Source organism: Mus musculus, chromosome 1 (assembly GCF_000001635.26).
Source record: "Mus musculus strain C57BL/6J chromosome 1, GRCm38.p6 C57BL/6J".
NCBI lineage: Eukaryota > Metazoa > Chordata > Mammalia > Rodentia > Muridae > Mus > Mus musculus.
In genome coordinates this window covers 136,250,613-136,394,791 of record NC_000067.6, presented here as the reverse complement: position 1 = coordinate 136,394,791, position 144,179 = coordinate 136,250,613, and the positions used below count along the sequence as shown (strand labels likewise).

Here is a 144,179-nt window from a genome sequence, read left to right as displayed (position 1 = left end):
TGACATAATGCATGCGAGCAAAGACCATCAGCATCTGCTAAAAGCATCAGCGGAAAAGCTGAGTGAGAACTTGGCAGCTTCCCGTTTAGCTCAGCAGGGCTTGACTCCGCCCATCCATCACGCACAGTGCACAGAAAGAGCCAGGCGGGTAGGCTCTAGGCTCCGGATGTAGGCAAAACTGGGAACTTTTGTTTTGGTTTATTTTGTTGTTGTTGTTTTTTTTCCACATGTTTTAACATGACTGAGAGTTTAGAGTAGCAATATCTCAAGACAGATCATGAATCGATTTTGTGTAAATGTTTCATTTATTTGTTATTATAGGTAATTGTGTGTGTGTGTGTGTGTGTGTGTACATGCCACAGCAAATGTGGATGTCATAATCAGTTTTCTTTCTCCACCTTGTTTTGAGGTAGAATCTCTCTCGCTATTTCTGCCATGTTTAATACCTCAGTCTCGTTAGCCTATAAGCTTCTGGGGGTTCTCCTATGTCCACCTCCCGTCTCAGTGCACACATTCCATCCATTTAGCAAAGCAACAGTGGTAGCTTCCCCACTGGGGTCTACGACCTCTCCAGCCATGGACTTCTGACCATATTTTATGGTACCTAATATGGATTCCCTCCTGTGGAGAAGGCCTGGACTCTGATCAGAAAGTGGTCGTTTGAGCCCACATGTGTAAATATAAAGAATGCTTTGCAAATTTGATGTAGTAGTAGTGATAGTAGTAGTGTTCATATACATATATGTATTATACATGCATATATATGTGTGCACATATGTACTGCAACATTGCATAGAGATCAGAGGTCAACACTGTAGAGCCTGTTCTCTATACATATATATGTAATATATATATATATATGTGTGTGTGTGTGTGCGCGTGTGTAATATATATATATATATTACACACGCGCAGAGGAACATTGCTGGCTGGCTTGTCCCTGGCTCATCTTTAGCTAGCTTTTTTTATACAGCTCTTGCAGTGGATCTGGGTTCAGATCCCAGCATCTATATGATGGCTTACAACCATCTGTAACTCCAGTTCCAAGGGATCCAATGCTCTTTCTAGTGTCTGGGGGCATCACTTTAGCACATGATACACAGACATACATGCAGGCAAACACTAATACACATAAAATAAAAGTAAACAAACCACTAAAATTTTTTTAAATAAAGAATTCAATCAAGATGAAGCAGGTTGACAAACAAGCCTAAACAAACAGACATCACTGTGTTCTGCTTTTTATACGCTTCTTTCCTAGACATAAACTCTCCTTCCACACAGAGCCTAGGCTCTCATCCTGCAGTTCTTCAAGAGCACAACAGCGTTTTTTCTTACCACTTAGTGGAATTAAATAATTCAGAGTAACATAATCTCCATTACAACACAGACTGAATCAAACTCCCTCCAGGACCCTTTAGAAATACCTTCAAAAATAAAACAACAGCAAGAAAGAAATAGCTCCAAAAGAACACACTGAGGAGCAACCTTGTTTGCTTGCTTGCTTGGCTTGAGACAGCTTCTCCCTCTGTAGGTCAGATTGACCAGAGTTTCACTATGTAGCCCAGGCTAGCCTTGCAGACACAGTATTTTCCTGCCCCACTTTCCAACTTTCAGGACTTTAAAAAATGTTCCCCTTTCCCAACAGTATCAAAATATCAAAGTAATAAAAATGATCTGTAGTTGGTGTTTTCTGTTTGGAAGAGCTCTTCCCCCCACCCCCACAACGGCACAGCAGCTCTTGTGTCCCACAATCCCCACAGCTCAACATTGTGTAAGAAGTGGAGTTCTTTGGCACCTGTTCCCTCAGGGGTGGTGGCACCAGAATGTCCTAGAAACAAGGACTTTCTCTCTCTTTGAAGACTGGCAGAAAAAAAAAAAAAAAAGAATTCAATTTCCCTGTAGGAGTGAATTTTAGTGAAAACCAATTCCATGAGAAATGATCAAATGTGTTTCCTTTCGGCCTTTGCCCTGAAGCCCCTCAGTGCTCAGTGGAAACGGCAGTGGCCAGTGACATCACCTGTCTGACGGTGTCCTTCTCAGGCTCTGAGGCCCGAGATGTCCTTCCCTGCCTTTGAACACAGCCTGCAGCCACACTTTACTTGGTTCCCCTTTTCCCACATTTGGTTATATTTCTTTCTTTTTCATTTAAAAAAATATGCACGTCTTGCTGTGCATCCCAGGCTGTCCTCAAATGCTCATCCTGCTGCCACGGCCTCCCAAGCGCTGGAGTGACCTCGCAGCTCAACGCCGGGTTGATTGCCAGGTTGTGCTGTTTCTTAAGTCTGAGTGGATTTATATTTCCTTTCGTTCATCGTCACATAAGGTTAGTGATTACTTTCAATTCAGCTCATTCTCCTCCTTTTCTTCCCCTGTCCATCTTGGAGGCCACGGTGCTTTGTTTGTATAGAAATGTAATTCTAGTCATTGTACATGTATGATATCGTGAGTTTTTTGTAGCGTGGTAAGGCTACTCGGTGTTATTACAATGCAAGTGTTCATATCTCATTTCTATTTTATCATGCTATGTAAATAGTCTTACAATAAAACAGTTTGGGCCAGCGAGCTGGCTCAGCAGGCAAAGGTGCTTGCTGCCAAGTCTGATGACCTGCGTTTGAACCACAGAACCTACATGGAAGGAGAAACCTGACTCCTGCAACTTGTCCTCTGACCTCCACATGTGTGCTGTGACATATGCACACACACGTACACACATACACTATATGTGTGTGTGTGTGTGTGTATAAACATATAAAAAATAAAAAATTTAAGTTTCTTTATGGTACATATTTTAATTCTTTTAACAGAATAGCTCTCAACTAGAGACAATTTTACTCCTAAGAGATCAAGTGCCATTTGGAAATATCTACAGCATTAATTAATTAATTAATTAATTAATTCGTTCATTCACTTATCTTGAGTCAGAGGTTCACTATGCGGCCCAGGATGGGTTGCTCTTGCACTCAACAGTCCTCCTGCCTCGGCTATCTAAGAGCTGGGTTTATAGGCATGAGTTATTATGCTTGGCTTGTAGTCATTTGGGGTTTTTACAACTAAAGAGGAACTATTACTAGTTTTTCTTTTCAGACCATAATAAGCATTTGAATTTTCTTTGAACCACCTTCAATTTTTTTTTTTCTTTTTGGGTTTTCCGAGACAGGGTTTCTCTTTGTATATCTGGCTGTTCTGGAACTCACTCTGTAGACCAGGCTGGCCTCAAACTCAGAAATCTGCCTGCCTCTGCCTCTTGAGTGCTGGGATTAAAGGCGTGCGCCACCATGCTCGGTGAACCACCTTTAAATTTACATTATGCGATTTAGATGTGAAGCTATGGGCCTGACCATTCCTAAACCTGAAGGGCAGAGCACTTGACATTCCTCCAGGCTGTATACTTACTAAGGGATAATCCGAAGGGGCAGTCCTGCAGGAAGGCCCAAGCCATGGAACTCAGTGCACAGTGGAATGCACACGTTCTGAGTGCTGCACACATATAACCATCAGAGAGGCCAGGACTGAGAGCAAAGCACAGAAGCTGAGGGCCTGGGCTGGGAAGGAAGATCTGTCTGAATTGGAGCCACAGGATGAAAGTCACTGTGAATGGGAGGAGAGTTCCCAAAGCTCTGAGACCACTCAAACCATCACCATGGCACACCAAAGAAAATGTGCCGAGCAAGGCATCCTAGGCCCCGTTGGTTACACTTTGGCCTCAGGACACATATTTAAGATGACTTTGGTGATTTCTAAAATATCTTTTCAATGTTTGTTTACTTTTAACTCCCATTTGTCAATAATGCAGAGAGGTGACAACTCTTAAAGTCACATGCTTGTGAGCAGATGCAAAAAACCAGCAGCAGACCCAGTAACAGGGATCGTTGTGGGTGGGGTTTGAGGTCTAAAGAAAAACTGGACTGGGCAGAGTCAGGAAGGGAACAACCTAGAAAAATCCCTGAGATGTACAAAGAGAAATTGGGGGTTCAGAATGGGTTAATGCTTGGGTTGGAAAAGTGCTCAGGGGTCTTGGTGCCCGATGGTGAGCTCTGTGCTATACAGCGCCTTACTCATGGAAGAATTTAATGCATGGTTTTTCTGATTTTTGATTAGCATTTTGCTTCTAACTACTGCTCTTAAATTCAAATTATAGCTTTTTGGAGGATACAAAAAGAAAAAAAGAAAAAGAAGAAGAAATATGCTGACGATCGCATGAGATCAAATAACCATTCCTTTCTAAACCCGTAGATCCCGTCCGTCATGGGTTGGCTTTCTGTGCCAGGGCTGACATTTTCCATGCTTGGTATCTGCATATAAACAATCACCTCGGAGAATTTGAGCAAACCCCTTTGGTTGGTGTGAGCTCTGTAAGGAATATGCAAAATGTTCCATGAAATTCTGTTTCCCAGTGCGTTTTATATTCACATGGCTCATAAAGTCTTATTTTGTGCATTACCCATTTAGAACAAAAAAGGATCTGTATGGATATGGAAAATAATTAAAATGTAGATATTAAAACAATATTAAATATCATCATATAATACATTATTTATATATTAAATAATGTTAAAGTACAAATATTAATTTTAACTTTGTGCAAGGGGAAGATGGCAGTTCAATGTCTCATATTCCATCCATTCCCACCCCTACCCCAAATCCATCTGCAGTGCCATTCAGGCTGAGAATGGCAGACTTGAACCTGTGATTCATAACTGTGGGCAGAACAGAAGCCAAATTTCTGTAGGAGAGCTCCAGTGTAAAGACAGAAGTGGTAGCTGCTGGTGCTTTGACTCCCTGTGGTGCAATGATGGCTAACCTGCCCAGGGTCTATCTGAAGCCTGTATGAGTATGCGTATGCTCCCTGACCCCCAGCTCTTGGCAAAGAAGCAAACTGAGGCCTGAGGACTCCCCTCTCTTTTTCCCTCTTCCTTCTTCAGATCTACCTACCGCCATAAAGACCAGGCTCCACTGTCCTTGCCACCTGTAGACCACTGCTGACATACGCTACTCCTAATGTGTCCAAATCAGAGGGAGAGTGATGGGTCAGACAGCACAAGCTCCTTAGGCAAGCATTGCTGGAAGAGACAGGCAACACATTTATAGCAAGAGATACCCAGAAGAACACTAAAGAGCCCAGAGCAGAGCGCATGAGGCTCCGGAGAGAAACATTAGTAAGAGCACTAAAGATCCCTGAGCACAGCTTAAGAGATTCTAGAGAGAATCAGTCGACACACTACATCACTCTGCTGATTCGAAGCTAGATACTAAGTACAACCCACATTTGGAAGACAAGAGTTAGATTCTACCTCTGAAGGAGATGTTTGTAAATAACGCTTAAGATATATGTAAATATATTTTAAGATCATCATCTAAAATAATACTAATAGAAATGCAAGAAAGCCCTAGTAACATTACAATTATGTTGATAAACTTCAATGTTGCTTTTCAGAGTTGGACAAATAAATTTAAAAGAAAAAAAGGACTGGGCATACAGCTCAGTGACGTAATGTGTGCTTAGCATAAACAAGGCCCTGAGCTCTGGGCTCAATTGACAACACAAAAAGCAACAACCAAAAAAACAAACATAGAAGAAACAAAACAATATATTATACTTACTACATATACACAAAATCCTACAACTCCCCAAAGACATACAATTCATTTTTTAAAAACTTTTTATTGATTCTTTGTGAATTTCACATCATGCACTCCAATTCCACTCTTCTCCCCATCCCTTCATATCTGTCCTCCACCCTTGCAACCTCCCCTCCCCCCAAGAAAATAAAAAATAAAACCAACAATAAAATATCTCATTCTGGAAACTGCACTGGGTCACAGTGTGTCACACAGTCTATCCCTTTGTCCACACATCTCTACTTGCAAATGAGTCATTGGTCTGGTTTGAGGCCCCTGGCTTCTGCTACACCATCAATACTAGATCCTTATAGGGTTGCCCTGTGCCATGGAGATCCTGCAGCTTTGGATCTGTAGGACTGGTCCCTTCACGGCTCCTACACTTCACAGATGGGGTAGATGCTGGGCTGGGCCAACTCAAAACCCTGAATCTGGGCCTGGGTAGCAGCTGAGTTGGTCGGCTCATCGGTTCTTCTGCAACCACACCATCAGGACTGCCCAGGCTAGTTCACCCAAAGCCAATGCGAGCAAGAGGAGGGCCAGCTTTCCCACTCTCACACCCTTGGCAACTCACCCTCCCCCATGCTCCAGGACCAGATCTATTGTGAAAAGTCAATGCCCCAAATTGATTGCACATATGTATACCAACAATGACCAAACAAGGGCTGGGGAGATGGCTCAGCAGTTAAGAGCACTGGCTGCTCTCCCAGAGTTCCTGAGTTCAATTCCCAGCACCTGCATGACAGCTCACGACTCTCTGTAACTCTCGTTTTAGAGGATCTGACACCCTCACACATAAATACATACAGGCAAAACACCAATGGACATTAAGTAAATAAATCAACAAGCCAACAAAATTTCTGTTCACAATCACTCCAAAAATGAAGTGAGATCGTGAGATAGTGCTTAACAAAACTCACACATCACCTTCACACTGATGCTGATGGAAGAGACCTAAGTAAGTAGGGAGACATACAGCGCTCATTGGCTGGGAGACCAAAGTAAGAATGTCATTTTTCCTAAACAATCTGCAGATTTAGCCGGGCGGTGGTGGCGTACACCTTTAATTCCAGCACTTAGGAGGCAGAGGCAGGCGGATTTCTGAGTTCGAGGTCAGCCTGGTCTACAAAGTGAGTTCCAGGACAGCCAGGGCTACACAGAGAAACCCTGTCTCGGAAAAACAAAACAAAACAAAAGAAAACAAAACAAAACAAAAAAACAAAAAAATAAAAAAAACCAAAACAAACAAACAAACAAAAAAACAATCTGCAGATTTAGTTCAATTCCTATCAGAATGGTAAAATATTTTTGAGGCATGGTTTAATATTATATTGAAAGGAATACATTCTAGAACAATTAAAATAATGTCTGGAAAGAAAAACAACACAGGAGGAATCACAGTGCCTGGCAGAGGGCCTCATACTGTACTTTGTGACAAGGGTATGGTGTTCATGGGAGGAGAGACAGAATGAAGAACCGACACACGGAGCCACGCAAATGTACACGGGGTAATGGGAAGGCAGTGCTGTGGAGGAAGCTAACCATGCGGTGGTGGGTGGAGCAGGAGCAAGAGGAGAAAGGGAAAAAAGAAAACAAAAATGGACATAAATCTTACACTTTATGTAAAAATTGTATCAATGGGTTGGAGGTTTAACTGAAAAATATAAACTTTTTGAAAAATTAGTGAGACATAGGATTAGATAGAGTTCTTACATTTAATATTTAATATTGGATCTCAAAAAATCTGTGGAAAAGGATAAAAACTAATCAACTGCACCCCATAAAAATAAAAAATTTATTCTGCCAAAGACCACATGAAGAACAGAGAAAAGTCAAAGTCAGACTGGGAACAAAGACTTCCAAATTCCTAACCTGGCAAAGAGTTAACATGTAGAATATAGAAAAATTCCCTTTACATCCAACAGTAAAAATCCAGGTAGAAAAATAAGCAAAGACACATGTGATCTGTTAAACAGACCATGGGCAGCAAATAAGCAGGTGAAAAGTCAGGGAGGGAGCTCATTCCAGTACGCCTAGCACTCCAGGGGCGGCGGCGTGAGGAGTCCCGTGAGACTGAGGCCAGCCTGTGCTGTGCCTGTGTAATAAGTTTCAGCCTGGATTACAGAATTAGACCCTGTGTAAAACAAATATAATTCAGTACACTGGCAAAGGGAGAGCGAGGGAGAGGGAGAGGGAGAGGGAGAGGGAGAGGGAGAGGGAGAGGGAGAGGGAGAGGGGAGAGGGAGAGGGAGAGGGAGAGGGAGAGGGAGAGGGAGAGGGAGAGGGGAGAGAGAGGGAGAGGGAGAGGAGAGAGAGAGGGAGAGGGAGGGAGGGAGGAAGGAAGGAAGGAAGGAAGGAAGGAAGGAAGGAAGGAAGGAAGGATCTATTGCTGGTTTGAAGGCAAAACAGTATAGCCACCCAGGAATGGATTTTCTTCCTTTCTTTTTCCCTTTCTTTCCCCTTTTGCTTATAAAACTAAACTTGCAATTACCATACACTAGTCAACTGTACTTTTGAACCTTTATTCTAGGGACTTGAAAAACGTACATGTTCACTCAAAAATCTGTAAGTGAATATTTATACCAGCTTTATTCCTAATGAACAAAACATCCCAAAGCCTGGGTACAGCTAAGACAGCCGTCAACAGCTGAATGATGGAATAATTCATGCCATCACTGTGGCATACCCAGCTATAAAAACGAAGAACAAATGTTAACCACCACCTGCATGAATTACCAGGGAGTTTTGCAGAGGGAAAAAACCAGCCCCCAAAGCTACATGTAATTCCATGTATGTGACACTTAAATGATACAACTTTAGAAGCAGAGAACAGATCATTGGGTGCTAGGCGCTAGGGTGGGGTATCTAGAAGGAGAGTCATCAGGGAAGAGCATCTTGAGGGAATCTTGGGGATCTTGTGGTGGGGGAAACTCTTGCGTCATCTTGATCATGGTGAGCACATGGTCCCACAGATGCAGCATCTGTGCAGCCAGATGGATGGGCACAAATGGATGCAAGGAAACTGGTACAGGTACAAAGTCAATATTCTCATGCCGGCATGCATTGTAGCTGTACAATGTTACTATTGGGACAAATGGGTAAAGCATAAGTGATCTCTCCAATCTGTATCCTTTTGAGAGGGGATCTCATCTAGCTTAGGTGAATCACAAACTCCCTATGTGGCTGAGGGTGGCCTTGAACTTCTGATCCTAGTACCCTCACCTCCTAAATACCAGAATTACAGGCATGTACTGCCACTGGACTCAGTTTATGAAGTGCTGAGGATGGAAGCCAAGGCTTTGTACATAGTAGGTGCATAGTAGGCAAGCACTCTATCAACTGAGCTCCTCTGTCATCCTTTCTGTACTGCTTCTTGTGTGCCTCTGTGTGTGTGTGTGTATGTGTATATGTGTGTCTGTCTCCACACAAAGCCTGGAACTCTGTGTGTGCATGTGTTTGTGGTATGTTGTGTGTACGTGTATGTGTGAGAGAGAAAGAGAATGTGTGTGTTTGTGTGTGTGTGTGTGTGTGTGTGTGTCTGTCTGTCTGTCTGTCTGTCTGTCTGTCTGCCTGTCTCCAGGCAAAACCTGGAACTCTGTGTGTGCATGTGTGTGTGTGTGGTATGTTATGTGTCTGTGTGTGAAAATGTGTGTGTATGTCTGTATGTGCATGTATGTGTATAGTATGTTGTGTGTCCGTATGTGTACTCTTGAGCGTGTATGTGTTAAGATAGAGTTCAGGTATGTGTATGCCACTGAGTATATATGGAGATCAGCTGACAAGTTTGGGTGTTGGTCCATTTGAGACAGGCTCTCTTGCTCACAGCTGTGTTGCCCAGCTGCTTCTGGGTTCCTTTGTTTCTTCTCTCTATCCTGCCATTGAACCACAGAGACAACAGATGCGTAAGACTGTGTTCAGCTCTGCATGGATTCCGGAGATTTGAACTCAGGTCTTCATGTTTGCACAGAGAGACCTTTATCTGCTGAGCCATCTCCCAGGCCCCTGCCATCTGTGGTTTTGTTTTTGTTTGTTTGTTTGTTTGTTTGTTTGTTTGTTTTGTAACTACAGAGAAAACCATCATTAATGCAATTAAAATTTTTACGAAAAAACAAGAGTCTTGATTTTTTCTCAAAATTTCAAGGACAACAATAACAACAAACACCATCTCTTATCTCTTAGGAAAGATGAGCATCAGCCTCCCAACCCCCAAATTTTTGTTGTCTGGCATGCCTGGCTTTCATTTGAAAAAATAAATAGGCAGAACCTCCGTTATACTGTGGGAATCACAAAACAATAGCACCTGCCAAGACATAGGTTGGGGGGGGCGTGGCTAGAGAAATGCTCAAATGGTTAGAGCACTTGTTGCTCTTTTTTGTTTGTTTGTTTGTTTTGGAATTCCTTGGGCAGAGGGTTGAAACAGGATCTCACTGCGTAATCTTGGCTGGCCTGGAACTCACTTTGCAGATCAGCCTAGTCTTGAACTCACAGAGATCTGCCAGCCTTTGCTTCCCAAGTGCTGGGGTGAAAGATGTGCACCACAATACCCAGCTACACGTATTGTTCTTATAGAGCACTGGGGTTTAGTTCTCAGAACCCACACAGTGACTCACCACCATCCAGAACTCTAGTTCCAGGGACTCTGACCTGTTCTGATTTCAACCAGCAGAGGTGCATACAGGCAAAACACTGATACAAAAAATAAAATGAATAAATCTAAAAAAAACCTCTCCCAAAACATTAGACTACAAGACACGAACTCAAAGCATGTCTTTCAACTAAGGTAGAAAACATAGACGCTAATTTTTCTTTTTAAAGTCACATTTGACAACATAAAGATGTAAAACTTTTGAACAGCAAACTGCAAACAAAAGATTCAAAAAAAGTTAGCAAAAAAATAGAGAAAGAAAGACAGACAGACAGACAGACAGAAAGAAAGAAATAGAGCAGGAAATATTCTCAGTGATTACAACAGGAGAGCATAGTGTCTGCACATGAAAACCCCAAGTTAAAAGAAACCAAGAGGAGAGAGAGAGAGAGAGAGAGAGAGAGAGAGAGAGAGAGAGAGAGAGAGAGAGAGAAGCAAGCAGAAGCTCTCAATACTTACAAGAAAGGACAAGCATCTACATACATAAAGAACAGCAATAAAGGGAAAGGAGCCCGCACCAAAATGGTCAAACAATGAATCAGGCAAACACTTACAGTCCCTGACAGCATAGGTATATTCTCTACACTACGCGTAGATCTCTAACAGAAAAGGAGTCCACGCATATCCTAAACTGGTCAGAGACCATACCATCTCCAGAAGAGTCATAAATGCCATGGACCACAGGTAAATATGGTCACACTTGCTGGTATTAGGAAAATAAACCTTAAAACAATAAACTATACTATTTTGTCCATTAGACTGTAAAAAGAACAACAGTGACCATGTTGTTTGGAAGTAGGAAGAAAAAGATAGCCATTAAGTATCTTTTTTGAGTTCTTTGGATAGGGATCCATTACTGTCTACTTAAAGCCACACACATGGCTTCAATGAACATGGTAATCTTTCTGGAAATCTGTTGCCTAGAAAGAAAAGTCCTGGGATCTCTGTGTAATGCCATTTGGTCCACTTTAGGGCTCAAAGAGACTCTGTCTCAGAAAACAAGGTGGCTGGCTTCTGAGGAACAGCATGTAAGGTTGGCCTCTGACCTTCACACACACACACACACACACACACACACACACACACGTAAATCCACAGACACAATGCACCCACATAAACAAACCTACGCTAACTTGTGCACACATGCACACACATTAATATTTTGTAAAATATAATCCAGTTTTTATAAATTATCAGTCATTTTTAATCTACATATCTGTTCATGGTTATAAATCTGGAGGAAAACAGAACTATTTCAGGCTGTATATACAAATTCTCTGCCCAAGAAGGGGGCGGGGTAAGTGAGGGGAACAGAAGAATAGAGAAGGAAAAGTAAATGATAGAGAAAGATAGATTGACGCTAGAGATGATAGTGGATGGACAGACTATAGGTAAACAGGCAAAACCAAATGAGCATGCCTAGGATATGTGACATTAACTCTCGGGAAATTCTGTGTGTGCGTGTATGCATGTGTGTCTATGTATGAGAGAAACAAAGACATGGAGAAAACATAAAGAGTTATTAGAACCAGGCATGCTGGCTCATGTCTGAAATTCCAACATTTGGGACGTTGAGATAGAAGACTTATAATGAGTTCAAAGCCAGCCTGGGCTAACAATAAGACCCTCTCTTATTGTTACAAAGAAGAAGTTAAAGACATTATAGATCCACTTTTACTATTTTCAGAGGTACTTATGATGCTCTGACAGGTGAAAAACTAAGTTAGGCTGTACATATTTGAACAGGAACACCTGTAAGAACGCTGGAAGTGGTATGTGGCACTCCAGCACTCCAGCATTCCAGCATGCAGCAGGCTGAGGCAGGAGCATTGCAAGTTTCATGCTGGGCAACAAGAGAGACCCTGTCAAGAAAAGAAAGAAGGGGAAAGGTAGGGAGAGAGGAGAAGGGAGAGTGTTAGAAAGTATTAGAAAAAGAAGAAATATTGCCACACAGTATGGAATCTTCAGAAGCCTATATGAAGTATGATTATATATGCCTGTGATGACCAACAAACACATCTCCAACGCATCTGAATGTGTATTTGAGTATTTAACAAGACATGGGAGCTAAAATGGAAAGACACTGAGGCAGCATGGAGAGGCAGCATGGAGAGGCAGCATGGGGAGGCAGCATGGAGAGGCAGCATGGAGAGGCAGCATGGAGAGGCAGCATGGGGAGGCAGCATGGAGAGACAGCATGGGGAGGCAGCATGGAGAGACAGCATGGAGAGGCAGCATGGGGAGGCAGCATGGAGAGGCAGTCTTGGCCTTGTCTTTCCATATACTTGTGCTGTGTTATTTCAGTTATTAATGGAAGCCTGGATTATTACCATGCCATCTTTAAAAGTCGAATGTGGAGCCTCTGAGAGAAAGTCAGCCCATCCCTTTCTGCACTGTGGTACAGGTGTGCATCCTAGCTGCACAGAGAGCACGTGCCACACACTGATTCTGAGGATAGCACCTAGGTGTGATGGGCTTAAAAGAATGGACATTAGAAAAGAATGTAGCAGCATCCAAATTTGGGCGAAGAGATGTACATTGAAACTTCTTGGGAAAATATTATATAGCAAGTGATAGAAAAGAAAACATGTCAGTGATCCCTAAGGCAGAGTTCAGAGAAAGGCTGACTCGACTCAATACGATTGGAAAGATGCTGTTCACAACAGGCAAAACCACAGCCTTTCAGGCCTAAGACCAAGACTCAACTCAGTTCAGGAAGCCAGAGAACCAGGCAGCAAGCCAAAGCTGTATTCAAGACACGCTGCAAAGGCCTATGGGAAAGCACCAGGGCCCCAGATCCACGGCAGAGATCTGCCCGCTCCCTAGCCTGTCTTCCTTCCCTTCCACAGATGCCTGTAGCCTCATCACAGGATGTAGAATGGGAGGTGTTTTCCCCCTCAAAACCTGAGCTTAAGCCTCAAAGCTGTGGACAATAGGTAACAAATGCCCCCTATGCCCAAAAGGAAGACCTAGAAACAGCCGTGGTGGCACTGAGAGTGATCGGTGCTATCACCATTTCCAGCTTCCGGAAGAAGAGATTCCACAATAAGATTCTTGGTAGCCAGAGAATTGTTGTGAGCAGGAAGCCTTATGTTTTCTATCACACCGAATCAAAGGCTGCCTCTTTTGGAAGGGGACCAAGTGACCTGATTTAGACGTTGGCTCTGACTACAAGAAGGGAGGGCTGCTATCTTATTTTCCAGCTGGAAGCTGGATGCCCCACTACCACAATGGACCACATAAGCACTTGGGGCAGAAAATGTTTCCAGGAAACTGGATCCCAGGAGATGAAAGTAGAGGCTTAGAGCCTCCCTCCCTCAGCGCAGGGATCTTAGCTAGCCATGGAGGAAGAGGGTTCAGTGGGAACTGCTAGCCTTTCCATCCAACAACACAGTGTCCTGTATGAACTCCATAGACACAGTGGTGAGCCACTACAAGAGTCTGCCTTGAAATCCTGCACCCCAAGAGCCATTTGCATAGGTGAGGAGAGTCCCTCAGCCATGGGTGACACATCTGAGGACTGAGTCGAAGAGGCCAGGGACAGTATTATGTGGAACACGGAAGGGGTTAGCAAGTCTTCTATGCGGTGTGAAGCAGAAGCATTCGAATGCCTGCCAAGCACTGGCTACCAAAGAAAACTACAGCCACGACCTTTGCCTCCGTCCCTCACCACCTTGTCCCCAACCCTAAGGAGGCAATGAATGACAAGTGGCATGGGTTGGGGGTGGGGTGGAGCAGACCTCTTACCCAGTGCTGGTTCCAAACTCATAGGTCTCACTTTTGAGAGCAGTTTACATTGGAAGAAGGATCCTCCGATTTAACTTGGATCTAGGCGAACACCCTAAAATTGTTCTGAGAACTACAGATCTTGCTCAATAAGAGTAATTTAAGAAGCAGAGAGTAGTAATCTTATTTAGAGCATGCTTGATAGGCAGTGGTCAATAGAATTGCTTCCTAACCCTTCAGGTGTCGGCCCCTCCAATGGTGGAGTTATACCTACACTATCTTTTGCCTTGACCAGCACGAACTGTCCTTGACCACCTGGACCTGAGACACTCTTCAACTTTATTTAATACTTTCCCCTCCATTCCAACCAAACAGTACACGTGAGTCCCAGTGTTGGTGACATTTCCTCCTATTGGAAAGAAAGCACTGCTGGCTGCCTTCCTGGGCCCTGCTCTGTCTAAACCCCACATCCTTCACAAAGCTTGGCTAGCTGGCTGGGATTCATAAAACAAAATAATAATAAAAAATACTGCTTTCTTCGCATATCATATTGCTGACTGACTGGCAATGTGACAATTTGTTCTACCCCACAACTACCTTTCAGCCACAATCCAATTGTCACTTGAAGAATGTCTCCACCGCACGTCGCCTTTGTCTGTTGTGTTGGTCCTCACCTTCACGCCTTGGCCTGTAACTCAGCATGGGCTCCCTAAGGACAACACGGTTAGCTTTTCACCGCTCTCCTCATCCTGTTGCCAGTGGTGGATTCTGGGTAAGTGTTTGCTGTGGGTGTTTATGTTGCTGATGATTCTGGCTTTGCTCTTTTCTCCGTATCAATACCTCACTTCCTGTGGCCCCTCTCAGTGCTGATTGCCCATAAGTTGTCTTCTGGATGACCTGGGAATGAGCCCCGAGCTGGCCGCTGGACCACGTTCTATGGACCAGGTTTCTAAAAGGGGTCTGTGCCACTTTCTCTATTTTTTTAAAAAACGGGAGCAACGGTATGTTTTCCTCTGCACAATCACTAATTATATTAGCAGAGCCAAACAAGATGACGTTAATTATATTTCTCTGTAAATCTGATTATGTATAATTAGCGCTCTGCAGGATCATTTCTGGGGAGATACGGAAATAACTCATCTAAGAGGCTTCTCAAAGGACTGTCACTTTTATCCTCTTTTCAGTTTAGAAATGAAGATTTCAGTCCTGTAGGAATAGAATAGCCGGGCCACGTATCGATTGTAATTCATTTCAAGGATTTGGGTAACGTGAGAAAAATCTTACCTCATCGCTCACTCTCCAAAGGTTAAAGAAATGATGACAACCTATTTTCTGTTTCCCGACTCTCAGCTAGTCCCAAGGAGAAGCCCACTGGGCCCTCCATCAGCCTCAGGTAGTTGAAGTAACAAGACCGACATCTGTTTTCAAGGAAAGCCAAGTGTCCTATTTCATCTGGAGATGAATATGTGAGGAGGGAAGATGAGATCATCTGGTGGGTTTTATTCACCATGCTAATTCCCTAAATAACCCAGCAAAGCCAACCCAGCAGTTAAATTACCTAACTCACCTGTCCGCATCTGACTGGGTTCGCTGATTCTGCAGATTCATCAACCAGGCCCCCACTTTCCCTCGGTTGCTTAAAAATAGGGCAAGGTAGCCCAAGTGTAACTGTTCTCCCACAAGGGGGACAATGCAGTTGGATATTGTACTGGCTATGCTTCTTCTTGCTTGCTTTTAGTGTAATATTGCATTCATTGTGGACAGAGACACCAAGGGTTTAGAGGACACTATTGTTCTTTACATGCTTTGACTCTAACAGATCAGGAGCCCAGTGGGATAAGAGGTCCTGGATTTTCTTACACAGTGTCACCCCTGTTCTCTTCTATGATGCTAACCTGTTAGGTTTATGACTAAATAGTATTTACTGTTTGTGTCTTTGCAGATTCTTTTGCTTCATAGATTATTCTTTAATGAGAAGAAAAGTTTACCCTAGAGAGTATTCCGATTTGGGATTTTTTGAGACTATGGCCAAAATACTCAATGAAAAGAAAAATGAGGGTGTTGCATCTCTTTTGAGCTTTCCTGCCTTGAGTTGGGTCTCTCCTGAAGACCTTGGCAGGCTGCATGGGATATCAGAGTTCACGAGATGTAGTCAGGAGAGGTAGCAAGCTCTAATCAAGCACGTGATTCTGAGCAGTCAACAATATCGGCCAAGCTGGGCTCCAGTAACCACCCACATGAGTGAGGATTACTGGTGGGGTCTGTTAAAGAGGGCGATAGAAATCTAAATGGGAGGGTGTGTCTTAGTTAGGGTTTTACTGCTGTGAAGAGACACCATGACCAAAGCAACTCTTACAAAGGAAAACATTCCATTGTGGCTGGTTTACAGTTTCAGAGGTTCAGTCCCTTATCATCACGGTGGAAAGCATGACAACGTGAAGGCAGATGAGGTATTGGAAGACCTGAGAGTGCTACATCTTGATCCAAAGGCAGGGAGGAGGAAACTTGGGTCTGCACTGGGAGGAGCTTCAACATAGGACCTCAAAGTCCACCCCCATAGTGATGCACTTCCTCCAACAAAGCCACACCTCCTAATAGTAGGACTTCCCATGACCAGACCTATTCAAACCACCACAGAAGGCAATCTTCAGATGAATTAAATATATTTCTAACTATTTTTATCTATACTTTCTTACCTACTTTTATAAACTCCTAAAAAAATAAAATAAAATAAAGTAAAAAAAGAAACTCTTGCTCTTTTTTTTTTAAACTATCACACTTCACATTTTCTGACACCTATGGTGTGCTTTTCATACAGGCATTGCATCCCCCCAAAGTTATCCCAGATTTAAAGAACCCACACTAATGACAGAGGGACTGGGTCTGGAATAGAGTGGTTCTTGTTATTTCGTCCTAATTTTATTCCACCCTTCGGTCTATTGGATCTGCTTTAGCAGCTAACTGCAGGACCTGTGGCAGTGGAAACACGACGCACAGGAACTTGAAGTCAGGGGCTCCTTTAGTTCCCTCTCCATTTCTGTCACAGAATACTTGAGAAAGCACGGAGGGAAGAGTCCGTGGTTTTTGTGAGGTTGCCTAGTTCACTGCTGTGGCCCGGTGGCAGGCAGAACGCAATGGTAGACTGGTGGGCGGAGCCAATGGGCAGATAGCCCTAAGAACACATCTCCAGTAACCCACTACCCTAAGTCAGGCCCCGAGCCGCAGCTCCTACCACACCTCAAACAGTACAGTCTATTTATCCCCCAATCTGTGGATTAATCCATTGATTAGGTCATTGCCTTTCAATGATTGGTTAACAAGTAGGAAACCATACATTTAACACATGAGGCTTTGGGGGATACTTCCTACCCCAAACAGGACAAGACTTCCACATAGAAAAGAGACTGTTACAAAAGCAGTTCTGGACCTGTGCTATGGGATGAACTGAGCAGGGAGTCCTGTCAGTTCCCGGATGACAGGGCCAGGGTAAAGCTGAAGTGTCTCACCTAAAACCTGCTGCTATACAATCAGTACTGCCCCACACGACTGTGCTGAGTGGGCACTGTCTCAGACAGCTAGCTGTCCTGAGTGGGTAAGGCCCCAGGGCAGCGATGCTGAGCAGAGGTGGGGGTGTGATGGGGGTGAGATGGGGAGGGGCAGGGGGGGCTTCTTTTTGTTTGAAGACAGTGATGACTCAAGTTTCTGATATAGTGAACACTGGTGAAGAAGTGGACCCTGTGGATATCATTGTGACAAGGAGCTGTCAGCCTGCAGAGCTGATGGCTTCCCTTTTGTGAGGATGGAGAATAAAATCTTTAATTAATTGAGGTTTGTTTTTTGTTTGTTTGTTTGTTTTTGTAACTGATTCTCCTGTTTTTGTACACAGTGTTACATGGGAGTTTTGTTTTGTTTTTTTCAAACTGTCTCATCAATTTGTCCTTTTGCTCATTAGAGTCTAATGGTTGGTGAAGTGCGGTTACCCGAAAGCACAACCACAGCACAGTATCTTTCTAGATGCTTGGCTTCCACATTCCATGTGACTGCGTTTTTAAAGCTTAGCTGTTGATTTATATTTACTGGAGTCTGTGGAGCAGAGTTCATGGTTTTTAGGCCTCAGGAACAGACTTGTGGCAATCTCAGAAAAATGAACCCCCTGAACTTGTTTGGAGTTCGTTCAGATCCACAAGAATCTTAGGGTCCAGCTTTGGAATTGGGTCACTACAGTGATTGGCTGGCAGGGCTGGGGTTGGGATCTTTGGCCATATGCATCCAAAAGCAAAGGCTCGTGGTCCCCGGCCTTTGAGGTGGCTCAGCAAGGACACTTGTTATGCAATGACGCATAAGCCTGACAACCCAAGTTCACTCCCTGAACCCACGTAAAGGAGAAAGACGAGAACCAACTCCACAAAGTTCGCCTTTGACCTCCACACAGGTGTAGCCTGTACACCCCTCCCTCTCCTGTGTCACCTACACACACAATGATAATTAATTCAATTTAAAATAAAACTAAAAAGTAGAAGAGAAGTTGGTCTATTGTGAATGGGAGAAAAACATGAAGCCCTCCTCCTCCCCCTTCTCTTCTTCTTTCTTTTCTGACAAGGTCTCATCTAGTCCAGGCTGGCTTCAAACTTACTGTGTTGCCAAGGATGGCCTTGAACTCTGACCCTACAGGACTATGTCACTATATGTAGCTTTATGGAACCTAGGGCTTTGTGCATGCTAGCATGCTCAGCAGGCACCCTACCAACTTAACAACTGAGATACATCCCCAACACACACACACACACACACACACACACACACACACCCTGGGATCTCACGAAGTAGTCCAGGCTGGCTCAGAACGCGTGTAGTCCAGGATGGCTTAAACTTAAAATCTCCCTGCCTTAGCCTCAGGGGTGAAAATATCACAGACAAATGTTGCGCTCACCTCGTCCAGCAAGAAAAACCGCAACACGGTCGGATACTTCTCAACAGCCTTCTTTATTTAAGGAACACCTCGATGCTACGGGAACCCCGGGAACCCAGGGAGGACTGCTTATATACACCCCAGCACTGGGGAGAGCTACGTGTCCTCCTGGGTCAGTCTGCCGGCACTTTAATTTGTATGCACCTGCTCGGGAGGGGTTGGCGCCAGATTCGGGCTAGCGCCTGCGCAGTGGCGTTGTTTATGGCGACGGTGTACCGGAGGCCGGTGCCATATTTTAGGCGCCCGGCTGCCTACAGACAAAAGCTGGGATTACAAATGTGTGCTACATTTTCTGACTCAGGTGTCTATTTTAAGTTCCTGTTTCCAGCCCTTTATGCTGCTTTATTATTGGATGTTTCTTATAATAAGTCTAATTGCAATACTTAAAATAAACCATCTATAATACATTTATTCAAGATAGATTGAAGAGGTTTTTATTATTTAAACATTAAAACAGAGGCCTGGAGAAATGGCTCAGTGCAGAAAGGCATCTGCCACCAAGCCTGATAGCGTCAGTTTCATCTCAGGGCTCCACAGGATGGGAAGAGAGAACTAGCTCCTACAGCTTATCCTCTGACTTCCATTACTGTGCTTGGGCATCTACACCCATCCTCCTGCCCATATTGAAAAAAAAATGTAATAGTTAAAAGAGATCCGCCTGGCAGTGGTGGCACACATCTTTAATCCCAGCACTCGGAAGGTAGAGGTAGGTGGATCTCTGAGATCGAGATCAGCCTGGTCTACACAGTGAGTTCCAAGACATCCAGGTTACACAGAGAAACCCTATTTAAAACAAAACAAAACAAACAATCAAAAATTTCAAACGAAAATAGACCTTCTTAAGAAAACTTAACACCACTGTGTCTGAGTAGTTAGCAACCAGTTTCATCCAAGAATCATTTTAAAACCTTTCTGAAGAATTGTTACTCTAGAACTTTGAGCTCATTCAAGATTCTGGTAGGGGGCTGGAGAAGTGGCTCATAGGATAAGAGCACTGGTTGGTCTTCCAGAGGACCTGGGCTTGATTCCCAGCGCCCACACAGTGGCTTAGAACAGTTTGTAACTTCAGTTCCAGGAGATCTGACACCTCTTCTGGCCTCTGTGGGCATTGCTTGCATTGGGCATACAGACATGCAGTCAGGCAGAATGCCCCAACACACAAAGGATTAAAGAATAACACATAAGGGTTAAAGAACTGAAAAAGAAAGAGAGATTTCGGTAGCCATGCTGTTTGGTAGGTAGTGTTGGCTATGGAAAAGAATGGATATAATTTCCTGCATCTTAATTAATCATACAAAATACTTCCCACAGAGTGTTTATACTTGTGTTTCTCAAAAATGGTCTCCTCCGAATATTCAATAGGAATAGTTATTGCAAATTGCCTTTAAAAGACTTTGGAATTTAGGGTTAACACTTGTCGTTGGTATTTAACTTCTAGTATTGAGTTAAAGAACTCATTCTTAAGACACATTTCCTCATCTCTTTTACTTTGCGGAAATGAGAACCTTCTCTTAGCATGGTAATTACTGACTTATTAAATTGCCTTGCCAGGGCTGGGGTATATACAACTCAGGGACAGAGCACTTGTCTAGCATGCATAGAGCCCAGGGTTCTAGTCCCAGAATAACAAACAAAACCCAAAACCAGATTTCCATGCCAAAACTATTAGGAGACATATTTCCTATTGTTTCTGATAAATGCTCTGAATTTGATTACAGAAATACTCTCACATCACTTACTTAATTTTTTACGTTGAAGGGTTTTGGTTTTCCTCCCCACCCTTTGTAGAAGAACTCCACATCAAATGAGTCTGACAGGACATTTGGTAGAATCTTCAGGCCACTTACGCAGCTTTTACCAGTTGCTGCCTGTCAGTGCTGCCTGCCCACACGGCTGATGCAGCCCTCCGAAGCGGCTGGTTCAGGATGCTGCCCACGTTGTGAACTGTTCTTTGCTCAAATAAACTCTGCTCAACTTAATTTCACTAAAGTTTTTTGTCTAACGCCCAAGACTGTGCTTTCTTTGAACTGTCACCCTCTTTGCTTCTTGAGAGGCGATAAGGACATTGTAGAGAGTACAGGCTCTGTTGCCGGGTGGCCCGACATTGAATACTGACTCCAAACCTTACCAGCTGTGGAAATCTTAGCAGGATTATTTAAACTTTTGTGTCTGTTCCATTACCTTCACTGTGGAAATAATAATCGTACCCAGCTCAGTACAGGGTCAGATTAATGCATGCAAAACACTTAAAAGAGTACTGGCTGGTATTCAGCGGCTGTTTGCAGTTATCAATCTATTAAATGCCTGGCTCATTTCTGAACTCTTGGTTTGGCCTTAGTTCTCTCTGCAGGCTTCTCTTGCTCCCAGTTCCTCAGCCTTTAGTCTCAGCAGTTCTCCTAATGACTTCTTACTTTTCACTCTCCCTGGGCAACGAGCGACAATTTACCTGCTGAAGGTTCCTTATGTTCAGCCACCGTCCTGAGCTTTTAACATAAGCTTGAGATTCACAGTTTTAGCTGATTAGTAAATGTCCACATCTAGAAGTATCACAGGTACAAGCTCAAAACATAAAAACCGTTAATTTCCCTCTTGCCTCCATCTTCCCAAATCTTCCCATGTGTAGAAAGCGAGTGGGAAACTATAGTAATAACAGGTTGTTCTCCATCTACTGCTAACTGAAGAGGGTGTTGTAATGTTAACCAAGGTGGGCAGTGTTGTTCACATTTATAGGTAAAAATAGTTATCCTTTGCGAACTGTCTTTAAGGTTTTAGAACCAAATAGGAAGTTTTGAGGAAAGGATGTGTGTGTGTGTGTGTGTGTGTGTGTGTGTGCATGATGTATATGTATGCATGCATTAGTCCAGAGAGTAGGGACTCTTCTATCTTCCCAATCATGACAGCTAAAGCTCATTATGCCTTCAGTATACAACAAAATCCAGAGAAGGACTTGGACAGAGTAGAGGAGGGCAAGCCTGTGCAACTTAATGAACAGAGAAAAGAACCCCTTTTCTTCCCCTTCCTCCTCCTCCTCCTTCTTCTTCCTTCTTCTTCTTCCTTCTCCTCCTCCTCCTCCTCTTCCTCCTTTGCTTCTGCTTCTTTCTTCAAGAAGTGGAGAGTCTAGAAAATGGAGGAGGAAGGGTCAAGCTATAAGGAAGTGTTGTGTGACACTATTCCTGTGGAGCTGTGAACAAGAATCTACTCACTCTAAACAGGAAACTGATGGCAGACCAACGTAAGGATACTACCAAAGTCCAACTTGGAGACAAATTAGTTTTATTGGAGTTACTTACAGGACCCAGTGACAGCTACATCACCAGAGTCCACCCCATCATGGACTCATGAAAACTGGAAACTTAAGAGTGTCTTGCACAACCTGAAGGCAGCTCAACAGGTTGGACTGAATGTTCTTCTAGGCAGCTCAACTGTTCTCTCTTCCTGGTCTCTCTTTCTTCCAGATGGCTTGGTCTGAGCCTCTCCCAGGCAAATTAACTTGTCTCTGCAGTTCTTACAGCTTATAAATGCTCTGGAAAGGAGGAGCTTAGTGAGTCTGCTTGGTTTCAGGGACTTCCTGAAGCTATTTTGTGTTAAGTCTTGAGTTTAAGGAACTTCCTTGCAGGATGGAAGGTTCCACCACCCCTTAGAAGATCCTTTTGTTTCACCTTCTTACAAACATCCCATCTCAAAATATTTCATCTCCCTGTAAACATTCTATGTCTTAAAGATTTTCATTGCAAAATGGAAGGTTTTAATCCAGGAAGAAAATGTTACATAACAGGAGGAGAGGTTAAAAGGGAACAAATGTGTGAAAAAAGAGAACAAATTGGCCTTAGGAAACATGAGAATATACCTGGTAGACCCAAACAGTGCCATCTCAAGTCCTGGCTGCCTATTAGAGGATAAGCAAACCTATGGGGGGGGCACACCCACTTTTCTACTTTCTAACCCTATGCGGCCTAGATTTATCACTGGAGGCTTTATATGGAGACCCTGGTAAACATTCTTCAAACTCTGATTTTAATTCAGCTTTAATTTAAAACAGTCAGTCATCCAGACACACTCTGGATAGGTGAGGGGACCATCACCCTTCATCCTGAGTCACCAGCATCAGTGTCTGTTTGCCAACGTGCCACCAAGGTGGAGCTGCAAGGTTGCCTCACAGAGGAGCTTTCCTGCAGTCTTTGGAGAAACAGTACCTACACTGGCAGGTTTCTGCAAAGTTACTTTCCCCAAACTCCTCTCTCCTACAAACTTATAGGAGCTTCAAGCTGTGCAAGAGTGGAGTTTGATATCCCCTCTCCTCAGCAGTCTTTGAAAACATTTCCTCCATGATTACAGTAATGGTGAGGTAAAAATGGCTCTTGTAGAGAAACAATAATGTAAACCCCTTAAAAGATTCCTTTCTGAGAGGAGTGTTTGATACACACACCTCTCTGGAACCAAGCCAAACCAAACCAAACCAAACCAAACCAAGGACAAATCTGCCTCCTACATGAGATTACAAGTATGGGTTAAAGCACCAGCTATCTCTCTTAAGGGTGCTTTTCTTGCCCCATCCGCATTTAATGGTCCACAAAGTCCTAGCATTCTTCCCTAGAAATGTGCTCCCTCTTCCTCCACAACAGTAAGAGTCAGTGGTCCTCAGTTATCACTCTCACAAAGCTATTCTTCAGCTTACACTGGGAGTTCCCAGAACAGGAGCACATAGAGGACATTAGATGATTATAGTTGGTCCCAAGTATGGATTATTCCATTTCATAGTCATATTAACGTGTGTCGTTAAATCCACGCTTCAAAACCATAACTTCACGGCTATTACCACCCACAATGAAGCTAAGGCCAGCAGCAGGGTGGTAAGCTGCTTATTCTGACAAGGGGAAAGGAAGGGTTCACTGTTTCTTATGCAGACGCATTTGCTGCCACTCCTGAGAGACAGTCATGACAGCTTATGGCAAGCACAAAATGCCATTGTTCAAATTCTCTATAACATTGAGAGGCAGTGATGCCTGAGAACTGCTGTAACCTAATAATGAAAGTCGTTAATCCTCACATTTGGGTACAACTGGGAACCATAAGAATGTTTGTTTGTTTGTTTTTTAAATCACCATTTAGGCACTTGGTAGTAAAACTGTAATTCTTCATAGTCAAGAAAAGATATTCAGTGCTGAGGGAAGCTGACTCATCGGCAGGTCCAGCACAGAAAGCTAATAACTCCAGGGGTGGAGGTAGGTGCCTGGGAAAGTGTGAGCCTGGAGCTTCATACATAACCCTGTGTGTGTGTGTGTGTGTGTGTGTGTGTGTGTGTGTGTGTGTGTGTCTAGAAGCAGGTCTCCTAAGGGGATTGACCAAAGGCAGAAAGAGATTATGCACACAGGTAACCATGCTTAAAAAAACAAACAAACTAAAAGAAGCCAAGGGTCATACATACCTGTCACCTCAGCCCTTGGAAAGTGGAGGAAGGAAGGAAAAAGGCTGTGAGTTCATGGTCACCCTCACTATCGACCACAGTAAAGCCCAAAGCTAGATGGAGTGTAGTGAGACAAGGAAGAAAGAGTGTGTGTGTGTGTGTGTGTGTGTGTGTGTGTGTAAAAATTAGTGACAGAGTGGAAATAAAACAAACAAACAAAAACAAAGCCAGTAAGTGGCGCGTGAGAACATGGCTCACTAGTGAAGTGCTTGCTGTAAACCCAGGAGGAACTGAGCTTGGATCTCATAACCCAGGAAAGAGTGTGGCTTGACATTATGCCTGCTACACAGGCACAGGGGAGTATGGCTGACATAGGCAGATCATTAAATTTCATTTTCAGACAGTTTAGTGACAGACCCTGTCTCAATTAAAAAAAAATGCAGATTGAAGATAGACAGCCAAAATTGACCTCCAGTCACCACACAGCATTCTGTACTCACACCCGCACATACAGGTGCATAAAACCACACAATACCGACACATACATACACAACACACACACAACAATGACACACACGTACTTGCATACAATAAAAATAAAAATTGAAAATCAATGAAGCAAACACAAACCAAGAATCAAGTATGGAAAGGAGAAATAGACCAGCGATAAAGAACACACACTGCTCTAGCAGATGACTCGTTCATCACTACTGCCTGTCACGCCAGTACCAGGGCACTCAGACACCCTTTACCTCTGTGAGCACCTGCATTTGTGTGTACATACCTCCCACAGACACACAACTAAAACCCTAATAAATCTTTAAAAAATGACAAGGGAATACTAAGAACAGGTATATTCATCTCATTAAAATAGAGAATAAAAAGGAATTTTTTCCTAGAAAAATACAACCAATATAAATGGAACCAAGAGAAATAAAAGGCCTGATTAGACTTTCAGCTGTTAATAAATTGATTTAAATGTTAAAATTCTTCTTACAAAACCACCAGGCCAGGATGGTTTCACCAGAAACTTCTGCCAAACCTTCAGCAAGAAGATAATCCTATTTCATACAATTTGTTCCAGAGAGAAGAAGACAGAATGCCTTCCAACATAATTTGTGAAACTAGTATTATATTCATGCCACAATCAGACAAAGAAGCGTATAAAGGAAGTTCACAGCTAACCTCATGTATAAACACACTGGAAAACACGTTTATGCATTAACATTCCACACCCAAGCTGATACCTCATAGTTAAAAGAAAAGAAAAGGAACGTTTTTTAGAGTAGAAAGAAACTCCTTTAATCTGGAAATGTCGTCCTCCCAAGCCCTACACAGGCAAGATACTAATTATGAATTGTTACTCTTACTTTCTATAAAGAGCAACCCATAGAAACTCGTTGTCTCACCTTCCAGTCGTTCACTGGACAGAAAATTCAAGCCACACCAGAAGACGAAGGAAAAAAGGAAAGACAGGAATGTGGAAGGCAGGAAAGGAAGGAAGAAAGACAAGCCTAGATTTGGACTAGAGAGATGGATCAGTGGTTAAGAACACTGGATGCTTTTCCAGAGGACCTGGGTTCAATTCCTAGTACCCACAGGGTGGCTCACAACCATCTATAACTCTAGTCCCGAGGAATCTGAAGGCCTCTTCTGGTCTCTCTCAGGACTTTACACCAGCGGTACAAAGACATACATGTAGGCAAAACACCCATATACATAAAATAAAATAAATATATATTTTTAAAAAAGAAAAGTCTGGCCGGGTGGTGGTGGCACACGCCTTTAATCCCAGCACTTGGGAGGCGGAGGCGGAGGCAGGTGGATTTCTGAGTTCCAGGCCAGCCTGGTCTACAAAGTGAGTTCCAGGATAGCCAGGGCTATACAGAGAAACCCTGTCTTGAAAAAAAAGAAAAGAAAAGGCTCACAGATGACCATTTTCTCACAGAGAATCTATAAGTTCATAGATTATTTGCAAACTGAGTTGTAGTTCTGTATAAATCAGGAGTATCAAAATCATTAAAATTTTTAGGAGCAGATCTTACAGGAGAGGTCAAAGAACTTTTAGGGGAAAATATGGAAACACACACACTAAATATGTGTAATTAAAAATTAGAAAAAAAAACTCCATATGGATGGTGACATACATGTATATATAATTCCAGCCCTTAGAAGGAGGAGGGAGGAAGACCAACCTGGGTAACAAGAAACCTTGTCAAAAACAAACAAACAAACAAACAAACAAAGCACTGGTTATGAAAGACTTAAGTTTGATTCCCAGCACTCACATGTATGCATGTGGTGCACAGTCATACATCAATACAGGCAAAACACTTGAACCCACAAAATAAAATAAATCGTGTGTATATTTTTTTTCAAAAAGAAGTAATGGGAAAAATAAAAGACTAGAGAAATATAGAGATATAGTTTGCTAATTAGAAAAGTCATTATTGTTAAATTGTAATTGTTTTCCAAATTAATCTCTGATTTTGGAATTTGGCTAGTGAATTCTAAAATTTGCATGAAAATTCAAAGGCAAAGGGGGCATATGGCCTTTCCCTGAGGCCCCAGAATTTGGGTAGCGGAGGCATTAGACCCATGAGCTTGAGGCTAGACTGGACTACATACACAGACCACATCTTAAAAAACAAACAAACAAACAAAAAACAAAACCAAAAAACTCACCCCCAGTAGATAAGCACAGCCCCCAGTTGAGGGATGGGGCCACCCACCCATCAAAAATTTTAACCCAGAATTGTTCCTGTCTAATGGAAACACAGGGACAGAAACTGGAGCAGAGACTGAAGGAAAGGCCATCCAGAGACGGCCCTGCCTTGGGATCCATCCCATCAGTAGACACCAAACCCCAACATTATTGCTGATGCCAAGAAGTGCTTACAGACAGGAACCTAGTATGGCTGACCTCTGAGAGGCTCTGCCAGCCTCTGACTAAGACAGATGTAGATAGTCACAGCCAACCATCAGACTAAGCCCAGGAAACCCAATGGAAGAGTTAGGGGAAGGACCGAAGGAGCTGAAGTGGATGGCAACCCCATAGGAAGAACAAAATATCAACAAACCAGACCCCTCAGAACTCCTAGGGACTAAACCACCAACCAAAGGGTATACATGGATGGGTCAAGGGCTCCAGCTACATATGTAGCAGAGGATGGCCTTATCTGGCATCAGTGGGAGGGGAGGCCCTTGGTCCTGTGGAGGCTTGTTGCCCCAGCGTAGGGGGATGCTAGAGGGCTGAGGTGGGAATGTGTGGGTGGGGGAGCAGCCTCATAGAGGCAAAAGAGAGGGAGGATGGATTGGGGGGTTTGGGGAGGGGAGACCAGGAAGGGGACAACATTTAAAATTTAAATAAATAAAATAACCAATTAATAAAAAAATACAAAATATTTAAAAAAAGCAAAGAATTTTTCTCTACCACGTGGGAAAACTTACTAGGAGGTTATAATACTTAAAACTAGCAATAACGTGGGAACAGAAAATCAGATCAATAACATCAAGGGTTGTAAAATAGGATAGACCATACATTAAAGATACATCTACTTGACACGGAATCCAGCAGGAGAGGTAGCAGAAGTACCTTTAATCATATTGGAAAGAAAATGCACACCTATTCACACAATCCAGAGAGGAAACTTTTCTGGTAGAATGGAGATGACCCAGAAGAAGAATAGCAAGAGACACAGGCAGGAGGACTCACAGTACCATACTCAACACAAAATGAAAATGTTCAAACACACTTGTGATGGGAAAATGTCAGTCACACGAGGAAATCATGTGATGATGCCAAGTCTCTGGGTCGGGGTGGACAGGAGAAACTCCTACACTAACTGCTGGGACCTTGAATGAGACCAGTTGAGCCTGAGAGCAATTTAGCAACAGTGCAGTTAGCTTGAAAACGTGAATGTTCTTACCAACTCTTACACATCTGAATAAATAGGATGTTACTTTTGCCACGGTTTACAACAGGGAAAACTTAGAAACCATCTAAGTTTATACTAATAGTAAAGTGGCCAAATGAGGGTGGGAAGGACTGTTGCAACTTTTTTTTTTTCTCTCAGAATTGACACATTCTTTCCTTTGACTTGACACATTCCCACCCAGAAGGAGGTGGAGGCCCTAAGTCTCAGGAAACTAAAAGCCTTAAGAGGTATAAGCAGCTCGGAAAGTCGCCAAATCACACAAAGCCTATCCCAAGCTTAGGAAGGCAGTGAACTGATTGGGAAAGAGGCCACTTCAGTGAACTGTCTTCAAGCTGGTGGGGGGGGCACCCCCAAAATGCACCTCTCTTAAGTTGTTGCTCAGCCTGGGGTGGGCTTTTTGATGATGCAACCGCCTTTGAGGCAACCATGTTGCTATAAATAGCCCCCCATCATGCTCTTGCATCCATGGTGACAAATTCATTGGCTCATCAGAGCTGTTTCTTTGCCTTGTCTGGAGTGAGGCAGTCACACAATTTAATAGAAAAGAATTCTACACAGCACCACGATGAACAAAGTTGAGCCAAATGTGTCAACACAGGCAAATCACAGCCTGCATTGCAAGTGCTATGGTATTATTAATGTGAAATTTGAAAACACACATCAGTAGGTTTTATTATAGTCATGTGCCCTAAAACTATAAAGTGAAGAAAAGAAAAAGACATCTGATATAAAATGGTGTTAGGTGGAGGATGAACATAGCATGAAGATATGGATATTCATAACTCTTGAGTAACTCCCACATGTGCACGCACACAAATAGGGAGGTAAGAATGTGTGCAGCTCAGTGGTAGAGCACATACACTTGAGGCCCTCCTCTCACTCCTAAAGGGTGTGTGTGTGTGTGTGTGTGTGTGTATGTGTGTGTGTTGTGTGTATGTTGCTAAGATTAGAATCTAGGGCTTCATTCATTGCTCAGGGGTTCTACACTTCCACATTACTCCATCATTGAGGAAAAAAGGCCAGTGGAGGAGCCCAATCAAGGTGGAGGCAAGAAGTGACGCAGAGACACAGAGGAATGCTGGGGACTGGCTTGCTCCCCTGGCTGGCCCGGTTACATTCCCTATACAGACCACCTGCTCAGGGGTGAGCCAGCCCACAGTGGACTGCCCCTTCTCCATCAACTAGCAATTCAAAAAGAATAAAAGAGACAATTAATGTCTTAGTTAGGGTTTCTATTGCTGTCATGAAACACAATGACCAAAGAGGAAGTTGGGGAGGAGAGGGCCTATATGGCTTATACTTTAGCGCCAGGTTCCACACGAACGTATGTTCAATGTGACAGGCGAGAGGGCGGCCCCCTTTCCAGTTCCCAAGATGAACGAATGGCTGTCCGCACCAGACCCCGGTCCGGACGCCCGGCGGGGGGGGAGGGGGGGGGAGACCCCGCTGAGCTGGGACGGACGGGACCCGGCTATCCGGGGCCAACCGAGGCTCCTTCGGCGCTGCCTGGGCAGGATTAGAGGCGTTCAGTCATAATCCCACAGATGGTAGCTTCGCCCCATTGGCTCCTCAGCCAAGCACATACACCAAATGTCTGAAACATTGTAGTCCATGATTGAGGAAAGCCAAGACAGGAACTGAAACACAGCAGGAACCTGGAGTCAGGAGCTGATGCAGACGCTGTGGTGAATGTTGCTTATTGGTTCCTTCAGACTGCTTTCTTATAGAACCCAGGACCAGCAGCCAGGTGGTCGCTGATGAGCTTGTGTCAAATTGAGATAAAACTAGCCACTACAAGCACAACGCCCCAAGACATCCACACAGGCTGGCCTGCTGGAGGCAATTCCTCAAGTGAGGGTCTCTCTTCCTACATGTCCCTAGTTTGCACTAAGTGGGCAAACACTCACCAGCTCACCAGCCCCCAATATTTGAATTTTACCTTATAATATTATTTTCTGTAAGCTTGGAAGGGCATTTTAAATATACTAAAAAAATCCTGCTAAATCTATAACATCAAATAGTTACACGCATGTCAATATACTAATGACATGCTATGTGATGTTAGAAATATTTTACTATTTTGAACTAAGTATGTCTTGTGAAATATTGATTTAATAACAATATTTTTTACTTGGACCACAAGAAATGAAGAAAATATTTAAAGCTAAGCAGAGCTTTCTAGGATTGCTTTACAAGGGTAAAAGAATACAGACAGAAACGTTTTGGAACATGAGGGAATGAAGAAGAAAAGGTGAGGCAGGCTGCAGGGACAGCCTGTAACAGAGAGGAGGGTTGCTGGGGTCAGGGACACACAGAAGCCGACAGGAAGAGGAAATGAGGAGAAAGGATTTGAGTACAGACCTACAAGGGAGGAAACCGGAACGTGCAGAAGCAGGACAGTCCTTTATGCAGAAACAAGATTACAAGGCAGACTCATGAGCGGAATGTGACTTAACTCACTTAGACTGGAGGATTTTACAGTGTCTATTGTCTTCTACATGCTTATTTCAGAATGAGGAAACTGAGTCTGAGTTCCCTACATTAACTGTGGTGAAGTGTAGACAGAAGGTCAAATTCACATTCTCAGAGCACCTCAGAGAACTCCTTCTACTCCACAGCATCCTCTCTGATCTCCTGCACCTCCACATGCTAAACTGGTGCAAGAGAATCATTAAGACACCCAGCCAGGGCAGAAAATGCACCTTTTCTTTCCCTTGTATGTGGTTTGTGGATGGGAAGGGATGGGATGGGATGGGATGGGATGGCATGGCATGGGATATGTGTGTGTATGGTATGGCTGTGGATCCCCAAATGTCATGGTACATATCTGACGATAAAGAACAGCTTCAGAGATGGTTCTCATCTTCCATCTTTGATACAGGGTCTCTCTTGTTCATTTTTGCACAGTTCAAGTGAGCTTTCAGCAATTTCCCCATCGCTGCCTCCCTCAGGAGCACACTGTGACACCAGCTGTCATGAGGGGTTGGGGATCAGATCTCAGGTCTTTGTGCAACTTTTTACCTCCCGAGTCCCCTCCCCAGTCCTCTTCAAGGTTTTGAAGAAACAGGGCTTATGTGGTGTGGGTTCTCTTCCTAGAAGTCGTTTAGTAGACTTGGTATTGGCAGCTAAAGTGGAGAGTTGAGAAGGAAAAATGTGAGACTTGTATATTAATCTACTCTTCAAACTCAGTTTGGTGCTGGGCCTTGTGAGCCTAGGCTCAGTTTTCTACTGAGTTATGCACACAGCCAGCCACGCATACTAATCCGCTGCTGAGAGGTTCTGATTTGTTTTTAACAGTCCCGTTAACCATCACGTCACTGCCTTTATCTTCTCCCCCCACCCCTGCCCCCCAGTAGAGTGAATGCTAGCACATTCTAACAGCAATTTGGTTTCTCTTCTTCAGAAATGGTATATGCCTGAAGAAAAAAAATTACGAAGTTAAAGAAAACACAACCCAAATTGGTTGTAGGATGCAGGGAGCTTGAAATTAGTCTTATTAGATTGTAAATACAAATGTCTCCTGATTCATTCTGCTGGCTAGACCAAAGTTTGATTCCTAAGCAGTCCGGGCATTGGGAGACACCAGGTACTGGTTACCTTCCTTTCAATGGCTCTGAGTTCTGACAGTGTTCCCTGACAGCTCCCCCGGCAGTTTTGTTGGCCACAGCCTGGAGCTTGAAGGCTGAGTGGACCCATGAATGCGGCTTTGTTTGGGCAGAGTCCTGCTGCAGTGAGGGCACGGACCAGCCCAACACTTGCCATTTAAGCCTCCCTCTGCAGAGCTTTATAACTTGGCTGGAACGTCCAGTTTACCATACGGCTTAGCGGCGAAGGATTACCCTTTACACCCTGAAAACAGACATACCAAGGGAGACAAACCAGACATTTGAGCTTCATTTTCTTTCTTCTTGTTTGTGTTCCCATTTTGGGGGTGGGGGGCATTTAAAAAGTACTTTTAATGAGACATTTGATTCAAAACCATACCCTGGGCCAGGCTGCATTACGTAACATAGTTTTGCTCCTGTTCGGGATCTGGTAAGAGCTTGGAAAAAGTGAGGCAACTTGGTTTTAGACAATTTTTTCAAAGAAGTACCTGGGGTTCTGTTAACACGGTTTTAAAAACATCTTGGGGTTTAAAAAAAATCACTTAATGTTCTAAGCTAAAATAAATATATATATTTTTAAAAATAGCACAGACCCCTGTTTTCTAATTCCATAAAGCTGTAACTAACTACTGAAGTGCTGGAGGTCTCAGGGTGAACAGCCTTGGAGGTCTCTTGGCTCACCCTTCCACTTGGCTTGCCCGTCTGTCGCAGAACTGTCCCTGGCATTGTTTGCTTGAGCCCTTTCTCCAGGCCCACGGAATGTCTGGAGAACACGATTCAATGCTATGAGTTATGATTTGCTATGAGTTGAGATTTTTTTTTTTTTTGCAGCTATTTATCAGCTGGAGCAACACAGAGTCCAAATGATTCTTTTTTTCTAAATTGAATGCTGCTTTTAATTTTCCTCAAGAGCTTTTTAAATGAAGACATGGTGGGTATGTGTATGTGTGAGTGTGTGGGCACATGTACTCATGCACACAAATTTGAAGGCCTGAAGAAGACCTGAGTTGTCTTCTATTGCTCTCTGCCTTATTGCCTGGGTCCCATGCTGAACTGAAGCTTTCCAGTATAGCAAGGCTGGCCGGCCCGTGAGATGCCAGGACGCTCCTGCCCGCTTCAGTACTGGGGATAGAAGCACACACAGCCATGTGTAACCTTTTATGTGGATGCTGGGAATTTAAAACCAGGTCATGATGTTTGCACAGTAAGGGCTCTTCCTCTCTGAGTCATGTCCCCAGCCTCAGCACTCTTTATGCCTGGGTGTTTGGTGTGTGTGTACAGGGGACAGAATCCGGGGTCTTGAGCATGAACAAGGGCACCATCACTGAGCTAAATAAACCTTTAACCCCTTGGCACTCCTTTAAGAAATGGAATGTTGAATTCCTGCCAGGTGCTTGTTCATTCAGTACTCCAATTAAAAACTAAGCATTGGGTGAGACTTTTACAGTTTGTTCTTTTTTATTTTTAGTTTTGGGGATTGAAGGCAGGATTTCACACCTACTAGACCAGTGGTTGTTAACCTTCCTAATGCTATACCTTTAATACAGTTCCCCGTGTTGTGGTGAGCCCCAACCATAAAATTATGTTCATTACTACTTTATAATTGTAATTTTGCTACTGTTATGAATCAGAGTGTAAATATTTTTAGAGATAGAGGTTTGCCAGAGGGGTTTGTGACCCACACATGGCTAACTGCTGTGCTAGACAAATGTCCTACCATAGAGCTCTATCTATAGCCTACAATTAATTTTTGTGTTTTAGGAGAGATAGCCATATGGAGAGCCCATAAAGTCCAGATAAAACACACTCGACATGGGCAGTTTATGGCTTTATCACATGCAATTACGCCATAAAATGATATGCAATCCGTTAGAAATACATTGGAAATGTTAAGTGTGAAATAATTTATTGACGGAAATGAATTGCCCGAGATAGGACACGAACTGAAACTGGTGACCCTTCATGAATGATTGCTGAGATATGTAACCCTCCCCCCCAAAAAGAGTAAAAAAGTGATTAAAACCCATTATTTGTGGAGCCACAAGAATAAATGTTAAGGCAAAAATATTGCATACACTACCAAGATCCTTTTCTTTTGGAAATACCTGACTGGCAGGTACAATGGACAGTTCTGTAAGAAACGTTGCCATGGTAATGCAAATGTTTGGGAAAGCAATACAAATAGTCCCTATTTGACTGTTTTTAGCAATTTGTCTCATCTCTGTCAGTAATCTTGGCAAAAGACAATGAGGCCTTGATGATACATTCTTTTTGTTTGGTTCATTAATAAAAACAACAACCTATAATTGGACTTCTCATAGTTGTTTCATTTTGTGGTTGATTTTAAATGCTCTCTAAACCTCTACTGTGCAATTGATATTTCCAGAATATTATTAACATACTAATAACAGTAACCATTATATTAATAATGTAACCAATATAATTGCATTAATTAGTAACATTGTTTATTATGTTAATATGATTTTCTTTTTTTTATTTACATTTCAAATGTTATCCCCTTTCCTGGTTTGTCCCCCACGAAACCCCTTATCCCATCCCCCTCCCCCTGTTTCTATGAGGGTGTTCCCCCACCCACTCCTGCCTCCCTGCCCCGGCATTCCCCTACACTGGGGCATAGAGCCTTCACAGGACCAGGGGCCTCTGCTCACATTGATGCCTATCAAGGCATCTGCTACATATGCGGCTGGAGCCATGGGTCACTCCATGTGTCTATGGGTCCCTCTTTGGTTAGTGATTTAGTTCCTGGGAGCTCTGGGAGGGTCTAGTTGGTTACTATATTAATATGATTACTATATTTCCAGTTCTTTCAGAATCCTTGTGCTTTCCATCCACAGTGGGCACAAAAAAGAATGAACAGGCTGCAGTCATCTGGGCACCAGACGTCCTCCAGGCCCATGTGTTCAAGGCTTAGTCTTGAGATCTTGCAGTTGGGAAGAGGTGAAGCCGTCAGAAGGGGCCTCTTCATGGGAGGTCATTGAGAGATGTCCTTGCGGGGTGGTGGCAGTGGGCACCTCTCTTTTGCTTCCTTGCTTCTGGTGATTTTGCTCCACCACATGCCCCTTCTATGTGTGCTATTTTGCCACAGGCCCAGAATCAACAAGGTCATCAAATCATGGAGAAAAGCATCCAGAGCTATAGGACAAGCTCTTTTCCCTTTAAAAGTGTATTTAACATGGGAAGATTGGGAGTGGGTGGAGAACATCTGTCATATAAACGCATCACAGAATTGGAAGAACCTGGTTAATAATATAATCATCAAAGCTGTTTTCTTCGGACCAAATAATCCAGAATATTTCCTACAGTCTTTTTTTTCTTCCCCTGAAGTGAGGGTGTGAAGGTTATGTGTGTAGGGTATGAGGGTGTGTGGGAATGCTAAGCAAATGTTCTACCCCTGAGTTACACTGTCCAGCCTTTCCTATGCAACTCTATACTGATATTAGATTAAGCAAAGGAAGCAGAAAGTTGCGGGGGAGAGAGATTGAGACAGACACAGAGAGAGACAGGGTAAGGGCAGGGAAGGAGAGGAAGATCAGAAAGAGTTGCTGAGGGAGCAGAACAGTAACTCAAAAGGGGCACTTGCGTTGTCATTGATGGGAGAGCACAAACTCAGGTATCGCCAGAAAAAATCTTTTCTGACCCTGTCTTCTGGCTTACCGCGGTAGCCTCTTTATTAGTCATCTATTGCTCCATAACAGATTAACCCCAGCAATCACTCACAGTTTTTGCGGGTTGAGAGTCCAGGAGCAGATTAGTTAAATCACAGGGGTCCAATCTCACAGGAGGCAGTAGAGTAAACTGCTGCCCTCTGAAGACCCAACAAAGACAAACAGATTTACTCATCACATGACTGTTGGCGGGCAGCCTCATTTCTTCACCAAGTGTGCCCCATGATAGACTGCTGAGTATCCTTCCAATATAACAGCAGGATTCCCCTAAGGGAGACTGATTCGAGAGATCCAGGAGGAAGCAAAAATGCTTTTTACAGCCCATCTCTAGTGGCTATGTCATGAACACTGTCCTTAGGCGTCTTTCTGATTCTTTGAGACTGCATCTTTTGGTACAGCCTACACTCAAGGCAGAGACTCAGCCTCTACCCTTTTAAGGGAGTATCAAAGTCCCTGTGGTCCTAATTCTACCTGTCACTTCACTAACTCATCCTAAGCTTGCCAAAATATTCAGCTCTACGTTCTCTTGTGGGATAAAGTAGCAGATTAAAGTTATCGCATCAGCTTTTATCCTAGCAATCTTCTATACAATGCATAGTGAAAATTACTGGCAAAAAATTTACTTTCATAGAAGCAAAAATGCAAGCATGGCTTAAGCAGCACACAGCAAACACTGTAATAGATGAAAGAGTCATTTTGCCCTAGAGAAACATTCTTTTTTTTTTTTAAACAGAGTCTGTAATGAATATGTGTAGATTCTTATTCTTTTTTTTTAAAGATTTATTTATTATTATATCTAAGTACACTGTAGATGTCTTCAGATGCACCAGAAGAGGGCGTCAGATCTCATTACGGATGGTTGTGAGCCACCATGTGGTTGCTGGGATTTGAACTCAGGACCTTCGGAAGAGCAGTCGGAGTTCTTAACCACTGAGCCATCTCTCCAGCCCCACTCTTTTTTTTTTTTTTAAATAGGATGTTATAAAAATTTAACTCAAAAAAACTAAACTTATTTTAAAAGAAATAATGGCCACAAAGAAAAACTTATAATAGTAGAAGCTCTTGTGAAGATCCGATGCAAAGGATACCACTGTGTAATAGAAACCAAGGTCAGAAGTAGCAGAAGGGGAGTGTAACCCCATAAGAAGAACAGTATCTACCAACCAGACCACCCAGAGCTCCCAGGGACTAAACCACCAACCAAAGAGAAACTTGGAGGGAGATATGGCTCCAGCTGCATATGTAGCAGAGGATGGCCTTATCTGGCATCAATGGGAGGGGAGGTCCTTGTCCTGTGGAGGCTTGATGCCCCAGCATAGGGGTATGCTAGAGTGGTGAGGCAGGAGTGGTTGGGTGGTAGGAGGAGCACTCTCATAGAGGCAAAGGGAAGGGGGGATGGGATGGGGCGTTTGTGGAGGGGAAACCCAGAAGGGGGATATCATTTGAAACAAACAAACAAACAAACAAACAAAAAATAATTCAAGGTCAGAGGGCAGGGTCACTGGTTGAGAGCACTTACTGCTCTTGCACAGTACCCAACTTCAGTTCCTAGCACCCACATCTGCCAGCTCCCAGCTTCCTGCAACTCCAGGCCAGGGGATCTGACTTTGCTGCCTTCCGTGGCCACTCATGAGCACACACCCTCATCCAGACAAAGGCAGAAGTAAAGATAACAAGCCTTTTTTAAAAAAAAAAAAATTAAACCTCTCCTGTTATTTCACCTGGAATAAAATTAATACCAATATAGATATAGAGAGAGTCTCAGCAAAAGAAATAGAAAAGGGGTGGGAGTTTAATTGAAAAATAGAAGAAAAAAGATCTATCAATTTGACAATACTTTGAAAACACCATCTCCACAGTCAACTTTGTTAGGACAACTTTGATTAAAATCTTGTGTCAGTGACCTGGAGCAAAACTCCTTAAGATTAGAACCCAGGTATCTAAGTGTCAGTGGAAACAAAATGTTTGCAACAGTGCTCTTGTTCATTCACCATGTGTATATTAATAGGGTAGAAGGTTTCTGGAGGAAATGTTTTCTAAGGATAAAATTTAGAGTAGAAACTGTTGAAGAACAGATTGACAAGGAGGCCAGCTCAGTGGTAAAATGCTTGCCTCCCATACTTGAGCACCCAAGTTCTACCCCCAGCATAAACAAAAAGAGAAATTGGTTTTTCACTTGACTCTCAAAAGATAAGAACAATCCAAAACAATATAATCAGTGTATTTAAAATAGGAATGAAACTGGATGTGGTCATGCATATATGTAAACCCAGCACTTAGGAGGCTAAGGCAGGAGAGTTGCCAAGACTATGAAGTCAGCCTGGACTATTGTGAGCCCAGGGTAGCCTGAGCTATAGAGTGAGCTCTTGTCTCAGGGAGGAAAAGCCAAAGTCAAAGCAAAACCAGAACAAACCGGCTCAGTGGTTAGGAGCTTACTGCCCTTCCAGGATTAGTTTCCAGCAGACTGCAGCCGCCTGTAACTCGAGTTCGGGGAAATAGATGCTCTCTTCTGGGCTCTGTGGTTCCCTGCACCCATGCGATGCACATAAACTCATGCAGACTCACACATACACATCAAAAAAAAAAAAAAAGTCTTTAAAAGCCAAGATAGAAAGAAAAAAGAGAAAAAGGAAGAAAGACAATATATGGGGACAATTTTGGAAAGTAACAATATTTGGTTGACAGGGAGTTGATATGTATGTGTAATATGTAAATAAATATACAATAAAAATAAATAATTACATAAATTAAGTTGATAATTATAATTTGTCTTTCACAAATCAATATGAAAAGATGAAGATTCTAACTAAAAAAATTAATGAACCTTCTAACTTGAAAAATAAGAAATTGATTTCATATGAGAAAAAGGCCAATAAAATTATGAAGAAATCTTTAATACAGCTAGTTAGCAATTAAAAAATATAAATAAAGATATGGACTCAGTGGTGGCACACACCTTTAATCCCAGCACTTGGGAGGCAGAGGCAGGCGGATTTCTGAGTTCGAGGCCAGCCTGATCTACAAAGTGAGTTCCAGGACAGCCAGGGCTACACAGAGAAACCCTGTCTTGAGAACAAACAAACAAACAAACACAAAAACAAAAAAAATGGACTCTTACAAATTACTGTTGTATATAAAACTGGTGCAACCAATATTTTTGTTTTTGTTTTTGTTTTTGAGCCAGGGTTTCTCTTGTACCCTGGATGTCCTTATACTTGTTTGATAGACCAGGCTTCTCAGCCTCAAACTCGGGGATTCAACTGCCTCTGCCCCAGTGCTGGAATGAAAGGCGTGTGCCATCATGCCCTGTTCTTTCTATAAAGCTGAAGACAGGGATGAGTCAGTGATTTCTATTCCCAAATTCATCCACATCTGAGACTAATAAGCAAAGTAGGCACAGATGTAACAGATGAGTGTGTAAGGGCGTTCCTCACAGCACACACTCATAAACAGGAAATTAGAGAAGTATCAAAATATATGTTAACTGAAAACTTGGTTATAGTAAAAAAAAAAGATACACTCACACAATCAAATCTTATTATGCGTTAAATTGGTGTTTCAGAGAGATGTTTACTCTTATCAAAGATATCACTGTCCCTTCTTATGTGAAATGGAGTGTTTGGTATGATAGAATCTCAGTGCAAACAGAAATGGAAGGACATACAAAAAACCCCTGGGTGATGAAGCCACAGGCCTTTGGTCCTTTCACTTTCCTGTAGTTTCTGCATCAGGTAATTCAGTATGGATTGTTTTCATCATGAGATTAGAAGTTGAATTGTAAGTATAAACATTCTCCACTGTAACCAGAGGCCCTGTTCTAGGTTTACCTTTTTTGTTCTTTTCTGGACTTTATACAGAAGTCTTTTAAGTTGTTTATATGGCTTTCCCTCTTCCTCATTGGAAAAAAAATGTACTTACTGGGCAATATTTAAATACAGGTCATAGTTCTTGTGTATCCACACCTCTGCTCCCATTCTGGTTCCTCCCTCCCCCTACAAAATTGACTGAAACATCTATGTGGCTTATACAAAGTAAACAGTAAATCTCATTTTCAACAAAGTAAACAGTTACGCAACACACAGGAATAAGCCCAGGTGAGCCCCCGTAGGAGACATTCACGCACAGGCTTGCTGGACAAGAGTGGTGATGTTGCCTTTTGCAGACAGTCAGGCAACTATTAGTTCTTACTTCTATTTATAAATGAATAAAATGTCACCAGTTTTACTTACAAGTGGCATTTATTATCCTGAATGTGCTCATTTAATTTAATCTAACAAATGCTCCACAGTGCCAAAGGAAATCTGCTTAAGCTGATCTCTAATGGATTAACAAAAGCACTCGGGGATTTTCTGCTATTTTAAAGGAACCTCTTTAGTTTGGGAATGGAAAGGGCTACCTCTGCACATCTTTAACCCTCTAGGCATTTTATTGCTTTGCTATTCTTGCTAATTCCAGCTTGTATTTTGAGCAATATAAAAGCAAAGTATTTCTCAAAGTTATCTAATTTCTCTGAGTGGTCTAAGTCCTGTAAAGAGTTATCATTTCAGGGGCCAGGAGCTTTTGTCTTGTCAAATTTCCTCTTCTAGTTTTCCCCAAGGCCTCTAAATGGACAGCAGAAGACATTAAACAGGAAGTTACATTTCTTTGATCTAGAAAATTAGGAGGAAAAGAACCAACGACAAACGGAAGTCAGGAGACGGAAGGCTAATGCTTTCTTTCTGTTAATTCCAAATCCTTCTGGTATCCTAGTTTAAAGATCAAACACTACAAAGAAGTGTAGTGTATCTTTCCAGCTGGATGGAACAACATGAGCATTTCCTATGATCCGCTGATGGTTCAAATTCTATTTTAAAAGAGGTCGACAAATATTTACGCATAATCTTCACTCTTGCCTTTAAAAAAAAAGATTTGATTTGTATTTTGAGACACCAAACAAAAGTAGAGAAAAGTTCAGCTCTTGTGTTATGACTTGGTCCAGTAGCAACATGTTAGGAATCATTACAATAACAATTTCCATAGCAAATACGGAGCACACATAATTGATTTTTGCTTTGCGTTTCTGGAGGCAATAGGGGCTACTTTTGTTTACAATTAATAAGCAGTATGCCATCTGGTTCATTTACTAGATTACTGGCTTCTGAGGTCTCACAAAGTAATCAAGTTTGTGAATGAATGACTGAACCAACTGGAGAGGAAGGACCCTTGTCAATCGTTTTGTTTTATGAAATGAGGACACACTACAGTTCAACCATTATCTACAACTACTATTATTTCACAGGAAATGAATATTTTAATGAGAATCACTCATTTTTAATTCCCACATAAGTCAGCTATGTTATCACAGTACAGAAATGTTAACAAACATCTGGGGGTCCTTATGAATTTTGTAACTTCCAAGACCTCCCCGAGTCTTGTAAATTTTACTTACTAATTTGTTGACTTATTGGTAAGTGTTAGGTAAGTGTTATTTATTCCCAAGAGTTGGGAGCCTCCTTCTACCATTTACTGATGGAATGTTTCAATTAAGGAGAGCTACTGACATTTATATATGCTCATGGCCTAGAATGTATGTTAGCATATATTTTGTTGTCTTTGACCTTTTCTTTCATTAATGCCTTCATTTACTCAACAAATAGTTCCTATGGCTTGTTATATATTAGGCATCACTGAAGATTATTAAGAAGAATAAGATCATCTCCATCTTTGGCAAGAGGTGTGTTGTGTGTGTATGTGCACATGTCTATATATGTGTGTTTGTGTATGTGTTTATGTATGTGGTGTATGTGTATGTGTGTATATGTGAGTATATGTGTGTATGTGCGTGTTTGTACGAATGTGTGTATACATAATAGGTGTGTATATGTGTGTGTATCTATGTTTGTGTTTGTGTGTGTGCAAGTGTGTATTCATGTGTGTTTGTATGTGCATTGCATAAGAGAACACTGGTGATAAAAGCCAAGGGCAGGATCAAGAAAGTGTCATGGAAGAGGTGTGGCTGAAGTTGACTACTAGAAGATGGAAAGATTTTGATAGCTCACACTCTCCAAGGCATCAATGAGATTAGGCAAATCAATAAGTCTTGGAATGATTGACTATATCCAAGGTTTTTAGGATAGTTTGCCTTTATATGTTACAGGCAAGTTTTGAAGAAGGCAAAGTCACACCATTTTGTAGAGGAACCTCAAAGTCAAGACACATGTTTAGAACTTTGTCTGGTAAGGAGCAGGTAGGACAATTCTGGAACGAGATACCAGGGGGCAAAGGTTTGAGAACTGGTGCTGCTGTCCTCATAAAATCTTGAGGAATGTCTCAATCCCTGCAACCCTGCATCTCCCGTCTATACGATGAGGCTAATGGCTACACGGTGTGATAGTTTATGATCGAACTGGGTGAGAGTTGGAATGCAAAAGGCCTGATGCGCATACCTAAACTCACTGAGGTTTGCTGACACTTCAGGATGAGGAAGATTAGGGGCTAGCCTGTGACTTCAAGAGAGAGATGGACTGAGAGTGAAAGCAAAAGGGAAGACTTCAGGAATGGAAGAGGGTAGGTAGAAGTGAGAGATGGCTTTTTTAAGATGTATTCTTCTGTTTGTCTGACTGACTCTCTGTGTCTCTGTCTGTGTCTGTGTCTCTGTCTCTCTGTCTCTGTCTCTCTGTCTCTGTCTCTCTCTCTTTCTCTCTCTCTCTCTGTGTGTGTGTGTGTGTGTGTGTGTGTGTGCATGTATAGACCATGCTGGGAAGTGAACTCCTACCCTCTGCAACAAGAGTCTTTAATCTTAATGAGCCATCTCTCCAGCCCTGAAGCAGAAGATATTTGAATTGCTTTGATGGCGTGGGATGAGAAAGGAGGAGGCTGAAGGAGAGAGAACACATTTTAAACAAACACGGCATCATTAGCAGAGTTGAAAGGCCAAGTGAGAGGCCCATTTTATTTTATTTTATTTTACTTTATTTTTTAAAAACCTTGTTGAATTTGAAGTCCCAGGGCTATTGTTGATAAACATGTTCAGCAGTCTTAAGAAGTTAAAATAGGGATCAGGAACTGAGATGCACATCAGCAAATTGTGTAGGAAGAAAGGACTGTGAAGATGTCATTTGGAAAAAACTCTGTGGTGGCATACACATATAGCCCCAGCAATGAAAGGAGGGACAGGACTGAGAGCTCAGGGATAACCTGGGCTACATAGAGAGACCCTGTTTCAAATTTTCCCACCCTAATACAGGTCACTGTGATACCAAGGGAGTGAGAAAAAGAGGGAAGAGGAGGAGGAAGAGGAAGAGGAGGAAGAGGAGGAGGAGAGAGAGGAAGAGGAGGAGAAAGAGGAGGCAAACAAGGATTGAGTTTTGGGCAATTCCTCAACAGAGCCAAGGAACAAATGAAGGGGGTCAGAATGGCAGAGGGAGGGAATTGAGAAGTGAGAGAACCAGGTGCTGAGTGGAGAGCCACAGAGCCTGTCAGGAGACAGGTTTCAGAACAAAGGGACATTCATCAGTCCCGCATGCCACAGAAGTCAAGGGAACAAGAGCACAGAGTCACAACAAGATGTGCTGGCTTGTGGGGGCAGTCTCTGCAGTGTGACAAGAGCAGGAGACACATTCCCAAGAAGCAGGGAAGTGTTAGCTCAAAGAAATGATTAGTTATTTTGGATACAGATGCATACGGATTAAAACAAAGCAAAAGCAATCAAAAAGTGGTGCCCTCTTCTCCTTTAACATTTTGTGTATCAGTGAACTATCCAGGCTGTTTCGTATATTGTTTGCTCTGCAGTGTTGGGGGTTAAACCTTAAACCTCTTGCAGGCTAGAAGCAAGTACTACCACTGAACTACATCCTTGGCTTAAGAAAAGAAAGTATGTGTGTATATATGTATATAGAATGTGCTGTCATCCTAAGGTGTGTATGTGTATATATGTATATAGAATGTGCTATCATCTTAAGGTTGTTCCATATCTTTCTCTTTTTACTTGACGATCTGGTGTTTTAGCGATCTCTCAGTATGCTGCAGCAGACCCCTCCATGTACCATTTCTTATCGATCTCTACCAGTGGACATTTTTGACTTTTTCCCATTAAATTGATTAAAAAAAAGAAAACTCTTCCCAGTTACGAAGAAGCCACTCTAGAGCTCTGACCCTTGTTGCCTGCTGCAGACTTTGTGGATGTGTTGGCTAAACTCCAGGGGATTCTGTGTTTATCCAACAGCAGTTGCATTCATGTGGCTCTCTCCAGCGTTCTTCCCTTTTGCACTTGCATCTCTAGCTTGGCTGGAGGCTCCTAGTTCCTGCTCTCTAATCTCCCTTAAACTTTCTGCACCATAAAGCTTGGTTGGAAGTAACTGCAGCTCTAAAGATTCAAAGCATGGATGCCAGGCACATGACTGGTTTGACCTTCATTTGTAATCTGGGAAGATATATAGATGCTGTCTCCATGGTAACTGTTGACACAGGAAGTTCCTTAGATGTTGCCTGGGCCCACCTACTTTTATAGCAGTGGAAATCTGAAAGCAGAGGAACTGTTCGGGCAATCACACAGCACAAATAAAGAGCAGTGCTGGCCTGGGGCTTTACTCGTAGCCCAGTAATGTTCCAGTTACCCCCAAACACTCTTACTTGCCTTCAATGGTGTTTAAAGATGATGGTCGCTTGACTTGTTACCAGTGACTCAGGGAAGTTGGTCTGCATAAGGAATAAATAATTTGTTATAGGATCTGTGGAACTCCAGTGCTGGACCTGGGAACCTGGAGGTAGGTTTCTCCCTTCTGTGCAGACACTGATTCATGGTGTGGCTCTGGGAAGTTCTGTGGCCTCTGTATGTTCCTGTCATTCCACACACACACTAGAACTGTTGTCAAGATTAATGAGGTAATTCTTGTAAAAGTTTGTTAGTTCTTTAGATGAGAGCCACAGCTGCATCTAGAGATGATGCATGGCAGATGCCTCTGTCTCACACTGGCTTCTCAGAGGCAGTTAAACAGCCAACTAAACCCATTAATATCATCGATTAGCTAAGAATTCCCTCACATCCCTTTACTTGGTTAGTGTGTGTGTGTGTGTGTGTGTGTGTGTGTGTGTGTGTGTGCTTGTGGTAGAACCTAGGAGCCTGTGCATATTGAGTGATCTACCACTGAGTTGTATCTCTAATCCCTATTCTTTTTTTTTCTTTTAATAAAAATTGTATTTACTTAGAAGCATTCAGAATGTCAACAAAACAGCCCCATTTTTTTTTCAACTACAGAGTGGTATTCAGTTAACAGAATCCCTATTCTTAACCTAGATGATCCAGTTTATTTATAACCTAGCTCCTAAATTTCAACAACCTAAGGTCTTCTAGTGACTTAAGCCTTCCCAGTGGTTTCATCTACCTAATGGGGATAGTAGGGCTGTGATGAGATTAAATAAGTTAATGTACGTAGAGCCCAGTCTGGTGCATCCACGTGCCCAGTAGCTGCTTCTCTGTAACTATGAACGGATATATGGATCTGATTGAGATCTCTCTCTCTCTCTCTCTCTCTCTCTCTCTCTCTCTCATGATTTAAAATATTTCTCCCTCTCCTCTCTGTCTCTCTCTGTCTCTTTGACTCTTCCTCTCCCCTCCTTCTTGCCCTCTCCCACCCTCTCCTTTCTTTTTGAAGAGAAAGATCTTGTGTGACCCTGGCTGGTCTTAACCTCATACCTCTCCCAGGATAGTCTTGAACACCTGATCTTCCTATCTACACTTCCCAAGGGCTGGGATTCCTGCTGTGCTCCCCCAGATCCAATGCTGAAGGTCAAATCCAGAGCTTCTTATGTGCTAGGAAGTCAACTGAGTGAGACTACAGTGAGGTTTTCTGTGGGGTAAATAACAAGGCTGTTAACCTCTGGTGACACAGACCTGGCAATGAAGAAAGCCAGGCTGTTAGATCCTACAGGCTCCATGTTTCCATTAAGAATTTGGTGTCAGCCAGGTGGTGGTGGTGCATGCCTTTAGATCCAGCACTCAAGAAGCAAAGGCAGGGGAAATCTCTGTGAGTTCGAGGCCAGTCTGGCCTACAGAGTGAGTGCCGGAATAGGCAGAGCCACACAGAGAAACCCTGTCTTGAATAACCAAAACAAGCAAACAAAAAATTTTGGTGTCATTGTCTCCTCCTTGTTTTCTTTCTTTTCCTTTTTGTTTTTCTTGTTTCTGAGATGGGTCTCATGTAGCTCAGGCTGGTCTTGTACTTGTTATGTAGCCTAGGATGGTATTGAACTCCTGGTCTTTCTGTCTTAATCTCCTAAGTGCAGTGCTGGAATTGTGAGCCTGTGCCAGCGTGCCCAGTTTAGGAAGCCGCTTCTTCAGCTGTCTTGTTCAATATGGACTCCTCAGCACTTGGGAGCTCCATCAGTAGGGGCTGATGAGTGAATGAATACACTTCTACATCTATTCAAAGACAGAGCTTGATGATGACTACAAGGAAAGAAGTCTGCTTGGCGTTTCAGGATTTCCAGGAAACTGGGAAGGGAGCAAGATAGAGAAGGGAGCTGTGTGTGCATGGGAATCAGAGCCTAGGAGGACTGACACCCCAGACCTGGAGGTAAAAAGCAGAAGGCATCTGTGCAGCTGGAAGAGCAGGCCCAAAGAATCGCCTGGCTTTGGTTTTTGCTTCAAACAAAGTCAGTTGTCTTCAGAAGGTAGAGGAGAACATTTCTTCTCGACAGCGATAGTCCACAGAGACTTCTAGCCTTAAAAGGGATCATTCTGAAGGTGTCACAAAGAACACCCTATTAGAGTGTCTGCCGCCCTGAAAATGAATCCTCCCTCTTTGTACTCAGGGTGTTTCCCTGTTAATAACAGGCTCCAACTATGACCCCAAGTTGTTTCACAGCCTCCCTCAGAGTAAAAGCTGCTCATTGTTCCCAAGCTGCCCTCCCTCCTCATTGCTAAACACACTCCTTCCCAATTGGGGTCATAGTAATGCTATCCTCACTAAAGCTTCACCGTTGTGTCGTCCTATCAAGGGACAAGCCAGAGCAACTGCCTTTGTCTCTTCTCTTCCTCATGTAGTCTATTGAGGTTGAAACAGTTTTCAATGAGATTTGACACATATTTGTGGAGAATGCTGCCTGAGCACAGTGCTGGGCTAGAGCACAGGTAACACAAAGCCTGATTGCTGCCTTCGAGAATCTTGCATTTGCTTGTGGATTCACATAACAGACATAATATTTCAGTATCACTTTCTAATTTTTCTAGCCCATAGATTTCTCTTAACTTGGTATGTATGTGCTGGAATCCTGTTGAAGTTGGATTCAAGAACATTATATTGGACAGCAGTCTCTAAGACATCTTCCAAGTATCCCTACCCATATATTTTTGCTGTGATTATTTTTTTTGTCTTTTACAGCATGTACCATATTTATGATATGTTCTCTTTATTTGTATATGTGCTAGCCCCTATTCAGAGAGGGAGCAGGAACCCAGAAGAGTACCCAAGGAGTGGAGACAGAAGACCTGGGTTTGAGTTTGAAGCCAGACTCCAATACAAATGGAAGGAGAAATCTTGGTCACGGCACCTGGTCTCTATGATCCTCAGTCCTACATCTAGAACAGGAAGACAATTAGTGCTTAGTTCATCAAATAAATATGGAAACTAGTTACCATTTGAATGTGCTTTGACAAACCAGTTAATACATTAATTTTTCAAAGGGGCTTGCCCATGAGAAAAACCCTATTAATATTAATTGAATTACTAAAAAAATATGCCAATCACCCAATGGCATATTATTTCTAGTGCCTTTTTTCCTGCTTGGCATTGTTAGTGGGGCTTATCTGTAATGCCTTATTGGGTTCAAGGAGGAGTGTTTCTGGGGATTAAACAGAAATCAAAAGGGAGGGGCTTGCTCCTGGAGCTGCCCTTTTCGATAGTAGGGATCAAAACGCCTCCCCTCATGTTTCATATGTCTCCCATCTTAACGGCTGATGATAATAGGGAGGCCCTAGTCGTACAAAGTAAGATAGTTCTGGGTTCAGACTGTGACTATGCCTTTACTATATCTGCAATTTAAGAGGCTTTTCTGACTCTTAGCTCTCTCATCTGTAAAATGAAAACCACCCAGGATTACATAAATTAAAATCAGATGTGTTAAAACAAGAAGTGGGGAATTAGAAAGTTAACCAAACTCGGTGTTAACTACAGTAACATTCTCCCTTTGACCCTAGACATTGATAGAGCAACTACTGTGAGGTTTAGCATCATATAGGTGTCAGAGACAAGGCAAGTCAGCTTGAAAGCTAAAGACAGTTGGTGGTTGGAATGCAGTGTGACAAGTTATGACATAAAGGACATACATTGCTCTGGAATCAGTTCTGCACGGGAAGTTGGCAGTATCAGGGAAGGCTTTCTGGAGGGAGTGACTACTGTGGACAGAGACCACAGAGACAGGCAGCGCACAGCTCTGAGAAAGCATACCCATGTGGGGGAACGGAGAGAGTTCTGGCAAGACGAACTGCGACAAATCATAATTGTGGATGTTCTTTGTGGAAGGGTTTATGTTTCTTTCTACGAGGAAACAGAAGGTACCAAAAAACCGGATCCTTCACTTAGAAAACTTAAGTGGGGAGTATCAAGTTAAAACGTCATGACGTGAAATGTATACAGCTTTGGAGAGTTTAAACCTGACCTTCAACCCTGGTTAAACCCCATGGGTGACTTAAGTTACTGCATCCCTCCATAATTTCGTGGTCAACCAGCTGTATCACCTCTCTCAGGGTTACTGCAAGGATTAAATGGGTGTGCAAGGCAAATTCTCAGCAATACGCGTGTGACATAAGCAGCATTTGAAACAAATATCAATTCTCTTGGCTGAACCACGTGTAGCGGGAGGAGAAAAGCCTCTCCTCTCCCTTTCTTTCCTTCCCTCGTCCAGCAGTGTCGGCGGCAGCAGCCCAAAGCTGCGGATGTACAGAACGTCCAATCCAGCGGGCACTGTGCTGATTAATGGATAGGGGCGCGGAGCCCATCGCGGGCGGCAGCGAGGCTGGGCATGCTCAGTGCGCATGGCGGCGCAAGACAGCGGCGGGGGCGGGGCCGGGCGCGCCAGGCGCATGCTCAGTGTTCCCATCTGCTCTTTCCATCCAGTGCCGCAGCCGGAAAACCGCAGCGACGGCGGCGGCGGCGGCTGAAGGGGAGCGAGGCGTCCGGCCACGGGAGGGGTAGCGGAAAATACGAGGACAAGCCCGATAAGGCAGGAGCCGAGGGCCCGTGATTTGATTTGCGGCCTCCCCCAGGCCGCTGCCTTGGCCCTGAGCTGCGCCGAGGAGGCGGGCGGCGGCGATCGGAGCGCCGGAGAAGCGCCGGGCCGCGGGCGGCTCGCGCGCTGCAGCGATTCTGACGTTTTCCGCGGCGGGTCCCGCGGCCCGAGGGGCGGCCGTGAGTGAGGCGGGGCGTGCGCGCTCCGCCATGGCGGGGACACTGTCCGCGACGTGATCGTCCAGGCTGCCCCCGCCCGAGCATTCCGGGCCCTCTCAGCCGCCACCCTCCTGCGAGCCCGTGTGACTAAACGGAGACAAAGGGGAGGCGGAGGGGCAGACCCGGGCCGGAGCGAGCGCGGCCGGGTGCCGCCTCACGTCTATGCCCGGGGCCGCGGCGGCTCCCGCGGGCGGCGGACTCGCGACGAGCACAGCTGAGCTTTTCCGTGCCCGGCGCCCGGGAGGGCCGCGACCGGCGCGGACGATCTGAACTCCTCTCTCCGCCACACCATGTGAAGGCCGTCGTCCCTCCATCCCAACCAGCCGCCGTGAAAGATGGGGGATGCTGCAGACCCGCGGGAGATGAGAAGGACGTTCATTGTTCCAGCCATCAAACCCTTTGACCACTATGACTTCTCCAGGGCCAAAATCGCCTGCAATCTGGCCTGGCTGGTGGCCAAAGCCTTTGGGACAGGTAAGTGGTGTCGTCCCTTTCCTCTTCCTCCCGATGCTGTCCACATCCCAGTTTTTGTTCCTGATTCCAGCCCCCTCCCCCATGTGTATCTTCCGGTACAGGTTTAGGGAGATGACGGGAGACGAGCTCTAGGAGAAAGAAAGAAGGCAGGTTTGGTCTTAAATGAGGTGCCCTTGACTGACGCGGGAGGGGTTGACCGGGTTCCTTTTATTGAATAGCGTGTGTCTAAATTCCGCGAGCAAATTATCGTGTTTTCCCAAAATGGCTCTAATGTGTGGTGTTTTCCTTATTATCTTGCATACGTTTCCCTTTCGGTCATAATTGTGGTTACCATACCAAGAAATCTGAGCTTATTACTGGAAGAAGGTGGGGTACTATATTGATCTTGACATTTGTAATGGTGGTTGCTAGTCAGGCTATGTAGGATGAAAGGTGGTCAGTGTTGAAGTGCAGTATCTTTTGTAGGCGTTCCTTACTCCTCTCACAGCCTTTCATACACATTCCAAATTCTCGTTAAGCCACCCATTAAAACCACTTTTAGTTTTCTGACTGGATAGTGCTTTTTCACTTAATGTCACTGAGGCATATTTCCTTTTCCAAATGTATTTTGACGTCATAAAATCAGATAAACAACCCCTCCTTCCTTTGAATTTTTCTTTTTTGAAGTAGAAGTGGTTTTTTGGGGGGGCTTGGGGCAGGGATGTGTTGTTGACATAGAAATCCTGTAGTACAGCAGTAATTAAACACTCTCTCTCTGACCCAGCCTTCGCAGAATAACAGGAAAGGGACCTCCTGCTGTAATTCCTCAGCTCTTGCTTTAGGAGCCCTTGTTGTGGAATGCTTTAAAAAAAATAGAGAAGTTCCTTCATGCTTGCAAAATTGTCTCTGGGTTGTTTGTGGGGGATGACTGATTTCTTGTTTTAGGACTGTGAAAATATGTGGCTAAGTGGTTTAATCCAGCTTTATTGTTTAACTGTATACATAGGCAAGTGTTTACAGAGCTTGTATATCTAGGCTAAAGACTAGATGAATTCCCCCCCCCCCCCCGTCAGTAAAAGTATTTGTAGTCATTTAGAAGAAATTTTTATGTTTATGTCTGTCTTAATTTTATTTTCCTATACTTTGATAGAGAGCTGACATCAGGAATGAATGGTTTTTTGAACTAGCTTAAATTTTAAATGGAAAACAATAATAGGAAGCACAGATAATACTTTTTAAAATTTCGATATGAAGAATTAGGATAGCAGTATCCTAACTATCCATTTGGAGAACAACTGGGGCGCTCTAAGTATCTAGAGAACAGGGAAATTGACACGGTTTCCTGTGTGGAAGCTGGAAGACAGAGGAGCCCAAAGGCATTTTCTTACCATCTGAGACGGAGAGGGCGCTTAAAGTGCAGAGGTGAATGTATTGCTGTTCATTCTCACAGAGGCTTCTGAGCAGAAACGCCCTGCTTTCTGGATGTGTGTCAGGCTGGTCACTGGAGTCTGGTGTGCTTGAACACACTTGAGAAGAAAGAAAGTAAAGGTGTGTACTGTCAGTGGGATCCGACTTCTTCCAGGCCCTCTGTGGCCCTTGGCATTGTTTTAAGTTAGGATCCACTCTGATGGCAGTGTGCTTTGCATTAAAGCAGGAGGGAGCCAGGGCAGCAATTGGCCTGGAGAAAAGATCTAAGTAAGTCCTCAAGAGAGTGACTTACAAATTGAAACAGTCTTTAAAATGGCTGTGTGTGTGTGTGTGTGTGTGTGTGCATGTGTGTGTGCGTGTGTGCGCGCGCGCGTCTGTTTTCTGAGAGGGTCTCACTTGTGTGTTCAGCTGACCTGGTACTTGATATAAAGTCCAAACTGGCCTCAAACTCAAAGCAATCCTCTGCCTTAGTGCTAGGATTAGAAATGTATGCCACCATGTTCCACGTTTGCTTTGCTTTACTGATAGTCTTTTTTTTTTTTTTAAATGATTTACTTTTATTTTATGTGTATTGGTGTTTTGCCTTGTATGTGTGTCTGAGGGAGGGTGTGGGATCTCCTGGACCGGACGGTACAGTTGTGAGCTGCCATGTGGATGCTGTGAATTGAGCCCTGGTCCTCTGTGAGAGTAGTCAGTGTTCTTAACCACTGAGCATTCCCTCCAGCACCCTTTGGCAATCTTTAAAACATGTAACATAAACTTACGTATTATTTACATAGAGTAAATAGAAAAAAAGGTTAAGCTTTTTTAAAATATATTTTTTGATGGATTTTTATTTGCCACATACACACAACAAAGTTAATAAACAAGTATTTCAAATTGTTTTATTCAAAATGTTAACCCAGCTTTTTAGGATAATGTTGTTGTTAGAAATAGTTTGTTGTCTTATGTATTATTTATATATTCTGTGTGCGTGCGAGTGTGTCCGTGCTCCTTCTTCCTCACGCATGAGAGGACAACTTGCTGGAGTTGGTTCTCTCTTTCCCATGTGGATTCCAGGGCTAAGACTCATGTTGTTAGTCTTGGTGGCAAGGGCTTATACATTGAGCAGTCTTACGGGTCCCTTTCTAACTTGATACACAAAAAATTATCAGTTTTAGAGCTGTATGTTGGAAAAGCAATTTATAATGGTTAACGCACAGTCAATTGTGGGCAAAGAATAAATTAATTTAATTGTAACTCCAACAAGACACTAGCATCGTGATACCTAGAAAGCAGATATGAGGTATTTGTGTGAGTAATATTCTTGTTCTGAAAAATATTCCAAAGGCCTCATCTTTTGGGGTAGGATGTGTTTTCATTAGTTTTTAGTTTTTGAAAGACAGTGTCTCATGGGATCTAGACTAGCCTTGGCTTCACCATATAACCAAGAATTACACTGAACTCTGATCCTCCTCCCTCAGTTTCTAGAGTGTGTGCTGGAGATTACGGGCTCCAGTCCTAACAGTTTATTTTCTCAAAGAATGCCTCTATGCTTTTGTGTAAATGAAGAATAAGTTTGTGTAGATGAATTTACAGCAGCAATAGGTGTTCTGGTTGTAAAAGAGGAGGTTGAATTGCCTGATAACCTTTATTGTGTTTGAAGACTTAACATATTCAAGCAGCCATATAATTGAAATTGCCTTAAATGTTTTGTTCCTTTAAATCTTCCAGCTGATGGGTATAGAATCTCTTGGAAGGGATTTTTTTCTGCTCCCTACCCCTCTGTGTGTGTGTGTGTGTGTGTGTGTGTGTGTGTGTGAGAGAGAGAGAGAGAGAGACAGAGACAGAGACAGAGACAGAGACAGAGCCAGAGAGACAGACTCATGATATAGCCCTGGCTGATCTCAAACTCACAGTGCTCACAGTGTAGACCAGACTAGCCTGGAACTCACAGACTCTTCTGCCTCTACCTCCTAAGTGCTGGGACTGAAGGTATATACACCACTGTGCCTGGCGCTCGCGCACGCGTGTGTGTGTGTGTGTGTGTGTGTGTGTGTGTGTGTGTTTGTGTGTTTTGATACAGATTCTTGCTGTGTGGTTTTGGGTAGCTTAGAATTCTTGTGAGTCCTATTCGGCCTCTTGATTGCTGAGATTGCACAGGTGAGCCTTGATGTCCACCTTAAGGCCCATTTTGCAGTGTCAATTTATCATGTTAACTTTAGTAGCTAAGTTTTCATTGTGTGTGTTTCCATGTGTGCATGTGACTTTGCCTCTTTTCCACCCCTGTGGCACATAGGCAGAATCACTCTCTGCTTTTTGAGACAAGTTTTCTCATGGAACCTGCAGTTTTGCAGTCACTCAGATCCTCATGCTTGTTCAACAAGCAATTTTACTTAAACAGAGCCGTCCTCCCAGCCCCTCTTCCTTATCCCATCTAGTTAGTGGTATCAGACCATTATTTCTGTTACTTACCAGCAGACATTGCTAAAATCCTATAGAAGTCCTGACTCTCAGATACTTACAGGGATTGTTAGAGCATTGGGTAGCCATGAGGTGAAAAAAAGTCATGGGGCAAAGGCTGTTTGGGACATTATTGCAAGAGTTTGGACAAGAGGTGATGAGGACTCAAGGTGGGGTGGATATAATAATAAACCTGCTGTATTATTGAGCACTTACTGTTTGTCACACACATCACACATAGTATCTTATTTTAATTCTCATGATGGCCTTAAGAGGTGGAAACTATTAATCATCCCAGTTTACAGGGTTCAGGAGCTCATCCAGAGGCATCAGAGTAATGGGACTGGGATCAGAACCGGGAAGTCTGGCTTGTGTGTGCACTCTTAATAGTTAAGAACTATTTTACATGTGCCAAAGGGATGGAAAAGAGGCAAGTGGAAGAAGAAATCCAATCCTTAGGATTTCTTGAAGACTGAATTTGGGATAAGTGGGTGACTGACTGCTTTGAAGAGTATAAATGAGAATATAGCCACCTGAGGAATCAGAGAAAGTGAAACTTGGAGACTTCTTGACTAGGAAGGTAAATTGTGATACCAGTTAATGGAGAGGAAGATGGTTTTATCTTATTTTATTTTTTTAAGTTTTATTTCTTTATTATGTGTACAGCGTTCTGCTTGCGTGTATGCCTGCAGTCCAGAAGAGGGCACCAGATCTCTTTATAGATGGTTATGAGCCACCATGTGGTTGCTGGGAATTGAACTTAGGACCTCTGGAAGAGCAACCTTTGAGCCATCTCTCCAGCCCCTGTGTTTTTATGCTCTCGAGCTAAGTGTAAGTCCAAGTATGTTTTCTGGGAAGTCCAGTAAAGTAGGTAGTCACAAATAAAGATAAGACTGCAGTTTGGCTCAAGCTGGGTCTAGAAATAGCAGTTTGCTGTTCTGTGGATAGCAACATATAAATAAGCTTATGTATGAGGAGACGTAACTGTGGAGGACAAGGGAAAAGTCGAGGACAGTTTAGGAGAGCGAGTGCTTAAAAGGAGGCAGAGGCAGAGAGGCAGAGGCAGAGGCAGGGCAATCAGTTAAGGACCGTATTGTGGAAGTATATAGGCCATTGAGATGGCTCAGCAGGTAAAGGCCCTCAATTTAAGTCCTAACAACTTGAGTTTGGTCTGTAGGAACTACACGGTAGGAGCAGATAACTGACTCTGGTAAGTCCTTCTGTGACTTTCACAGGCACACCATGACATAAGCCTCCCCTGCCCCAAATAAATAAGTAAGTAAATGACTGAATAAATGTTCAAATGTTTTAGAAGAAAAGATACTAACCCTGAAGTCCTGGGAAGAAAGGTGGTTTGACAAACTGGTTTTAAGCTAAGGTGAAAGTCTAGCTGCATTGTAGTCATGATAAGAGCCGTACAATGAGAATAGTGACTCAGAGCATCTTATGTAAATTTTTTTTTGTTTAGTTCTGAGAACAACTCTATTGAGCAGATAGGTTATTTCTTCACCTAAGTCTCTGTCAGGGTTTCCCAACTGTAGAGCTATTGGTCAGATAATTCTTTGTTCCATCAGTGTCCTCAGTTCTTGTTCAAATGCTGAAAGTATTCTCTGCACCTGCTGGAAAGTCGGAACACGTTGTCAGCTTTACATTAAGGTGCAAACAATGTCCACATTGAAAGCAAGAGGTTAGGAAGTATAGTCCCCCCCCCCCCTTTTTTTGTTAATAAAAGAAGAAACAGGCATGGAGAGGCTCATTACATTATCTTTGGCCATCCAGATAAATCTAGTGAAAAATTTCCTTCCCACCTGGACCCTGAACTACTCAGCTTTGTCCTGTGAAAGGTCATAGCATCAGACATCATTTTCAGAAGCTCTCATGCAGTACTCCTTTAAAAAGCTGAAAGGTGTTTTTTATGTTACATGCATATCACCATAAAAAATGAAATATTGGAAATAGCATAGAAAATGGGTTTGAGTAGGACTAAAAGTTATGACAGGATCCATTGTATGTTAGAGCTGGTGACTACAGACAGATGGGGGAATCCATGGATGTTAGAGCTGGTGACTACAGACAGATGGTGGGGGAATCCATGGATGTTAGAGCTGGTGACTACAAACAGATGGGGGAATCCATGGATGTTAGAGCTGGTGAGTACAGACAAATGGAGGGAATCCATGGATGTTAGAGCTGGTGACTACAGACAGATGGAGGGAATCCATGGATGTTAGAGCTGGTGACTACAGACAGATGGGGGAATCCATGGATGTTAGAGCTGGTGACTACAGACAGATGGGGGAATCCATGGATGTTAGAGCTGGTGACTACAGACAGATGGTGGGGGAATCCATGGATGTTAGAGCTGGTGACTACAGACAGATGGTGGGGGAATCCATGGATGTTAGAGCTGGTGACTACAGACAGATGGGGGAATCCATGGATGTTAGAGCTGGTGACTACAGACAGATGGGGGAATCCATGGATGTTAGAGCTGGTGACTACAGACAGATGGGGGAATCCATGGATGTTAGAGCTGGTGAGTACAGACAGATGGAGGGAATCCATGGATGTTAGAGCTGGTGACTACAGACAGATGGAGGGAATCCATGGATGTTAGAGCTGGTGACTACAGACAGATGGGGGAATCCATGGATGTTAGAGCTGGTGACTACAGACAGATGGGGGAATCCATGGATGTTAGAGCTGGTGACTACAGACAGATGGTGGGAATCCATGGATGTTAGAGCTGGTGAGTACAGACAGATGGTGGGGGAATCCATGGATGTTAGAGCTGGTGAGTACAGACAGATGGGGGAATCCATGGATGTTAGAGCTGGTGACTACAGACAGATGGGGGAATCCATGGATGTTAGAGCTGATGACTACAGACAGATGGTGGGGGAATCCATGGATGTTAGAGCTGGTGAGTACAGACAGATGGGGGAATCCATGGATGTTAGAGCTGGTGACTACAGACAGATGGTGGGGAATCCATGGATGTTAGAGCTGGTGACTACAGACAGATGGGGGAATCCATGGATGTTAGAGCTGGTGACTACAGACAGATGGTGGGGAATCCATGGATGTTAGAGCTGGTGACTACAGACAGATGGGGGAATCCATGGATGTTAGAGCTGGTGACTACAGACAGATGGTGGGGGAATCCATGGATGTTAGAGCTGGTGAATACAGACAGATGGGGGAATCCATGGATGTTAGAGCTGGTGAGTATAGACAGATGGGGGAATCCATGGATGTTAGAGCTGGTGAATACAGACAGATGGGGGGAATCCATGGATGTTAGAGCTGGTGAGTACAGACAGATGGGGGAATCCAAGGATGTTAGAGCTGGTGAGTACAGACAGATGGTGGGGGAATCCATGGATGTTAGAGCTGGTGACTACAGACAGATGGGGGAATCCATGGATGTTAGAGCTGGTGAGTATAGACAGATGGGGGAATCCATGGATGTTAGAGCTGGTGAATACAGACAGATGGGGGGAATCCATGGATGTTAGAGCTGGTGAGTACAGACAGATGGGGGAATCCATGGATGTTAGAGCTGGTGACTACAGACAGATGGAGGGAATCCATGGATGTTAGAGCTGGTGACTACAGACAGATGGAGGGAATCCATGGATGTTAGAGCTGGTGACTACAGACAGATGGGGGAATCCATGGATGTTAGAGCTGGTGACTACAGACAGATGGGGGAATCCATGGATGTTAGAGCTGGTGACTACAGACAGAGGGTGGGGAATCCATGGATGTTAGAGCTGGTGACTACAGACAGATGGGGGAATCCATGGATGTTAGAGCTGGTGACTACAGACAGATGGTGGGGGAATCCATGGATGTTAGAGCTGGTGACTACAGACAGATGGTGGGGGAATCCATGGATGTTAGAGCTGGTGAATACAGACAGATGGGGGAATCCATGGATGTTAGAGCTGGTGACTACAGACAGATGGGGAAATCCATGGATGTTAGAGCTGGTGAATACAGACAGATGGTGGGGGAATCCATGGATGTTAGAGCTGGTGACTACAGACAGATGGGGGAATCCATGGATGTTAGAGCTGGTGACTACAGACAGATGGTGGGGGAATCCATGGATGTTAGAGCTGATGAGTACAGACAGATGGAGGGAATCCATGGATGTTAGAGCTGGTGAGTACAGACAGATGGAGGGAATCCATGGATGTTAGAGCTGGTGAGTACAGACAGATGGGGGAATCCATGGATGTTAGAGCTGGTGAGTACAGACAGTTGGGGGAATCCATGGATGTTAGAGCTGGTGACTACAGACAGATGGGGGAATCCATGGATGTTAGAGCTGGTGAGTACAGACAGATGGAGGGAATCCATGGATGTTAGAGCTGGTGAGTACAGACAGATGGGGGAATCCATGGATGTTAGAGCTGATGACTACAGACAGATGGTGGGGGAATCCATGGATGTTAGAGCTGGTGAGTACAGACAGATGGAGGGAATCCATGGATGTTAGAGCTGGTGAGTACAGACAGATGGGGGAATCCATGGATGTTAGAGCTGGTGAGTACAGACAGTTGGGGGAATCCATGGATGTTAGAGCTGGTGACTACAGACAGATGGAGGGAATCCATGGATGTTAGAGCTGGTGAGTACAGACAGGTGGTGGGGAATCCATGGATGTTAGAGCTGGTGACTACAGACAGATGGGGGAATCCATGGATGTTAGAGCTGGTGAGTACAGACAGATGGTGGGGGAATCCATGGATGTTAGAGCTGGTGACTACAGACAGATGGGGGAATCCATGGATGTTAGAGCTGGTGACTACAGACAGATGGTGGGGGAATCCATGGATGTTAGAGCTGGTGAGTACAGACAGATGGGGGAATCCATGGATGTTAGAGCTGGTGAGTATAGACAATTGAGACTAGGTCAGAAGTGGATAGGAGGTCATTTCATTTTTGGTTAATGGAAAACCCAATTCAAACTGGTTGACAATAAAGAGGATTTATTGGTTTATAAAACTACAAGGGTCCTAAAGTGGGAGGGATTTGGATTTGAATTAAGTGGGTGCTTACTTTGTTTTAATTATTTTCCTTGATTCTTTTAGCTGTACCTTTCATCAGGGGAAGATCTCATAGCTATAGCTATAGGTGGTCCAGGCCTCAGCCAGAAACCTCAGAGCCCTTTCCTGATTATTACGTGAAAGTTCTGCAGTCTTTTCTTGCCTTTTTCTTAAAACCATTTGATGGTATCTCATCTATGCATAGTAACAGTAAACTTTTTGGACTTATTACCTCTGAAGTCATGAACTTGTGGCGAGTCTTGATCCCTCTGGAAACACTTGCACCCCACCAAGCATTTGAAGCAAATCTCAGATACTGCTTTATCTGTCACCATCTCACTGTAATGCCACCATCTCACTGCTGGCACCACAGGCCCCGCCCCATAGCCAAGCATTAGCATCTCTTACTGTTTCATAGGTTCTTTAATTTTTATTTTTTGGTTTTTTCAAGGCAGGGATTCTCTGTGTAGCCATGGTTGCCCTGGAACTCACTTTGTAGACCAGGCTGACCTTGAACTCAGAAATCTGCCTGCCTCTGCTTCCCAAGTACTGGGATTAAAGGCATGTGCCACCACTGCCCAGCTTTTGTTGGGATCTGTGAAAGGTCCCCGTGGTTTAAGTTTCTTTGTTTTTGTTTTTTAAATATATAGACTCTCCTCTGTCTCATTTTGTCTTTCTTGCAATTTGCTTGTTGGAAAAAGGACACTGTTCAACGGAATTTCTTGGGTTTCAGCTGTACTACTCCTGAAAATGAACCCAAAGACCTCGTTATCCTCCACGGAAGCACTGGCATATCCATGTTTATTACTTATGAGAGTAGGGAAATGGATGCACCCTAAATGCTCGTCAACAGATGGGTGCTGATGACAGTGTGGTATGACAGTGTGGTGCTCGTACACAGTGGGATGTTACTGAGCTTTAGCAGAAAGGAGTCGTGAAGTTGGTAAAGAACAAACGGGTGAGTCTGGAAAGTATAATATTAAGTGCAGTCACTAAGACTCAGGAAAACAAATAACTCATTCTTTTACATATCCAAATCCTAGCCTATAATGCATACTTGCATACATGTAAAAATAAAACACACACACACACACACACACACACACACACACATATATATATATATAAAATCTGTAAATGTGGGAGGAGCCTAAAAGTCTCCTTGGAAAGGAGTCTAAGAGAGGGTAATAATATCAGATGATGAGGAAGGAAGGATGGTGTGCAGGACACATGGAATATGAAAGGTGAAAAAAGAGTTTTGTAGGAAGCTACAGTCGGGAACAGGCTAGCGCGGAGGTCAGGGTGGATGAAGGATGGAGAGCCTCAAGAGCATGCCGTTCTAAGTGTTGTAATGGTGTTTAACACCTTACATGCTGATGAGAAGTAGTCTTGGATTTTGTTGTTTCGAGACAGTCTTATGCAGACCAGTCTGGCCGTGTACATCCGTGGCCAGGGATGGCCTTTAGCTCCGGTTCTCCTGCGCCTGCCAGGTCGGAGCTTGGTAGGCATGTGCCACTCCAGCTGGCTTAGTGAAATGCTTTATTTAGTCTTCAAATCTCCAAAATTATTTAACAAGTTTCTTTTTGTCTTCTCTGTTTCTAAGTTGATAATTAGATTTAATGAATTGATTACATTCAGATTTTTTTTTAATTGTATACTGTGTAGGTGAGTTTTGTGTAACAGGTGACACTTCATATCTGGCTGTGATTCTGTCATGATATCTTCTTTTGTTCATTGGGATGCTCCTTTCAAAATAAACTGCTATGTGTTGTTTGGTTGCCCCGGGTGCTGTGTGGGAAATTAACCCTCACGCATTAATAACCTCTAAGCACATGCCGGACAGCCCACCCCAGAGGTCTGAGAACAGAAAGCAGACAGAGTGACTTGAAATGCTTACCTCTCATGACTTGTTAAATCAATTTACAGGAAGAAGCAAAAGGAAAAAGATGTGCTAGTGAATATACTGAGGACAAGGTAGAGGCAGGAAGGGCCACATTTCAAATTCTGTTAGAGACAATATTTCTATGCCCATCTTTTCTGCCACTTTAGCTTTTCCTGCTGTTGGCATGGGGATCAGGAAAAGAAGTGAAATTCCAAGGAGCCCCTTAGGGAGACAAAGGCCACTGAGACATGGAATGAGCACACCTGCCACAGTGGAAGCTTACCAGTAAGCTTGATTAAGTCCTGGATTTTGTGTTCATTGGGTAGCAAACGTATAGGCCAAAATGGGCATCATTGCTGGATTAAGGACTCATGAATATTAATCTTTACAGACCTTTTCTCTTTGCATATTTGCTGTACCACAAATATTAAGTACCATGTATATGTATATATTTGTAGCATGAATATTCAGTATCTAGGAGCTTCATGAACATGAGGGTATCTTTAATTTTTCCATTCTCTCTGTCTGTTAGACCTATACTCCTAACAACTCCAGTACATTCTATTACGTCTCTGCTTGCTAACCTTTCTCTTACTTGAAATATCTTAACACAGTTCACTTATGTTTCACAAACTGCAAATGCACTCATGTTTTATAATAGAATCCAACAGTCTTAAAAGTAAAGGCACATTGAGGTATAGGGAAGGCGGGATAAATGGTACATTCTTTCCCTTTTTTTTTTTTTTAAAAAAAGGGGAAATTGGACCAAGTTGAATGAATCACTGGCCCCTGGGAATCTAAATGGGTATAAAGACTAGGAAGAAAGAACATTGCAGCATGGATGACCAGAATGTGCAAAGACTCTGGCGTAGACAGAACTGGTTCCTAGGAGCTGAGTGTGGCTGGCAGAGGTACGATCATTCTCTTCTTGTAGGCAAGAGGAAGGATTTTAATTCTTACAGAAGAAAAAATAATTGAAAATCCTTGGGATGGATGGGGATCTGTGCCATGAATTTGCTTATGTGAAATAAGCAGTTTGACTGGAGAGAATGACTTAATTTTAAATTTTATTTTAATTAATTAAGATGTGTGTGTGAGCGTTCATGTGCTTATGCGCAGGTGCTTTCACAGAGGTCAGCATACGTGTCTTGCTCTCTTGTGCTCCATCTTATTTTTAAAGACAGGCTCTCTGAACCTGGAGCTCGATGCTTTGGCTATGTTGGCTTGACACCAAAGCCCCCAGGACCCATCTGTCTCCTCCCTACTCACCCCCCCTCCTCACCCCGCCCTGCCCCGCCCCAAGCACTGGGGTTAGAGGTGTATGCTGTCATGCTCTGCTTTTTACATAGGTGCTGGGATGTGAACTCGGGTTCCTTTGCTTGCATGGCAAACATTTAACTCACTGAGCTAACTGTCTCAGCCCCAGGTAGGTATGCTTGGAGGGAGGGCTTTAGAGTGAAGATGGAAAGACAAACTAGTGAAAATGTAGAATTGAGATGAACAGTGCTGATCACATGGACCAGAGAGAGATGTTAGCTGACATGGACTGGCTTCTGAATTTTTTTGAGGGCTGAGAGGGAAATAATAATGACAGCCTCCTAGGTTTCTGGTTTGTACAATTAGGTAAATACTGTAGTTCATTGGTGTGTGAAACTCTGGAAGGTCTCCCTTCCCCTCCCTCTACACAACTACATGTATACATTATTTCTGTATATGTGTTGTACCTGTATAGATAAATACAGATACAAATATATGTGACCTTTGTATTTGACTATGTACTTGGGGCATTGTACCCCAATTTGCACCTAAGTATTTTGCTGTATTTTTTTTTTTTTTAAAGATTTATTTATTTATTTATTTATTATATGTAAGTACACTGTAGCTGTCCTCAGACACTCCAGAAGAGGGAGTCAGATCTCGTTACGGATGGTTGTGAGCCACCATGTGGTTGCTGGGATTTGAACTCCTGACCTTCGGAAGAGCAGTCGGGTGCTCTTACCCACTGAGCCATCTCACCAGCCCTGTATTTTTTAACAGTAAGTGATTTCTGTTAGGAAATCTCCATTAAGAGAACAGGAAATTATGATATATTTTCTAGTGCACAACTCATGTTCAGTTTTGTTTCAGTGTTAATTATTTCTATTTTTTTCTCATTGCAGGATCAAATTCAGGATCATGCGTTGTATTTAGTGTGTTTAAATTCACGTTTAATCTTTAATAGTTCTGTAGTTTGTCATGACATGAGCATTTTGAAGCCACAAGCACTGAGCTACTGCTGAGCGGAGCTTCCAGCTTTTTCCTTAGACTATATGCTAGTCCTTGCCAAAGTACGTACGGTGTGTGCCTGATAAAAGCAGCCAGATTTCTATGGGAGTTGACTGGCTTACTTCTTCCTGTGTGTTGCTCCTCAGAGCTCTGGAATGCTGGCCTTCCCTCAGCAGATGTCTCCCTCCACCTTGGTTCTGAGTGACCAGAATGGTGATGAGGTCCTGGCATGGGCTCTGGCTGTGGCCCAGTACAGGAGTGCCTGGACTGGACAAACAGGGCACAGAGATCTCCCTCAGTTAAGCTGATAGAAACGCAGTACTTCTATCCTCCTTGACTTTCTTTCTCACCTTCTTTTCTCTTCATACATCCCTGTTACAGTTCCCACCACCACCAGAGACACCTGTCTCTCCTACAGCAGATGTGTCCTGTTCCTCTTTTCGTAGAACTGTCTTTGCATTCCGCAGGACCCTTGGCAAGGGTGTCTCAGCACTTGAAGACAAACCAAATAACCCTAAAGGACCATGTTCACGTAGAAGAAATCTTCCTTACCCACTACTTTCCTCCCAAGCTCATAGCGACTTGACAGCCTCTCCTCTGTGGTGATGCCAGGAAGGTTTGTGGGTTGGGGGAGAGAAGCGGTCGCTCCTTTTTCCATTATCCCCCAGTACGTGAACCTTCAGTGTTGATGGCTTTTATTAAAATGCACTTTTATCTTGGAAAAAAATGGGTCACTTAATTAGAGAATGTCTCTGAACTTGGATTTATCTAATGTAATGATTGAAGTTAGTAAAAATCTGACAAAACTACCACAAAGACATATGTGTTCTCAGTAAATCCGATCACGTGACACGTGGTGTTTGTCAGAGATGTTTATTATGAGAATCTGCCAGCTTCCTCCATTATAAAACGATTCTTTACATTTTTAAATAAAAGTCTTAGTTTTCTTTTATCTGTCTGAATGTCTTGCCTGCATGGATGTCTGCACACCATGCACGTGCCTGTTACCAGAAGAGGGTGAGAGGATGCTGGGTCCCCGGGAAGTGGGATTGCACATGATTGTGAGCTTCCATGTGAACATGAAACTCAACCCAGGTCTCCTGCAAAAACCACCTATGCTTTTAACCACTGAGTCGTCTTTCCAGCCTCACTTGTTTTTCTCCCCATTTTTAGTCAATAATTCATAGGGATTCATTGTAACCTTGCACCTACTATTTTAGCATCAAGTACTGATTTTGCCTGAATCTATTATAACTATTGATTATTGCCATCATTTCTCCTCATTTATTAGTTGTTACTCTGTTACAAGGAATATAATCAATTACATTACTTTGTCATTAGGCATTTTATTGTAACTCAAGTTGGCCTAGGTTTAGTCAGTAGGATTCCTTTCCGTCTGGATCCTATGTCCCTTGACATAACTGCATCATGGACAGCATCTCCTTCCCACCTGGCATTCATGCTCACACATACTTATTACCTGTGTGTGCACGAAGATGTCCTAAGCTAGCCTGCACTTTATCTTTACCAGGTTTTGATGGGAAAATACTAAATACTAAGAATCTATGTTTATTGTTTGTGGAATGTTAATTTAGCAGAAAGCCAATACACAGAACATATAGCTACATGTCTCTTTCTCCATGTTTAATCCTTTACCATTTCATACAACACCCAAATTCCTTCTAGTCTTCCTCATATTGTAACCCCTTGGTCATGGAGAAACCTGCCTACTGCTGTGAGTTTGCGGTTTCTCTGTGGCATCGAAGTGAATTAAGTGTGTTGATGCGAATATAAGGATCTGGTGTGTGAAAGATCTCAGGTCTCAGGGTAATGGAAGCGGGAAGGGGGACTTAAGCTTGAGAATGCTGTACCGCTCGAGCACAGCACACACACAGCACTCGGCACATTGCTTGGTAGTAAAGTTCAGAGAAGGAAGGACTTTTTAATGGACGCCGTCTGTGTTTAGGGGATGCACTTTATTTTAGTAACTTGTCAAGTGCCTGTTCTATGTCATAGTTCTGTGCACTAGTGACACAGGACATTAGAGTGGGAGTAGGCAGAAAGTGTGATGTAAAATGTTAGGGGGTAGTTAAAATTGCTAAACTCCAACTTTGGGGAGTTGGCTCTTAATGTTCACCCTGTTGGGGCAGGTACTCTATCGTTCCTGCCACTTTCCTCAGGCTAGCTGGCATGTGAACTTCTGGCCTCTTCTCCCATCTCTGCTTCCTATCTTGTCTTAGAAGTCCTGCGGTTACAGATCAGACTCAGGTTGTCAGGATTAGCCGCCCAGCCGCTTACTCACTGAACTGTCTTCCCAGCTTTTTAAAATATCCTTTAATTGTAGCTTTCTTAGATTCCTGGTGCTGTGAGTTTCTCTCCTATTAGTGGCTGCTTTTTTATGTTTTTCAGGTCAGAGTTTGTCTTACCTTTAATCGAAGGTTTTAAAAATTTGTATATTCAGTGTTTGCAATTATTTTAGAAACTTTTTTTTAAGATTTGAAAAGTAAGGCATTCTCTTCCTCTCTGGCCTCTTACTGCTGTGAGAAGTTTGCTCCAATTGCATTGCATCAGTGCAGTGAGATCAGCAGCTGCCCTGGCTGCTCCCCTGCTGCCTGAGCAACTGTCTACTGCGGCCACTGGGCTCAAGCACGGCCAGTGCTCATGAGCCGCAATACCTAGCCAGTCAGGGCAGTGCTAACATGATTGACACAGTGCTGTTAAAGACCAGGCACATGAGAAAACCTTGTCTCACATCCTTTGCAGCTACCTCTCATGGTGCTATCTCACTCAGCTGTTCTATAACTATGATTGTTTTTGCTTTTATTCTTGAGTTCAGAAAAGAATAAAACACTCTACCTGTTTTGCCCACTTCTTTTCTAATATGTTGTTTCTGCTCATTTTTCAAAAAATAATTACATTTTTGAAAAATAAAACATAGTCCATTATAATCTGTTTTGAGTCTATTCTTTTTTTTTTGGTTTTTCGAGACAGGGTTTCTCTGTATAGCTCTGGCTGTCCTGGAACTCACTTTGTAGACCAGGCTGGCCTCGAACTCAGAAATCCTCCTGCCTCTGCCTCCCAAGTGCTGGGATCAATGGCGTGTGCCACCACGCCTGGCTTGAGTCTATTCTTAAGAATGTCTTTGAGGGTTTGTTTTAGATGGTGTGGTGCTTGTCATCCCAGAACTTAGGATACTCTGATTACTGTCACCTCCCACTCTCTTTGAAACCCCAATCCTTCTGACCTCCTACCCACAATCCTTCTGACCTCCTGCCCATCCCTCTTCCTATGAGTTTTTTGCTCCCATTCATTTTGTTTGATGACTTGGTGAGTTTAACCAGGACCATGTGTGTGACCAGGGCTTTTGAGCTATTTATTGGAACCTCATGGGCTGACTCAGTGGCATATACAACTAGAGGCAATGTCTGTTCTCCCAGAATGTATGAGTAGCCAAGGAGGGCAGGGCCCTATGAGATAAATGGCTTACTGTTACAGGCCCAGTCTTGTGTAGGCTCGCTGCAGGCAGCTCCAGCTGTGGTGAGAACATGATTGCATTGGCTGTGTTATGCCTGGAAGATGGCTTTCACAGCCCTACGTCCTGTCTTCCAGCTCTTCCACCCTTTTACCCCTTCTGTGATGTTTCCCAAACCTAAGCAGTGGTTCCTAACCTGTGGATTGAGACTCTTTGGAGAGAGAGGGGTTCAACAACCCTTTCACAGGGGTCGCCCGAGACCATTGGAAACAGAAATACTTAATTCACAACAGTAGCAAACTGTAGTTACGAAGTAGCAGTGAAAATAATTTTTGGTTGAGGGTCACCACAACATGAGGAACTGTATTAAAGGGTCACAGCAGAAGGCTGAGAGGCACTGCCTTAGAGGGTCCGAATGTCTTTTGGGCGGAACCAGTTTGACCATCATCACCTGGAGCACCTGTCTCTGTACTGACTGCTGTTCACTGTAAAGAGCTTCCCTGATTGAGGCTGAAGGCAGCCTGTGGATGTAAACAGGTATCATGAAAGCAGCACGGGACCTGACAACTTGTGTATTCTTTAAGGGATTGAAAAATACTTTATAATCATATTTGAGGCAACCTTTGTTTTTGTTTTTGTTTTTCTGAGACAGGGTTTCTCTGTGTAGCCCTGGCTGTCTTGCCCCAAGACATACCATAAATAAGAAATCTAGCTCTAAATAGAAAATAGGCTAAAAAATAGCTTTGATATTCCAAGATCAAAAGGATGGAAGGTGGAAGATGCAAGGCCTAGTGGCTATGTTTATTTTAAGGCATACCAGAAACCTCAGTTGTAAAAGTCTCCCTTGAAAACAGCTCTGGTACAAAGAAAAGGGAAGCGTTTAGAGTAAACCAAAGAGTGCTACAAATGAAGGCAGGTGTGGCGGCGCACACCTTTGACCCTGTGCTTGGGAGGCAGAGCAGGGATCTCTTGACTTCAAGGCCACCCTGGACTATAAAACTTACTAGTTTTTAGCCTATTACCTATTTAGAGCTAGATTTCTGTATTTATAGCTGCATGTCTTGGGGCAAGATAGCTTCTTAAGTTTATCAGTTAAACACATATAAAAAGGTTGTTAGGATTCATGTTTAGAGCAATGCCTGACACAGACCGTGTACTTAGTAAGTGTAAGTATTTACTTCTGTTATTTAATCTGTACATTATCTACTTATCTGTTTCACTAAGATTTTCACTGTGTATGAAAATGTATGAATAGATGTGAAACCATTAAGTAAACGTTACATGGATGTATAGATACATATGTGTCCCGGCTAATTTATGTCAACTTGACCAAGCTAGAGTAGTTTGGGAAGCAGGAACCTCAGTTGAGAAATGCCTCCACCAGATTGGCCTGGCAAGTCTGTGGTGCATTTTCTTGTTGGATGATTAATGTAGGAAGGCCAAGCTCACTACTATCCATGTGCTGATGGTCCTAGGTGCTCTAAGAAAGCAAGCTAGGCAAACTGTGAGGAGCAGGCTAGTAGGCAGCACTCCTCCATGGCCTGTGCATCAGTTCCTTCATCTAGGTTCCTGCCATGATTTCCCTCAGTGATGATCAGTAGTATGGAAATGAAGACTGAAATAAACCCTTTCCTCCCCAAACTGCCTTTGGGCCTTCTATCACAGCACAGAACCCTAGGATTGTAAGCCAGATAAGCTTGCAGTCCTGGTCACTCACTGTTGTTTGTTGTTTGTTTTTGCATTGGCCAGTGTTTAGATGTCAAGATTACCTATGTTAGTAATTTTTACTGCTATTATAGGAAGTAAAATATCCATCCATATATTTCATAACAATAGTTTTAGTATGTTTTTCTTTTTTCTTTTTTTTTAATAATAGTTTTTCTTTAATAGTTTTTCTGCTGTGTTAGTAGCTTATGTTTAGGTACTCTGATACTAAAATGTAGTACCACTACTGAGGTCTGAAGTTTACAATACTGAGCCCTATGTTGAATTTAAGTTTGCCTCACTCTTGGGTGAGCAGTGCAGCTAGGAAGGAGGAGCTTTCAGTTATCAAATGTGGATGATATTTTTAGATGTCTCCAAAATCTCAAATTTATAGATTTGCTCTGACCTCTTTCTCAGTCCTATATTTTCTGCTGCTCACTGGGTATTTCTATTTGGATATTTTTGCTGTTGTTTCAAACGTAACATGTCTAAACTGAGCTTACCCTTTCAGTGCGGCTTCTGATTCTCAGTTTTCTATACTATACTATCATGCTTTCTGTATTGGTTACTGTCCTAGTTTAGGTTTTATTGCTGTGAAGAGACAACATGACCATGGCAACTCTTATAAAGGGAAATATTTAATTGGGTCTGACTTAGAGTTTCAGAGGTTCAGTCCTTTATCATCGTGGCAGGAAGAGTGGCAGTGTGCAGGCAGGCCTGCTGCTGGAGGAGCTGAGGTTTGTGTCTTGATCAGCAGCAGCAGGAGACTGTATTATACACTGGGTGTTGCCTGAACATAGAGACCTCACCCACCTCCACAGTGACACACTTTCTTCAACAAGGCAACTTCTACTTCAACAAGGACACCTCCTAATAGCGTCACTCCCTGTGGCCTAGCATCCAGACACAGGGCCCATTCCTACTCACACTACCGGTTACTTTTCTGTTGCTGCAGTAAAACATGGAATGTTTCCAGATGGGTGAGAGTTTATCACGGCAGGGAGGCACGGCAGCAAGAGGCAGGCTTGGCAGTAGGGACAGGAAGCTGAGCACTCAAGTCTTGAATCCCCAGCACAAAGCAGAGAACAAACTGGATGTAGGGGAGGCCTTTTTTCTTAAAGCCTGTCCCAGTGACATACTTCTTTCAACAAGGCTGTAGCGTTTAAACATGCCGCCAGCTGGGACCAAGGGTTCAGAATCTGTGGAGGGCATTCTCAATCAAGCCACTACACTTTACGTCTAACCTCGATTTCATCCTCTCTGATTTTTACCTTGATCTCTGCTGTCTGCCTGGGTGCTTTCTGATTGTTTTTAGCAATATGATGTCTTCTGTGTACTCACTACGGGCTTCAAATTTACTTCTTTATCCATGTAAAGTAATGTTCCATCAATCTATAATTTTTATAGTCATCAGTATTGATTGAAAGGTTTTAAACAGAAGATCTTATCTAAATAATAGTTGTAACTATTATTAGATTAAAATGAACTATTATTATTAATAGTTCCCCTCAGTAACTTCAGTAGTCGCAGCAGAAAGGGACAGAGACCGGTTGGTGCAGGGCCTAGGGGGCTTAAGGAAGAAGGACCAGATTAATTAGGCAGCCTCAGTTCTTTCATGCAGTAGCTGTAAAGCTTTGGGCAAAGGATTTCTCCTGTCAGATGATATCGGCAGCAAGCGGTCTTTATAGAGCAGGTGCCTTTCCTGACTGACTGACTGACTGACTGACTGTAGCTAGTCACTGGCAGGTTTAAGAGCCTACTTGAGACACTGAATGGGGGGGGGGGGGGAGGGGGCATGCCTTCATGGGTCACCACACTCTGAAGACTTTCTCCTTGTTCGCTTTTCCTGTTGTATACCTCACAGCCATACCTTCTATAAAGGAAATTTGTATCTTTCCTTTTATATCTTAAACCTAGGTAGAAAAACAGACAAACAAAAGTATCATCTTGCCTGTTAAAGGAATATTGATATTTTTAGAATCTCAAGGTCTGTAGTAATATTTTAAATGATATAGGGTTTTTTAGATAGAAATTTTACAAAAATATGAAAACTTGTTTTCTTAACCTTTATAGAAAATGTGCCCGAGGAGCTTGGCGACCCATTTTACACAGACCAGTATGACCAGGAGCACATCAAACCCCCTGTCGTTAACCTGCTTCTGTCGGCCGAGCTGTACTGTCGCGCTGGAAGCCTCATCCTCAAGAGCGATGCTGCAAAGCCCCTCCTGGGCCATGATGCTGTGATCCAGGCATTAGCACAGAAAGGCCTGTATGTCACTGACCAGGAGAAACTGGTAACTGAAAGAGATCTCCACAAGAAACCCATACAGATGGTAAGGCTTTGCATACCTAAGGTTATTTCAGATTTGAAATGCATACTTGAGTGAGTTGTACTATAAAATGGAAGGAACTAATGTGTGAGATACTTTATGGCATCTGCATCTACACCTAGAGTTTAAAAGTCACCATTTATTTCTAAGTAAAGGAAGATTTGACAAACCATCTTGGAATATTTGTTTCCATCTAATACCTAGAAGAAACAATTATATAAATTCAAACTATTATGAAATAATTTTACTTTATTTAAAAATTTTCTTGTCTTAGAGATTAGCTGTAAGAAATGGGAAATGTATCCTTGACTATTTTTGTAAGGCAAGAATTTGGATTTGTAAGTTTTTCTGCATTGGTGAGGGGCTATAGCTAAATATTAGAATGTTTGCCTGGCACTTAAAGGCCTTGCCTGGGTTTCATTCCCAGAGCAACATAAAACTAACATGTAAGGTGCTGGAGAAAATAGCCCATACGTGTGAGTACTTGCTCTGAGCAAGCATGAGAAGCAGAGTTTGGATTCCAGCAGCCACGTTAAAGGCCAGGCATCGTCCTCTGCAGGCCTGTGACTGTCATTGAGGGGACAGTCAGGAGGGTTGCTGGTGCTTGCTGGGTTAATAGCCTAGCCAAAACAGAGCTAAGTGAGACACCCTGCCTCAAAGACGGAGGGTGTTAGATGTGGATGCCTAACACCCTACTTTGGCTTCCACGTGTGTACACCTATGCATATATACATATGCACACACGAAAATAATATTTAAACATGTAACGGGAAGGGGCTAGAGAGATGGCTCAGCGGATAAGAGCACTGGCTGGAACCAAATCCAAGAGGACCCGGGTTTGGTCCCTAGCCCCCACATGGCAGCTCACAACTTTCTGTGGCTCTAGTTCCAGGGGGTCTCACGCCCTCACACAGACATACATGTGGTATGCACCAGTGCAAATTAAAAAAACTGTAATGGGAAAATTGGAAAAAATGACAAATATAAGCATTTATGTGTTTCAGTCATGGTAAAACTCTTGCACATTAGATATTTTAGCTTATTTAACAACCATTAACTCATTTCTTGTACAACATACATACAGAAGGATTCTAAGTGGGTCTGGGATAAGTATGCAGGGAGTCATAGGTAATCTGAAGACATAAATCTAAATACATTTATTAAATCTAAGTACATTTTCCAAAAATACATGTATCATCAAGAATGTTACTAAAAAGCAGGTCTTGTGAAATGGCTCAGTGGGTAAGAGTTCAAATCCCCAGCACCAACATCAGACAAGCCAGGTGTGATCATGTAACCCCGTAACCTAACCATCCTGGGGTATGGGACCAGCACAGCTCTGGGATTATTGGCCCCAGCCTTGCTCCCACCTCAGGGCAAGGCTGTGTGGAAGAGTAAGAGTGATGGAGCAGAGCCCCAACCCATCCTGTGGCCTCTGTGTGCACACAAGCGGACACACCTACACATACACAATGATAAAAGGAAGAAAGCGGTGTTGTGTAAATTATTTTTCATGAGAATAGTAGTCTTGGGCTGAAGGACATGTTATGTAGAAGGGTGTATTTTAAGACTCAGGAAGAGGAAACACAGTCACCAAGGCTGGTACTATCTGGAAATGATTTTGCACTCACTCTTTCTGCTATTATCTCTCTTTAAAACCCTCACTTTAATCCTCTAAGGAACTGAGAACAGCTTCTCAAGGTAACGTCACTAAGTGTATAATAAATAAGGCTGGCTGAGCAGATTGATCTTCTCTCATGTAAGAGAGTTTCAGTTCTCACTGATGGCATCAGACTCACATGGCTACCCTGACATGTGGACATGTATGCATGTCATGTGTATGCATGTCATGTGTATGCATGTCACGTGCACAGCATTCACTAGCTCTAGGGATAATTAAATTCTGCTCGTGAATATGCCACATTTAGCTCTTCAGGGTTTACTGCCTTAGTTGGATTCAGATGGCAGCAACAGCCACTTATAATTGGGAGTTTCAAGGTTGCATAGATAGTTAGGAGCACACGGCAGAGTCTGAAGCAGCACTTGGTTAGGATGCGGGTAGGTATGGCTGGGTAACCCCATGTTCTTAGCACTGCTCACAGCCTCAGTCCTCCTTAATAAGGAGGCAGACGGACCACACTTTGCACAGTCTTTCTAGTGTGGTTGGTGTGTGAAGATATACTATGAAGACACTTGGAGACTAAGTTACAGATAAAGAGTTTGGTGGGTAGCCAATTGCATTACTTAGGTTTCTTTCATCCCGTAAAGCCTGCTGATAACTTTGAATGTTTAATATTTAAAGACTAATTTAAATAACATAGTTTCCCTGTTTTTCTGGCTCTGACTTGTAGTTTGTTAAAACTTGAGATTAGACTATATCACCTTAACCCTTTGCAGTGTCATATTTACTGACCAGTATTTTAATCATATACTTCAAGTTTTTGTCAGAATTAAAGATTTTTCAATTGTAACTTTTATTTTCATTGCTATTGTAATATTACACTACTCTTTTAAAAGCCTATATGAGAACGTTTTACTAGTAGAATTTTGTTTAAAACCTTTTTAAATGTGAAATAAGAGTTATTTAAAATACCAGTTGCAGGGCCAGGCGTGGTGGCGCACGCCTTTGATCCCAGCACTCGGGAGGCAGAGGCAGGCGGATTTCTGAGCCAGCCTGGTCTACAAAGTGATTTCCAGGACAGCCAGGGCTACACAGAGAAACCCTGTCTCAAAAAAACAAAACAAAACAAAAAAAAAAAACAAACAAAAACAAAAAAATTGCCAGTTGTTCTTTGCCTTGCTTTTGTATTGTCTAAATAGTGCTTTGACTCAGCTTGCATGTATTGATACTGGATTCTACAACTTTGCAATTCTGAATAAGCTGAGTGGGTTTAAGTATCTTTTATTTCTGTGTGCTGCCTCATAGCTTTGGGGGCCGGGGAAGATAATAGTAGCAGAAGTATTATCTTGGCTTTTTAAGAGATAGTGCTCTTTCTGATTCTTTTTTTTAAAAAAGACTATATTTTGTATAGGAGTGCTTTACCCACGTGTATATGTGTTCATCATGTTCATGCCTGGTGCCTATAGAGGCCAGAAGTAGTCACTGGGTTTCCTGAGACCGGAGTTACAGATGCCTAGGCTAAGGCTTGGGGCCATGGTGCTCTGTAGAGTAGCCAGTGCTCCTGACAGACAGCCCCTTCATTCTTTAGTAGTAGTAGTAGTAGTAGTAGTATTAAAGTCTAAGGCAATATAAAAGTTAAAGAACTAAATGATTAGTCTTCCCTGGTTTTGGCTCTTCCTTCTAATTGTTGGTTGTTAGAGCCTCACACTAGACTGCATCAGCCTCCCTGCAGTTGTATCTAGTGTGAAAATATTCATCAGATGTTAACCTTAGTTTCTTCTGGGAAATGGGGTTTAGATGGGGTGAGAGAGCTCCAGAGTTTTATGTCACAGTCATACCACCAGCTAGGGCTCATCAGTGCCCTAAGTGTCTTACCTAAGCGTGCCCTGCTCTGCAGTAAAGCCAGTTAGAATCTGGACAGAGCTGCTGTTTTCTAAAGCACATTTGCACACTTGTAGTTTTTTACTTTTATTTTTGTTTTTGTTTGTTTGAGATGGGATCTCTACATAGCCCTGGCTGTCCTAGAATTCACTGTGTAGACCAGGCTGGTCTTGAACTCACAGAAATCCACCTGTTTCTGCCTCTGAATACTGGAATTAAAGGCTTGTGCCACCACACCTAGCCAGTTTTTAGAATTACATGTACCCAGGTATCATCTAGACTAGAGACTGTGAGAGATCAAACTCTCGGTTGTGAATTAATTTCTTAATTTCCAGCCATATTTGTGCATGTATGTAGGGAAAAAATTGATGGGACTGGAGAGATGACTCAGTGGTTAAGAGCACTAACTGCTTTTCCAGAGGTCTGAGTTCAGTTCCCAGCAACCACATGGTGGCTCACAACCATCTGTAATGGGATGTGATGCCCTTTTCTGGTATGTCTGAAGAGAGCTACAGTGTACTTATATACATAAAATAAATTTTAAAAAAATGACATCCATAAAACTCTTAAGTAAATGTACATATGTATATAATGGAATGAGGTTGATTTTTAAATAGGACTTATATAACAATGTTTGTTGTTTAATCAGATTTTGTTTAGGAACAAACATTATTGTATAAATCAAGGTATTTAATTTATTTTCCCTGTTTTTCATTTTATTATATTTCAAAGACTCAACCTCATGTTCTCTAGTGTACCCACAAACTTCTGATCCTTCTGCATACAGCTCCCTGGTGCTGGGTCACAGATAACAACCACCTCACCTGGCTTGTCAGTGGTGGGCATCAAACCAGGGTCTTCCTGCATGTTAGGCAAGCATTCTCCCATCTGAGCTACATTCCCAGCCCCTAGATCTTATATTGATGAGTATAGAAATGACTAATAATGAAAAGGAGAAGTAGCTTATTCTGGTTACTTAGTGGTAATTAAATGGGATGATCTGTCGTTGATAAGTAAGGCATCAAATGTTCTCTTCTGGGGGGCTGGAGAGGTGGCTCAGCGGTTAAGAGCACTGACTGTTCTGAGTTCAGTTCCCGTCAACCATATGGTGGCTCACAACTATCTGTAATGGGATCCAGTGCCGCCTTCTGGTGTGTCTGACGACAGCAACAGTGTATTCATACACATAGAAAAAAATTAATCTTTATAAAAATGTTGTCTTTTGAAATGCTAAAACTCTTATAAGGAAAGCTTTATTTATTTACTTGTTAATATTTACTTAAAATATTTTTAGTGGGAGGGTGGGCAGAGTCTTGTTACCTAGCCCAAGCTGGTCAAAAATTATCTTAAATGATCTTTAATGATCTCAGAGCAATCCTCCTGCCTCAAACTTTTTGAATTCTGTAATTATAGGTGTAAACCACTATCTAGCACTCTTGCACACTGTTTTATTATATTACATCCTCAAGGCAGGGTCAGTGAGTTTGTAGCTAGAACACAGAAAGACAGTGGAAATATCTTACCCTCCAAAAGGGTTATCTCCATACATAAAGAAGTGGGCTTTTTAAAAATCATGTTTTTAAAAGATTAAGCACTGACCACTGAGAGATCATCTTCATTTGAATAATGTGCTTAAAAAACTTAGGAAAACACTGGGGCAAATCACCCAGTCAGTTGGCAGGAAATGTGTGCTCAGAACCCTGTGTCTAAGCAGTAGACCCTGGGAACCACAAAGTAAATAGAATTATCTCTGTTGGTCCCAGGAAAAGCATCGTAGGATAGGTTAAGTAAGAAGATGGGTGAACATGGTGCCTGAATTGACGGAAGTACCTTGTTTATGACAACTTAAAAGTGTGACCACATATGGGTCATACATAGAGTACACAGTTAGATTGAAGAGACGGGAGCTCAAAGTGACAAGATCACGGAATAAATTATCATAGTTGTCTTTACATCCCACCCCACCCCCACCCCGCGCGCACGTGTGCATGCGTGTGTGTGTGTGTGTGTGTGTGTGTGTGTGTGTGTGTGTGTGTATTAGGTCTTTCCGATTTTCCTGCATCTGCTTTTCTGTTTTCTTCCCAGACTCCTTGGTAGCTCTTTCTGTTTGTTTGTTTGTTTGTTTGCTATGTACCATGCAGTATGCTTATACTTCACACACCTGTGCTCATGTAACGCGGCTCTTAACCATCATGTTCTCCTGAGAAAGAGACGGGCTTTAAGAATGTCATACCAGATCACAAGGACAGGACTGTGGTGACAAGAGACGAAGGTCTCACTGCTGCACCTACAGTATTACAGTAGTAGTGAAGTGAGGAGGAGGCCATAGTTTCTTATCAAGGTTTTATCAAAATGCATGAACAGAACTTGGCTCTGTAATTTTATTTTTAAACTTTTTTGTTTATGATTTTCATTTTTCTCTGTATGAGTGTATGCTTGTGCATATATGCACTTTGTGGCTGCAGTAGCTCATGGAGGCCACATGTATAAGTGCTAGGAACCAAACTCAGGGCCGCTGCAAGAGCAGAGTTGGTGCTCTTAACACAGAGCCGCCTCTCTAGCCTCTGGTAGCTGTTTTTAAACAGAGTCCTTTCCCTTTATGCTAGATCTTACTCTTCTGGTTTCTGCTTATTGTACACCTAATTTAAATTCTCCTTTTTTCTGGGTAGCATATTATATATGCCTTTGTTTTTTTTTTTTTTTTAAATTATGTTATTGGGGCTGGAGAGATAGTCCAATAGATAATGTGCTCACTGTACGTTTTAAGGATGCAGAGGCAATAAACCCAGTCCTCCTCTTGGGCCAAGTTATTGTTTTTTATTGTTTGTGTACATGAGTGTGTGTGTGATTTGTGTGTGTATGTGTGTGTGTTTGTGTGCACACACACATGTGTGCTTGTGTGCGTGTATATGACAGAGATAGGAAGAAAAGGATATGAGATTGAATAGTTGTGGAGGTCAGAGGACAAGGCTGTAGAGTTGTTTTTCTCCTTCTACATTTGTGTAGGTTCTGGAAATCAAACCAGGTAGTCAGGTTTGTATGGCAAGCCCTTGACCTACTGAACCATCTTGCCAGCCTTGAGCCAGGTTTTGAAATGTGTGAAGGAATTTACTAGATAGGGAAATGAAGGGTGTGATGTTGATAATGTATGTGGGAATATAAGGCAGTGCTGAGTTGTAGCTTTAGCATCACGTTCATACTGACAGGAAGTTATACTTCAGGATCGATGGACACAGCACCTGAGTGGTCCTTCTTGCTGTGAGAAATTTGACATTCTGGAAGTGAGGAAGAATCACACAGAATAGAGGTTTAACCCCACAAAGGATATAGTCAGTTTGTGTTTCAGAAAGCCACCTTGCTGGTAGGTGGAAGAAATGTCACTTGGGAGTTTGAAATTGTTGGGGCCTGAACTACAGAAGACACCAAGGAGCTGGAGAACTGCTTTGGGGCGGGGCTTGTTTTCTGCATTACTGAGGAGTGAGCTTAGGGTCTAGGCTAGTGGGAGATTTACTATATTCGGTGCCTACAAGAAGGCTTTCTTAAGGTCTATGGGATGGAGCTGAATTTTTTATTTCTCAGAGTTGGGAAATAAAAAAGAGAAGTTAAAAAGGGACAGGACTAGGGAAAAAAAAACAACCAGTATGTCACCTTTAATTAGTTAATTGGTAGTTAAAAATTAGAAGTTAGCCCCTTAGTTTTACTATTTTGGACTCTAGGATGAGATATTGTTTACTCTTAGCCCCTTACCCCATGTGAGTCTGTGTCTGTCCGTGTCTGTGACTCCTTTGGCCTCATGTGGAAGTCAGAAGTCAGTATCATGATGTCCTTTCTCTTTGGAGGTGGAGTCATTCATAGAACCGCTGGCTGGCAAGCAGGTGCCCAGAACTTGGCCTGCCTCTGTTCCCCTTGAGCTGGGATTACAGATCCCTGTGACTGTGCCCAGCTTTTTACTCTTAAAAATTGTTATTTTGTTATTTCATGTATGTGGGTGTTTCTCCTGCTTGTATATCTGCACCATATGCATACGTGTTTCCCATAGACCAGGAGAGTTCTGTATGCCCTCTTTTTTTAACTTAAAAAATTGTTTAAAAAGGTAAGATCCCTAGTAGATTTCATCTTATTCCTATAGAATGAAGCTAAAGTAAAGTTTCTCCGCAGTCGTCCCACCCCGCTGAGTAACCCCGAACTGCTTTTACGCAGAACCCCTTCTGTGAAGACAGGGCCTGCGGGTCCTGATTATCACCATGTTCTTAGAGCCTAGCCAAGGAGATGCAAAATCAGCAAACATTTGATATATTAGTGAGTTTTTAAGAATTAAATACATTTGGCAAGATCATATCACTTTTCCAACAAACAAACAAAAGGATGCAGTCTTGCTGTGCTCTGTTAGGCTTGGGCTCAGAGCTCAAAGGTTTCTGGTTTGCTGAGGTAAAGGATTAGAGCCCCTGTCTTTGTTAGGGTTTCTGTTCTTGTGAAGAGATGCTATGACCACAGCAACTCCTATAAAAGAAAACATTTAATTGGGGCTGGCTTACAAGTTTATAGTTTAGACAGTTACTGTCATGGCAGAAAGCATGGTAGTGTGAAGATGTGGTGCTGGACAAGGAGCTGAGAGTTCTACATCTGCATTGGCAGGCAGCACTGAGAGTAAGATGCTGGGCATGGCCTGGGCTTTTAAAACCTCAAAGCCTACCCCTAGTGACAAGCTTCCTCTAAGAAAGCCACACCCACTCCAACAAGGCCACATTTTTTAACCCTTTCAGTGCCACTCCCTGTGCACCTGTTGGGCCATTTTCATTCAGACCTCAACAGCTCCCTGTTGCTGTTTGTCTCTGTAGCTCTGAAGTCAGTGTCTAGTGATCCTTCAGGCCTCCTTTGCACACAGAGCTCTTGGGAGACAAGCCTCTCTACTTGCTAGGCTATTAGGAGACAGCCACAGTGATGTCACAGTGTCACTCCATCTTGTCTTCTGATAAAGCTGATGCCACACAGCCACCTGGAAAAGATTATGGGGCAAGCTTCCCCTCAGAGTTTCTGCAGGTTCACGCAGCTTTCTCGGGTGCTGATTTTGAGATAATAAAAAACAGTTTAGTGTACCTTTGGAACTTGTTTTAGATTTTGAAGTTTGAGGCACAGTTTTTGGCTTAGAAGCAAGTATTCTTGGAAAACTTACAAATTTGGAAAACTATAAAAAACAGACATTTAGAAATACAACATACATAACTGGTTGCAATGCAGTAGGCATGCCATCTTGTGCAGGGAGAGAACGTGGGTGCCATTTTCCGCTGAGGGCCCAGGTAGCAGCAGTTAGCTGAGCAGCGCTGGACGCTCCTGAGCTGCTGTGTGTACGCTGTCATAAACAGAAGCCTGTTCAGCTCATTTGAGTATATTCTTGAAAACACACTCTCTTCACTTAAGCTGCGACTTGTTAAATGCAATTTACTCTCAGGAGCTTTTAATGGAGCCCCTGGCTCATGGTCTTGATGGTTAGTTTTTCCTGTTAACATGTTAACATATCTGATTGGTTCATTGGAATTTCATTAATTCCTTAAAGTCTTAATTATTAAATGATTAAAACTAAGTCTAAAGAGTATTTTTAGATTTTATTTCTTACTTAGACTGTATTCCTCTATAATAAGCTTCTGTCAACATTGCAAACATAAAACCAAACTGACTGTAAACCTATAAAAATGTTCCTTGAGAAACTTTTAGATTACTTTGAGATATTTTTTATTTGAAATTTTATGATGAGAAATTAAATGTTTATTCACATTTGAAAAATTGTTCTGAATCAATACATAGTACCTGTACATATTTGTGGGATAAGCATGCCATTTCGATATATAAACACAATGTATAATTACAGGTTCATAGTAATTGCATACCTGTTGCTCCAGACATTCGTCATTCCTTTATGGTAGGAAAATTAACATCCCTTTCCTGACTCCCCTGCCCCCCCCACACACACACACACATACACACACTTCTTTTTTAGTATGTGTGTGTAATGTGTGTGTTCATATCTGTATATATGTGGGTGAGTACCAGAGGATGCGTTTACATGTGGAGGCCTGAGGTGGATAGGAATCGCCACTCTTCCACTGTCTTCAATAAGGCAGATCTCTCAGTTAAACCCAGAGATCTCTGGGCTGGCCTTATAGATTGCTTGCTCTGGGGATTTTTTCTGTTCCTACTTTCTAAGGCTAGAATTATAGACATGCATCCACAACCATCTGTCATTTTCATGGGTTCTTGTGATCCTAACTCGATTAAGAATTTAACAATCCCCTTCTACTAGCTGTCTAGAAATACTCATAGTCAATCAGTTAGTTCATTGTGCTATAGAACATGGAGTTTTTCCTTTTATCCACATGAGCCTCTGTCCCCAGTAGATCTCTTCTATTTTCCCTCCCGACATTCCTCCTAGGCTCTGATAGTCATTCTGTGTGCTACACTTTATTGTTTTATTTTTTGGAGTGACAGGTCTCTAGCCCAGGCTGATACTATCCTGTATCAGTTTGTCCAGAGAGTCTTGCAGTCTGTAATGCAAACCATTCACCTTTGTTATTCTCTGTCAAAATTGTTATTTCAGTTTCTTTACATTTCCCTATACACTCAAAACAGCTTTTCACACAGGCACACAGCTAGCCCCCACTTGTACACTAAAGAAAAACCAACAAAGAATAATACTGTCTGTAGGACTTTTGAATATGTCCTTTCTTTTTGCAGTTTGCTAAGAAGTTTGTGTATATGAATCATAAGTAAATGGTTTTTTTTTCAAGTGTTTTTCCTTTTGTTGAGATGATCACGTGGGTTTCTTTACTTATCTTGTTAATAGGTGAACTGTTTTTCAAATATTAACAATCTTAGATGTTACCTTGTCTGGTCCTGATATGTTAGCCTCCCTTCCATACATACACACACATGTATACACATGCACACACACACACAAACACATACACACATATGTGAATAATTCCATTCATTCATTCAGTGGGGGTGGCAGGGAGGGAGAAAGAGAGATGGTGAGAGAGAGAGGAGAGAGGTTGCAGTGTCCCTTTGTGGCTCTTCAGTGGCAGTAGTTCTAGTGGAAGTGTGTGTATATGTGTGAGAAAGCTCTCTCAACCTTATCCCTTCCTTCCTTCCTCCTTTATCTCCTTACACTTGTTTTTGTTTATTAGGGCTTGACAGAAATGACACCATTATGACTGACAACTTTCACCTTTCCTTCTTTTGGTGAAGAATCACTGATCAATAATTTTGATTGAGCCTTGGTGCTGAGCTGTTCTATTAAATGGCTCACATTCAGGGGAAGTGATTTTTGAGTAGACACCAGCAGCAAAACTCCCTCCGATCATGTTCAGGAAGCAGGAGGGTTCAGGAGTAGTAGTTTACAGATTGGGTCTGCCCGGCGTTCACTGTTCCGTCCAGTGGTTTTCCTTTCCCATAGACATCCACTGTCACCTGCAGGGCTGGGCCAGCATGGCTTTTAGTGGCTTTACTTCTGCAGAGTTTTGAGAGGGAATAGGGATGCAAACGTTTAAAAGGAACTAATGTTAACAAAAAGAAAGACTAGTAAGAGTATGTCTTAGTCAGGGTCTCTATTCCTGCACAAACATCATAACCAAGAAGCACTTGGGGAGGAAAGGGTTTATTCAGCTTACTATGCACATTGCTGTTCGTCACTAAAGGAAGTCAGGACTGGAACTCAAGCAGGTCAGGAAGCAGGAGCTGATGCAGAGGCCATGGAGGGATGTTCTTTACTGGCTTGCTTCCCCTGGCTTGCTCAGCCTGCTCTCTTATAGAACCAAGACTGCAAGCCCAGGGATGGTCCCACCCACAAGGGGCCCTCCCACCTTGATCACTAATTGAGAAAATGCCTTACAGTTGGATCTCATGGAGGCATTTCCTCAACTGAAGCTCCTTTCTCTTTGATAACTCCAGCTGTGTCAAGTTGACACAAAACTAGCCGGTACAGAGCATAACAAAGCAACTTTCTTACTGGCTTTGGGTCATGAGTCTCAGTGTGTATGGGCAACTAGGTGAGCCTGGTTGCATCTGTTTAGCCCACTTCCTTACTGAAGTTTATTCAGATGCAGTATGTAGTATTGGGACACAGATATTTTCTATTTAGCCACTATGTAGTCTGGATCAGTTTGTCTTCTAGTACCCATGCCTATATGGAACCAGAGTGTTTAAAGTAGAGGGTGAGAGACCATCTATACAGAGTGAACAAACTGTTCCATTGAGATTGTTACTAAAGTTGCGTAGTGGACTAAAGGATGCCTTGAGCTGAGTTGGATAGCTGCTCACTCTAGCTATTGGTTGTGAAGCAAGTGTTTGCGAGTACTTTGTATAGTTCTTCCTGAATTTGATTGTGAAAATACATTCAGCAGGGAAGAGAATGGATAATAAAAGGAGTAGTTTGAATAAATTCTGATAAAAGCCTAGTAATTGACAAGACTAGTCAGTTATTTTCATAGTATACACCCACTTGTGATTGACAGCCCCATGCCTGCAAACTTTAGGAATTGTCAGGTAATCTTTCACATATTCACATCAGTGAAAGGTCTGCAGTATGCCTTGAGAGCATGCTACCTCATAGGTCTCTGTGGATAAGATGGGCGGTCACCTGTAAACATCTAAGTTACTTCTAGGTCAGAAAGGCCTAATTCACACATTGGAGGTACGTTATTAAATTAAAAGGGAAAATTGTTAAGAGGACACAAAGGAATTGGGGGAGGTGAGGCTGCATCGGGGAGGAGGTGGGGAGAAATAGGATCAAAATACATTGTTTGAGGTTCTGAGCGTTAATACAAATGTGTGCTTTAAAGAAGACATTTCAGAACTCTAACCCCGAGGAAGTTAGCTAAAATTGTCTAGCAGTTTTAAAGCACTTTCATCAAAGCAGCTTTATAGATTTTTGGGAAAAACAGTTGTGAATGGTTTGGACATTGAATGACCCCAAGAGGTCTGTGTGTTAAAAGTGATCCCTAAGGTGACAGTGTTGAGAGGGGTTTTCAAGTCATTGGGAGGGAACAGTAAAACTCCAGTAGCCTCCTCCACTCTCCTGCCATGAGGGTGAGGGTGCTCTGTCACAGCTCCTGCCATGACTTGCTGCCAGTGCCATAGGCCAATGGTGGACCAAAACCTTCAGAACTGTGAGCCAAAGAAAACCCTTTCTTCTCGGACAGCAACTGTCTTGGGTGCTCATTAAAGTAATAAATTGTCAGGACAGTCAGCCATGTAATCAGAGGGATAATGGAAAGACTTTGGTGGTGACCCGAGCCTGTAATCCTGGCATTCTGGAGGCATCCTCAGTACTAGGCCAGCCTGGGATACTCAACAAGACCCATCTCACAAAATGAAACACAAATAGACTAAAAAAAAAACAAATAAATTCAAGAAAAAAATTTAGTTCTTCATTAAGTAATGAAAGTTAAAGCCTAGTAAAAAGATATCACAAATCATAAGAACTTACTTCAGCAAATGCTTGTTTTCCTAGGCTCATTGCCAAAGGTAAAGGCGATCCTTTTCAGAGCGATTGCTTCTCTACGGGGAACCATGTAGCCGTGTAGACAACCTGGGTCTCCTCCTGGAGAGAGAGGCACTTGGGTTTAATTAAACACTGGACTGTATGTCCGAGGTTATGAACACATAACATACTATAAAAGTATAGTATTTTATTTGTAGCTCCCAAGCTTGTCTTCTTTGCAGAGTTTAAGAAGCCAGGCATACTTGGCAAATGTACTCCTAAGTATATTTTCCACTGACGTTTCAGTGTTTTAGCTTATTTAGAAATGATTCAAATATCTTATGAGTCACCTACATAACATACAATGAAAACAGCTTAATGTTTAAAGGATTCGTTTATTTGAGAGTGACCGCTCTTATAGTTAGACCTGAGACCCTCTCTGCTCACACAGTCTGCTGGCATCCATCTGTCCATCTATCCTGTCAGAGGAAACTAGTGTCATCTCACATAAGGAACAAGTGTTTGTCCTAAGCAAGGTCTGAGTGACTAAGGCCTAAGAACATAGACTCGGGTTGCCATAACTAACATGTTTTATTGTGGAAATAGTTTCATGAAATTTATTCCTATAAAACAAAAAAGAAGTCATAAATCGCAGCATTTACCATGTATAGTAGGTAGACAGGTAATAGCAAAATGGGGGAAAGTTTTAGTTATCTAAACACATTGTTAGCTTGTGAGTTAGTTTCATGTATAACTACAAGGTGGTTTTCTCCAACAAAGAGAAAGGAAGGTTAGAAAAGGAGCTAATGACAGTCCAAAATAATTTGGCTCCAGATTTGTAGCATTATAACTTCTCACAATTACAGATTTGTTAGTCATCGTTGTAGAATTTTCCACAGGAGTGTGGCTTTTTTCCCCCTGAGAGTTTACAGTTCATTTTTATTCTGACACCTTCTATAACCTCTAACACTTTTCTTTTAAAATTAGCTTAGATTAATTGTACAAAGCAGTGGGTTTTCATTATGACATTCTCTATTCTTACATACATATAATGTACTTAGATCAGCTTCCCCAAGCCATCCCGTCACCCTACCCTCCCCTGTCTACATTCTAATGGTTCCCTTTTTACTGTTTATGTTTCCAGTTTTCTTACAAATGACAATTCATTCTTTATGCTTGAATAAAATGTGTGTGTGTGTACATTTTTCTTGATCCATTGGTTCGCCCCAGGCCAGTTCTGTAATGTGACTGTTGTGAGTAGGTATGACAGCACCTCCATAGGAAAGTGACTCTTGAGTCTTTTTGGTATACCCCAAAGTGGTGTGGGATCTAGTTTTCATTGTTGAGGAACCTTCTGTGGCGGTTTGAGTGAGAATGGTGCCTGTAGGCTTGTGCTTGGTCCACATTGAGTGGGACTCTCTGGGAAAACTTTGGAGGTGCCACTGAGGGTGGGCTTTGATGTTTCCAAAGCCAGCCAGGTCCAGCCAGTCTCACTCTTGTTTATTCTTCCTGCCTATGTATCAGGATGTGAGCTCTCAACTACTGCTCTGGTGCCATGCCTGCTTGTCTGCTACCACACTCTCCTCCATGTGGTCATGGACTCTCCCTCTGAAATTATAAGCAAGCCCCCAAGAAAATGCTTTCTGCTATGAGTTGCCTTGGTAATAGTGTCTCTTCACAGCAATAGAATAGTAACTGAGATATCTCCAAACTGAATTTTTATAGTAGCTAGAACTAGTTCACATTCTTACCAATGTGGTATGAGTTCCCTCCTTCCACACACCCTCCATGGCCTTGCTACACTTGATTTTTGATGTTACTTATCCTGCCTTGGATGAAATGGACTATTGCTGTACCTTGATTTTCATTTTCCTAATGGCTAAAGATGTTGGACACATTTTCATGTATGTATGTGCTATTCATACTTATTAATTTTAAAAGTGTATGGTTCATTAGCCCATTTGTTGAGTGAATTATTTGCTCCTTTGATGTGTAACTTTTTTGAGATGCTTATTATATTCTGGCTATTAACAGTCTGTTAGGCGAGTGTCTAGCAAAGACCTCCTGCTCTGTGTGCTCTCTTCTCTTCACTCTAGCAGTTTATTTCTTTGCTATACGGAAATACGGAAGCTTTTTAATTTGACGCACTCATGTCTTTGAACTCCTGCTTTTATTTCCGGAGCTTTTGGAGTCATTCCGAAAGGTGTCTCTCAGGTTTAGATGTTGAAGTGTCTCCCCTAGTTTCAGGTCAGCACTGGGGCTTTGTCTTTTCAGCTGCTCTAGTTTCCTCTCCCACATGTGCACATCTGCTCTACCAGCAGCACTGTTTACAAGGCTGGCTTGTCCCTCACCTTTCGGCCTCATTACTAGGAATCAGGTGGCTGCACAGGTGTGGGCTTGCTTCTGGGCTTTCTGAGCTGTTCTGCCAGCTGATGCCTGGTTTGTGTTACTGCTGAGCCTCTGTAGTGCCATCTGAAATCAGGTAGTGAATACCTGGAGCATTCCTCTTCGTTGCTCATGGTTGCGTTGATTATTCTGGGTCTTTTGTATTTTGCTGTGAGATGTAGAATTTTCTCTTCTTGTGGAGAGTGCCGTGAAGGTTTTGAAGAGGATTGCATTGCATATGAAGATAGCTTTTGCTAATAATAATAAGTCACAGTGTTAATTCTGCCAGCCTCTGAGCACATGGTCTTCTGCCTTCTAGTGTCTTCCACACGTATTTAATATCTTGGTTGTGGTAGTTGTTTTGTGAGGTTATTGTTTTCCCTCACTTCTGTTTCACTGACTTCGTTATTGCCGATGGAGTTTATTCAGAGCTGAGAATCCTCAGGTGGACTCTCTGAAGTCTTAACTATAGGATCATGCACCATTCCTACAGGGATGTTTGATCTCTTCCTCTCCTGGTTCCATCCCTCTTATTTGTTTCTTGACTGACATACTGCTTTGGCTAAGCTTTCAGTTATTTCAGGGAATAATAAGCTTTCAGGTTTTCCTCATTAGTTCTGATCTGGCTGTCACTCTGTCCTCCACACCTGTATTATGTGGAAGTGTGACCCTTCTAGCTTAGCTTCGTTGTTGTCATAAAGGGATGTTGAATTTTGTCAAAAGACTTCCTTTTGCATCTATTGAGATGATTATGCGGTTTCTGCTCCTGTCTGTCTGTGTGCTGTTTATTGGCTGCACATATTGAACCATTGTATTTCTCATTTTTAAAAAATCAGCTGGTCATGGCATAATGTCTTTTAAAAATATGTCCTAACAGTGTCTTAGTTAGGGTTTCATTACTATGAAGAGACACCATGACCATGGGAACCCGTATAAAGGAAAACATTTAATTGGGGCTGGCTGACAGTTCAGAGAGTCCATGATTGTTATGGTGAAAAGTATGGTGGTGCACAGGCAGACATGGTGCTGGAGAGGGAGCTGAGAGTTCTACATCTGGGTTGGCAGGCAGCAGGAAGAGAGTGTCTCTGAGCCTGGCTTGAGCATCTGAAGCCTCAAAGCCCTACCCCAGTGACACATTTCTAACAAGGCCACACCTCCTGATAGTGCCATTCCTGTAGTGGGGGCTGTTTTCATTCAGATCACCACAAGCACTATTCTTGATATGTACTACATTACTTGTTTTTCAGTCCTGGAGATTGAATCCAGGGCCTCGGTCATACTAAGCAAGTGTACGCTGAACGACATCCCTGGGCTTTTTGAGACAGGGCTCTGTGTAGCTCAGTCTAGCTTTGAACCTGCACTGCTCTTCATCTGTGCTCTGGGATGTGCGGTGCATCTCACCTTTCTCAGCAAGTCCTTTAGTGTTTGGTGTACAAACTATGCTACACTGCTCCCACTACCTGATTGGCAGCTTAGGGCATCGGAGCACAATAGCACTAGGGATTTGTTGGAGCTCATTTAATTAACCTAGGATTTAAGACCAGAAATTTTATCATCTTTTGATGACGTTGGTCATATTTAGAAAAGATGCTTTTTAAACTTACTGCCTTTTAAACTACATGCTGTATTAATTTGACTGCTGGTACACAGTTTCTTTATATGTCTATCTAGAATAGCCACATTAAACATTTTTCATTTACCATTTAAGGTTAAGTATGAACCATGATAGCAAACCTTTAATATATGTGAAGTATTAATTACAAATTGGGATTAACTCTTTAAAAGAAAGTCTATATGTGCCATTTCAGTAGAATGACTCAAGTACTTCCTGTTTATAATCTAAGCCTTAGTTTCCTCCTCTGCCCCTTTAAAGGGCTTGGGCTTAGTAGGTATAGGCACTGTATGGGATTGAGACCAGTGTTGATGTTAGGAATTTCTCTCTTAGTTATGTAGCCTTGACACTTCTTACAACACTTAGAAACTCTTCATTTCTGACTTTTCAAGGATATGTGTTATGCATGTGTATGGCACAAGTAAGTATGTGGGTGTTTGTACTCGTGAGTGTAAGTCTGGAAACCAGAGGACACACTCTACCATATTCCCTAGAGACAGGGTCTTTTACTGAACTGGAAGCAAGCTAGCTGTTCCAGACAGGACCTGCCTGTCTCCATTCTCCCAATGCTGGGGTTTTTGGGTGTGTGGTCATGTCTAGCTTCTTACGTGGGTGATGTGGATTCAAATTCAGATCCCTGTGCATACACACCAACAGCTCTTACTCACTGGACTGTCTCTCCAGCCCCAAAGCTCTTCATTTCTCACACATAATGTGTAACTTATTTTTGCCTAGACTCTTACTAGTTGAAGGTAATAAAAATCCACTCCTTGTAATGCAGCTACAGAGCCTGCTGTTGGCCTTTGGGTGATACTTCAGCTTTCACCAAAATCAAGAACTGTGGAGCCCAGCATCCTTTTCCCTTTTAGTAAGATGCACGTGGAGCTTGCCTGAGTTTGTTGGGTTTTGGTTTTTTGAGACAGGGTTTCTCTGTATAGCCCTGGCTGTCCTGGAACTCACTCTGTAGACCAGGCTGGCCTCAAACTCAGAAATCCGCCTGCCTCTGCCTCCCAAGTGCTGGGATTAAAGGCGTGCGCCACCACTGCCTAGCATCTGAGTTTGTTTTTGTTTTTCATAACCAGTATTTTTTGCTCTTACTCCTAAATACTGTATTTCACTCTGCCACCTAGTGTCCCCAGGAGGGAACTTGGCTTATTCTGTAGTGCTGGGAGTCTACTGGAAGTCTAGGTTGGCATTGAGTCTGTAAGAATGGTGTGTGGTTGTGTTCTGCCTGCTTTGCCTGCCTGTTGTGTAACTACAGATCCATTACATAGGGTTTTTTTTCCCCTGTAAAATACTTATAGTAGTGCTTAATTCAAAGGCTGTTATATTAAATGAGTTTACTGAGACTCCAGAAAGCAGTAAACAGTACGAGCTGAACAGAGCATGGTTTGGAACAGCGCTAACTGTTGGTATCAGTCTGACTAATGTGTTTAGATAACAAACTAAGTGTCCTTTACTTGAGACCATAAAAGCTCTACTTTTGGCCTTGAGGGTTTTTTTAAAATGTGATCTTTTCTTTGTCATATATATATATGTATACTTTGTGTTACATTATTCATAACTTACCCCACCTCATAAAGTAAAAGTATGAAAAATGCTGTTTCTTCTTAGTTTCTTCTATCAGGGAATTGGACTGTTTTTTTTTTGTTTTTTTTTTTAAAGATTTATTTATTTATTTATTACATGTAAGTACACTGTAACTGTCCCCAGACCCTCCAGAAGAGGGAGTCAGATCTCATTACGGATGGTTGTGAGCCCGGAATTGGACTGTTTTAAAACTACTTAAGGGTGCTGGAGAGATGGCTCAGCGGTTAAGAGCACTGACTGCTCTTCCAGAGGTCCTGAGTTCAAATCCCAGCAACCACATGGTGGCTCATAACCATCTGTAAAGGAATCTGGTGTTTCTGAAGACAGCTACAGTGTACTAATACAAATAAAATAAATAAATTTAAAAAAACTACTTAAGTAATTATACTTTGTGTTTAGTATCCCAACTCTTGACATAAACTGTAGATTTAATGTGTGGTTTTGCATGCTGTATAAGGTAATTTTATTCATTGGTTTTCATTTCCCATTTCATATATATGACATATTAATATAGAGAACATTATTGCATGTTTTATTTTTTACTAGTTTTATTATATACATTTCATATACTGTAAAGTAGCCAAATCTAACCACAATTACTCATTGTGGGACATTTATATTTCACTTTTGATATAAAATGCTAAAGTGATTTCTTTTTGGAGTTAACAACGTTGTACCCAGTATATGATGAACTCTTTACAAATGAATGAGAAAGATAATGTCCCAAAGGAAAAAACACACAAAAGATATAATGGGCATTCTTGAAGACGAAATGCAGATAGTTGCTAACCATATAAAAGCATGCCCAGCAACAATCAGATAATTATAGAGTCAGACAAGTGGGAGAGTTTCTTAGCCTTTCATGTAGATGGAGAAAGTAAATATTAAAAATGTAGAAATATGATGATAACATTCTTAGTGGGATGTAAGTCTGGTGTAACTTTTCTACCAGAACATAAACAGATTGGACCCAGTAGCCCCACTGGAAGTAATTATCCCATAGAGGACAGTGCTGCAGCACTGTTTGTAAAGCCAAAGATAAGAGACATTGTGAGCATGATACTCAGCTAGTATATATTAACCTTAATTTTTTAAGAATACAAACCGAACCGAAGGCACCACTGGGAAGTAGAAGAGTCCTCATTTATATGCTTTTGTAGTATTGGTAGTTTTAAAAACCATCATATAACAGATTCATATATTTAAAAAAAGAAGGATAAAAAGGCCTATGGAATTGCTGGAAGTCCTTGCCATAGGGAGTTAGTTAGATGAGAAAGAATTTGGAAGCAAGAGAATCAGTTACACATTTTTTATTTATGTTGTTGCTTATTCAGAAGTGGAACTTTGTAGTCTGAATTGAAGGTGTACTTTTAAAGTTCGAACTTTAAAATTATACTACATGGGTTTGAAAATGAGGGTTATCAGAGATGATGCTGGGGTTTGTAAACTTCATTGCAGGTGATACACGAGTGATTGATTATAATGTTAAAGAGAGAAAAGAGGAGAAGAGGCTTTGAATAGATACTGAGCATCTTAACATAGATCTTCAGTGAGTAATCAAATGAGTCTGGTCCTGTTGGTTTTCTTAGCATGCTTTGTGCTATCTTAACACCTGTCTGTAGTCTGGCTTTACTATTGTTTTTAAGAAAATGCTAATATTTTACAATGAAGCAATTTCTAAGTGTAACCTTGAAATTGTTTGTGCTTTTCTATTTTCAGAGTGCACATTTGGCTATGATTGATACTCTAATGATGGCTTACACTGTAGAGATGATCAGCATAGAAAAAGTAATTGCATGTGCTCAACAGTATTCAGCTTTTTTTCAAGCCACAGATCTGCCCTATGATATTGAGGATGCTGTCATGTACTGGATGAATAAGGTAGGCATGTACTTGATTGGATATGGTTCTAAGAACAGAAAACTGAAATCCTTGGTTGCACATTGTTCCTGTCTGGCTCTTTGTCTTAAATCAAAGTATAAGCTAAAGTTGTGCGATTTACTTGAAATATTTTACTTTTAAAAATATAAAAGCTGAACACGGTGGTGGCTCAGATCTGTACCCTCATCGCCTGTGAGGCTGAAGTGGGAGAGTCATTGAGTTCAAGGCCGGATTGGGCCGTACTGAGACCTGGTCTTAAATGAAAGTGTTGCAATGATAAAGCAGTTCTATATATCTACGAGTATCTGTAGTTTTACTTATTCTTAATAATGGCTACTCAGGGCTAATCAAGCTTGTATCAGATTATTACAAAACTCAGGGCACTGCACTCACAATAGGCCACATAGTGAGCAGGAACTACTCTTGGCTGGCATAATTCTCACACATTTCGGATTGGGAGAGTCTTAGATTTGTTTAACCAAATTAGACAAAATCATATTGATCGTGGATTCATTTTCTTGGAGATTTTTATGGTCTGTGCTTTGAACTGGTTACGTTCTTAATTTATTGCTCTCCTTGTTTTTTGAGTATTTAATTCTTCTTGACCCACATCCATGCATTCTGTTTTGAGGTAAGGTCTCACTGTGTGCACCTAACTGACCTGAAGTTTGTAGAGATCCTCTTGCCCCTGTCTCCCAGGTGCTGGGATTACAGGCTTGTGCCACCAGATGCAGGTGGCTCTACTTTCATTCAGTTGTCATTGCAGAGAAAATTAAACTACATCTGTGGACAGGCACTGAACAAATGTGAAATCACATCTTGAGATGTCTGGGCTTCCTTTGCTTGCATGAGCTTGTCATAGGCTAGACTGGGCTGGAGAGGTAGATGGCTTAGGACGTACAACACTTGCTGCATAAACATCAATCCACAGCTCAGATCTTCTGAAGCTGCAAAGAACTGGCAGCTTAGTTGTAGTCTCAATGCTTGGAAGCAGTGACGGGTCCTGTGAGGTCCTGAGTACTGTGGCCGTATCACACCCAGACGGCAGCATTTCACAGCGGTCTTGCCCTCTTCCAGCTCTTGTTTCTGTCCCACTTTCTGAGATGTTCCCTGAACCTTTTGGGGCAGGGAGTTAAAGAGATGTTCCATTTAGGGATGAACACACAACAATCACTTATTAACTCCAGTCTCTGCTTCAATGCTGCCCACACAGAAAGGAGCATCTCTGACCAAGGTGGAAATCAGCATAAACCTGTGAGAATAAACCTAAGTATTTAAAAGGCAGTTTGACAGGTGACCTGCCAGGCAGGTATGCCCACGGGTGCAATAGTGGCATGGCAGTCATGGGGCTGACAGAACCTCTCATGGATCGGATTTGATGCCTACTCATAGGAGGAGGGAATTCATGCCTGTAATGTAAACTTTGGCCAGTGCCTGTGGCTGGGGTGGCCGTATGCCTAAGTGGAAGCACTACTGCCTCAGTAAATGCTCCTGGAGGAGGAGAAAATTAACTCCAGCACCACAGGGAGCCCACCCATGGCGTGCACATGGCCAATGATATTGAACACCTTCAAAAATGTCTATAACCATTTATACTTCTTCTTTTGAGAACTCTGTAGTTCCATAGCCCCCTCTCTCAAGCCCCGCTGGTAATGTGGACAGCTGTTGGATTTCCTCAAAAGCTTTTTCGGAACCTGTGGAGATGACCATGTAATTCAGTCCTTGAGTCCATTTATGTAATTCATAACATTTATTAATTTACCTATATTGATCCATCTACGTATCTCTGGAATAAAGCCATCTTGATCATAGTTATGATCTTTTTTAATGTTCTTGAGCTGAGTTTGCAAATATTTTGTTGAGAATTTTTGTAACTATATTCATCAGGAGTTTGGTTTGTAATTTTCTTTTCTGTTGTTGTATCTGTTGTCTGTTTTGAATGTCAGAGTAATATTAGCTTTGTAAAAAGAGTTTAGCCGTGTTTCTTCCTTTTCTGTTTTATGGAGTAGTTTGAGAAGTATTAAGTTTGCTTCTTTTCTGAGACTCTGATAAGTATCAACAGTGAATCCATCTGGGCCTGGACTATATATATATTTTTTAATCTGAGATATTTTTCACTGCTGCTTCAGCCTCACCACTGTTAGCTCTTTTATAATTGTTTATCTCATTCTGATTTGATTTTGGTAGGTCATGTGCACCTAGAAATTCATCCATTTATTTTAGATTTCAGTTTAATGAGAACATGGTTTTAGATAAGACCTAAGGGTTTTCTGAATTCCATTGGCATCTGTTACAATGTCTCCCTTTTCATCTCTAGTTTTATTAATTTGTGTCTTCTCTTCCTCTTGGTTAGTTTGGCTGAGTTTGTCTTGTTTATCCTTCCAATGACCAACTCTGCGCTTCCTTGATCTTTGTTCTTTTTGTTTGGTGTTTTCATTTCTTTCCTCCTGCGCTGATATTACTGGTATCTGCCCAAATACTGAGTTAGCATGTGGCTTGTCTTTCTTTTTCCAGAGATTTAAGGAATATCATTAAGACATTTATTTGTGATCTCTCTGACTTGGAGACATAAATCACCCCCCCCACTCCCCCCCCCCCCCCACCGACTGCGGTCACTGCTTTCTGTAGATTTGGGTATGTTTAATTCATTGTCATTTGGTTCTAGGCTTTTTTTCCCCTTGGTTTCTTTTAGGTCTCCTTCCTCAGTCAGTTCTGTTTGGCTTAATCTCTCCATGAGCTCTAGGGGCTGTAGGGCTCATAGCCTTAGTACATTGTGATAAGGTAGAATACAAGAAATTATTTCAGTTTTCAGATATTTGTTGATTTGTTCTCTGTCCTGATGTATGATGCATTTTAAAAGAAAATCCCATGGACTGCTAGAAAAATATATATACTTTGCCACGTATGCATGGAATATTCTGAATATACATCTCAAATCCATGTGATCTGTGGAACATCATTCAGATGTTTCTTTTTGCCAAGATAACCTGTCTGTTGGTGAAAGTAGGTACTGAAGTCAACCACTGCTGTGCTGAGTTAATTTGTGGCTTTTCATTCATCTACTAATATTTGTTTTATGAAATTGCATGCACCTATGTAACTTCCTCTTGTTTCTTTAACCAGTTTGAAGTGACCCCCCCTCAAAAAAAGTTTTGGTTTGAATTCTGTTTTGTCAAAATCAGCAGCACCTGCTTGTTCCTTGGGTCTGTTGGCTTGGAATGCCCTTTTCCATCCTATCACTCCTAAGGCAGTGATCCTCAAAGGGTTGAGACCCCTTTGGTGGGCGTGTATCTAATAGGTATTTACATTACTATTTATAGCAGAAGCAAAATTACAGTTATAAGGTAGCAACAACATAATTTTATGGTTGGGGGGATCACCACAACGTGAAGAACTGTTTTAAAGTGTCATTAGGAAGGCTGAGAACTGATGCTCTAAAGTAATGCCTACTTTATCATGAGTTAGTGGTGTTGGTTTGCTTTGCTTTGCTTTGGTTTGGGTTTTTTTTCGACACAGGATTTCTCTGTGTCTCCCTGGCTGTCCTAGAACTCCTTCTGTAAATCAGACTGTTCTTGAGCACTGAGATCTACTGCCTGGGGCTCCTGGGTGCTGAGATCAAAGGCAAACGCCACCACTGCCCTGTGAGGCGTGTTTCTTGGAGGTAACAAGTACATGGCTTCTGCTGTTTGGTACACTGTGGAAGTTATTTGTCTTTCGATTGTGAAGTTGAGACTTAATAGTCAGAGTTATTATTGTAAAATTGTATATTGATTTCTGCTATTAGTCTTTTTACTATGGAAATTTTTTATCTTCACTTCAGTTGTGACAAGTAGCTTTGCTGGCACAGTGCTCTGGACTGGCTATAGTAGTTCTCCTTCAGAACTTGAAATACATCACTCCAAACCCCGCTGAACTTCCTGTAGACATTACTAATTGATTAACTGTCTCTTGTCACTCTCTCATCTCCATTCATACCCTGAAATTGTTTCTTTTGGTCAGTTAAAATCTCCATGCTGACAAGTCCAGTATTTCCCCCCCCTCAAATTAAACTCAGCCCTCTCTAGAAGCACACACTATCATTCTAAAATTTCCATGGAAACCCGCAGTATTTATCCTGAACACTCGACTATTTGATGGAATTTGAACACCAAATTGTCTGTCCTGTGGTGGCAGCTACTTTGACCTTCCAGCAGGTGTTCTCTCCACTGGGTCTGTGGGTTCTTTTTAAAGTATACATAATTCAAGGTGTAGCCAAAAATTTGAGGCTGAATTATCAGTAGGCTGGTGGTTCTCAAACTATGGGTTTCAACCCCTTTGAGTCACGTATCAGATATCCTGCATACCAGATGTTTACATTACAATTCATAACTAGTAAAATTACAGTTAGGAAGTAGCAACAAAATAATTTTACGGTTTGGAGGCCACCATAACCTGAGGAACTTTGTTAAAGGGTCAGAGCATTAGGAAGGTTGAGAACCACCAGTGTAGACTTTGGTCTTCCTTAACAGTGACCCTGTTCTTCCCAGGATGCTCTCCCACACATGTACCACTCTAATAGTGTCAGATTGCTCTTCAAGCCCATGAGCGAGCCTCTGCTTAAGTTCTAGTCACTCTTTCCTGTATCAATTGTAAGGCGGCCCCATGTCCTGTTTCATTTCTGTTGCTGTGATAAAAGACCCTGACCAAAGGTTCAGCTAAGTTATAGTTCCTCATTGTGGGGAATCAAGGCGGGGATAGTCAGTCACATCATACCATAGTCAGGAGCACAGAGAAGTGAATGCACAATGCATGCTTGTTTGTGCTGTACTCAGTGTCTCCACTCATACAGTTCCCCCACCATCACACCACCCTCCTCCTGTCAGGGGTGCACCCTCAAGTGGGCTATATCTTCGCACATCAGTTGCGACAGCCTCCCGTCGACATGTCCACCCAATGGAGATAGCTACTCTCTGGGATTCTTCCCAGGTGACATAGGCTGAGTCACCCATAGGAAGGAACATAAATACAGTCCACCGCGTTCGTTTCTTCCTCAGGCTGAGTCCTTTCCTCCTCCCGTGTGTTTTGTTTACCTTTACAGGGTTCTTACACACCTGCATGCATAAATTACATATTTGGTGCTGTGGATGGAGCGCAGGGTCTCACATGTGATGCCTCATGTGCGACCATTGAGCTCTACATGGACTTCAGCCTTGCTGCTTGTGTTCTGTACAGAATTTACAGTTGTCATCGAAGATGGGCTTTGTGTGTTAAATGCCTAGTAGTACAGTACGTGTTAAAGTATAATAAGCTCTTACTTGTGCTGTATATCAGGAGCTGTAACAAAAACTGGAACAGTTTCTGACGGACAGTAGGTGCTCGGTCTGTACTGTGTAATTTATGGAACTGAGTTTAGAGTTTTAGATAAAGTTCCATGTAGGGGACTATTTTCTAGTTGTAGAAATGATATTTTATTTGAGTGTTACCTGTACTTTGTGGGACAGTGAGTGTGGGGGAAGGGGAGTGGGAGAAAACCTGCGGTGCTCTGAGCGGGTGGGTAGACATGGAAGGACTGCAGCATGCTTTCCACGCCACCCCTGGTAGGTGTCTGGCTGTAAGAAGCCATGTACCCCAGCTCAGCAGGTGGTGGACAGGGGGCAGTCCTAGATACCAGGTTCTTAGCCTCAGGCATCCCAGACACCACTGGACACCGCGGAAGAGCTGAGAACAGAATGAGGGCCCCAGAGTGGTTCATTAGCCCTGGGGCTGAGGGGAAGAGAGGGCAGGGGGAGAGGGGAGCACTGGGTGGTTCCCATATGGAGAGTCCTTGGTTCAATCCGTGGCTGGAGAGCAAGAAGGCCTTCCAGCAGGAGGTTAGACACCCCTTGCTCTTTAGGGGAAAGCCTAAGCTTTGTTCAAGCACAGCGGGCCTTGATGAGCAGACACAGTCTATGGTTTTAAAGCTTTATTGTAGAAAGGCAGGGAGAACGAGAGAAGGTAGAAAGAGAGAGAGAGGCTGGCCAGGGCCACATTGGGGGGGGGGAGAAGGAGGTCTATAGAGATGAGCATAAGAAAGGTTAGAGCTTAGAGCTTAAAGAGAACGAGGAGGGGCCAGGTAGCCCCTCTTATAGTGGGCTGGGCTATCTTACTGTTGCCAGGTAACTCTGGGGCAGAGCATATCTGGCTATAGTCAGGTAAGTGTGCGGGTAGAGTCTAGCCAGAAGGCCAGAAGCTTGGGACGTTGTCTGCGTGACTGATAGTCACACACCTCTCCTGTGGGGACTGTCGGGGCAGTAACTTCGACAGGAGCCAGGGGTCCAGGAGACATGATTGAACACCTTCCGCCCTGTGTAGGTGGAAATCACCACCCATTGGGTCCTCTCTGGAGATCAGACTGTGCACAGTCCACTGCCCCACAGTACTTGATATTGGGAATCTAACTGATTTTATTGCTATATTTTAATGAAATTCAAGGTGATTTTTACATTTTAAGGTAAATGAACACTTGAAAGACATAATGGAACAAGAACAAAAATCTAAAGAGCACCACCCAGCTGAAGCTCCAGGAGGCCAAAAGGTATACACTGCAATATGACATGTATTATGATGATATATCATATATTTTATAGATGCCAGAAATTATCCTAGGAGATACAAAATAAACAATCACTAATGATTAAATTGTACTGAGATTAGAAACTTATGAATTTAGTGTTTAAAGAGTAAAACATAATATTCTGTAGGATACCGTGAGATAGCAGAATTATTAACATTTAGATTCCCTGTCATGTCAGCTACATTGCTGTCGGCTTTATGTTGCTGTTATTGGAGTGAATGTTTTCCCTTCAGAACGCCTATTGCCTTCTTAGAGTCGGTGCATGAATGTCTGAGACTCTAACCTTAGAATCCTTTTACTTTAACAATCGGGTTTATGTTTAAGTGATTCTGAATGGCCTTTCCTTACCTCCTGCCTCTCTGTCTTCCTCCATGCTTCCCCTGAAGTCTCCTTCCAAATGGTTTTGGAAACTGGTTCCAGTAAGTTTTCCTCACTACTTCGATTTTTCTCTCCAGATTGTAATGGTATTGGTGGTATTATCCATAGCTTGCTGCTATCGTCATTTCATATTGATCTGTTTGTCATTAAGTAGAGGGATCAGGTTTTTGTTTGTTTGTTTTGTTTGTTTGTGACAGGGTTTCTCTGTGTAGCCCTGGCTGTCCTGGAACTCACTATAGACCAGGCTGGCCTCGAACTCAGAAATCTGCCTGCCTCTGCCTCCCAAGTGCTGGGGTTAAAGACGTGCGGCACCATGCCCAGCAAATGATCGGTTTTTAAGATATGTTCATAATATAAAATAAAAAATAATGGGTCAAGTCAGTTTTAAGGACATTTTAAAGAATAAGCACATTTGCTCATCACAACATTCACAGACCATTATTACTAATGCAAGTATGGATACAAAATCTTGCTACTAGTAAAGACTTTTCATAAAAGTGAATTTGAATAATCTTGTAAGTTGCCTGAATGTTTAAATTATTTTTGGCAAAACAATTTTCTTATTATCCTATATAAAAACAACACTTTACTATTTGATAAAAATTAAAAGCTTATCTGTGTCCTCACCAGTATTGCACTTACACTGTATAAAACTCTTGAGTTGACCTATGATTGTTATTTCAAGGTTAAGTGTGAGCAGTTAAAGTATTTTAAGACCTCTTAGGCACCGTCCTGATAAAAACATACAGCCTAGTGAGCTAGAGAGTTAGCTCAGCAGGTAAGAGTACTGGCTACTCTATAGGGATATGGGTTCAATTCCCAGCACTTACCGAGCAGCTGACAATCAATCCATAGCTCTTGTCCCAGGGGATCCGATGGCCTCTACTGACATCTGCAGGCACCAGGCATGCGAGTGGTTCGCCACTTGTATATATATAACATGCATATATATGAACATACACACATGTATATTATATGTTATATTTAATTATATTATATGTAATTAAATTATATATACCTATATAATGTTAAAAATCACCATTTTTAACCATTGATTTAAAATATGGTTAAATCCCTTTGAATGCCAGATTTTTAAGTTTGTAAAAAGACTATGAAATATTTTTGTGCAGTGAATTTATAAAACATGGGCTTCCTGAGTTTGGTCCCAGCACCTAATATTGCATAAATCAGGTATAGTGGCAATATATCTGTAGTCTCAGCACTTGGGAGACAGAAGCAGGAGAATCAGAAGTTCACAATCGCCAGGCAGCGGTGGCGCACGCCTTTAGTCCCAGCACTCGGGAGGCAGAGGCAGGCGGATTTCTGAATTCAAGGCTAGCCTGGTCTACAGAGTGAGTTCCAGGACAGCCAGGGCTACACAGAGAAACCCTGTCAAAAAAAAACAAAAAAAAAAAAGAAGTTCACAATCATCCTTGACTATGTAGTGAGTTCAAGGCCAGCCTGAGATGCAATACAAAACACAAGGCATATTCAGTATTTAAAGGTTCCATGTAACTCATGGAGTGCAGATAAACTTACCTTGGAATTGTACAAACCTCACATTAAAGTTTGTTTGCTCAGTGTGGATTTTTATTGGGTGTAATCTGTAGGAAATGCTTTGGCCTGCCATATACAATTGCCACTCCAATAGGGCTTTATTGTCAGCACGTGCACACACACACTTCTCATCCATACATGCTAATTGGCAGAGGGAATAGAATACATCAAACCAGTTTTGCTTGCGGTGCTAAGTTGGTTCACTATGGCCGTCGTGCTAGATAACTGGAGAAAAAGAAGGCAGGTCTGGAGCAGTGCTCGCTGTCTGGAAAGGGACTTGCCACTGGCTGGTTTTCTTTCTTCCTTTCCTTCTCTCCTCTCTCTTTTGAATGGTGTCACAGCAACAAGGAAGGGTTTGAGGGATGATATAAAAGTCAGTAGTCAAGGAGTCTAGGCTAGGCTATGCAAGGTCTCCGGCTGTACCATCAGTGTTTGGAAGCCAAGGCTAGGAGACTGAGCTTGAAGGGCAGTTTAGGCTGCATAGACGTCATACCATCGCCCCAGAATGGGGAGGAGAACGGAAAAGTGGATCTGTGTGAGAGATTTGCACATGTAAATAATTGTTTTCTGAATATAGATGATGTATGAGTTAGGGATATAATGTCTGCCTTGCACTCCTCCAGCTTTTTTTTTTTTTTCCCAAGAGGAAAACATGCTCCACGGTTCTTGCCAGTCAGCAGCTAGGGAGAAAGAAGCAGAAATATGTGCCTTTTCTTCATTGATGATATGTTTTCTGGAGTATGCCATTTAAAAGAATCGAGTTGCATCTTCATGTGTTAAGTGTTTTGTTCAATAAATTTGAAATTTTCTGGTTTTGTTCCCACAAGCCCTACAGCTGGCGGGTGGCTCAGCAGTTCAGAGCACTAGCTACTCTTGCAGAGGAACCACGCTCTGTTCCCTGAACCCACGGTGGCTCAGAACCCTCTGTGACTCAGGTTCAGAGCATCTGACCCTCTCTAGCTTTCATGGATACAGGCACACATATGGTGTATATATTTACATGGCGCTATATATAAAATAAACCTTTTTGTAAATGACTACTAAATATCAGTAGCCTATGTAAAAAAAGTTCATACTTTTTGTTAATATAAGGTTTTATGTAGTATTAGTAAAGTGTAAGCATTACTCTTTGGCTTTAGGAAAGCTTCTAGTTAATAACGGCCAGCATGTACTGATTGCTTCTGTGTGCCCAGGAGCGTACATAGCACTGTGTGTCTGTCTTTTTAAGTCCCCCAGCAGTACTGCAAAGTAGGTTTTACTGCCCCCATTTTACAGATAAGGAAAATGACAAGTGAGTGTTTAGGTAACTTGTCCAAAGTCAGAGCTAGTAAGTGGCAGTACCAGGATGCAAATGCAAGTAATATGGCTCAAGAGATTTTCTCTTCACTTTTTACAGCATTTTATAGATCTCATTTTTAGAGATCTGTGTTAACATTTTTATTTTATTATTTTGTTTTTTTATATACAAGATTTCCCTGTGTAGCCTTGGCTGTCCTGGAATTCACTCTGTAGAGCAGGCTGGCCTTGAACTCACAGACATCTGCCTGCCCTGCCTTAACATTTTTATTGAGCCACATAAAGTTATTTTTAGAAAGCAAAGATTTATTTTTCTAAGGGAGCCCAACCCTGCCACTTGGCTCTGTCACTGGTTCTGAGGCCTGGTGCCCTGGACATTCAGATGCCAGTCAGAACAGACTGCCTTGGGGTTCCTTTGTAAATAGTACTTTTTGCCACTCACCAATTTTGATAGCTCTTATAGTAATTATTTTTTTCTCAAATGATACCTCTGCTCCTCAAAAGCTTCAAAAGCTTAATAAGTCTTTGAGAACTTTTAGATTTTCCTCTAATATTGAGTAAATGAAAATCTAATCAGTAAATGAACAGAACTGATTTAAATGCAAAGTGTTCAGATCTGTTTTGTGGTAGTGTAACTATTGTAAAGTAAATGCCATGTGATATTATTGCTAAAATGTTATCTTAAGTTTATAGATTTGAAATTACTAGACTTTAATCCCAGAACTCAGGAGGCAGGGGTAGGTGGATTTCTGAGTTTGAGGCCAGCCTTGTCTACAGAGTGAGTTCCAGGACAGCCAGGGCTACACAGAGAAACCCTGTCAAAAAAAACCAAAAACAGAGAAAGAAATTAGTGTTATTGCTGTAAATTTAACCTTGGTAATATATAGTATTGTTGCCCTCTCCCCACAAAAAAAGCTGTGTAGTTGGGAATTCTTCCTTCTCCTGTTTATATTTTCTAACGTGACTAAGAACTAGAATCTATAGTTCTGGTTTTGTCTGCTTGTTTTCCTTGAATTGTGTAGGATTTATTTAGAACTCTTTCTGTCGTAGGCTCGTTACAGGAAGGAACAAACACTGCTTAAGCAACTGCCTTGCATTCCATTGGTGGAAAACTTGTTGAAGGATGGGACCGACGGCTGCGCACTAGCTGCCCTCATTCACTTCTACTGCCCTGCTGTTGTCCGGCTAGAGGGTAGGTGTTTCAGGGAGGGATTCTGAAGTGTGGGCAGATGGCAAAAAATATTTAAATCGCAATATTTAATAACTAATGAAGGTGTTTTAAAAGGAACATTTAAGTATAATTCTGAGAAAAAGTTGAGAACATTCTGTCTAATGGCTATTAGTTATAAATACATGTTTGTTAAACAAATTTTACATACTTAGGTATTTGTACTGTCAATAGTTATGAAGCATTCATGGCTAACCCAAAGCCATCCCCTTTTCTATTTGAAGATATTTGTTTGAAAGAAACTATGTCTTTGGCTGACAGTCTGTACAATCTACAGCTGATTCAGGAATTTTGCCAAGAATACTTAAACCATTGCTGCCATTTCAGCTTGGAAGATATGCTTTATGCTGCTTCATCCATAAAGGTGAGTTCAGTCATTCTCCTTTTAGCCTTTCGTTAAAGTGTAAAAGCTGTTGCAACAAACTGGGGTCTCAGTGGTACCACAGGAGCTAGATTGGGTCTCCTGAAGAAGTAGCAATAGAAGGGGGGAAGGGAAGTGGGGCGGGAGGAGCTGGAGTTCAAGGCCAGCCTGAGGTTGTGCTGAGTCTGAGGCCAGCCAGGAAATCCAGCAGAGTCTAGCTCCAAAAGAATTGAATATAAAACAAAAGTTACAAAATAACTTTATCAGTGAAGAATTGGGGGGGGGGGTGGTGCTTTTTCTTCTTTAAATATCCATTGTTAGTTACAAGTCTTGTACATTGTAAAGGCAAACAAAAAGTTGTCTACAAATTGATCTTTTGTTTTAGTGTGGGTAGAGTAGAGTATGACCCATTAAATGGTTTTTGATCATAGGTAAATGTAACAAATGAGACTCTTCCTTTAAAAGCAAGCTGTGTGGGGGTGTATGCCAGTAATTCCAGCCTTCTGAAAAAAAAACGATGGGGAGGCTTGAGTTCGGTTGATGCCTGAGGCTGTAATGAAACACCCTTCTAACGAAGCACAGTGATGAGCCTTGCTTTTTCTTGAAGGAGTTTTATTTAGAGAATCAAATGAAAGGCTTTGGTGTGCATGTGTATTTTTATTTGTGTGTGTGTGCGCGCGCGTGTGTGTGTGTGTGCGCGTGTGCGTGCGGGTGTGTGTGTAGAATTACAGATAGGACCATTACTCCTTGCTTTTATGGAGATGCTGGGGGTTCAGGCTTGGGTCTACTCTCCCGCAGCCAAGCCGTCTCTAGCCTCTCTGGTGTATTTTAATCAGATGTCAATGTGCTTTTTGCTCAGGGTTGTTTTGCCTCTTCAGGGCTTGGGGCTTCCAGGTGAATTTCAGGATTGTGTTTTCTAGTTCTGTAATTTTGATGGGAATTACATTGAATCTGCAGATCACGTCAGTAATTTGGTCATTGTAACAGTATTAATTTTGTCAGTCCATGTGCTGCTTCTGTTTCAAAGCTTTAGGAATAAATGGTCTTATATATTTAGTTTGACTTAGAGGTAAGTTTTCTGCTGAGCCTAGTCAGAGTTCCAGTGCTAGTCCTACTTGGAAGTGCTCAAGAGCTCCTGTCATGATGATGCTCCTGTCTACTTACACTTGAATTCTTAGTCTCTACTATCTCCTCTTTTTCCTTTGTCCATTTCAGGATCTCCAAATGCAGAAAGTAGAGCCAATGATAAAATCGTTTCCAAATGGGGCAGTAGTCGCAGTGACTCATGGTCACTCCCTACTCTGACACATCAAATGGAAAACCTTGATTAATCAATTCTGAAGGTTTACCTACACCGTTACTAACTATAGCTTACTAATGACTTTTCTAGCATATGTTACCAAGTATAAGTACTACTTCTATAATATGAAAAGTGGTCAGACACCTAAGATGTATTTGTTTTATACATTAGTTTGGTATAGACTAAGTTTGGTAGTGTTCCTTCCTGTCCATTTTGGAGAGCAGAACAGAATATAGACTTTAAGTAAACCATTAACCCTGACATTTAGAACCTTGTAAGCATAGCCACGAGGTTGAATGCAGAGCTCTATCTTAAGGCTCTAAGCTCGAGGGAGGTTGCTTGGTCCATGTTGCTGGGCACCTCATTTTCACTTTAACTTTTAATAGTGGAAAATGAGCACTGCCTTTTCCTCTTATAGAAATACAGGTTGGGATCAGACTGCTTATAGGGCTGTTGGACATTGCCTGAGCAAGTGCCTGTACTGGATCCTAAGTACCACCCAAAAGAGCATCAGAAGGTCTGGCTGTGTCCTAGATAGAGCCTAGCTCCCTTGCAGTGCACTTGGCAAGCTATTATTTAGAGGGCAGGGGTGGCCATCGAAAGGCACTCTCTCTCTCTCTGTCTGTCTGTCTCTGTCTCTGTCGCTCTGTGTGTGTTTGTGTGTGTATTTTAAACCTGAGAAAGGTTTTCTCAGGTTTTTTTTTTCAGGGCTTTTTTTTTTTCTTCAGGGCTAGGGATTAAACTCAGGACCACTGACCCATATTCCCAGCCATTCCCTAAACGATTCATTGTAATAATTATTTACATGTTGTATTAACTATTTGTAAGTAGTGTAGAGGTGATTTTAACTGTCTTGTCGGCACTGGAGCGATGGCTCAGCTGGTAATGGCTCATACTACTAAACCCAACACCTTGAATTTTGTCCCAGGACTCACATTGTTGGGGGAGAGAACCAACACCCCGTGGAAGGGTTCGAATGGGTTCTATTCATGTACTGCAAAGCTTACATAGGGACTTAAGCATCCATAAATCTTTAGTGTCTGTATGGGGTCCTGGAACCAACTGCACACAAATGCTGAGGGACACATTATAGATTCAGGAAAAGGATGATTAGGGTAACTATAAAACAAAAGTAATTTTTCTGAATGTGGTGTTGGATATTGGTGAAGGTGTGAAGATTTGCGAGACTTCTCCAGTCTTGGTAACTTCTCTGGCACCATCCTGGCTTCCATTGGCATTTGCACTCACATGCACAAACCCTCGTGTAGGCACATGCTTCATATATTTAAAAAGTAGGCCAGGGTTGGTGGCGCACACCTCTAACCCCAGCACTCAGGAAATAAAGACAGGATGATCTCTGGGAGTTAGAGGCCAGTCTGATCTACACTGTCAGTTTTACATCAGCCAGGGCTACATAGGGAGAATCTGACTAAAGAATATATGGAAAGACGATTTTAAATTATTGTACCATTTCTGGAACATGACCAGCTTATTGTCATTTAATTATAATTTTATAATGAAACAATCTCCAGATTAATTACTAGAAAAAATATTTTTACAATTCTGCCATCTTGTGGCCAATTATTGCCATTATGTTATTAGGACAATTCTTACCAAGGTCCTTAAAATAAATACTCATTTTCTATCAACTCCTTCTCTATAATTACTGCACATTTAAGGGGTGTTTTTTCTAAAGTCACCTTCTAGTTAACAGTAGTAGTAGAGTAGAGCCTACTACCAGTACTTACCAAGTTTATCCTTTGGCTGTAAAGGGTATACTGTAAAGATTATAGCAGCGTATAGTCGTAACAAGCTTAATGTGTCAGTTGGCCTTCTGTAACTGTAACAGGCATCTGGGTCAAGGACTAAGGAAGGATTTATTTCTGCTTAGTTTCAGAAGTTTTGATCCATGCACAGCTGGCTCTGTTTTTTCTCAGACGTTGGTTGAGGTGGGCCACCATGGTGAAGAAGACATGGTGGATCAAAGCTGTTTCTTGTGATGAACAAAAAGCAGAGTGTGCCTAAGCTAGCTGGTTTTGGAGGAGTGGCCCAGCTCAGTGTGAGACTGGAATGGTTCAGCAAAAGGAGGGGAGAAGTGTGGGGTTAGTATGAGTCTGATCTTAAGGAATTTCATCCGAAGGTCAAAGTGTAGGGGTGAGGAGAAAGAAGAGGGCGAGTCACTGAGAGAAGGTCTTATTTTTCAGTGGAAGAAAGTTGAAAGGAAGGGTAAGTCGTGAGTATAATTAGGATTGCAGAGCCTATGAGAAGGCAGGCAGGGTGAGTCCACAGTGTAAGGGACTGAAACATGCTCTTTTTAAAAGAAAGGACAAATGTCAATAGCTTCAAATAATAGCTGTTTATGTGTAAGCATTGGACTGTTTTGGGAATCCACAGTGAAAACAAACACTGAAAGTAAAGTAAAAACCCAGTGGGGTCGTGTCTTGTGTTCCATGTCCCCACAGTACCCCACCACACACGTCCATAGCCACTGCGATGTCTGGGAAAGTGTCAGAGACCTTTTTAGTCCCCTGTGTTTCCAGTCTTTGTTTTATTCCTGGCAGTCACAGTTGCTCAAATCAGAGACTTGGAGACGTCCTTGGTTCCTGTGCTCTCAGGAGCCATAAGATGGCAGATGAACATGAATGTTACCAGCTTAAATATGAAAAACCCAGGCAATAAAATCTAAGGAACCCTGTTCATGTTAGCGCCTTGAGGATTGTTCAAAATTAGCAAATATGTGGAAGGCAAGACATCAGAAAACACCCACATTTCCAGTGATAATAGCCATAATGAGGAAAACGGGTTTTGTATAGTGCTATTGTTAGAAATACATTAAATACCTAAAATTGAAGTTATTCTTTATATATATTTTAACATATAAGCCTAATTCTAGTACAGTAGGACACATCTTTAACACCACTGCTCAGGTTTAAGACTGTTTCAAAACGAAAAAAAGAAGCCCCTAAATCATATAAATGTATGAACATAGTTATGTGTATAATTCTATAGAAGCATGCTTTTGAGAACTCCTTTAAGCCATTTAAAGAATTATTTGCATTTTCAAGTATAAGTAATAAAAGATTGTTATCCTTAATGTTTTCAAAATTAGAAGCATTAAATGATAAAAGTAGTGTTTTTATATATTTCAAGATTATTTTAGTCATAATAATATATAGAGTTTGTTATTACTTAGCATGTGGCTAACTGTTGAATTTAACATTATCAAACATTTGGATACAATATTTAAGTTACATACTTTTTCTAGAAAAATCTTACTTTTTTAAATGGTAAATGCTTTGTGCTATGTGTTTATGTTCATCCTGGAAGAAGGGACATTTGTTATCACAGAGATGTATATAGGGAGAGACTGCAATGTCTGGAAGCTTTGTATCAGAGGCCTGGACATGTGTGGTTACAAGTTCTAAACTTCTTACTCCAGCTTTAATACAACATAGTGAACATTTTTAAATAACAAGTGCATAGAATTCAAACGTATATTTGAGAAGGTAAAGCATAACTTTTTCACTATTACATGATTGGTTTTACCTAATGCAGGGCTTCTTTTAATTTTCTCAACTCTCTTATATAGAGTAATTATTTGGTGTTCATGGCAGAACTCTTCTGGTGGTTTGAAGTTGTGAAGCCTTCATTTGTGCAGCCTCGTGTTGTCCGTCCACAAGGAGGTAATCTATCTTGGTCATTTTTAATGTAGAAAAATGGAAGGTTTATACATTTCATTTGGTTTTGAGTTTTTGTTGTTTGTTTGTTTGTTTTAAGACGGGGTTTCTGTTTGTTTGTGTGTGTGTGTGTGTTTTGAGACAGGGTTTTTTTCGTAGCACTGGTTGTCCTGGAAGAAGCTCTGTAGACTGGGCTGGGCCAGAGATCCGCCTGCCTCTGCCTCTGCCTCCTGAGTGCTGGGATTAAAGGTGTGAGCCATTATTGCCCAGCTCCTCTGGTTATTTTTTTTAGATAGAAACTTGTTATTATTTTAGATTCCAGCAATTATCCTTGATTTTAAAAATCTAATGTTTTAGTAGTCAAGGCAGGAATCAGAATAATATTATCTGCAGGAATCAAAATAAAATAGCTCTGTATTTGGTATCTTACAGCATCAGAGCTCTCAGGGCCAAGTGGGCGCCATCTTGCAGTCCATACCTTTAATCCCTTTATTCCGATCTGCAGTTTTTATTTCTTACTGGATTCTTGGTTTTTAAGATCCTGTTACCCAAACTCCACTCCATTAAGACTTGATTTTTCTTTTAAACAATGAAATACTTTGTGGTTATATTTTTTTAAACTAGTAGCCTTTGTTATTACAATATAATTATGATAAAGACTGAATTGCTGACAAAGGCTGGGAGCACAGCCTTTGTCAATGGTGGAGTACTTGCCTAGCCCTGGGTTCAAACTTCAGCTCTGCCAGAAAGCAAAAAAAAATAAATAAATAAAAGGAATTCCTTCTGGATGTTTTGTAGAGCAAATGCTGTGTATGGCACAGTAAAGCTGGCTTTCATTTTTGAAGTCAGACATACATTCCTGTAGCAAAAATGACTCTATGTTTAGTGTTTCTTCTAAACTTAGAACTTTCTTCCAGCTAAAATTATGGGGCTAGTTCTTTCTGCTACAGTGGCTACTATACCCAGCATAGAATGTGATTATTCTACTTCCCAGCTACTTAGCAACTTTCCTTGCCTCCAGTTTCCTTTTTCTAACCACTGTAGTTAACCCCTGCCTTCTCAGAGATATAAAGGAAAAAAAAAAAATAAGAAGAAAGAGGAGGGGGTTGTAAAGTAGCAAAAGAAACGTATTGTTGTGGTGGGTTGTGTATGGTCTTACTTTATAAACTCTGCTGCCCGCAGGCCCCATGACGGGCAGCATGAGATAGCATGTATGTGATCTGACTTGGGAGCTCAAAGCCATTGAAAGGAGGTTCTAAATAGTGAGCTGTTAGATAAGGATACCTCCCTGAAAGAAGTTTAGAGCCTTAAGGCTATTGTCACTTACCTTTAATGATTATCAAAACCAATGTCTATACAATATTTTGCAGTTAGTGTGACTTTCACTTGCATTGCCTTTTGTGCCCCTGTCTGTGGAGCCCAGCACTCAGCAGTAATAGCAGCTTTTGCATCAAACATCACTCAAAACTAAGTTGTTCCCCTCAGATTACTTACACGTGTATGTAAGGCAGATATAGTGAAGGCTTCTCAGTGAAATTCTGACCATCTTAGTTAACTACAAACTCACCAGCCATTCATAAAAAGCAAAATTGAAGCCTGCCTCGTGTCTCTAAAATTCTGTGAAAACTTTCATGATATTAAGCACTCGGGCTTATCCTTGTCTTGAATACCTGTATTTATTTTATGATACCTATCCCACTAACCTTAAAGTGGATTTTTAAGAGTCCGATTATATCAAGAAATTCTTTGGACCTTTTGGAAATGATTTAAGGGTACATTTATATTAGAAAGAGTTATGGGAAATAGAACGGAAGGTTAAATGTTTGCTTATGGCTCAGAATGCCTGCAGTGGTGTTAGGAATCCATTGACGATACAGTTTTGAAGTTTCATCTTTTATTTTAGCTGAGCCTGCAAAAGACGTGCCATCGGTTCCTGTCTTAAATGCTGCCAAAAGAAACATCCGGGATAGTTCATCTAGTTCTGACTTCTCCTCCAGGTAGTCCACAGTGACTTCACTATTCGCCTGTTATTTACTAATGAAATCAAATAATACCTTGTCATAAAAAAGTTTTTAAATTTTATAGTTAGATTTGAAAATTAACTTACAAGTAACTTATGCTACTAAGGCCTAGTTTAATTTAAATATAATTGAAATTTCTACTGAGATGAGTGTTTACATGAATAGGTTTTTAATGAACAAACACTGAAAAGTGGAGGATAATAATCTAAGTTCCAAATTAGGAAACTCAAGTTAAGCCTTGCTGCTGCATCACTCCAGTAAGTGAGAATATTTAACACCCAGTTATTAATAGTGAGAGATATTGCTAGTAGGTGACTCTTAGGCCTCATGGAACTTTTAGAATTATATCTGGATTGTTACATTTTTAAGCACATTTCCTTATGTCTGTGACACGTGTGGAGGTCAGATGGCAGTTTGTAGAGCCGGCTCTTTCCTATGCTGCATCCCGGGAGTAAGCTCAGCTCAGCAGGCTGACGAGTCCCTTTATCTGCTGAGCTGTCTTGCTGGCCCTGGATTTGTAGATTTCCTATTATTAAAAACTCTTTGAGACAGGTGTTCTCCACTTCTATTTGTTGCTGTGATAAAACACCATCTCTGTGCTGTCCACCTTCCACTCAGAAGTGACCAGTGAGCTTTAAGAATGGGTCATTCAGTCACGATTGGGACCAGGACCCTGAATGAACAGTCTCCCCATCTCTGGCCATGAAAAAATACAGCTTAGGTCCTATGGAGACTCATCCCTTTTACTTAGATACCCTAGTGGCTATTTTCTCTCTCTTTTCTAGGAGAACCCCAATAACCAGGTAGATTCCAAATCCTCTCCCTTGAGGAGTTCCTGTCTACTGTCATCCTAGGCTCCTAGGCCCTCTAATGTCTGTAAGTCTCCACGTGATCCTTTGTAGAACTTTTGAGGAAGGAGTTGATTAATTTTTCCACTCCCTGGGAATAATTTGGTCACATCTATAGATGTTACTGTTTCTAAATGAAAAGTCTTATGAATAAAAAGGAGGCAGTCGCAGCAGAAGACAGCCAGCAGCTCTCCCATCTGCCTGGCTCCTACGTCAAAACCCTCGGTGCAAGTCTGAAACTGAGATGGTTACCCAGCTTGTACTGCATGGTAGCCGTTATCTGGGGAAGAAGAAAAGAGCAAACACAGTTTAATAACCAGCTTACTGGTATTCAGGATTACCCTCTCTGGCCATAGAGCTAAGGAAGAGTATAAGCTATGGAGTGTATCTCGGAAAGCGGGCTATCACAGGCATGCTTGGGAACTGTGTGTTCATTGATAGGCCTAACAGTGAGTACAGATAAACGAGAAGAGAAGCTGCACATAATTAGGAGGAAGAATCAGAGACCCCAGGTAGCGTTTGGTGTGGACAGAGGCAGTTCTTCAGAATGGCTGCATTCGAGAGAAAGATTAAGCTTTCATAAGCGATAGAGGCACAGCATTGAGAGCGCCCTCCAAGTCTGCGTTTGTCGTGTTCAGTGTCAGTTTGTCTGAGCTGAAGGACAGCGTGACTGTGAGCTGCTGAAGCTTCTGCCTCTTATCCCCGACCCCCATCCCTGGGGGGAGGATATCCCCCACTCGACACCAGCGGAGCATGGCACCTTAGAGCTTCAAAGGAGGACTTAAAGTATATCCTCATCTGGCCAGTTATCACTATTAGGTGAGAAGCAGACTTGTCAGTTTCCTTGGACTGAGTACAGTAGGGCAGAGTGAGGTCAGAACAGGAAAGGTCCACAGACAGGTGCTGTGCTGAAAGGCTTGGCAGGATCATCTGGGATTTTATTGTACAGAAGTTTTTGGAGATTCAAAGTTCCCCAAAATACTGCAAATTAATGGTTTTTTTAATAAAAATTTTCATTGTTTATTCAAAGGTATGTGTTGTGTGGGGGGTGTAAAAGAGAGAAAGAGAGTGTATTAGCTATTACGTGGGACACTGGGAAGGAGGCTCTATTTACTGTCTCGTCATTGCCTTTTAGATATACACGGCCGCAGACTCATTCTTCAGCCTCAGGTAATGTATTTCAGAAAGCCTATTGAGGAAAATGCTATGTTGAGTAGGCTAACTTGGAAATAAATGAGAATAAATATGAAGAATATCGAGTCTTTTTTCTGAAAAGTATCTGTCACATAGGTGATAGGTGATTTGTAGCTCCATGCCTGCTTTCTTTCCTTTTTTTGCAGTGTTGTGAACTAAGCCAAGAGCTTTGTGTGTCACATGCTAGGCAACTGCAGTGCCAGTGGGCCGTGTCTCTGTTCCTTGTGCTTGCTTTTGTTTTGTTTTTAGAGATAACATCTCACATAGCCCAGGCTGGCCTCAAACTCTTTATATAGCCAGAGTTGACTGTGAACTTCTGATGTTCCTGTCTTGCTTTGTAAGTGCTGGGAATACAGGCATGTGCCACCGTGTCCAGCTAACAGAGGTGTGCCACCATGCCCTGTTTGTATTTTTCTTATATTTTTCTAGCTTTGTGGTATCCAAGCTAGTCTTAAACTACTAACCCTCCTGCCCCAATCTCCCAAGTACTAGTATTATTACCATGTGACACTACACTTAGTGTATGGGTTTCTTTGTTAATAAAAAAAATTCTTGGGGCTGCAGAGATGGCTCAGAGGTTAAAAGCACTGTCTGCTCTTCGAGAGGTCAATTTTCAGCAACCATATGGTGGCTCCCAACCATCTATAATGAGTTCTGATACCCTCTTTTGGCCTGCAGACATTTATACAGGTAAAACACTATATACATAATAAATAAAAATTAAAATTCTTTGTATGTATGTACTTATTTTGGCAGGGAGGTAGTTTACTGAGGATTAAACGCAGAGCCTCTCTTGCTAGTCAAGTATTAGCTATAGATTACGTATTTCTCCCATAAACTTAAAAAAAAGGGAATTATTTACTTTGTTTGTGTTATTGCAACTGTGGTTCCACCTTTTAGTGCCATGAATGAATTCTCAAATATGTCTAATATGTGAGTTTCCCTTTTTTTGCATTTGAAGGAGGAATTAGAAGGTCTTCATCTATGTCTTATGTTGATGGCTTCATAGGAACGTGGCCTAAAGAGAAAAGGTAAGAACGAAGTTATTCTTGGTATAGCCACGTTACCAAAAATGCCAGCTTCATCTCCTTCTGCTTTGTTGCTATAATTAGTCAGCTTGTCCAAGCATGATTTCAGCTAGGACCTAACTTTGAAAAGGGCAGCATGGAGGTCACAGAGGTGAGAGGGATGAACTGAAAGGAGATGAAGCAGCCCGGTTCACCGTGGGGTCAGCAGGCCGTGAACAGTGGAGAAAGGACAGACTTCCAAACTGCTCGATGCTATGTTTACAGTCGTTTCTTTCCTGCAGATTCTTAAACGTTTTGTCTTCCCGTCTTTTTCAGAACATCAGTGCATGGCGTTTCATTCGACATTTCTTTTGATAAAGAAGACAGTGCGCAGAGCTCCACTCCAAACCGGGGAATCATCCGCTCTGTTAGCAATGAAGGGCTCACTCTCAACAACAGCCGTGCATCCAAGCACATTAGGAAAAATCTGTCCTTCAAGCCAGTGAACGGAGAAGAGGAGGAGAGCATTGAGGAAGAGCTTCATGTCGACCCTCATGGTGACCTCCAATCACCCATGCCTCTCAACACGAATGAACTGAACTCTAATGAGAGTACTCACTACAAGCTTCCAAATGGGGCTTTACAAAACAGAGTGCTTCTAGACGAGTTCGGGAATCAGATAGAAACGCCAAGCATTGAAGAAGCGTTACAGATAATCCACGATACTGAAAGACCTCCTCATACGCCACGGCCAGATCAGATCGCTAATGGCTTCTTTCTTCATGGTCAAGATCTAAGTATCCTGAATTCAAATATCAAGCTAAACCAGTCCAGTCCTGATAACTTAACTGACACAAAAGGTGCCTTGAGTCCCATAACAGACACTACAGAAGTCGACACTGGAATTCACGTTCCTTCAGAAGACATTCCGGAGACCATGGACGAAGACTCCTCCTTGAGAGATTATACTGTTAGCTTAGACTCCGACATGGATGATGCATCTAAGCTTCTTCAGGACTATGACCTAAGAGCCAGCAACCCCAGGGAAGCCCTGAGTCCTTGCCCAAGCACCATCAGCACCAAGTCTCAGCCCGGGAGCAGTGCCTCGTCTAGCTCTGGGGTGAAGATGACCAGCTTTGCTGAGCAGAAGTTCAGGAAGCTGAATCACACTGATGGGAAAAGTAGCGGGAGCAGTTCACAGAAAACCACACCAGAAGGCTCAGAACTGAATATTCCTCACGTGGTGTCTTGGGCTCAAATTCCAGAGGAAGCGGGTGTTGCCCCAGGTCGGGACACGACACAGCTGTTGGCTTCTGAGATGGTGCACCTTAGGATGAGGCTGGAGGAAAAGAGACGTGCGATAGAAGCCCAGAAGAAGAAGATGGAAGCCGCTTTTACCAAACAGAGGCAGAAAATGGGAAGGACAGCGTTCCTGACTGTAGTGAAGAAGAAAGGGGAAGGGATTTCCCCTCTCCGAGAGGAAGCAGCAGGTGCAGAAGACGAGAAAGTATATACGGACCGAGCAAAGGAAAGGGAGTCACAGAAAATGGACGGACAGAGGAGCAAGTCCTTGGCAGACATAAAAGAGAGCATGGAGACCCCTCCAGGCAGATGGCTGAAGTCGCCAACCACGCCTGTTGATCCTGAGAGGCAGTGGAACCTGACAAGCCCTTCAGAAGAGACTTTAAATGAAGGAGAAATCTTAGAGTATACAAAGTCGATTGAAAAGCTGAATTCATCCTTGCACTTTCTACAACAAGAAATGCAGCGCTTGTCCCTTCAGCAGGAGATGTTAATGCAGATGAGAGAGCAGCAGGCCTGGGTGATTTCACCTCCGCAACCCTCTCCACAGAAGCAGATCCGCGATTTTAAACCTAGACAGGCAGGCCTGTCATCAGCTGCTGCACCGTTCTCTTCAGACTCCCCACGCCCAACTCACCCATCCCCACAGTCTTCCACCAGGAAGAGCGCGTCTTTTTCTGTTAAAAATCAAAGGACTCCAAGGCCAAATGAATTAAAAATAACTCCTTTGAACCGAACCTTGACACCTCCTCGGTCTGTGGATAGCCTTCCTCGGCTAAGGAGGTTTTCCCCAAGTCAGGTTCCCATTCAGACACGGTCATTTGTATGCTTTGGTGATGATGGAGAGCCCCAAAAAGAGCCCAAACAGAAAGAGGAGATTAAAAAGGAGCCCTCAGAGTGCAAAGGGACTTTGGGACCTTGTGACCATAATCCTGGGGAGAAGGAGATTAAACCTGTTGAATCAACAGTGTCTGAGGTGTTGTCACAGCCTATCACAGAGACTGTGTGTGTGACACCAAATGAGGACCAACTGAGCCAGCCCACAGAGCCACCTCCTAAACCTGTTTTCCCACCTACTGCTCCTAAAAATGTCAATCTGATTGAAGTTTCTCTGTCCGATTTAAAACCCCCTGAAAAGGCTGATGTATCTGTTGAGAAGTTGGATGGAGAGAGTGATAAGGAACAGTTTGACGATGACCAGAAAGTATGCTGTGGCTTCTTCTTTAAGGTAATACTAATGACATTGTTTTGAGCATCTTCCTAGGATGGGTCCTAGGAAGTTTTCTAAGTTGATACATTTATTTCTTCAGTAACAATATCATTGATTACAAGACAGCCATTAGTCCTGAAATGTGTCTAGGCAAACCAGACCTTGGACTACAGAAGTACTAAGTACTGGCTCCTGAAACCATATTCCAGTGTGGACTCAGAGCTGCACTCTTCCACCACAGTCATGCCATCATGCCTGTATTTAAATCATATTACATGGTTTCCTATCTCCCGTTCTCACTTTTATTGATGCTCTTTTAGGAATTCGTCTATTTCCAATAGGTAAAAAAAAAAAAAAAAAAAAAAAAAAAAAACGCTCAAGTTGCATTGTATTTAAGTATGTTAAGGTTTTAGCATTTTCTATCAACTTAAATTTTACAGACTTTTTATCAACTTGAGTTTTACAGACTTAGCAGATAGGATCTTATAAAGTGAAATGTTTTTAAAAGGGTGTAGTAGTTTGATGTTATCATTGAGATATAGTTTCTCTTTTTCTGCAGTTCTGGGAACCAAAGCCAATGCTTTGCATATTGAACAGAGCTCTGCCAATAGCTATACTGTCCACCCCTGAAAAAACTCTTAAAAGCAGTTTTTAAAAAGACGTATATACGATCCATGGGCTGTGGTGTTACCTACTTATGCTCTGCATGGTGGACTGCAGTTTGCCTTCTGTAACTAGAAATGTATGTTTCAGATTTGTTGTTGGTAAGGCACTAAAACCAGGTGATGGCTAATCCTGTGTCTGAACAGATTAGGATATCAGTTTTAATCTTACTACCACTGTTAGATTACAGTAGTTAAACGGTACTTCAGCCAAACAAGTGGCAGAGCCGGGACAGTATTACTTCCTGATAGTGAAGAGCTTCACTTTGTACATAAACTCATTGTATAGTAAAGCTTTTCTCCAGCTCCGTTAGCCGATCGATCGCCACCTGGAAGAGGATGGCGCTATTCACACTCCTTCCCTTCGACTCAGCGGCTGTTGCCTCTGGCCTGGGATGCTCAGGGTAGATTTAGGAAAAGTGCCATGTGCAGCAGTGGTGGGGAGAAACGAGCTACCGACTGCTGAGACAGTGGGGCTTGCTTGTTCTATTGTGATTTGTTTTAAATTTTATCTCAGGATGCCTGTCCCTTAGGCCTCTGTCAGCATTTAGAAATTTGATGTAACTCATGTTGTGTCTGCTAATCATTTAGAAGTATTGTTTTTAAATAGACAAATACTAACACATAGCAAAGTTTTATGTGTAGGTTTAGAGACCTTTGCTACCATTTTTCCTTGCCCAGAAAGGAAACGCGGGGCCGGAGCATCCCCAGTGTAAGCTGGGCCTCCATGCATCTGCACTCTCTTCCATCCTGTTGATTCTATCTCCTGGACATGGGTCCCTAGCCTCTACTCACGCCATGCTGTTCTTTACACTGCTGTCTCCATGAGCCTGGCTCCACTGGAGACACCTTATTTAAAGAATGGTTCTGAATAGTAAACCTATAGCCTCCAGCATTCTGGGCGGCAAGTGTTTATAAAGTTCAAACCTTAGCCCAACTCAGGGACTTGGGCAGAATAACCCAGACCTACTTGTTTAGACTCTTCTTGTATCTTCTAGATTGTTCCTTAACTGTTTTCTCTAAGACTGTTCATGCTTCCTTGATTAATTATCTCCACAGTGTCTCTGTGGGGTCCTGAGTATACTGACATCCATAGTTTTAAGTTTTCCTCTTTTTCTTTTCTTTCTCTCTTAGACTGTGAACATGCAGGGACACTGTTCTTTTTACCGAAAGCATAGCATAGTATGTGTGGTTAGTTAGCTAGATGCAGAAATGCATGTTTAAGCTGATGGATTTGATGTACCTTCAGACTTTTTCTGTTCACCATAGAATCTGTCTCTGGGCTCCCAGGCAAAAAAAGACAAAAGTCTTTCTTTCCTGTGTGATTGGAAACCTGTAATGTTCAGCACTTGATGCAAATGCATGTCACTAAAACATAAGGTCCTCAAGAAGTCATTGAGACAGTGAATCAGTACCATGGCGTGTTAGTTACTCCTTGCTTGGATTGTAAGCACTGCACTGTAGAGGCATTCTGGGAACTGACTGCCTTCAGTCAGTCCAGGAGGTTTACAGATCGTGACAAACTCTGAGAATGACAGAATTTCAGAAAAGGAAATTATGCCTAGGTCTTCTTCCAAGTGACCTCTATCAGTCAAACTGTCAGTACCTCAGCTAAAAAACAAAAACTAAACTGGAGACAAGCCCATGCAACATTTATGTGACGTGACATTTGGTGGAGAGTTTTGAAATGCTTTTTTATCTGATTTTTCATTATAATTTAAATGTGATTTTTTAAAATGGGAGCCAAGCTCTGCTATTGTAGGTTGTTTGTTAGGATGGAAACATGTGGGGGCCAGTGCGGTGACTCGGTGGGGAAGACACTTGCTGGAAAGCCTGGCAGTCTGAGTTTGATCCCTGGGACCAGCATTGTAGAGGAAGAGAACCAGCCTTTGCAGGTTGTCTTCCGACTGCCATGTGGGTGCCATGTATGAATGCATGGGCACACAGGTCACAGATTGTAACTGATGTACACAGTTGTTTTCAGGCCATGAGGTGGCCACCTGGTAAAGGCTGTTAACACCGGGCCTGAAGGTCTGACTCAGTTCAGCCCTGAGATCCACGTGAGGGAACAGACTCCTGCAAGTCACCCGCCAACCTCCACACGTGCACCGTGGTGGGCGGCCGTGTGCACATGCACACACTAAAGCAGTAAGAAAGCACTTGTTTCTTCTTTTTTCTTTTAATGGCTGTTAAGTTTAAGGATTTCTTAACATTTTGTGAATCATGTCCACATTTGGTAGGGTTGTAATTAGTTCAGATTTCAGATAAAAGTAATGATAGGATGTGGCTATGTTAAATTAGAATCTAAATGTTTACTCTTCTTGTTCTTAGGATGATCAAAAGGCAGAGAATGATATGGCAATGAAGCGAGCAGCTTTGCTGGAGAAACGGCTAAGAAGAGAGAAAGAGACTCAGCTTCGGAAGCAGCAACTGGAAGCGGAGATGGAGCATAAGAAAGAGGAGACGAGGTGAGGAGGATGCTGCGATGATCTGCAGTGAGACTCAGGCTCTTTAGAGAGAACTGCAAGTGTGCCTTCAGGGCAGGCAGTGTTCTGTCAGCTCTGGAGCGACAGGGTTCTTCAGGAACATTGTGGGGGACAAAAAGGAGCGAGACCATTGTTGACTAGGGGCAGTTTTAGAAGATCAAACTATTCTTTTTGCTTGTCAGGGTGTTAACTTTAAAAGTTAATACTATGTTTAAATACTATTAATTTAAATAACTGAGAAACACATACAGAGAGAGGAAAATGACCAAAATTTTAAATTTTCTCAAGGACATTTTAAGCCAACTATGTTTTTCCCCAAGATTCTGAAATATTTTCCTCCCTTCAAACATGTAACTCTTTCCAGTGTCATTTGTATTTGATATACAAAATAACCAATTTGGCCATTTGGTTTCTTAGACGAAAAACTGAAGAAGAACGTCAGAAGAAGGAAGACGAGCGAGCACGGAGAGAGTTTATCAGGCAGGAATACATGAGGAGGAAACAGCTGAAACTGATGGAAGACATGGATACAGTAATCAAGCCTCGACCTCAGGCGGCTAAACAGAAAAAACAGCGGCCAAAATCCATTCACAGAGATCATATTGAATCTCCCAAAACACCGATCAAAGGCCCTCCAGGTAACCGCAGTTATTTCTGAGGAGTCTGTTCATAAACACCAGCTTGGCTTGTTGTGCTAACTTGACAGTGCTTTGGTAATACTAAAGTGGACACACGGTTTGAGATGATGCATGGTCTTATTTGGAAACCAAAATAAGCTAAGGAAATTTGTATTTAATCGAGGTGCATTGTGTGTGCATGCATATATCCAGTAAATCCAGTGTGAATGCTAAATGTGAATCTGCAGATGTAACAACCTTCCTTCCCCCTGAGACAAGGGCTCATACAGCAGAGACTAACCACAAACGCACCACAAACGTTATAACCAAGGATAACCTTGAACTTCTCATCCTCCTACCTCTGCCCTGTAGTACTGGAATTACAGGCATGAACTGCCTCTTCCTTCTCATGCAGTGTTGGGGATTGGCTCCAGGGCTTTGTACTTGATGGGCAAGGAGTAGTCAACAGCCACACTATGTCCCCAAGGCTTTCACTACTGTTTACAAACATAAATGAGGATGCATGTGATGTGCATGCGCGGTATAGGAGGCATCCCTGTACTTTTGTCCAGGCCCTTCCTGTGAGGTTTAAGGGCTCTGCCATTGACCATTTCCTGAAACATTGATATCCGACAGTAAAGAACATCAGGTCAAGACTGCAAAGGTCCCTCTCTAAGATACAAATAGCCAAAAATCCAAAATTATAATTTCTTGGAGTTGAAAAATTCAATATACATAATTTTTAGCCATTTTATTTAATATAGTACCATGGAAAATTTCCAAGAATTTCTACAGTTAGAGCTGAAGATTAAAAAAGTAGAGGCCTTGCCTAATATCCTTGAGACTCTAGATTTTATCCCTATCACTCCAAAAACTAAGAATTTCTAAAGTTACTCTGGATTGTGGGTGGAGGGGGTAACCTAAACTTGACCAAGCAGTGAAGCTTGGCTTCTCTGCTTGCTCTTCAGCACAAGCCGGCCTCCAGCTAGCAACTCTGCGTCAGTATTCCAAATGCTGAGGCTATAGGAATGAGCCTGGTTTGTTTGGTGAGACTCTTTGATTTATAATATTGGCTGATGAGCTGAGGCGATGGCTGGGACTAGGGTGATAACTCAGTGGTTAGGAGCACTTGCTGCTCTTGCCGAGGACTAGGGTTCAGTTCCCAGCACCCACATAATAGGTCATAACCAGTGGTTCATAATTCCAGGGGATCCAACACAGCCTTCTAGTCTCCGCGGACACCAGGTATACAGGCAGTACATATACATACATGCAGGCAAAATTTAAGAAAATAAAAATCAAAACTAAAAATTGTTGGAAGAAATTTGTAAGCTAATTTTGCACGGAGGAATTAAATATTGCAAAATATATGTTTGTTTGTTTGTTTGTTTGTTTGTTTGTTTTTTTAAAAAAAACCTAGTTAGGGTATCAGGTCTCCTGACCACTTTACTTTGGAAACAGGAAGTTAGTTTTATTGTTGCCTAAAACTTGGTTCTTAGTTAAAGTTGTGGATATATGCATGCAACCTACTGTGTGCTTTGATTCAGAGTAAAGAAAAGAGGACATGGCAAAAGCCCAGTTATCTTCGCTGGTGTTATCTGATGAACAGACTCTTTCCTAGTTTCTTCTTTTACAGTTCCAATTTTGTTTTTGTTCAGGATCACGAATTTCTCGTGTTTTTTCAGTCTCTAGCCTCTCATTGGCATCGCTGAACACAGGTGATAGCGAGAGTGTTCATTCGGGCAAGAGGACGCCAAGGTAAGCCCAGAGCTTTTGGATGTTTTTCACAGGAAAGAGTGTGGTACTTGCAATTATATAAAAATGTAAATAAAAATTATTTAGTTATTTTATGATAAGTGAAACATCACAAATTTTTAGCTTTGCTGATTTAAGACTTACTGTTAAAATGATATGAGGTGGGGCCACTGAGATGGCTCAGTAGGTACCGGCATCTGCCGCCATGCCTGATGACCTGAGTTTAGTCCCGGGGACCCACATGGTGAAAGGAGAGAAATGACTTCAGCAAGTCACCCTCAAATCTTCTGCATGACATTGTATGCACATGCACGCACGCACACACACACACACACACACACTGTGTAGTTATTAATTATGATATAGTTATAATGACTTACTTATCAGTGCTCTTTTAGAATTTGAATTAATGTTAATACTTTTATAAGCTATAAACACTAATAGTATTTTATACAATAGTTGCTAATATGACTATGATTAAATAATAGAGAAAAATAAAATCTTTCTTCCCATTGAAGACAATGACATTAGAATAATCCCAAAGTCACTTGCTTATTTGAATGTAACATTTTGGAGCATTTGTATCTAAGTCACAGATATAAGGACCCATGTTCTTTTTCTCTAGCATATAGATTTGAAAGATCAGTGTCACCTTGAATTAGAAGACACACATCAAAAAAGAGTGCTTCTAGGACCCAGGAGCTCAGAGCGCACACTGTCTCACCAGTCCGTTGTGCTAGTCTCCAGTTTTCATATGGAAAGAGTTCATCCCAACAGATATTTACAGTGTACCTACCATGGCCATAAAGAAGAGACAGTATTAGCACTACCTCATTTCTAAAGCTCTAGGTTGGTTTGGTTGATACACTCACATGCATCCACAGGAGCTCAAAGATGCTTTTTTCTGAGACATAAAATGTAAGATATTCATTGTTTAGGTCGGAGTCTGTAGAAGGCTTCTTATCTCCAAGTCGTTGTGGCAGTCGGAATGGCGAGAAAGACTGGGAAAACGCATCCACAACTTCTTCGGTGGCTTCTGGAACAGAGTACACAGGTTGGTGTGAACGTTCCAAGGGAGATTCCAATTTACCTCGCTAACGAGAACAGGCATGGGGCGGGCGGTACAGGTGGTGCAGGTTTGCATCACAAACACAAGCGTGTGGTACAGCAAGGAAAGGGGTCACTGTGAGGTGCGAGCCTTTCAGTGATGCAGCCCCACTAAGGAGGCAGTGACTCACTCCTGGTGAGTAAGGTAGGTCTCTAAATAGAACTAAAGATAGAACTTAGCTGCCAGCTGCCCATACTACTGGCCACTTCAAAGAAACCTTAGAGAAGTCTCATCAACAAAATATGTTCCTCATGACTATGTGAAGGAAGTCTGTAAGGACTTCATAACTCTCCCTAACATCAAGACTTCAGTTATAATCAGCCTAGGTAACTTAATGAGACTGTCTCAAAATAAAAACAATAAAGCTTATTGGGGGAGTGTTTGCCTAAAATTTGCATGAGGGCTGAGGACCAACATAATGATGATAATGATATCAAGGGAGCCTAAAGGTAAGGGCATCAAATCTAGGAGGTATCATCCTCACTGTCCCTGCTCCCTCCAGCTCCTCTTCCAGCCTCTGTGGGTGGGCAGCACTGACCAAAGCCAGACTAGAGTCTAGAAAGTGAGAGTACAGCTAAAGACCCGGAGCAGAGGCCAGAGTGAGGGGACGAGCACCTGTGTGTGCTGAAGGACCAGGAAGGATACGGGGTAGGGACAGCAGGAGAAGGAGATGGTTCCATGCACCTGCGACGCCTTAGCACACCCTCAGTAGCCAAGAACCAGTTCAAAACTGTATTTACTTTCTGGCTTCCCCCTTCCCCTCTCTATTCTTTAGCTGCTTAGTACAACTTTCTACGGTCTATCTGACAGCCTCTCTTTCCTTCTCTCTCTCTCTCTCTCTCTCCCTCCCTCCCTCTTTCTCATTTATTCCATGTGTATGAGTCTTTTGCCCATGTGCATGTCCTCTTTCCACTTGCATGCCTGGTATCTGCATCAGGAAGATATCAGATCCTCTGGGGCTAGAGTTAGAGATGGTTAGGAGCCACTGTGTGGGTTCTGGGATTCAAACCCAGGTACTGTGGAAGAGCCAGCAGCCAGTGCCACCTCTCCAGCCCCAGTCTGACAGCTTTTAGTGTGAGATTGGACAATATTTCCATATTGCTCCCTCTGCCTTTGTAAAGTTGAACAACCCAGAAAAAAACCTGTTTTTCTTCATTTTTGTGTGCACATGCAGAACCAGGAGACAACCAGTATATGCAGGTGGTGCTGCCTTTGGAGTTTTAAACAGGGTCTTGTTAAGTATCCTTGGCTAGCCTTGAACTACCTGAATACTGAATACTGAATCCAGCTGTGTGTTTTTGAAACAGGGTTTCATTTGCCTGTCTCCACCTCACTAATACTTTGTTTTTTTAAAATATAGTGTGGGTCCTAGGGGGTTGAACTGACATCCCTGTGCTTGCAAGAAAAACACTGACTGACTGAGCTCTCTCCCAAGACTACCTTCTGGCCTTTTACAAGCTAAAGCCAAGTATGGTGGCTTCCAATGGTCACCCTCTTCCAATGGTCACCTGAAGAGGGTGACCATGAGTTTGAGGCCAGCCTGGACTTAAAGTAATGTGAGTCAGTCTCAAGAAAGCTAAAGTAAACTAAGGGTTACTCTTGGGCCCGTTATGCTTTAATCTGACAAGTAATCCAGCCAGACTGGGAAGATTAAGGAGACAGTGTAACAGTTATAAGCAATATCTTATTTCTAACACTGCCTTCATGGGACAGCAGCAAAAGGCCACAAGAATATCTTCCAAATGTGTCCTGTGTGAATAAAACCATGTTGTGGCTGGAGTGTAGCCACACCTAAGGGCTGGACATGGTGGTGCGCATCATTAATCCCAACACTTGGAAGGCAGAGGCAGGCAAATCTCTGTGAGTTTGAGGCCAGCCTGGTCTAGCTGGAGAGTTCCAGGACAGTCAAGGCTATTTATCCTCCTTCCGGTCAGAGCTCAGTTCTCACTTGGAGAGTCAGCAGTGTGGCAGCTCCAGCATGGAAAACTGACAGTGTTTCTGTCTTAGAAATGTTATTTCTGTAACTGTTGTAAATGTTTCCTGCAGGACCAAAGCTTTACAAGGAACCTAGTGCAAAATCCAATAAACACATAATACAGAATGCTTTAGCTCATTGCTGTCTGGCTGGAAAAGTAAATGAAGGTCAGAAGAAAAAAATCCTAGAGGTAAGCATGCTCTCATGAAAGTTACATCTCGGAGCTTCCCTGAGAAGCCTCGGGACTCTTCTGGATGGATGGGTGAAGGGGACGTGCTGTGACAGGCCGCTAGAGTTGGCAGCATGAGAAGGGTCTGCAGTGATGGGTGTTAGTGTTAGATGGAGTTACTCTACTCTCAGAGTTCTGGAAGACTTACAGTTTAATTAGCGTACGGTGGCTGAGCGCCTACTTAGCATGTGTAGGCGATCCCTGATAATGCCAAAATACTAATAGAAAGTTTGGTTTTAGACTATGTCATAAGTTTTAACCAAGAAATATTAACAAGTATATATAAACACTTAGTAAAATGTTACAGCTTCATTGTTATCTTGTTTTTGTTTTCTGTTCTAAAGGAAATGGAGAAGTCAGATGCCAACAACTTCTTAATCTTGTTCCGGGATTCAGGCTGCCAGTTCAGGTCTTTGTATACTTACTGCCCAGAAACTGAAGAAATCAATAAACTGACTGGGATAGGTCCTAAATCTATCACTAAAAAGATGATTGAGGGACTTTACAAGTACAATTCTGACAGAAAACAGTTTAGCCACATACCTGCTAAAACTTTATCTGCTAGCGTGGATGCGATTACCATTCATAGCCACTTATGGCAGACCAAGAGACCAGTAACCCCAAAAAAACTCTTACCCACTAAAGCATAGGCAGCAGGAGATGCTCGCTTCAGAACCTTTGTGGTAAATTTGTACTTCGTCTTTCCTGCCTATAGAAAAACCTTTCTAATTGCCAACAAGATTTTTATCAATTAAAACTGGACCTTAACTCTGTTGTTGTGAACAACTGGAATGTAATCACAGTGTTTGGAATGCCGACGGTTCTTACTAGGTGATAAGTCCACGCGATGAAGGAAATGCTTTGATTCACAGGCGGAGATTTGCATGCTAGCAGGCTCACCTGCCTGTGTTAGAGACCGTGCAGCACTGAATTCTCATGGACACAGCGGGACATAGGCTTGAGGTGTGGCTAGATGGCAATTATGTGATGTATTCTTTTTACCCCTGTACTGTGTGTGCACATCGTCAAATGGTTTCGTTGTTGTTGTCGTCGTTCTGTTCCCTCTCCTGGGGTTATTCTAAGCTGCCTTTGTGTTTGTTTTATGTGGAGATCATGAAAGTAGAAAGTTCCTGTTGAAAAGTACCTTGCACCTTTCATATGATGGTAAGAGAGACACTAGTATTAGTTTTACAGTAGCCCTCGTGTTCTGATGGTGTTACAGTATTTGCAAGAATCCTTCTAAGTATTTACATTCTGTATTTATTATTCACACAAGTATTAACATTTCTCTATTAGTAAGGAGGTGTTTAAAAGCTGCTGCTGGGTCCCCTGCAGACCACACAAGCTAACCCAGCACATCCTGTAAGAGGCTGCTGATGAAATCAGTGCTGGTTGTCTCTACACCACTTCTGCCAACTCAGAACAAATCAGATTGTACTTTTAACAACAGAGCACTTTGTATTGCATTTAAAGTGCGTCACTGTATAAGGTGGCAGAAGTGAGTGAGTGACACGTGAGTGCTGCCTTTCTGTATGAAAGCATACAGCTTCCTGGCAGCTCAGGAGGCCTTTATATTTATAACCGATAGGGAAATTATATTTAGGATTTTTAAACATGCACAAAGGGCTACATTTTGATTTGAAAGTAGCTTCCTGTTATTTTACTTATACTGGGTTTTCTTTCCTTTGAATCCTTTTCCAGTGGAACAGCTTAGATTCAGGGCACACTTGAAATCTCCTCTCCATGATCTTTCTTCTTTAGCAAGCATACCAGAGTAAGTTGGGGGGAAACTTCATTCTCAGGAAAAGACTTGAATGATTGATTGTGTGGCCCTTTTATGTTTCAGTGTTGTGACAACTGTGTACACTAGTGGGGAAGACATTGTTTATAAGTGAGAGAGTAGTTTGTTTTCTTTCATGGGATATAGAGATGAAATATGTACATTTCTCTAATTAAGTTGTTTAGAGAGGGAACTCATGTCTCATGTTATGTATTTACTTATTTAAAAAGAAGAATGGAATGGGAAGTCCCTCAGCTGTACTTTTCTATTATAAAGCCTTTAGGGATCAGTGCATCTGGGTTTTCAACATTTTCTCAAATGCTGTCAATATTTTACTGTAATTTATGTTCTTATATTTATGTATATTTGTTAAAACTGTAAAAAAATTTTTCACAGATTTTTTTCCAATACCTGTGCAAAATGTATGTGTAGCTCAAGACTATTTGTGATCTACTGCTTGCATGTGAGAGACCAGGATATGTAACTCTTATATTTTAAATGTATACATACTGTGTATATATAAATATTAAAAACGGGGAATTTCACATTTTACCTTTCAGACACCAATTTTTATCACAATTAGAAGGAAATGGGCAAACAAAGACATCCTTACGATAAGATTAGTTTAAGAGTTATAAACAAACTTAATCAAAACAAAGTGAATTATAGACAAAGGAATTTAATAAGCATTTTCTACTACTAACCAAGGTCTTTTCCCTATCAAAGCAGCCTCATGGCTGTCACCTGAGTACTGAATAAAGAAAAGTCAGGTGCAGGACATTGAGAGAACTAATGAACACTGACCTCGCCTGTCTTCGTTCTTCCATCTGTACATCCAGCAACTGAGCGGAATGTCTAGTGTCTAAAGGTGTGATGTGAATATTGCCACAAAGTTCATTGCTCTCAGTATAAGATTTTACTTTATTAATGCAAGAGGAATACAGATATATTTCTTTAGTCTGCAGATTTTTTTTTATTATGGTGCAGCTTTTTAAATTATGTTTTAAAATTATACAAATGAAAAAATGCCATTCCATAAAGTTTGGAGATTTCCATCCACCTTACTGAAACACAAGCGTTGTCATCGTTGGAGGTCAAATTACCATGGTAACTACTCAGTTAAATCTGCCAAATCCTTGTCATGGTAACCAGTGTGGCCTGTCAACTCCTGCTACTTACCACAACTTCTAAAGTTTTCCTCTCAGTTTCTCAGTTTTGTTTAGGAGGACTATTGTTTGTATTTGGCTGCTCACAGCCAGAGTCTCCTTCTTTGATGTGACTCATGGACACTGTTGGGCGATGTGCAGTGTGTAGTGTGCTTCCTGTCCACTCCTGAGCGCTGCAGATGATCCGTCAGGCTTGCTCGTTCCTGGGGGTTACAGTGTAGTTCCCCTTTCATCTGAATAAAAGCATGGCACCAACTGACGCTGATTCTTCAATAAAGTGCGTGTTGTCTTGTCTTGTGTTTGATAACGTTATTTGGACTCAGGAAAATACATCATGAAGTTTTCTTGTCTCAGCCTAGGTTTAAATTTAGTAATTGAATATTTACCTAAGTAATTTTTAATATTAAATTATGCTTGAATGCCTTTTGAGGTGGCATTGCGGTGTTGTTAAGTTTCTGTGCTTTGCTCTGAAGTATCTGTCTCTATGACTCTCACATGTTTATGTTCCTTATACACAGTCACACTGGCTCTAGTGAGTTGAGAATTGTGAGGTGTGAGTACCACTGCGTCTTCAGTGTGGCTCTGAGCCCCTCTACACAGTGGCCAGTTCTGTACCAGTCTCTAGCTGTCACTTGTGCTCAGTTTATTCGGATGAAGGCATGAAATAAATCCTGATAGCCAGAACAACCCTCATGCATAACTGTGCGCTCAGACACTGCCTGAGCTCTTTTGTAAGATGCTCAGTCCTCAGCCAAGTGGTTGTGGCGCACATCTTACTCCCAGCACTTAGGCGGCGGAAAGCAGGCAGAGCTCTCGAAAAACCAAAAGATAAACAAAAAAAGACACTTGGTCCTCAGAGTACAACTATACTTCCATAAGTCTCCAGTATTTTAATTTTCCAAAATAAAAACATTTGATCCTAAAAACTGAGTGTATCAGCAGAGGGAGGAATATCCATAAACTATGATGCTTTCCCTCCCCCTGGCTAATAAGCGGGTGAACGCTGCTGGGGTCGAGGAAAATGCCCCACAGCAGACAGGAGCATCTTCACTACTAACCCCTATACAGAGATAATGAAGAAAAGCTGATGAATCAAAGAGCCTCAAGCCTATGACCAGGAATTAGAAAAAAAATTCTGAAATGAGTGAAATCCCATCATCCCATAGAAATAGTGCTACTTAAAACCAGAGCTGTGCTTTCAGAACAAGGGTTTCTTTTTAAAAAGAAATCAGGTTTTTGTGGGGTTTGTATAAATCGATGGAGTTTGAATCATCTCATGTTTGCACCTTTGGGCATCTAGGCTTCTCAAAAGCACCTCAGCATTGCAGTGCTGTGCTTAGATACCAAAACTTAGTGTCACTGTTGCACATGAGCATCGACCAGTGTTTTCTATTTGTGTTATAGAAGGATAGGAAGGACTGGAGAGATGGCTCAGTGGTCTGTATGTAGTCTGGTTACAGGGCAGCTGATGTATTCTGGCCTCTAGACACCAAAAGTACCTGCCAGTTGGTAAATGAGTCAACTAAAGAGACAGCTGTCAAAAATAGAGTGGCCAGTACAAGTATTTACAATCCTTATCCAGGGAACTGCAAATGAAGACTAAGATCCCCACTCGTGAATTCACAGTGGCTGCCATTGAAAGGCACATTACAAATGCTAGGCTAGAACCTCCAGAGTCTCTTACTTCCTTTCCTACTAATGGAAGAACCTTAATCCCAGGCAGTAACCAGAACCTACCTGGTGTGTTCCTTGTCCTCGGTGCCATTGGCTCATGCCAGGCATAGGTCTCCCTCCACACTCTGCTCACCTAAGCACCAGTTTCATCGTGTCATCCCAGTGGTGAAAACCTTGATGGACTTGGTAAACATCACTTCCCACAGTGGGCCTCACAGGCTCACCGAGCTCACTTTTTAGCATGGCTGAAGCAGATTGATTTGTAGACACACCAAAACAGAAAACTAAGACATTGCAAGCTATCAAAACTGGCTGGGGTTGGGGGGCTCTAACTATATGGACTTCTCTGTAGTTTCCTGTTCAGCATTGTACTTTAAACTACATGGAGAACTGCAGTGGAGGTGGTCATCTTATCTCACAGAATTTTCGTTCGCTCACACACATCTTCAGAAACCCTTAAACTTGCTTTGGCCTTGACACGTGGCAGGATGTCACAATCTGCATTTTATCACGGTTACTAGTACAGGATGACTTCTCTCTAATGCCTGCGCCCTGCTTGAGAGGAAGCCCCCTAAGTCCCATTCTCTGTGTTAAGTTCCCTGATAACACAACCCTTGCCCAGAAGCAGGCAGGGGCTGTTTACAAAGTCAGTCTGAACGGAAAGTGACTTTAGAATTGGTTTCATTGCATGGCAGAATCACAGCACTGGGCAGGGTCAGCCCTTTTAGGTCACTCTTGCTAATTACTTGCTGTGAATAGCTAGAAATCTGCACTAAAGTGTGAAATCACTGAGAAGTGATTTACCATTAAATGTTATTTCCAAACAAATTCTGGGGGCATTTTTACATTGAGGGACTTCCCTGTTGCTTGTCTTTAAATTTTCTGGTGAGTTTGTTTAAAGCTACATTCCTCCCTAGATCTCCAGTTCTGCTCCTACTCTCCTCCCCCATGCCCTCCAAGGGCCACCAAAGAAATACAGGTATATCTAGCCCTGGGACAATTACACACCTTCAGGCCACAAGGCTTTCACATTGATTCATCCCCTAAGCTAGAGCCCAGTGCTCCTGTCTGATTCAAGATAGTGTCCATTCCCAGCTACCCCACATTTAGTACCTGAAAGTATCTAAAATAATTGAATATCTAAGATGCTTAGTATGAGGGTGGTGTGTGTGTGTTCATGCACATGTATGCCAGCCATCTCTCAGTGCAGGACCAGGGTGGCTACTATTGATCCCCTGTGCCCCTCAGCACATGCTCACACCTACAAAGGACCTAACCCCAATAGAGGAAGAGGAGTCCTCATTCCCAGTTCAAGCTGCATCATTGGCATAAAAACACACGATAGGGGTTTGCTTGTTTTAACTCGACCTTAGGATTCAAATTCTAACTTCCCCAGTCAACTGCCTGGCAGAGTGCAAGCTGTGGTTTTAATCATTCTACCAGTTTATCATCTAACATTTGGCCCCGAGGGATTCGTCATCAGAGTGACACCAGGAGAGTAACATTTTAAACTGAAGATGACAACAGCAAGAAACTGTAAGATTAAAAACTAAGATAGCTGAGGAAAAGTCTGGAAAAATATCAGAATTGAATGTGATCATGATTCATCCTAAATAGTTTATGAAAATTAATAGTAAATATATGATCATAATAATACATAAGGACATGACTATCTCAATATCTCAAACTAAACTATACCAATTAAAAGAAATAAACCACTGAAATATCTGAATTTAAGTACTTAAAAATTTAAGCAAGATAAAAAAAAATTCGACTTAGCCGGGCTTGATTGGTCCCACCTTTAATACAGCACTCAGAAGGCAGAGGCAAGCAGATCTCTGTGAGTTCAAAGCCAGTCTGGTCTACAGAGTAAGTTCCAGGACAGCCAAAGTTACACAGAGATCCTGTCTCAAAAAAGCAAAAACCAAAACAAACAGAAAACAGGACTTTTGAGGACAGCAGACAGTAAGCCAGGTACATTCTGATGTCAAATATGGCTGAAACAGTGTAAAATCTACATACCTGGAGATACAATATTTTTAAAAATCCAAACATTAGCTGGAGCTCAGGAAACCTTACGGAAGAGTTGGGAGAAGGAAAGAGGACAGGGACTCCACAGGAAAACCAGCAGAGTCAAATAACCTGGACCCTCGGGGGCTCCCAGAGCCTGAATCACCAACCATAGAGCAAGCATGGGCTGGACCTAGGCCCTTGCACCTATGTAGCAGATGAGCAGCCTGGTCTTCATGTGGGTCCCTCAACAATGGGGATGGGCTGTCCCTGAGCCAGTTGTCTACCTGCCTGTGGATCCTACACCCCTAAATGGACAGCCTTGTCTGGCCTCAGTGAGAGTGTGTCTAGTCCTGCAACAACTTGATTGTGTGTGTGTTTCAGGGGGTATTAGTGTGAGGAGAGTTAACTCCCAGAGGGGGGCTTCTCCTTAAAAGAAGGGGAAGGTGGAATGGGAGGGGGACTTTCACTGGGAGTAGAGGAAGAGGCTGATATTGGGTTGTAAATTGAATACATTTTTCTAAAAATCTAAAAATTACGGGAGTGCATGGATTTTTTTTTTTTTCAGAAACATCCTTCCCTGGGTGGAAAAAATATCACCAATCTATTAAGTATGATTGTGTCGAAGAGTCACATCTGCGGAGATTTTCATGTGGCGTAATGAACAAGGCCAGGACAAAATTTCCTTGAAGTTTATTCTTTGTACAGAAAAAATGAATTGTAGTGTGATGCCTTACATAGAGCCTACATAGGGGCAGAAAGAAAAAGCAACTTCCCCAAACAACTGAGATTAAAGGTTGTACACGTTATTCTCTCTCCCTCCAAAACAATACAGTGCCTGGACAGGGCCGGGTGGACCACAGATTAGTCAGCCCAGTGGCTCCCCCAGTACAGAAGGAGGAGGCTTGTGAGGACCCGGTGTCAGAGAAGGCTTGGGAGGGGGACTGGAAAAGAGCCGGCCACTTCTGCTTAGCCTCGGCACACTGGTCAGAGTGGGCTTCACCTCGGCTGAGAAAGATGGACACATCAATTGGCTAACTTGTTTGTAACCCTGTGGCAAGTGCTCCTCACGGGGTAAAGAGACTGTTGTTAGCCACTCCTCACAGAGCCCCTGTGTCAGGTGCTACAGGGGTCCACCCACACTCAGCACTCTCCTTGGCTCAGGCCTTTGCTGCTTTCTTCTCCAGGGCAGAGAAAATCCACCACATGTGCCCAACCAGACTTGCCTTGGGCATGAGACCACAGCCAGGAAACATAGCAAACAACCAACTTCTACTTCCCCTCTGCCCCCTGCTGCCCTCCTCTCTGGGCAGCTGCCCCCAGTCTGCCTTCTCCCCAGGGCAGTCCCATATTCATCACTGGCTTTCGTGATTACTCACGCTCTCTGAACCCTGAGATGTACCCACTGGGCCTGGCCTCAACCGTCTGGGCTTGGTCCTGCTGGTCTTCCAGGGAAGGAGGCGGCAGCCCCTTTGGCTAACCAGGAGGTAGGCGCAGCTCACCAACACCATGTGGGTGGAGGAACTTTAGGAGAAAGCCCAAGTCTAGAAACTGAGGTGTCCACAAAGAGGTTTACTCTGCAGCCTCTTTTCCCAGCTTGTAGCTGGCATGAGAGATAGTCTGTAAAAAACTGTTGTGCCTTTTTAGTGTGTGTGTGTGTGTGTGTGTGTGTGTGTGTGTGTGTGCGTGTGTGTGCGTGTGTGTGTGCGTGTGTGTATGTATGCATGAGTGTATACATGGTGGGGGGTGAGCCTGTGTGTTATAGCACGAGTGTGATCAGAAGACAGCTTGGGGAGGTAGGTTCATTCTTTCTACTGTGTAGATTGGGGCTTGAACTCAGGTCCACAGGCTTAATAACAAGCACTTTTACCTACTGAGTCATCTCAGCAGCCCAAGGAAAAAACTTCTTGGCCGGAACAGACTAGACATGAATCCCAGTCCCCACACGTTTGATTTAATGGATAGGTTTTTGCAGGACGGAGTCAGGTGAGGAAAATTAACTCTAGGCCCTTTCCCCTCACAAAAATGTAATCTGGCTACACCCGCCCTCTCTAGCTTAAAACCCCCTACGCTGTGAAAACTGGATTGGGATGGAAATTGGAAACCATCTAGCCCTCCATCCCACTTCCTATTCCCTGCCAGGTGGCTCTGTATATGAAAGGAAATGACCCAGGTGGGGTCCTGAGGCTCCCAGAATGGAGCCACGGGATCCATTGCTGACGATGCCTCTTTCACTCTCAGACGTGCCTAGGTTTGGATCATAAGTGATGTTAGCATCCTACTTCCAATCAATGTCAATCTGGGTGCACACACAGCTGCCCTTCTGTGCTCTGGCCCTATAAGGACAGAGACAGCTACCACACTGTTCCAAAGAAGAGACATCCCAGATCTCCCTCCAGTCTCTCCACATGGAGACCTGTACTGTATCTCCTGACACATCCTCTCTTTTCTGTCCCTAGTGTCAATAACTATGTCACTCAGTGGCAGGACTCTTGCCTAATGAGAGTGAAAGATCTTACCCCCCCTAAAATAAAACAACCACCATCTAACTCCTTCATGAATACAACAGCCCCCTGTGGAGTCCCTGTGGCTTGATGAGCCTTCCCCCTCTGTGACTCATACAGTCCTGCCAAATCAGACTGATGCCCAAAGCCTTCAGGATCAGGCCACAGCCTGCCAGTGTCTTCCTGCATGTCTCAGTATACTTGCTTTTTTATCCCTTCCTGGGCTGGCTCATCCTCTCTGCTTTGCCATTCCTTTTGACCTTTAACCCCTTCCTAGACCCGACCTGAACTGTCGCCCCTTCTGCGGACCTTTTCCCCGAAGCATGAACAGCTCCTCCTTCTAAGCGCTGAGTGGACGTGGTTTTAAACCTGTACCACAGTTTGACTGATGGCAGGCTGGCCGTTGCACACACAGCCTGTGTCTCTCCCCTCCTCGAGAAGGGATCTGAGGTCAAGAATGCATTTCTTGCAATGCAGAGGAAGCCAGTGCCTGCTGCACAGAGAGGTCCCCTGAGAGTGGAATGGGAAGGAACAAAGCTTAGACATCCTGCACCCCTTTAGCCACAAACCCTTTCCCATCAGTTCACAAGAACTCTCAGAGCTACTGTCTCATGATTTAGAATAGCAAATCTGTTGGATTGTTAGGGGCCATTTTGTGTCATCTTTTGTATAGAGGTTATAACCCTGTTTGACTTATCAGCTAGATTTTGAAGTATGGGGAGGAGGAGGAGGAGGGTTAACCCAGGGGCCTGGCCCCCTTCCAGCAGGGCCACCTGATTACACTTTCTGTCTCTAGCTTAGACCCTTTCCACACGGCTCCATGAGGCCTGGACCAGGACAGAAGTGTCACTCCAGGTGACACGTCTAGTCTTTTATCCTAGGAGGCTATTAATTAGTCCAAGAACTGTGGTGCCAATTCTTGATCGGGCACCAAGGGAATCTCCCTCAACCTTCAGACCCCTTCAAGTGCTACACAGCAGAGCAGATTAGAGAAGGAAGCCGAGGCGTTGCCCTCCCTCAGAAACCCTCATGCCTGGTCTGTCTCCCCACCCTCCACCCCCCCTCTAAAAACTAGAAAAGAAACGCCTGGTGAGAATCGAGAACAGGTTAGGGCTCTACGGCACCCACTGCCCCTTGCACCCTATCTCAGAGTCCCACTCCCTTCCCCCAGATACTAGGCCAAGCACCCAGAAATGATGAGCCACCAATTCTGAGTGGCCGCAGTTCTCTCAGCCCTAAGGACATCTCACAATACCCAGTTGTGCCCTTCCCTTTGGGTCAGCCCCAACTTGGAAGGTAACATCACCACCACAGAGGCCTGCCCCTCCCAGCCCCACACTCTTCTCACCCCAAAGCCTCGGCCTAGGGTGGCAGGAAGGGAGGGAGGGAGGTGCTGGGCACAGGCTGTGAAAAGCAAACCCCCTCCTGCTCAGAGAGGGCAGCCGCCCTGCGCCAGGATGCACGCCGGCCCGGTGACCCCGGCCATGCAGTCCACCGAACCCTGGAGTCCTAGCTGGGGCACGTTGTCCTGGGACTATTCGGGCTCGGGCTCCCTGGACCAAGTGGAGTTGTGCCCTGCTTGGAACCTGCCTTACGGCCACGCCATCATCCCAGCGCTCTACCTGGCGGCCTTCGCCGTGGGCCTGCCGGGCAACGCCTTCGTGGTGTGGCTACTGAGCCGGCAGCGCGGGCCGCGGCGGCTGGTGGACACCTTCGTGCTGCACTTGGCGGCCGCCGACCTGGGCTTCGTGCTCACGCTGCCGCTGTGGGCCGCGGCAGAGGCGCGCGGCGGCCTCTGGCCCTTCGGCGACGGCCTGTGCAAAGTCAGCAGCTTCGCGCTGGCGGTCACGCGCTGCGCGGGCGCGCTGCTGCTGGCGGGCATGAGCGTGGACCGCTACCTGGCGGTGGGCCGGCCGCTGAGCGCGCGCCCGCTGCGGAGCGCGCGCTGTGTGCGAGCCGTGTGCGGCGCCGCCTGGGCTGCGGCGTTCCTGGCGGGTTTGCCGGCCTTGCTCTACCGGGGACTGCAGCCGAGCCTGGACGGCGTGGGCAGCCAGTGCGCCGAAGAGCCCTGGGAAGCGCTCCAGGGTGTCGGGCTGCTGCTGCTGCTACTGACCTTCGCGCTGCCGCTGGCTGTCACCCTGATCTGCTACTGGCGCGTGTCGCGCCGCCTGCCGCGCGTCGGTAGGGCCCGGAGCAACTCCCTGCGCATCATCTTCACCGTGGAGAGCGTCTTCGTGGGCTGCTGGCTGCCCTTCGGCGTCCTGCGCTCCCTCTTCCACCTGGCGCGGCTCCAGGCGCTGCCGCTGCCCTGCTCCCTGCTGCTGGCTCTGCGCTGGGGTCTGACTGTCACCACCTGCCTGGCTTTCGTCAATAGCAGTGCGAACCCGGTCATCTACCTCCTGTTGGACCGCTCATTCCGCGCCCGGGCCCGGTTCGGGCTGTGCGCGCGCGCCGGGCGCCAGGTGCGCAGGATCAGCTCGGCCTCCTCGCTCTCCAGGGACGACAGTTCGGTGTTCCGGGGCCGGTCCCCGAAGGTGAACTCTGCCTCGGCCACTTGGTAGCCTCCCCGGGATGGCGCAGGTGGAACGGTGCTTCAAAGAGAGGAACCATGTGCTTGCAGATGCGCCAGGGGACTGCCCATCAGCTTTCTCGGAGCTGGCTGTTGGGGCTGGCTGTTCTCACAAACCGATGGGGAAGGATGGGCTATTATATTAGTTTTCTCCAGGGCAAGAAAAGCTGTAGACACTCACCTGGAGAAGCGGGTTCACCTAGTAGATGGGAGGGAAGTGGGTTCTGTTCTCTGCTTCATTCTGTGTAATTCAGCCCAAATATCCAAACCAGACTCTCAAAGGTCCTTCTTGCTCCTGACTGTTCTTGCCCCTACAAAAGCCATTGTCCTTTGAGGAATTTCTTCTCCTGGTCAGCCCTCTAGCAACACCATCTCAAACACCTCTCCCTTCCCCTCCCCTCCCTCTTCCCCTCCCTCTCCCTCTTCACCTCCCCCTCTCCCTCTCTCTCCCTTTTCTCCTCCCCCTCTATCCCCTCTCCCTTTCCCTTTCCCGCTCCCCTCCCTCTTCCCTTTTCCCTCCCCCTCTATCCCGCCCCCCCCCCTTCTCTCCAGTCATCACTATGTTATCTATATTGTTTCTCATCCCCAATTCGGGTTTTCGTTTTCAAAGGCTCACGAAAGACATGGAAACTAACCCTAGCGTGAACAGTCCTGTGAGCAATTTGGTCCTTCCCACCCATTACCTCACACTGGTGTGGCAACCCTTCTCCCATCTAGAGACACCTGTGGGACTCGCCCTGAAAGTAGTTCTGGCCTTCCTTCTGAATGCTGGCATCTGAATTTTTTCAGTGGGTGTTCAGATTTTCCCTCACTCAGCCAGGGACCCCAGGTTTTTCTGTGAACACACATCTCAATAAAAACTTTTGTTGGCCCTAGTTGGCAACCGTGTCTTGATTTGAACATCGAGAGCGAGATGGGTGTCAGAAGGGTGTGTTACACAGTCAGACAAAGCTCAGCTCAGTAGTTCAGGCCCTTCAGGGTGATGGTTTGTGTGACCCTGGTACTGGGAGCGCCAGCTGCACCTGCGAGTGTGGTACTCTCAGCGGGCAGAGGATGACTTAGTCTCATTCTTTTAAAGGACATCGCACATCGAGATAGTGACAAGATGAAAGGAAAAAATGAGGAAGATGCACGGCATCTGCCTGCCAGGTGCCATTTCAAAGAAGAGATGTGTAATTTTGATTTTTAAATGTGGTCCAGGCTCCCCACCCCCACCCCCACACTCTGGGAGCTTTTCCAGTACAAATGTTTAAAATTAACCGTTTCAGTCTCTGGTTTATCCTTTGAGGCTTCCGGAAGGCTTAGAAAGTAAATGTTTTTACTTGAGAGGATTTAGCCTACAAACATTTTGATCAGTGAGGGAAAGACATTCCCTGACTGGGCCGAGAACCAAGTCCTAGACCTTGGAGTTAGCAACACAGACTGGTGTTCAGTGCCAGGTTGGGTCTGAAGGAGGGCATTCTCTTGGGCTATTTAACCTGCTCACCTCTGCTCTCCTCATCTAGCTCCATTGCATTCTCGATAGCATCCGAGACCACTGGTTGGAGTGTATTTAGCATCGCAGCCCACTTTGATCTCATCTTATAGCTGCTCTTGTCAAAAAGAACATCTCTGCTGGGCGTGGTGGCGCACACCTTTAATCCCAGCACTCGGGAGGCAGAGACAGGCAGATTTCTGAGTCCGAGGCCAGCCTGGTCTGCAGAGTGAGTTCCAGGACAGCCAGGGCTTTACAGAGAAACCCTGTCTCCAAAAACAAAAACAAAAACAAAACAAAACAAAAGAACATCTCTGAGTGTCCTCATATATGCCCTGAGAGCAACAAGGCTTGCAGCCCAAGGGTCACCTGAGCCAGGAAGAGGTACCTCAGGTGCTTTCAAGTCCAAGAGCCCATCTATAGTATAGTCCTTCCTTTCCCTATCAGTGGGGCGAAGGGACAGGAGTGCTGACCTCCATCAAGGTATGTGTGGCAAGACTAAAGCTTACAGAGCTGGTGTTGCTCTAGGCTGCTAGGACAGAGCTCCTCTCAAGTTCATCTCCACGATCTCAGCTGAGTGAGCTACCTAAAGACAGACAGAGACAGACAGAGAGACAGGCAGGCAGACAGACAGCTTCCCTAGCCCATGGGATGTTTTCATGTCCCCTCCTGCAGCGCTTACTGAAAGCTGACATTTCCGCCCCAGCATAGAGCTCTGCGCCGTAAGAAGAACATCTCCCTGTCTTGGAGTGTGGCACTCAACTGGACTCTGGTGCACTCCTTAGAGTGATTGCCCATCACTCTGAGGAGAATGAGCACCTATTTCCTAGTGAGGGCGGGAGTCGAAGTGTGGATGCAGGAGCTAAGAACGGTTTGTGAAGGAAGAGCAAACTGAAATGGTTTAGCAAGCAGTTGCTGGTATTCATCAAGAACTTTAGAGCTGTGCATGGCCCCTGCCCTCGAATGCCCATACTCCTTTACCTTATCATCTTTTACCACTGCTCCCTCCTAACTCAATCATCCTAAACAACGGAAGTTGGGTTGCTGAGAAAGAGAAATTTTTAAAGAGTTACACCTAGAAGGAAAACCCCTAACTGCCCAAATGCAATGCTGTGGTTTCAGGGCCAGGATAGACTAAAATGCAGAATTTAATATCATTCAGGGAGAAGTCAGGAACTGTTGATGGTAATTTCCAAGAGGAAGGAAGTAAAATTTCAGAAGTTAAAATACCCTCCTTACGCTGTTATTCGAAGGATGTAAACTTGTTCATTTGGGTCTGTTGAAGGGAAGCATACATGTCTCTTAGGTAAGGTTTTACTGCTGTGATTAAACACTATGACTGCAACCAGCCTGGGAGGAAAGGGTTTATGTCAGCTTACAGTTCCACATCGCAGTCCATCACTGAGTCAGGGACTGAGCTCATGTGCATGAACCGTGCTGCTCACTGGTTTGGTCCTTGTGTCTTGCTCAGGCTAATTTCTTATACGACTCAGGACCACCTGCCTAGAGGTATCACCACCCTTGATGGGCTGTGCCCTGAAACATCACCACTGATTAAGAAAAAACATCACCCCCACAAGCTTCAGACATGTCAATTGGGTGGAGGTATTTTCTTAATTAAGATTCTTTTGTCCAGGGCTGGAGAGATGTCCCCCTGCTCAAACCTCCTTCCCAGTTTCTAAGAGCACTGACTGCTCTTCCATAGATCCTGAGTTCAATTCCCATCGATCACATGGTGACTCAACAACCATCTCTAACAGGATCTGATGCCATCTTCTTGTTTGTCTGAAGACAGCAACAGTGTACTCACATATAGTAAATAAATCTTTCTAAAATATTAAAGAATTTTTTTTGTCCTAAATGACGGTAGCTCATATCAAGTTGCTATAAAATTAGCCAGCACCGTCTCCTTTGGATCAACACTATTTTTTGTTATTTCTTATCCCTCACAGTTTGGGCACAAAAAGTAAGATCTTTTCTCCTGCTGCTCACTAAGAGAATAGCAGCCATTTTACTTGTTTGCTTATTTGTCTCTCTCTTTACAGGCAATTTTGTTATTTGATTTTAGGCCGTGTCCCCAGTGTCTGGAGCAGTGTCTCCACCCAGCAGGGGTTAACTTCTGCTACAAGGTCTGTGTCCTCGCGCAAGACACGGTGAAGGATGAAAGAAATGGCACTGCAGTCTATGTACAATAATAGTTACACTTTATTAAAGGGCACAGAGGGAGGCTAGAAGAAAATGCAATAACTGTGAACAACAGTCGTATTAGAATGACAGAATTACAGCACCTTTCCCCTGCGTTCCTCCTGGAAAATGTTTATAAGCATTTCAAGGGCCGTTAGCAATATATGGATGCGCCCAATAGAAGGAAGCTAAAATTAGAGTGGGACCTGCCTCCACCCCCACCCCCAGTCACGTTCAGTTGCCTGTCCCTGGGCCCCTCACCCGGGCTTCTGAGCTGAAGCTGGGACTGATCATATCTGCTCTGCTGTGTCGCAGATCAAAGGAAATGATGTTCTTGAAAGGACTTTTTGAGTGGTGGTATTTCAGACAGATGTGTCCCAGGAGCTCGTCCCTGGGGTGAGCATGTTCCAGGCTCTCATCTTCTTCCCCATCTTTTTATTGTAGAGAAACCTGTGGGGCTGCCCTGGGATTGAAAAGGTCAACATCTGGCCTGAGGCTCTAACTCAGCAACAGAGCGCTTATACCTAGAGGTAAGAAAGCTAGGTTTGGGGGTGGGATGGGATGGGGTGAGGGCAGGACAGGGTAGGGAGGGAAAAGGGAAGAGAAGAGAGGGAAACTCCACCTCCAGGCAGAGTCTGGCATATGGCCTTTTGCCTATTGTGACTAATTCTGACCTTTCTCCGCCCCTCCCTCGACCCCAGGAGTCTGTTCTCAGGGCATGGTGTGGGAACTGGGGCCCAGACTGATGAGTGATCTGGGGAGTTCAGAAGGCTGGCAGAACCAGGGTGTATGCTGGTGGTGTGTGATATGACTCAGCTCCTCTCCCCACTGAGGGCACCCTGGACACTAGGAAGTCTGCTCAGTCGTGGGATTTTATCAGGTCTAAGGATCTGTTCTCCCTCGGCTACGGAGCCTGCAGGAAACCGCTAACCTCCCCACCTCACCCTCAGACTGGGCAACTGAGGCAGTGGTTGCTGGTGACTGGGGGGGGGGGGGGGAGAGCGAGGGGAGAGTGCGCTCTCTCTCAATTATTTCTTCAAGATCAGAAAGAGTGCACATTTGTGTCACTCCACTTGAGACAGGTGCTTACAAAAGTGGCACACGATCGCAGCACTGCTGTCTCATTTTGTCCATTAAAACCAAACCCAAAAATCTCACAGGTGTGCCCTCCACTTCTGGATTATAGTTCACTCCAGATGGAGTCAACGTGACAACCCAGGAGAGCCAGCCCAGAACTCATGCCTGGTACTGAGAACATGGTCAAAGCCCAGGGCTGGGCACGTCACAGATCTGCCGACTGATATCTACTGATGCGCTGCTAAGAGGTCACGTTGTCAAAATCTCTTCTAAATATTTAGGTTTATGTTCATGAATTTGTGATGCTTTTATCTTTGACAGGAAACTTCTTGTTGCGGTGGGGAGTAGTTAATGCTGGGTCATCACTTTTCAAAGTGCTGAGAAAACAAATCAAAACACCAGATAGAGCTACACCGTATGTGTATATGTGTGTGTGTTGTGTGTGTGTGTATATATATATATACTGCATATATATAAAACATTTTATTGTAATGCAATGTAACTTCAAAGGCATGTTTTAAAACAATATTTAAGAATACAATGAAACGAACCATACTGTTACATAAGAAAAGCAAACTACAGATCAAACATGGGTCTCATAACTATAATCCCACCAGTCAGACGAGGCAGAAAAATCATAATTTCAAGGCTAGCCTGGGTAATAATGTGCATTGCATATAGTAACAGGGTCAAGACTGTAGCTTGATGGTAGAGAACCTAGCAAGGGTGAAGGCCTTGGTCCAAAGCCTAGTGTTGCTTTACACACACACACACACACACACACACACACACACACACACACACACTTTTTTAATTATAGAAATTATTATTGTACTATTAACAAATAAGTACTGAATACCAAGCTTGAGCCAGAAACTACACATACTTGTGAAGACAACAGACTCACAACAGTCTATATAAATTTGTACCAACTTATGTAGAAAGAGAACTACATGTTAGTTCTTTTCTATAGTTAAATAACTATATATTTGAGCTACATATGTGCATGCGTGTACTTTTATGTATATGTAAATATACTCAGGGCTGGATCGATGTCTCAGCAGTTAAGAGCATTTGCTGCTCTTGCAGAGTTTGGATCCCAGTACCACATCAGACAGCTCACAGCTGCTTTTCCAATTCCCTCCTCTGGCCTCTGTGGGCACCCACACACATGTGATGTACACACAGATACAGACACAAACACACAAGATAAAATAAACCTTAAGTAAGGTTGGGGAGGCTTGCTCTGGAGCCTACTTGGTGTCTACAGATGGGTGTGGCAGCCTCCCCTGGGGCAAAGCTAGTTTAGTAGCAACTACCTCCCCTTCCCCCATCCCCCAAAGTGGCACTTCTTCTCCAGCAGCTGTCAACTGCCAATAGCTCCTCGGTTAGAGGCATAGCCACTGGAGGCCCTAGCCCTCCACGCTGGAATCTTTAACTGACTACTAGATTGTGGGTGGGTAACCACAGCTGTCACCATTTGTGTATGCCACAGCTATGCCATGGCCAGAGGACCTTGGGTCCCAGCACTCTCCCTGTCCTCTGGCTCTTATGTCCCCCACCCTTAGTGTTCTGTGGTCCTTACTGAAGAGGGTTGAAATCTAAGGCTGAGTACTCAGGCATTTATTCTCAGGACAGTTTTTGTTTTGGTTTCCCCCTCAAGACAGGGTTTCTCTGTGTAGCCCAGGCTGTCCAGCCACTTATCATGTAGCCCAGGATGTCCTTCAACTCATGATCCTTCTGCCTCAGCTTCCCTGGGATTTTACTCATAGAATTTAACCTAATAATTCAGATAAGCATCCTTACACAAAAATTATTTATGCCCAGAAGGCAGGATGAGGCCAGAGGATCACTCTGAGTGGCCTTAAATAGTAAGACCCTGTTTGGGGAGAGACAGTTTATATTCAATCCTGGACAAATTGCTAAAAGTAAAATTTTTAATTTTTTTAAGTCTTTTTACATAGTTCGATCTTGAGCTCAGGATCCTCAGCTTCCCATGAGCTTGGGTTTTAGGGGTGAACCCCGACACCTGACCCTTAAAACAAACGTACTCATTAGAGATCCTGAACAGCCTGAGATTTGTGTGGGGGCTGTGGTTTGACCCAGAGAGATGTGACAGACAGGGATGATTCATAATAGCGTTCCTGATTCTCCTCCATGATGCAGACATTTCCCATCTCCATTCTCCACACCTGCCCCAACAAATCTAAAATATGCCGGCCTGTCTAGCTGGGGACCCCCTACTCTAGAGTCTAGGATCTTGACGTCACAGCACAGTGTGACTAGCTTACCATCAAGGTCAACCCTCTCTCCTCTTTCCTTTAAACAAAACCTTGTTCTTTACATAACTCAGTGCCCCCAATCCTCTCAAGTCTCCACCTCTAAAATTATTATTACTACAAATGAAGTAGTATTTGTGAAATGACTAAAGATCCTCTCTGCTCTAATAACAAGAATTTCCCCATTTGTACATCTGTACAAACCTCCGGTGTGGTTACATGCTACATCAATGTAATGTTTTCTCTCTCTCTCTCTCTCTCTCTCTCTCTCTCTCTCCTCTTAGGCTTATTTTATTATTTTATGTGTATGGGGTTTTATCTGCATGTATGTGTATCTACCATGTGTGGGCTTCGTGCCTGTGGAGTTCAGAGAATTGGGCATCAGATCCCCTGGCACTAGAGTTACACATGGACGTGACCTGCCGTGTGGGTACTGGGAATTGAACCCAGGTCCTCTGCAAGAGCAGCCAGTGCTCTTAATCTCTGAGCCACCTTTCCAGCCCCAATGTTTAGCTCATTCTTTTGCACAGCACTCTATACATTTTTTTCGTATCAATATCACGAGTCAGAACTGTCACTTTGAAAGCTTTGTTCTGTGGATAGACCATAGTATGACCAACCATCCCTCCTTTTCTGGACATTGAAATTGTTCCGGAAATGTTGACCTTATAACCATGCTGGCTTGAGTATCTTTCCCTTCCAGTTGGGGAATGGCTTGGATCGTTTGTGCCAAAAGTGACCAGACAACTGTTGCCTGCCCCTGGCCTGCCCTCTTCCCCTTTGCTGGTCTGTGTGACCATATCACACAGAAGACAGACTGTCAACAGAAGTGACTGTGGACTGGTGAAAATACATCACAAAGGCACTCTGTAAAGCAACATAGCATGCTAATGAAATTGGGGGCAACATCCACAGCTTCTGCTGCTACTGCCTGGGTCCTCTTCTGTCTCACAAACTTCATCTGTACATCAGGGATAGCTTCTATTGTATAGGGTAGACGAAACAGTTAAATGTGTCAGTATGTGGAGAATTTAGAATTATCCCGAACATAGTAAGCATTGTACATGCTATAATTACAGTAGAAAAATAAACACAACCGAGTAATGAGCGGCATTGAATGCTTCCATGGTTCTGGATTGTGCCTCTCAAATTCACGGAGTAACTCTTATTTTGTGATTCCATGTTCTACAAAACAACAGTTGATAACTGAGTCTCCATCCATTCACAAAAAAAGACAGAAAATGCAGAGTCAGTGGTATTAAAGAGGAGAATAATAATAATAATAATAATAATAATAATAATAATAATAAATCCCACGGAAGCTAAAACTTACAAGCTGAATTATGTGCTGTGAATTGGTCTCTTGTGTGTTCACTGAGTTTCTGGTGACAGGTCAATGTGTCCCAGGAATAGGAGCCCATGGTTAGAGCATGGACACTTTGTCTCCCTGCTCAGACTTTCCTTCCTGGGGCTGGAGAGACAGTTCAGAGGTTAAGAGCGTGGTGGTACATGCCTTTAATCCCAGCACTTGGGAGGCAGAGGCAGGTGGATTTCTGAGTTCAAGGCCAGCCTGGTCTACAAAGTGAGTTCCAGGACAGCCAGGGCTATACAGAGAAACCCTGTCTCAAAGAACAAAAAACAACAAAACAAACAAACAAACAAACAAAAAACAAAAAAAAACAAAAAAAAAACAAAACAAAAAAGCAAAAAGAGCGCTCACCGCTCTTGCAGAAAACCTAGGTTCAATTCCCAGAACCCATGTGGCTGGTCATGGTGGCTCTGTGATGCTAGTGCTGGGACATCGGCCACCCTCTTCTGGCCTCCACAGGTATTAGGCACTCATGCACAGAAAGTAAAATTAAATGTTTATGATTTATTTGTTATTTATTTACTCACTTGCTTACTTAGTTATTCATATTTTGAGAAAAAGTTTCTCTTTGTAGCCCCAACTGTCCTGGAACTTGCTCTGTAGACCAGGCTGGCCTCCAGCTCAGAGGTGCACTTACCCCTGCCTTCTGAGGGCTAGGATTAAAGGTGTACCCTATACTCTGCTTAAAGTTTACCTTCCAGAGCTCAGAAGGAACCCTGAGATGAGAGGACTTTCTCCACACGGACACCTCTATGAAGTGCCATATCTCACAGTGACAAGCCTGTTCCCTCTG

General features: G+C 43.0%; 2 protein-coding genes across 6 annotated transcripts; both read left to right on the top strand.

The window, feature by feature from the left end:
• The first annotated feature begins 48,674 nt into the window (after positions 1-48,674).
• Camsap2 (calmodulin regulated spectrin-associated protein family, member 2) lies at positions 48,675-126,669 on the top strand. Of its 5 annotated transcripts, none has more exons than XM_006529832.3 (18): positions 48,675-49,493; positions 69,796-70,055; positions 90,336-90,497; positions 96,967-97,050; positions 97,476-97,508; positions 101,371-101,512; positions 101,773-101,912; positions 106,799-106,892; positions 108,790-108,883; positions 110,891-110,925; positions 111,911-111,980; positions 112,293-114,486; positions 117,462-117,598; positions 118,034-118,254; positions 119,892-119,991; positions 120,927-121,042; positions 123,143-123,261; positions 123,645-126,540. In XM_006529832.3, the coding sequence occupies exons 1-18, from the start codon at positions 49,355-49,357 to the stop codon at positions 123,948-123,950; spliced, it is 4,446 nt and encodes a 1,481-aa protein (XP_006529895.1). In that variant the 5' UTR covers positions 48,675-49,354; the 3' UTR covers positions 123,951-126,540. The 5 variants fall into 5 exon arrangements, with proteins under 5 accessions (XP_006529895.1, NP_001334038.1, NP_001334039.1 ...); NM_001347109.1 differs by having other exon boundaries at positions 48,688-49,493; positions 119,919-119,991; positions 123,645-126,669; NM_001347110.1 differs by lacking the exon at positions 97,476-97,508 and having other exon boundaries at positions 48,688-49,493; positions 119,919-119,991; positions 123,645-126,669.
• Positions 126,670-133,865: 7,196 nt separating this feature from the next.
• Gpr25 (G protein-coupled receptor 25) lies at positions 133,866-135,878 on the top strand. The gene has a single exon (NM_001101516.2). It carries the CDS (start codon positions 133,919-133,921, stop codon positions 134,993-134,995), a length of 1,077 nt encoding a protein of 358 aa, NP_001094986.1. The 5' UTR covers positions 133,866-133,918; the 3' UTR covers positions 134,996-135,878.
• The last annotated feature ends 8,301 nt before the right edge of the window (positions 135,879-144,179 follow it).

Bases quoted from the DNA above. Each gene is read 5' to 3' on its own strand.
- Camsap2 (XM_006529832.3), top strand. From the start codon at position 49,355: ATGGGGGATGCTGCAGACCCGCGGGAGATGAGAAGGACGTTCATTGTT. The intron at 108,884-110,890 runs GTAGTCCACAGT...ATTGCCTTTTAG, and splicing joins AGTTCTGACTTCTCCTCCAG to ATATACACGGCCGCAGACTC. The intron at 111,981-112,292 runs GTAAGAACGAAG...CGTCTTTTTCAG, and splicing joins ACGTGGCCTAAAGAGAAAAG to AACATCAGTGCATGGCGTTT.
- Gpr25 (NM_001101516.2), top strand. From the start codon at position 133,919: ATGCAGTCCACCGAACCCTGGAGTCCTAGCTGGGGCACGTTGTCCTGG.